Genomic DNA, 144,179 nt, shown 5'->3' with positions numbered 1-144,179 from the left:
CGTAGAAGTTTCTCCAGTAAACCTTCCAAGTTCAGTATCTAGACCCTGAAGAGTCTATATGCATAACTAATTCCCAGCGATGAGGTCCTATGGTCTTAAATTGTCTATAGTCCTAAAGATTCAGTTTCAAGTTGTCAAAATATATCCAAATTTCTATCATAATTTCAATGACTTATCCTAGTTTCAAACAAAATCACGAAAGGTATCGATCAAGGGTATCAATCAACACATCAACAAGGTTAGATGATTTCTAGACACAGGTCCAACCAAGATTCCTTGGTTGGAATATATGAGTAAGATCTAGGAGCCAAATACACATGAATTATGTAATGGCCTTCCCCATACTCAATTTATGTCTCTTCAACCTAATTATTCAAGGGATGCATGATACATTTTGAATAATTTGGCTGATCCTAGCATCTCACCCCATTTCTAGCAAACAAAAATATTTTGTTAAACCTTATAGTTTGTGTGAGATGTCCCCAAGTTGCCCAAATTAATTTTCCAATTTCTCTTGTCATTTTAATGGTCCTTATTGATCATGATGTGGTCAAAATGACTTATTGAGCCAAACACATTCCCAATTCCCTCCTTAAATGACTAAATTCATTTTCCGGAAGGGGTTTGGTGAAAATATCGGCTAAGTTTGACTTTGACTCAACATATGTGAGTGCAATGTCTCCCCTAGCTACGTGATCTCTAATGAAGTGATGACGCACTTCAATGTGTTTGGTCCTAGAATGATGGACTGGATTTTTCGTTAGGTTTATTGTGCTAATGTTGTCACACAACACTTGCACTCCTTTATATGAAAGTCCATAATCTTCTAGAGTGTGAATCATCCACAACAATTGTGATACACTCTCTCCCATGGCAATGTATTCAGCCTCGGTTGTGGAGAGAGCAACACAATGTTGCTTCCGACTTGACCAACTAATCAACGATGAACCTAAAAATTGGCAACCCCCACTAGTGCTTTTCCGATCCAATTTGCATCCAGCATAATCGGAATCGGTATAGCCTATCAAATCAAAAGACTCCGTACGAGGGTACCACAGTCCTACTCTAATTGTGCCCTTGAGATATCTTAGAATTCTCTTAATTGCAGTTAAATGAGATTCCTTGGCACAAACTTGATATCTAGCGCACATGCCCACAGCAAAAAGTATGTCTGGTCGACTAGCTGTGAGATATAGAAGACTACCGATCATGCTTCTATATTGCATTAGATCAACTGGTTTCCCACTCTCATCATTGTCAAGACGAGTGTTTGTCGCCATTGGAGTGGACACTTCCTTAGAGTCACTCATGTTGAATTTTTTGAGCATCTCTTGAGTGTATTTCGTTTGATGGACATAAATTCCATCTCGAGTTTGTTTGATTTCAAGTCCAAGGAAGAAAGTCAATTCTCCTACTAGACTCATCTCAAACTCACTTTCCATGTGAGAAATAAATTCATTCAAATAGCCCTTGTTATTTGAGCCACAAATTATGTCATCGACATACACTTGGGCTACAAAAATGTTTTCACTATCTCTACGCAGAAATAGTGTTGGGTCTATTTGGCCTCTTACAAAACCCTTTTCTAGCAAATATGTTGACAACCTTTTGTACCAAGCTCGCGGTGCTTGTTTAAGCCCATAAAGTGCTTTCTTGAGTTTGTACACGTGGTTTGGAGCTTCGGCATTCACAAACCCCGGTGGTTGTTCAACATAGACTTCTTCTTTAATAAAGTCATTTAAGAAGGCAGATTTAACATCCATTTGATAGAGCTTGAAACCTCTATGTGCAGCAAAAGCTAGCATCAAACGAATGGACTCTAATCGGGCTACGGGAGCATAAGTCTCATCATAATCGAGACCTTCGACTTGACTATAGCCCTTGGCTACAAGTCTTGCCTTGTTTCTTACAACTTCTCCCTTTTGATTTAACTTATTTTTGTAGACCCATTTAGTTCCAATAATGGTGGTCTTCTTAGGTCTAGGAACTAAGTCTCACACTTGGCTCCTTTCAAATTGACCTAACTCATCTTGCATAGCTAAGATCCAATCAGGATCGTGCAATGCCTCATCAACTAATTTTGGTTCAATCTCTGAAATCAATGCGACTTCATTAGACTCATTTCTAAAGAATGACCTAGTCCTAACCCCTTGTTGGATGTCTCCCACAATTTGGTCTTGGGGATGACTAGTGGCTATCCTAGATTGTCTTGGTGTTGATGGTGCCTCATGAATGGTCTCACTAGGCACAGGCAAGGACTCAATATCAGGCAAAGGATCAGATTGAGTTCTTTGTTGCCTTTGCTCATCAACATCAGAGTCAACTTCGACTCGTTCTTCATTTTGATCATTCAAACTTAGATTTCTAAGTTCAAATTGACTTTCTCCTACATCCCTTGATTGATCATTTAAGTTAGGGATTTCTTCAAAAGCTACATCAGAGGACTCTTCAATCAATTTAGTCCTATTGTTGTAGACTCGATAGGCTGTGCTGTTGAGCGAGTACCCGACCAGTATCCCTTCATCAGCCCTTGGCCGAAAATTTTCCAAGATGATCCTTAGTGTTCAAAATAAACACCTTACAACCAAACACCCTAAGATGTTTAATTGTAGGGGGTTTCCCAAACCAAAGTTCATGAGGAGTTTTTCCTAAAAACCTATGTATCAGGACTCGGTTTTGCACATAGCAAGCTGTATTCACAGCTTCAGCCCATAAGTAACTCGGTAGTGAGTACTCATTGAGCATACTTCGTGCAGCCTCTTGTAAGACTCGGTTCTTTCTCTCCACAACCCCATTTTGATGTGGGGTCCTTGGAGTAGAGAACTCATGCCTATATCCCTTTTCTTGACAGAATTCTAAAAACCTATGATTTTGAAATTCACCACCATGATCACTTCTAATGGTTTTAATTGTTGTTGATTTTTCATTTTCAGTTCTTCTACAAAAGGAAATAAAAATATCTATGGTTTGATCCTTAGTTTTCAAAAAGAAGGTCCATGTAAACCTAGTAAAGTCATCAATAATCACTAAACAGTATCTACTTCCATTTAATGAAATAACACTACTGCAATCAAACAAATCCATACGTAATAAGTCTAGGGCAGTAGTTGTACTTACAGTGCTTTTACCTTTATGAGGCGCTTTAGTTTGCTTACCCTTCTGACATGCATCACACAATTTGGTCTTTTGGTACTTGATGCTTGGTAAGCCTCGCACTAAACCTTTGTTGACCAGCTTCCGGATATTCTTCATGTTCACATGAGCCAACCTCCTATGCCAAAGCCACGATTCTTCTTCTTTTGACATGAAACACTTAGCAAGAGCATTAGTAGCACTTTTAAAAGAAACTTGATAGATGTTATCTACCCTTGTGCCTACTAGTACCGTGTCAAGTGTGTCAATGTTTTTGACTAGACATTGACTCGAATGAAATTCAATTGTGTAACCCGTATCATACAATTGACTGACACTTAGGAGATTAAAAGTCATCCCCTTGACTAGAAGGACATTCTTGATTTGGAGGCATTCGGATATATGAATGTCTCCAACTCCTATAACCTTAAGACTACCATTGTTACCAAATGACACATTACCTCTATTTTTGTTTTGAATGGTAGAAAATAGTGACTTATCCCCGGTCATGTGCTTGGAGCATCCACTATCAACAAACCAAGTTGATAGACGCTCCCCCTTTACCAATGCCTACAAGACACGAAAGATAGATGTTTTAGGTACCCAAATCTTGGGACCTAATGCATCTACAATGAAAGACTTAGGCACCCATGCCTTTGTTACCTTCTTCCTAGTCTCATGAACCCTAGAAACATGCGATCTATGAAGTTGGGTTCTTGACACTAAAGAAATAAAGCTAGACTCCTTAGATTGGTATCCTAATCCAGCCTTGTTGTAGACCGCCCTTTGGGCATTTAGAATCATGTCTAGGGTCTTAGAGCTAGTTGAGAATTTCTCAAGCATTTTCTTGAGTTTCTCAACCTCACCCTTCAAGGCTTTGTTCTCATCCTCAAGGAGCTCTAGATGTAGGTCATCAACCTCATCTTCCCTAAGAGCTCTCAAGTTTTCTACTTCTTCTTTTAATGATTTATTTTCTGTTTTTGATTTTTTAAGCAAGGTAGACAAATGAGTAATAGTTCTATAACACTTTTCTAAATGAGGCGAAGTTACCTCTTCATCATCCGAAGATGATGAAGCCGCGGTTGATGTGTCACTTGTGTCACCATCACTTCCGGAATCCGGTTCCTCCCTTGCCATGAGCGCTAGTTGACGTGTGCTTTTCTCCTTCTTCTCTTCCTCCGATGAGCTTGAGGAGGATTCATCCCAAGTAGCTTTGAGAGCTTTCTTCTTCTTGGCCCTTTCCTCCTTCTTGAGTTTTGGACACTCGATCCGATAGTGTCCTTTCTTGCTACACTCATAACAAGTAACGTTAGTCTTATCAATATTTTGATCAACAGATTTACCTTTCCCTTTGTATCTCCGGCTTATTCTCATGATCCTCCTTACAAAGTTGGCCATCTCGCTTGATGATGATCCACCTTCATCATCGGACTCGGAGGAGGATGAGGATGTAGGGATCTCTTTCTCCTTCTTCTTTTCTTTCTTTCTTCTTCCATCCTTGCTCTTTTCTCCTGCAACTAAGGCAATACCTTTCTCTTTTTGACCTTTGTTAGCAAGTTCATGAAGTTCCATTTCACAGAAAAATTCATCTAACTTAACAACTGAAAGGTCCTTGGAAACCTTGTAGGCATCTACCATTGATGACCACAAGGCATTCCTTGGAAAAGCTTTGAGTGCATGCCTTACGAGATCGCGATTCTCTACACGTTCATCCACGGAATGAAGACCATTGAGGATCTCTTTGAACCTTCCATGTAGTTCACTTACCGTTTCGTTCTCCTTCATGGTGAGGTTTTGTAGTTGGTTTAGGAACAAGTCTCTCTTGGCGATCCGAGAGTCTCGGGTTCCTTCTTGGAGCTCGATGAGCTTGTTCCACAACTCTTTTGCGCTCGTAACTGGACCTACCTTGACGAGTTGATCTTTGGCTAGCCCACATTGTAGGGTTACCACTGCCTTGGCATCGGCTTGTCCTTTGTGGGTTTGCTCGGCGGACCACCTTGACGAGTCTAGTTCCTTACCTTCTTCGTCCTTTGGAGGTCTGAACCCTTCCTTGACCGAGAACGACATGGAGATGTTGGTCTTGAGGTAATACTCCATGCGGCTCTTCCAATATTGGAAATCCGCTCCGTCGAAGTAGGGTGGACGATTGGTGCTAAAGCCTTCCTTCATAGCCATCTTCTTGCTCTTTAGGGTGTTAGTCCGGATGAAGAGCGCCAAGCTCTGATACCACTTGTTAGGATCTTAGATGGCTAGAGGGGGGGGGGTGAATAGCCTCTTAAAAACTTAAACACAAATTTCTACAAAGAAACTTATTAGCACAGCGGAATTAGGAAACTAAAACAAGAAGGAAACAAGTACACTAACACACGGATATACGAGGTTCGGGGATAACTTGCCCCTACTTCTCGGCATGTCCGTAAGGTGGACGAGCCCTTGATCTTCGGTAGATCACACCCCGGATGACTCCGGCTAATGAAGCTCTCCTTCTCGGTGGAGAAACCTCTCCACAAAGTCTTGAACAGATTTAAAATGAAGCACACAAGACTTACAGATCACAGTGGCTCAAAGGAAATCGAAGTAAGCTCACAGCCACGAAGATGATGATGACAGAGTCCAAGAGCACAGCAAGCTCTCAACCGAAACACACACACCTTTTTTTTTCTTGCTTCTTGTTTTTTCTTTCTTGTCATTTTTTCTTTCCAGCATACACTGCTTCTTATGTCTCTACATTCGATCAGCCTGCACCGGATCGCTGCCAATCTGCACCGAATCCCTGCTGCAAGCTACGGCTTCGCCAATCGCTTCTCTTCCTCTTCTGATTCTCTGAGCTCACACCAATAGAACCACGGTCTTCACTGGTGCCTCTGAGCTCGAACCAATCACCAGGAGTTAAGCCAATCGCCGCCTGATCACTGTCAGAAACACAGCCAATCGCAACTTGTAGTCGTTGCTGCTTCAAATGTATTTGACGCAGAGAAAGCAGTGGAAAGATCTTTTGTCTCATTCCTTTGATGAGGCTTAATTTGAAACTAAGCACTGGTATGGTACCTGCAACCTGTATCTCCAAAAGACTCACTGCAGAAGGTTAAACAGATATGGGCAAAAAGAAGTGCGGATCAGAAAATATCAGAGAAAGCGCATGCACAATGATCTTAACTGTGGATCGGTCAGCAGATCGATCGCAGATCCTTGGACCGATCAGACAACAGCCTGATCGGTCTGAAGATGGTATGATCGGTCGTGGCGACCGATCAGATTGGATGTGGATCGGTCCATAGACTGATCCACTACCCTTTTGCTTCTCCGCCATTTTCTCCTGATCGGTCTCCAGACTGATCCAGGTTTAGAGCTCCCAGCCCTAAATCCTACCTGGTCCTGAGACCGAGCTACCGAGCTACCGAGCTACCGAGCTCCCGAGCTACCGAGCTACCGAGCTCCCGAGCTCCCGAGCTCCCGAGCTACCGAGCTCCTGAGCTACCGAGCTCCCGAGCTACCGAGCTACCGAGCTCTCTCCGACTTCGTCCGGAGACCGAGCTACCGAGCTACCGAGCTATCGAGCTACCGAGCTCCCGAGCTCCCGAGCTACCAAGCTACCGAGCTACCGAGCTACCGAGCTACCGAGCTACCGAGCTACCGAGCTCCCGAGCTACCGAGCTACCGAGCTACCGAGCTCTCTCCGACTTCGTCCAAGTCTCCATACTTGGACTTTTCCCGTGCCAAGCTCCCTGCTTGGACTTTTCACCAGATGTCTGGTCAACCTTGACCCATCTGGATTTCCCTTGCCTGGCTTCACTCACCAGGACTTCCACTTTCACCTAGCTTCACTCACTACGATTTTCACCTGGCTTCACTCACCAGGATTTTCCCAAATCAGGTCGACTCACCTCGGGTCAACCAGGTCAACCTTGACCAAAGCTTGCACCCGCAATCTCCCAAGTTTGTATTCTGTCAAACATCAGAATACAACTTTTCTATTTTCTTCAAACATCAGAATAGAACTTTTCTATTCTCGTCAAACATCAGAATAGAACTTTTCTATTCTCGTCAAACATCAAAATACAACTCGAGTCAGGTCAACTCGAGTCAAGTCAACCAGGTCAACCTTGACCTAAGGTTGCACCAACAATCCGCTGATGCTATCTCGGCGATGACAACTTCTCCTCGCTTCACGATATCTCGTATCAGGTGGTACTTGCACTCTATATGTTTAATTGCCTTATGAGCTCGTGGTTCCTTCGAGTTTGCAACTGCACCGCTATTATCACAATAAATTGTGATGATTTTGGGCAAACCAGGAATCACATCTAAGTCCATTAGAAAGTTCCTGAGCCATACTGCTTCTACATACTCAGCTTCCATGGTTGAGTCCGAAACGCATTTCGCTAACACTCCTCCATGAAATGGCTCCACCTCCTAAAGTAAACACATTGCGATGTAGACTAACTACTATCCCTATCTGATTGGAATCATCTCTGTAACCCACAGGGAGCAAATCGTCTGCTTGGTAAAATAGCATATAATCTCTAGTCCTTCTCAGGTACTTTAATATATGCTTTACCGCAGTCCAATGTCCTTGTCCAGGGTTACTCTGATATCTGCTAACCATGCCCACGGCAAAACAGATATCAGGTCTCGTACATAGCATTGCATACATAAGGCTTCTTACAGCCGAAGCATAAGGAACTGTTTTCATGTCTTCTATCTCCTTTGATGTCTTCGGAGACATCTCTTTAGATAGAGCTATTCCATGTCTAAAAGGCAAGAAACCTTTCTTGGAATCCTGCATGCTAAAACGAGCAAGGACTGTATCTATATATAAAGCTTGGGATAGACACAATATTCTTTTCTTGCGTTCCCTTATTACTTTGATCCCAAGAATGTGTGCACAATCTCCTAAGTCCTTCATATCAAATTGTTTAGACAACCATACCCTTACGTCTGATAATACCTTGACATTGTTACCAATTAACAAAATATCATCTACATATAGTACAAGAAATACCACCACGTTTCCGTTACACTTCTTATATACACAAGACTCATCCGGACTCTAAATAAATCCATATGACTGGATTACTTCATTAAACCGGATGTTCCAAGATCTTGAAGCTTGCTTCAGTCCATAAATGGACCGATTGAGCTTACACACTAGATGCTCTTTGCCTTTTTCAATGAACCCTTCTGGTTGCTTCATATGGATGTTCTCTTCAAGACTTCCATTAAGGAAAGCTGTCTTGACATTCATTTGCCAAATCTCATAATCCATATGAGCAGCAATGGATAAGAGTATCCGGATAGACTTAAGAATGGCTACCGGTGAAAAGGTTTCCTCATAATCGATTCTCTCTTTCTGAGTGTACCCTTTCGCAACAAGCCTAGCTTTGAAGGTTTCTACCTTCCCGTCTGTCCCTCTTTTCCTTTTGTAGATCCACTTGCACCCAATGGCTTTTACACCATCAGGTGGTTCTACAAGCTCCCAGACCTTATTAGAGTACATAGACTCTATTTCAGAATTCATCGCCTTTTGCCAAGATGCTGCATCTATATCTTGGAGTGCTTCGTCATATGTCTGGGGATCAGGTTCATGTTTACCCGGGATCAAGTCCAAGACTCTCCCAAAACATGAATCTTTCAGTCGCTTACCTCCCACTACGACGAGGCATCGTCTGTAGTTGTGTATCATGTGTGACACGTGTTGCGGTCTCTGGTACTTCATCTTGTATCGTTGGTACTAAAGTAGACCTCTCTTAGTTTTTCTAAAACAACTTTACCACTGGACTTGTGATCCATTATATAGTCTTCTTCTAAAAGCTGGGCATTGGTGCTAACAATGACCTTCCGGTCTTTAGGACTATAAAATAAACCTCCTTCGTCCTTTGGGATATCCCACAAACACGCGAATTTTGCACGAGATTCTAACTTATCAACATCTGGTTTCAAACATGTGCTGGACTACCCCAACCGAATATGTCTTAGACCGGGTTTTCGCCCATTCCACAATTCGGTGGGAGAAACTGATTTAGAAGGTACTAAGTTCGGAATGTACATCGTTTCTAAGGCGTATCCCCAAAACGAATTTGGTAATTCGAATAACTCATCATTGATCTAACCATCTCCATAAGAGTCATATTCCTTGCTCGCCACACCATTACATTGGGGTGTACCAAAGGTGACAGCTTGAGATTGAATCGACCTGATAAGTAATTCCTAAACTCTCCTAAGAGGTATTCGCCACCACGATCAGACCGTAGTGTCTTGATACTTTTACCTAGTCGTTTCTCCACATCAGCCTTGTACTCTTTGAACTTATCAAAGCACTCGGACTTGCGGCACATTAGGTAAATGTATCCATATCTTGAATAATCATCTATGAAAGAGACAAAATATTCAAAACCTCCTCTTGCCTGGACAGACATAGGACCACACAAATCAAAGTGAACCAACTCTAACACTTCTTTGGCTCTATAGCCCTTGGCCTTGATCATTTTACCTTCCAAGCAGGATTCACAAGTTGGAAAATTTTTCAACTCTAATGAACCCAAAAGTCCATCGGCTATAAGCCTCTGAATCCTACTTAAGTTAATATGACCAAGCCTTAGATGCCAAAGATATGCTTGGTTCATTTCCGAAGGTTATTTTCTCTTATTAGAGTTAGAAGATGAGTTATAAATTTCCATGTTTTGCTTTGTGGAAGAAATTGGATTTAAAGTATACAAATTGCCAACTAATGTACCAGAACAGATAATTACTTTATTTCTCTTAATAACTACATCGTTACTGAAAGAAACTGAATATCCATCTAAAAACAGTTTAGAAACTGAAATTAAATTCTTTCTAAAACTGGGTACATAAAGATAATTTCTTAAAACCAAATTTCTATTACTACTAAAAGATAAGTTGACGTCTCCCACTGCAATAGCCGCCACCTTAGTAGTATTGCCCATGTAGACGGTAATCTCTCCTTCAGATAGTCGTCGGGTTTCCTGGAACCCCTGCAAGGAATTGCAGACATGATCAGTGGCTCCCGTACCTACACACCAGGTGCTGGTAGATAACACCGCTAAACATGTTTCAACAACTAGAGCATGAGATATACCTTTGTTGTTCTGATTCCAAGACGCCTTCCAATGCCCTGCCTGCTTGCAGATGAAGCACTTGCCCTTGGCTTCTTCATTCCAGCTTTAGGTCACACTGAGATTTATTCACTTTCTTGAACCAACTTGTTTCTTCTTCTTCTTTCCTTCGGTTTAGAAGTCCATTTTCAGCATAGTGAATATGAGAATTGTGACGAAACAAACCTTCTGCTGAAGTTCTGTCAGTAGTTCCGCCAATGAATATACCCTTTTGTTCATATTGTAATTCAGGCGGAATTGCTCAAAACTTCTAGGTAGTGTTTGCAGGATCATATCGATCTGGGTTTCCCCATCAATTTCTCCTCCAAGGATCTGTATCTCGTTCAGATAAGTCATCATCTTTAGGATATGATCCCTCACAGGAGTACCCTCTTGCATAGTGGCTGTCATTATCTTTCTCATGGCTTCTTGTCTAGAAGCCCTATCCTGATGACCAAAGAGTTCCTTGAGATTGTTCATAATATCATAGGCTGTTGGTAAATCTTGATGCTGATGTTGCAATACATTTGACATTGAAGCCAAAATGTAACACCGCGCCATCTCATCTGCTTTTACCCATTTCCTAAGATATTCAATCTCCTCTTGGGTAGATTCACCAGTAGGTGCTTCAGAGCAAGGCTCAGTCAATATAAATTTATAGCTTTCAGCAGCAAGAACAATGTCCAGGTTCATTTTCCAATCTATGTAATTAGGTCCAGTAAGTCTATTCTGTTGAAGTATGATGGACAGGGGGTTGAAAGTCGTCCTAAAAATCACAAATAACTTTTGGTCAGAACTCTAAATTTAGAATAATATTGATTCCTCAAACAATACTATTTTAAATTAACCAACACCTCAAACCACCGTGAATTTTGTATGCCACGATAGTATGGACGTATACAAATTCAACATTTGTAAAAGGAGGGTTTTAACGCATTAATTTTATTATCTTGACAACCTAACTTTTTGACAAATAAAATTAATAGTTGGTATCCTTTGGTCACACAAATAATAGCAGTGACTCCGATGGGGAGAATACTATTAGTTGTGCCTAAGTGTATACCATTACTTGACACTAAGTCTATTAATAAGATTGTGCCCCTTCCGATGGGGAAGATCACACGCTCTTAATTAACTTCCTATAGTCATCCCAAATAGAAGTTTGTTCTAGTGATCCACAAACAAGCTTATCCGATATGGAGGAAGGCACTCAGAGCCTGTTGGTTGCTACTCGGAAAACCTAGAGGTTCCACTGTACAAAAATTTTGTACAAAGGTCTGAACCTTTTCCTAGCTACCATGTGTTCTTTTAAATTAAATTTTCGATCGCCTGCGGAACTTAACACGTTTGATCCAAAACTTAATCTATTCGTTCTTTTAGGTTTTGACTTTGGTCTCCTGCGGAACTTAACATGTTCGACCCAAATCGCCTTAAGTTATTAATTCCATTAAATATTAATTTCCATAATTGGTTCCCAGTACTGACGTGGCGATGCACATGGCCTTCTTGGATATGGGAACAACCACCACCGACTAGACAAAACCTTTTATAGAAATCTAATATTTAATTTCCTAAAATAACTTTAGGTTAACCGAAAAGAACAATCAAATCACAAGAAAAAAAAATAAAACAAAAGAACACAACTTCAAAAAACATATTCAAAATACTAAAACGTAAGTCTCTTGTATTTGGTATTATTTCCATAAATAACTAGTATGATGCGGAAAAGGAAAAACTACTAGTTATACCTTCTAAAAAGACCTCTTGATCTTCTACCGTATTCCTCTTCTAACCTCGGACGTTGTGTGGGCAACGATCTTCCGAGATGAGAAACCACCAACCACCTTCTTCTCCTCCTAGCTAGGTTCGGCCACAAAAAGCTTTACCAAGGATGAAGAACAAAACACCAACCAAGCTCCAAGAGATGCTAGCTTTCTCTCCTTCTTCTTCTTCTTCTTCTCCAAGTAGTATCCGGCCGCCACAAGAGCTCCAAGCCTTTGAGAGTTTCGGCCACCACAAAGAGGGAGAGAGGAAGAGGATGGCCGGCCACTCCAAGGAATAAAAGAGGGAGAGAATTAATAGAGGTTGTCACTCATGAAGGCACCCTCACCCCTTCTTTTATATTCCTTGGCCTAGGCAAATTAGGAAATTTAATTACAATAAAATTTCCTTAATTCCCTTGACATGATTTAATTGAGAAAAATAAAATAAAATTTTCCCAATTAATCTCTAATGGTCGGCCACATCAAAAAAGATAAATTAGACAAGTTTTAATCAACAATTAAAACTTCCTAATTTGTTTCCAGAAATTTTAAAAATAAAATTTCTCTTTAAAAATCTCTTCATGGTTGATAAAAAGAAATTTCTATAATTTTAATTTTATCAACATGTGGATAATTTTAAAAAGAAAATAAAATATCTCACCAATCTACAAATAAGGAAAGAGATCTAATCTCTTTCTTTAATCTTTTGTAAATCTTTTACAAGAGAGATATTTTAATTTTAATTCTCTTTAATAAATTATTTCTTCCACATAATAAAAATTAAAATTAAAATTCTTTTTTAATTTAATTTGGCCGGCCCCCACTAGCTTAGGTTCAAGCTAGGGCAGGCCACCCCAATTTATACCTAGGCCGGCCCTAGCTTGGCCGGCCCCCATTGGGTGGGTATAGTACTCTATAAATAAGAGACTACGATAGGGACCGAGAGGAGAAATTGATTTTGGTCTCCCGATAAAATTAAGCATCCCGTGTTCGCCCCGAACACACAACTTAATTTTATCAATAATAATTCATTCCACTAGAGAACTATTATTGAACTACCGCACCAATCCCAAATTACATTTTTAGGCTCCTTCTTATTATGAGTGTGTTAGTCTCCTTTTGTTTAAGATATCGAATGTCCACTAATTAAGTGAGTTACTGACAACTCATTTAATTAATATCTAAATCCAAGAGTAGTACCACTCAACCTTATTGTCATGTCGGACTAAGTCCACCTGCAGGGTTTAACATGACAATCCTTATGAGCTCCTCTTGGGGACATTATCAACCTAGTATCTCTAGGACACAGTTTCCTTCTATAATCAACAACACACACTATAAGTGATATCATTTCCCAACTTATCGGGTTTATTGATTCATCGAACTAAATCTCACCCATTGATAAATTAAAGAAATAAATATCAAATATATGTGCTTGTTATTATATTAGGATTAAGAGCACACACTTCCATAATAACTGAGGTATATGTTTCTTTATAAAGTCAGTATAAAAGAAACGACCTCAAATGGTCCTACTCAATACACTCTGAGTGTACTAGTGTAATTATATAGTCAAGATAAACTGATACCTAATTACACTACGACCTTTTAATGGTTTGTTCCTTTCCATTTTGATCGTGAGCTACTGTTTATAATTTATAAGGTACTGATAACATCATCTTCTGTATGTGACACCACATACTATGTTATCTATAATATAAATTAATTGAACAACTACAACTAAATGTAGATCATTTGACCAAATGTGATTCTTTATTCATAATGAATATTTACAAAGCTTAGGCTTTCAGTATACACTCCAACAATCTCCCACTTATACTAATGACTAAGCTGCCATATCTTCTACCATACTTCTGATTCTCATTCCCTCCACATGCCGATCGAAAGCTTTCGCCGGAAGGGCCTTAGAGAAAGGATCTGCCAGGTTATCTGCTGATGCAATCTTGGCGATGACAACTTCTCCTCGCTTCACGATATCTCGTATCAGGTGGTACTTGCGCTCTATATGTTTACTTGCCTTATGAGCTCGTGGTTCCTTCGAGTTTGCGACTGCACCGCTATTATCACAATAAATTGTGATGATTTTGGGCAAACCAGGAATCACATCTAAGTCCATTAGAAAGTTCCTGAGCCATACTGCTTCTTTAGCTGCCTCAGAGGCTGCTACATACTCAGCTTCCATGGTTGAGTCCGAAACGCATTTCTGCTTAACACTCCTCCATGAAATGGCTCCACCTCCTAAAGTAAACACATAGCCTGATGTAGACTTACTACTGTCCTTATCTGATTGGAAATCTGAATCCGTGTAACCCACAGGGAGTAAATCGTCTGCTTGGTAAACTAGCATATAATCTCTAGTCCTTCTCAGGTACTTTAATATATGCTTTACCGCAGTCCAATGTCCTTGTCCAGGGTTACTCTGATATCTACTGACCATGCCCACGGCAAAGCAGATATCAGGTCTCGTACATAGCATTGCATACATAAGGCTTCCTACAGCCGAAGCATAAGGAACTGCTTTCATATCTTCTATCTCCTTTGATGTCTTTGGAGACATCTCTTTAGATAGAGCTATTCCATGCCTAAAAGGTAAGAAACCTTTCTTGGAATCTTGCATGCTAAAACGAGCAAGGATTGTATCTATATATGAAGCTTGGGACAGACACAACATTCTTTTCTTGCGATTCCTTATCACTTTGATCCCAAGAATGTGTGCACACTCTCCTAAGTCCTTCATATCAAATTGTTTGGACAACCATACCCTTACGTCTGATAATACCTTGACATTGTTGCCAATTAGCAAAATATCATCTACGTATAGTACAAGAAATACCACCACGTTTCCGTTACACATCTTATATACACAAGACTCATCTAGACTTTGAATAAATCCATATGACTGGATTACTTCATTAAACCGGATGTTCCAAGATCTTGAAGCTTGCTTCAGTCCATAAATGGACCGATTGAGCTTACACACTAGATGCTCTTTGCCTTTTTCAATGAACCCTTCTGGTTGCTTCATATGGATGTTCTCTTCAAGACTTCCATTAAGGAAAGCTGTCTTGACATCCATTTGCCAAATCTCATAATTCATATGAGCATTAACAGATAAGAATATCCGGATAGACTTAAGCATGGCTACCGGTGAAAAGGTTTCCTCATAATCGATTCCCTCTTTCTGAGTATACCCTTTCGCAACAAGCCTAGCTTTGAAGGTTTCTACCTTCATGTCTCTTTTCCTTTGTAAATCCACTTACATTCAACGGCTTTTACACCATCGGTAGTTCAAGCTCCCGCACCTTATTAGAATACATAGACTCTATTTAGAATTCATCGCCTTTAGCCAAGATCGCATCTATATCTTGGAGTGCTTCATATGTTCGGGATCAGGTTCATGTTTACCCGTGATCAAGTCCAAGACTCTCCCAAAACATGAATCTCTCAGCTTTACAACCCTCCCACTATGACGAGGCATCCGTGGTTGTGTATCATGTGTGACACGTGTTGCGGTCTCTTGTGGTACTTCATCTTATACTATTGGTACTAAAGTAGGCGTGTCCTTAGTTCTTCTAAAACAACTTTACTATCTGGGCTTGTGATCCATTATATAGTCTTCTTCAAAAGCGGTCATTGGTGCTAACAATAACCTTCGGTCTTTAGGACTATAAAATAAACCACCTTTCGTTCCTTTGGGATATTCTACAAACACGCGAACTTCATACGGGTTCTAACTTATCAGCATCTGGTTTCGGCACATGTGTTGGACTACCCCAACCGAATATGTCTTAGACTAGGCGCCCATTCCACAATTCTATAGGAGTAGAAGAAACTGATTTAGAAGGTACTAAGTTGAGAATACTGTTTCAGAGCATATCCCCAAAACGAATTTGTAATTGAATAACTCATCATCGATCTAACCATCTCCATAAGAGTCCTATTTCTTCGTCGCTACACCATTCGCTGGGGTGTTCCAGTGCGAGACAATTGGGATTGAATCCCTCCGATAAGTAATTTCTAAACTCTCCTAAGAGGTATTCGCCATCACGATCGATCGTAGTGTCTTGATACTTTTACCTAATCGTTTTCCACATCACCTTGTATTCTTTGAACTTATCAAAGCACTTGACGGCGCATTAGGTAAATGTATCCATATCTTGAATAATCATCTATAAAAGGGACAAAATATTTAAAACCACCTCTTGCCTGGACAGACATAGGACCACACAAATCAGAATGAACCAATTCCAACACTTCTTTGGCTCTATACCCCTTGGCCTTAAACGGCCTCTTGGTCATTTTACCTTCCAAGCAAGATTCACAAGTTGGAAAATTTTCCAACTCTATCAAACTCAAAAGTCCATCAGCTATAAGCCTCTGAATCCTACTTAAGTTAATATGACCAAGGCTTAGATGCCAAAGATATGCTTGATTCATTTCCGAAGGTTCTTTTCTCTTATTAGAGTTAGAAGATGAGTTATAAATTTCCATGTTTTGCTTTGTGGAAGAAATTGGATTTAAAGTATACAAATTGCCAACCATTGCACCATAACAGATAATCACTTTATTTCTTTTAATAACTACATCGTTACTGAAAGAAATTGAATATCCATCTAAAAACAGTTTAGAAACTGAAATTAAATTCTTTCTAAAACTGGGTACATAAAGACAATTTCTTAAAATCAAATTTCTATTTCTACTAAAAGATAAGTAGACGTCTCCCACTGCATCAGCTACCACCTTAGTAGCATTGCCCATGTAGACGATAATCTCTCCTTCAGATAGTCGTCGGGTTTCCTGGAACCCCTGTAGGGAATTACAGACATGATCAGTGGCTCCCGTATCTACACACCAGGTGCTGGTAGATAACACCGCTAAACATGTTTCAACAACTAGAGCATGAGATATACCTTTGTTTTGGTTCCTACGAGGACAGTCCGCCTTCCAATGTCCTGCTTGCTTGCAGATGAAGCACTTGCCCTTTGGCTTTTTTACTCCAGCTTTAAATCCCGTACTCTGAGATTTATTCACTTTTTTTGCTGAACCAGCTTGTTTCTTCTTCTTCTTTCCTCTCGGTTTAGAAGTAGAACCATTTTCAGCATAGTGAATTTGAGCATTGTGACGAAATAATCCTTCTGCTGCTTGAAGTTCTGTTAGTAGTTCCGCTAATGAATAAATCCTCTTATTCATATTATAGTTCAGGCGGAACTGCTCAAAACTTCTAGGTAGCATTTGAAGGATCATATCAATCTGGGTTTCCCCATCAATTTCTCCTCTAAGGATCTGTATCTCGTTCAGATAAGCCATCATCTTTAGGATATGATCCCTCACAGGAGTACCCTCTTGCATGGTGGCTGTCATTATCTTTCTCATGGCTTCTTGCCTAGAAGCCCTATCCTAATGACCAAAGAGTTCCTTGAGATTGTTCATAATATCATAGGCTGTTGGTAAATCTTGATGTTGCAATACATTTGACATTGAAGCCAAAATGTGACACCATCTCATCCGCCTTTACCCATTTCCTATGATACTCAATCTCCTCTTGGGTAGATTCACCAATGGGTGCATCTCATCAATACAAATTTATAGCTTTCAATAATAAGAATGTCCAGGTTCCTTTTCCAATCTATGTAATTAGGTCCAGTAAGTCTATTATGTTGAAGTATGATGGACAGTGGGTTGAAAGTCATCCTAAGAATCACAAATAACTTTTGGTCAGAACTCTAAATTTAGAATAATATTGATTCCTCAAACAATACTATTTTAAATTAACCAACACCTCAAAACACCGTGAATTTTGTATGCCACGTTAGTGTGGACGTATACAAATTCAACATTTGTAAAAGGAGGGTTTTAACCCATTAATTTTATTATCTTGTCAACCTAACTTTTTGATAAATAAAATTAATAGTTGGTGTCTTTTAGTCACACAAATAATAGCAGTAACTCCGATGGGGAGGATACTATTAGATGTGTCTAAGTGTATACCATTACTTGACACCTAGTCCATTAATAAGATTATGCCCCTTCCGTTGGGGAAGATCACACGCTCTTAATTAACTTCCTATAGTCATCCAAAAATGGAAGTCTGTTCTAGTGATCCACACACAAGCTCATCCGTTATGGAGGAAGGCACTCAGAGCCAATGCGCAAGCTTGTTTACATCACTTAAAAACCAGTAATGGAGACCATAGGATTTATTTAAAAATCCCTCTCCCACTTAGTTATTTATAAACAAGGAATTTTAACTATGCTAGCCTACTAGTCATGTATACTAACATGCACACACAGCACAATATAAAAGCAATAAATAGAAAATCTAATTTTCAACTATTATGACTTTTATCTCTAGTTGTCCTCCGTGTGTTGTCATCCCAAGCTGCTGCCATATTTGGCCACCGCCACCGGGTCTAGCTATCACATCCATCTTGCTCCTAGTTCCGCTGCACCTCTGGTCCTTAGAAGGTTCCACGTGTTGCAAGATTCGATCTGCGACATAAATAGAATTTTACATTTTGATCCTATATTCCATAAAAGAAATGTACATGTATCTAGATCAAAAATAAAATCCTAATAAAACTAAATACAGCTCCTGCTGTAGTTTAATACAATCATGCACACACATATAAATGCCCTTGACATGTCCAAGGGTCCAATCACACATACAATAACTAAAAGCCATAATAGTTGGATCCTGCATCCACAAAGTTTGCACATCCTACTATTAACCTGCCTAAATTATGTATGACATGTGCATAATTAACCTAATACCAAATACACAGAGGCAAAACCCTAGCTCTGATACCAATTGTTGGTTGCTACTCAGAAAACCTAGAGGTTCCACTGTACAAAAATTTTGTACAAAGGTCTGAACCTTTTCCTAGCTACCATGTGTTCTTTTAAATTAAATTTTAGATCGCCTGCGGAACTTAACACGTTTGATCCAAAACTTAATCTATTCGTTCTTTTAGGTTTTGACTTGGGTCTCCTGCGGAACTTAACACGTTCGACCCAAATCGCCTTAAGTTATTAATTCCATTAAATATTAATTTCCATAATTGGTTCCCAGTACTGACGTGGCGAGGCACATGGCCTTCTTGGATATGGGAACAACCACCACCGACTAGACGAAACCTTTTATAGAAATCTAATATTTAATTTCCTAAAATAACTTTAGGTTAACCGAAAAGAACAATCAAATCACAAGAAAAAAAAATAAAACAAAAAAACACAACTTCAAAAAACATATTCGAAATACTAGAACGTAAGCCTCTTGTATTTGGTGTTATTTCCATAAATAACTAGTATAATGCGGAAAAGGAAAAACTACTAGTTATACCTTCTAAAAAGACCTCTTGATATTCTACCGTATTCCTCTTCTAACCTCGGACGTTGTGTGGGCAACGATCTTCCGAGATGACAAACCACCAACCACCTTCTTCTCCTCCTAGCTAGGTTCGGCCACAAAAAGCTTTACCAAGGATGAAGAACAAAACACCAATCAAGCTCCAAGAGATGCTAGCTTTCTCTCATTCTTCTTCTTCTTCTTCTCCAAGTAGTATCCGGCCGCCACAAGAGCTCCAAGCCTTTGAGAGTTTCGGCTACCACAAAGAGGGAGAGAGGAAGAGGATGGCCGGCCACTCCAAGGAATAAAAAAGGGAGAGAATTAATAGAGGTTGTCACTCATGAAGGCACCCTCACCCCTTCTTTTATATTCCTTGGCCTAGGCAAATTAGGAAATTTAATTACAATAAAATTTCCTTAATTCCCTTGACATAATTTAATTGAGAAAAATAAAATAAAATTTCCCCAATTAATCTCTAATGGCCGGCCACATCAAAAAAGATAAATTAGACAAGTTTTAATCAACAATTAAAACTTCCTAATTTGTTTCCAGAAATTTTAAAAATAAAATTTTTCTTTAAAAATCTCTTCATGGTTGATAAAAAGAAATTTCTATAATTTTAATTTTATCAACATGTGGATAATTTTAAAGAGAAAATAAAATATCTCACCAATCTACAAATAAGGAAAGAGATCTAATCTCTTTCTTTAATCTTTTGTAAATCTTTTATAAGAGAGATATTTTAATTTTAATTCTCTTTAATAAATTATTTCTTCCACATAATTAAAATTCTTTTTTAATTTAATTTGGCCGGCCCCCACTAGCTTGGGTTTAAGCTAGGGCCTGCCACCCCAATTTATACCTAGGCCGACCCTAGCTTGGTTCCCAAGCTAGCTTGGCCGGCCCCCATTGGGTGGGTATAGTACTCTATAAATAAGAGGCTACGATAGGGACCGAGAGGAGGAATTGGTTTTGGTCTCCCGATAAAATTAAGCATCCCGTGTTCGCCCCGAACACACAACTTAATTTTATCAATAATAATTCATTCCACTAGAGAACTATTATTGAACTACCGCACCAATCCCAAATTACATTTTTGGGCTCCTTTTTATTATGAGTGTGTTAGTCTCCCTGTGTTTAAGATATCGAATGTCCACTAATTAAGTGAGTTACTGACAACTCATTTAATTAATATCTAAATCCAAGAGTAGTACCACTCAACCTTATTGTCATGTCGGACTAAGTCCACCTGCAGGGTTTAACATGACAATCCTTATGAGCTCCTCTTGGGGACATTATCAACCTAGTATCTCTAGGACATAGTTTCCTTCTATAATCAACAACACACACTATAAGTGATATCATTTCCCAACTTATCGGGTTTATTGATTCATCGAACTAAATCTCACCCATTGATAAATTAAAGAAATAAATATCAAATATATGTGCTTGTTATTATATTAGGATTAAGAGCACACACTTCCATAATAACTGAGGTCTATGTTTCTTTATAAAGTCAGTATAAAAGAAACGACCTCAAATGGTCCTACTCAATACACTCTGAGTGTACTAGTGTAATTATATAGTCAAGATAAACTGATACCTAATTACACTACGACCTTCTAATGGTTTGTTCCTTTCCATTTTGATCGTGAGCTACTGTTTATAATTTATAAGGTACTGATAACATCATCTTCTGTATGTGACACCACATACTATGTTATCTACAATATAAATTAATTGAACAACTACAACTAAATGTAGATCATTTGACCAAATGTGATTCTTTATTCATAATGAATGTTTACAAAGCTTAGGCTTTCAGTATACACTCCAACAGAGCCAACGCGCAAGCTTGTTTGCATCACTTACAAATCAGTAATGGAGACCATGAGTTTTACTTAAAAATCCCTCTCCCACTTAGTTATTTATAAATGAGGAATTTTAACTATGCTAGCCTACTAAATATGTGTACTAACATGCACACACAGCACAATATAAAAGCAATAAATAGAAAATTTAATTTTCAACTATTATGGCTTTTATCTATAATTGTCCTCCGTGTGTTGTCATCCTAAGCTGCTGCCATATTTGGCCACCACCACCGGGTCTAGCTGTCGCATCCATCTTGCTCCTTGTTCCGCTGCGCCTCTGGTCCTCAGAAGGTTCCACGCGTTGCAAGATTCGAACCGCGACAAAAATAGAATTTTACATTTTTGATCCTATATTCCATAAAAGGAATGTACATGTATCTAGATCAAAATTAAAATCCTAATAAAACTAAATACAGCTCATGCTATATTTTATAATACAATCATGCACACACATCTAAATGCCCTTGACATGTCCAAGGGTCCAATCACACACATAAAACTATAAGCCATAATAGTTGAATCCTGCATTCACAAAGTTAGCACATCCTACTATTATCCTGCCTAAATTATGTATGTCATGTGCATAATTAACCTAATACCAAATACACAGAGGCAAAACCCTAGCTCTGATACCACTTGTTGGTTGCTACTCGGAAAACCTAGAGGTTCCACTGTACAAAAATTTTGTACAAAGGTCTGAACCTTTTCCTAGCTACCATGTGTTCTTTTAAATTAAATTTTGGATCGCCTGCAGAACTTAACACGTTTGATCCAAAACTTAATCTATTTGTTCTTTTAGATTTAGACTTGGATCTCCTGCGGAACTTAACACGTTCGATCCAAATCATCTTAAGTTATTAATTCCATTAAATATTAATTTCCATAATTGGTTCCCAGTACTGACGTGGCGAGGCACATGGCCTTCTTGGATATGGGAGCAACCACCACCGACTAGGCAAAACCTTTTATGAAAAACTAATATTTAATTTCCTAAAATAACTTTAGGTTAACCGAAAGGAACAATCAAATCACAAGGAAAAATAAATCAAAAGAACACAACATCAAAAAACATATTCCAAATACTAGAATCGTAAGCCTCTTGTATTTGGTATTATTTCCAAAAATAACTAGTATGATGCGGAAAGAAAAATTACTAGTTATACCTTTTAGAAAGACCTCTTGATCTTCTACCGTATTCCTCTTCTAACCTCGGACGTTGTGTGGGCAACGATCTTCCAAGATGAGAAACCACCAAACACCTTCTTCTCCTCCTAGCTAGGTTCGGCCAAAACAAGAAAGCTTCACCAAGGAAGAAGGAAAAAAACACCAACCAAGCTCCAAGGGATGCAAACTTTCTCTCCTTCTTCTTCTTCTTCTCCAAGTAGTATCCGGCCACCACAAGAGCTCCAAGCCAAGAGAAAGGTTCGGCCACCACAAAGAAGAAGAGGGGAAGATAGGTTGGCCGGCCACACCAAGGAATAAGAGAGGGAGAAAAATAATAGAGATTGTACACAATGAAGGCACCCCCACCCCTTCTTTTATATTCCCTAGCCTTGGTAAATTAGGAAATTTAATTACAATAAAATTTCCTTAATTTCCTTGACATGATTTAATTGTGAAAAATAAAATAAAATTTCCCAATTAAACTCTTAATGGCCGGCCACATCATAGAGAGGCAAATTAGACAAGTTTCAATCAACAAATTAAAACTTCCTAATTTGTTTCCAAAAATTTTAAAAATAAAATTTCTCTTCAAAAATCTCTTCATGGTTGATAAAAAGAAATTTCTATAATTTTAATTTTTCAACATGTGAATAATTTTTAAAGAGAAAATAAAATATCTTTCCAATCTACAAATAAGGAAAGAGATCTAATCTCTTTCTTTAATCTTTTGTAGATCCTTTTAAGAGATATATTTTAATTTTAATTCTCTTTAATAAATTATATCTTCCACATAATAAAAATTAAAATTAAAATTCTTTTTAATTTAATTATGGCCGACCCTCTCTAGCTTGGGTTCAAGCTAGGGCCGGCCACCCTAAACCATGCTTAGGTCGGCCCTAGCTTGATTCCAAGCTAGCTTGGCCGGCCCCCTTTAGGTGGGTATAGAAGGTGGGTATAGGTGGGTATAGTACTCTATAAATAAGAGGCTACGATAGGGACCGAGAGGAGGAATTGGTTTTGGTCTCCCGATAAAATTAAGCATCCCGTGTTCGCCCCGAACACACAACTTAATTTTATCAATAATAATTCATTCCACTAGAGAACTATTATTGAACTACCGCACCAATCCCAAATTACATTTTTGGGCTCCTTCTTATTATGAGTGTGTTAGTCTCCCTGTGTTTAAGATATCGAATGTCCACTAATTAAGTGAGTTACTGACAACTCATTTAATTAATATCTTAGTCCAAGAGTAGTACCACTCAACCTTATCATCACGTCGGACTAAGTCCACCTGCAGGGTTTAACATGACAATCCTTATGAGCTCCTCTTGGGGACATTATCAACCTAGTATCTCTAGGACACAGTTTCCTTCTATAATCAACAACACACACTATAAGTGATATCATTTCCCAACTTATCGGGTTTATTGATTCATCGAACTAAATCTCACCCATTGATAAATTAAAGAACTAAACATCAAATATATGTGCTTGTTATTATATTAGGATTAAGAGCACACACTTCCATAATAACTGAGGTATATGTTTCTTTATAAAGTCAGTATAAAAGAAACGACCTCATAATGGTCCTACTCAATACACTCTGAGTGTACTAGTGTAATTATATAGTCAAGATAAACTAATACCTAATTACACTACGACCTTCTAATGGTTTGTTCCTTTCCATTAAGGTCGTGAGCTACTGTTTATAATTTACAAGGTACTGATAACATTATCTTCTGCATGTGACACCACATACTATGTTATCTACAATATAAATTAATTGAACAACTACAAACAAATGTAGATAATATGACCAAATGTGATTCTTTATTCAAAACAAATGTTTACAAAAACTTAGGCTTTCAGTATACACTCCAACACGGTGTTCGAGGGACAATAAGTCGGGATGGAAGCCTGCTCGAGGAAAAGATCGGAAGATGAGTTCGGGTGAGCCCTATTCCGGATAGCGGAGATCACCCAAGCAAACGGAGCTAGAGCGGAAAAGACTCAAACCGAGACGAGCTGAAACGGAGCAGAAGGCCCGGACCAAAAGTCAAACCTGAGTTGACTTTCATGTCTGAGCGCCTGGAACAACTCGGGGTGACCGAAGTTGGATTTTGACTAGATCGAGTCAAAACTCAATCTGAAAGTTGGGGGATAAAATTTTATCCCCCATAGCGCCTGAAATCCTTCAGGGCACCCCGACCAAGGCTATAAATAAAGCCTTGGTCCAGATCTTTTCATTCATTTCAACCAAACAACTCTGTATTCATTTCTAGCAATAGTTTTGAGCTTTTAGTGTGTAAAAGGTTTCTCCGCCTTTAGAGAATGAGATCGTTAGTGTGTTTTTCATCGCCTTGGATCAACAACCATCTTGGTTGTAACCAAGTCAACTTTTGGTCTTCTCTGATTCTTTTTGTCTTATTTCTTTATTATTATTGCTATTTATTTTGAGTTGAAAGCCTTGAGGAGGGTATCTTTAATTTTACAAGCAATTCACCCCCCTCTTTCCGGCCCCCGCTGTGCCAACAACATCCTCCATTTTACTTCCTCCCATTCCCATTGATGCACCAAGACCTCCTCTGATTCCTAGCATTAATCCTAATCCCCCTAGCTCTAGCTCATTACCTTCTCTCCCCATCCCAGGACCACTGCCTTCTTCTGCTACAGATCCTGCAACTCCGACCCCTCCTCGAGTGCTTTTCAAACTATCTCAGGGTCTTCCTTCTTTGTTGAGGAACAATCCTATTCCTTCTTACGTTGGCATTCTTTAGTTGAAGGATTCTATGGCAGACTCCTGGGTACAAGGCCAGAACTCTTTGAGGGGCAAGAATGTTTTTGATCAGGCTGACACTTACAATTGACAAGCCTCCTCTGTAAGCATTTTAGATTCATCTTTCTAGTTTGTGTGTACAATTTTTAATCATGTTACCATGCTTGTCTAGTTTTTTGCTACATGTTTCTATATGGGTAACTTAGCTGCTGACCTAGAGAGGGAGAACAGGGAGCTGAGGAAATCAATTGAGGAATCTAAGGTCAGCTCCCCTTACTCCGAGTAATGAGGTTATTCAACTTCAAGAGAGGGTAAGTTCTCAAGCTAGCATGATGTCCCTTCTGGAGAAAGATTTGCAACATCATCGCCAGATGTTGGAGGTCAAAGAGGAAGAGAAAAAGGCCTTGAATTTGCAAATACAGAGTTTATCTTCTCAGCTAAGTGTTGAAGTGGCCCAGAAGAATAAAGCTATTTCAGATACTATTCTCAGATCTTCTATTCTAGAACAGTTTCAAACTTCCGTCTCTAGGTCCCCAGATTCAACTCAAGAGTTAGCTTCTCAGAATTTTGAATTACTACAGCTACAAGAGAGATTGAAAGCTCAAGATTCAGAAATAGATTTCTTCACTAAGGAATTAGAGTGTTTCAAAACTGAGAAAGTCAGTCTCCAGGAGAGAGTGGAACGTCTTGAGTCAGAATTACAGACTTACAAGGCGGGCGAAGAGGAAAGATGGGAAATTCATCGTCGAGAGTACCTGACCTCCCCTGGGTTCACAAAGGAGTTTGCCGGACGCATGGTAGGGGCCTTAAACCATTCAGTTAATGGAGTTCTAACACAACTGCGGGAAGGAGGGTTCTTACCTCAAGAACCTCCTCCATGATTTATAGATCGTCGGCGGCTTAACAAGGAGCTTCCTAGAGAACTTGTCAACAGTTTCAAGTAGGCCTTTAATGTGCCAGTAAGACTATTTGTGTTAAATTCTTTCTGAAGTCATATTTATGGAGATTACTTTACTACTCTAATCATGCTTACAAATGAGTTTTCGGAATGAATATATGTTAACCCCACTATGCCAAGGAGAATTTATAAAGTAGTTATGTGCATGTAGCTTGTCTCTAGATAATGAATAATTAACTAAAAATTATGACATACCAGCTTGTCCTCAAGATTGCCCTTATTTCACCTCAGAATTTGGGGCTACTTTAATAGTAAACGTATTCTCAAGTGAATATAAGAAAGGCACCTCCCGATCATTCTCTTCCGAGTGAAGATGGTACTTGAAACTTGATGTATTGACATATTCCAGTTGGGCTGGCGCTCCTGATTTGTTTTTGGATTGAATATATAACCTCAAGCGAATTTACATTGATATCAGAAGACTAAAGTACTACTGTATCTTGGTCGGGCGTGTAATCTCGAGCGAATTTATATTGATACCAGAAAAATAAAATATTGCTGTATCGCTATCGGGCTTATAATCTTGAGAGAATCTGCATTGATATTGGAAAATCAAAATACTGTAATATATCGGTCGGGTGTGTAATCCCGAGCGAATTTACACTGATACTAGAAAACCAGAGTATTGTAATATATCAGTCGGGCATGTAATCTAAAGTGAATCTACATTGGTACTGGAACCAAAGTATTGTAATATATCGGTTGGGCGTGTAATCCTGAGCGAATCTACATTGATACTGGAAAACCAAAGTATTGTAATATATCGGTCGGGCTTATAATCCCGAGCGAATCTGCATTGGTAGTAGAGAAGCAAAATACTGTAATATGTTGGTCGAGCATGTAATCTCAAGCAAATCTACATTGATACTAGAAAACTAAAGTATTGTAATATATCGGTCGGGCTTATAATCCCGAGCGAATCTGCATTGATATTGGAAAACCAAAGTACTGTAATATATCGGTCGGGCGTGTAATCCCGAGCGAATTCACATTGTCTTAATGTTAAGATTTTCTTATGTCTTCCCAGAAGCACTACCGGATGTTTCCTGATCAACCGACATCGAGCAAATAAAGCCTGCTTGATTCATGAAGTTTCTAAGTCTCCGCTTATTCTTAGGGAAATCAACCCAGCTACTCTTCAGGGTTTCTAATTGAATATCATCAAGTAGAGGAAGCACGCTCGGATGGACTGGAGCGGGGAAAACACGCTATGATGTTTTAAAGGTTTAAAGTCTTCGGTTCCCCTCCAGGAAACTAACCCGGTCACTCCTTGAGGTCCCTGATCGACTATTATCGAGTGGAGGAAGCACGCTCGGATAGATGGGAGCGGAGGAAACACGCTCGATGATTTAGAGGTTTAAAGTCTCTGGTTCCCCTCTAGGAAGCCAACTCGGTCACTTCTTGAGGTCCTCGATCGACTGTTATCGAGTGGAGGAAGCACGCTTGGATAGATCTGAGCAGAGCAAACACGCTTGATGATTTAGAGGTTTAAAGTTTCCGATTCCCCTCCAGGAAGCCAGCCCAGTCACTCCTTGAGGTCCCCGATCGACTGTTATCGAGCGGAGGAAGCGCGCTCGGATAGATCTGAGTGGAGGAAACACGCTCGATGATTTAGAGGTTTAAAGTCTCCGGTTCCCCTCCAGGAAGCCAGCCCGGTCACTCCTTGAGGTCCCTGATCGACTGTTATCGAGAGGAGGAAGCACGCTCGGATAGATCTGAGCGGAGGAAACATGCTCAATGATTTATATGTTTAAAGTCTCCGGGTCCCCTCCAGGAAGCCAGCCTGGTCACTTCTTGAGGTCCTTGATCGACTGTTATCAAGCGGAGGAAGCACGCTCGGATAAATCTGAGCGGAGGAAATACGCTGGATGATTTAGAGGTTTAAAGTCTCCGGTTCCCCTCCAGGAAGCCATCTCGGTCACTCCTTGAGGTCCCCGATCGACTTTTATCGAGCGGAGGAAGCACGCTCAGATAGATCTGAGCGGAGGAAACACGCTCGATGATTTAGAGGTTTAAAGTCTCCAGTTCCCCTCCAGGAAGTCAACCCAGTCACTCCTTGAGGTCCTCGATCGACTGTTGTCGAGCGGAGGAAGCACGCTTGGATAGATGGGAGCGGAGGAAACACGCTCTGAAGAAAAAATTGTTGGATTCATTCGAATAAAGGTGTATATTGATTGAAGGGTAGAAACTTGCATTTTTCCATTATATCCAAGAATCAAATGAAATACAAAGACAAATTACAGGCATACTTGTTAGGCTCTATATGGCTGTAAGTGGTTAGCACTCCAAGGTCTTTCAAGATTCCTTCCTTCTAAGTCTTGGAGGTAATAAGAGCCGGAAGCAAGTTTCTGTATAACTTTGTATGGTCCTCCCCATTGAGGTGCTAATTCAGTAACATCGCCCATAGGTTTGACACGTTTCCACACTAAATCTCCCACTTGAAAGAATCGGGAGATAACCCTTTTGTTGTAATTCTATCTCATTCATTGTCGATAAGATACAAGATGAGTTGTTGCCTTATCCCGGGCTTCTTCAATAAGATCGAGTTCCATAAGACGTCGACCATCATTGTCTTCATCATAGAGTCGTCTACGATCAGATTCTATTCTCACCTCAATGGGAATGATTGCCTCTCCACCATATACTAGATGAAAGGGGGTTATTCCCGTAGCCTCTCGAGGGGTGGTGCGATAAGCCCAAAGCACACTGGGTAACTCATCTACCCAGCTACCACCAACATGATCTAGTTTAGTCTTAAGCCCTCGAATAATTTCTCTGTTGGTCACTTCTGCCTGCCCATTGCTCTGTGGATATGCCACAGAGGTGAATGCCTGGGTGATACCATATCATGAGCACCACTCTCTAATTTTTTGCCCCTAAAATTGTCTTCCATTATCAGAGACCAATTTATATGAATACCAAATTTGCAAATGATGTGTTGCCACAAGAATTTGATGACTGCATTTTCAGTAATTCTTGCTAACGGTTCAGCTTCCACCCATTTTGAAAAGTAATCCACAGCTACCAATAGAAACCTTCTTTGAGCAGTGGCTAAGGGGAAGGGGCCTACTATATCCATACCCCATTGATCAAAAGGGCATGAAATAATGGAAGTCTTCAATAGTTGGGTAGGATAATGTGGGATATTTTGATGCTTCTAACAAGATAAACATGTCCTCACGAGTTGAGCTGCATCTTCCTGTAGGGTAGGCCAAAAATACCCAGCTAATAAAATTCTACGCGCTAGGGATCTGCCTCCAATGTGACTACCACATGAACCCTGATGAACTTCTTGTAAGATGTATTGCATGTCTTCTGGTCCAATGCATTTGAGTAAGGTATTGGAAAAGACCCTTTTATAAAGTTGATCCCCTATTAGAGTATACCTAATGGCTTTCCTATTAAAGACTCTTGCTTGTTCGCCATCACATGGCAAGATGCCTTGTTGTAAAAAGGATATGATCGGTGCCCTCCAGTCTCCTTGTATCTCCGCATTAGCTTGTCTTTCAATACAAGATACCAATATTGTTTGCTCTATCGGTCGATCTAAGCTCCAAGGTATCACTGTTGATGCAAGCTTCGCCAGGTTATCGACCACTTAGTTTTCTGCTCGGGGGATCTTTTGTATATTTACCTCTTGGAATGTAACTTTCAATTTATCGAAAGCCTCTGCATATAATTTATGCCGATCACTACTGATCTCGAACTTGCCTGACAATTGTTGTGCTGCCAGTTGAGAATCCGAGTAAATCCATACACGGGCTGCTCCTACATGTCGAGCTGCTTGTAAACCAACTATTAATGCTTCTTATTCTACTTCATTGTTGGTGGCTCAGTAACTTAACCGGACAGAAAGCTGAACCCGATCTTCCCGGGGGGATATGAGAAGAATACCGATACCGCTACCTTGTCTGGTAGAGCATCTACATAAATCTTCCAAATTCCTTCTTCTTCATGGCCTTGCACTTATATTATAAAATCTATCAGAGCTTGTGCTTTAATTACTGAACGAGGTTGATATTATATGTCATATTCACTAAGCTCAGTCGTCCACTTGATCAATCACCTGGATGCTTTTGGATTGAGGAGCACTCAACCGAGAGTACTATTAGTTAGTACTATGATTGCGTGTGATAAGAAGTAGGGGCGCAATCTTCTAAACGTTAAAACCAAAGCATAAGCTAATTTCTCGAGTGTAGTATATCTACACTCGGCTCCTTTCAATAGGTGGCTTGAAAAATACACTGGTTGCTATTCTTTACCCTCATGCCTCACCATCACTGAACCTATGGCGCGCTCGTTTACCGAAAGATATACCCATAATGTTTCCCCTACTACAGGGTTAGTTAGCATAGGTAGGGTTGACAAGTAGTCTTTCAGCTCTCGAACCGCGTTGTCACATTCCTCATCCCACTGGAATTTATTGGCCTTTCGAAGTATCTTGAAGAAATGAAAACTCCGATCGACTGATCGGGAGATGAAGCGGGATAACGCCGTGATTCACCCGGTTAGTCTTTAGGCTTCTCTCATATTGCGCGGGGGCTCCATATCCTGGATTGCTCGAACTTTGCTGGGATTTGCTTCGATTCCTCACTCTGTCACCATATATCCCAGGAACTTGCCACCTTTGGCTCCAAATAGGCATTTGCCAGGGTTGAGTTTGAGTCCATATTACCGCAGGGTTTTGTAGGTTTCTTCTATATCTCTATATAAATCGTCAGCGTGAAGTGATTTAATTAATATATCATCTACATAAACTTCCATATTTCTCCCAATTTGTTTTCGAAAAACCTTATTCATAAGCCTCTGATAAGTTGCTCCTACATTCTTTAGTCCGAAAGGCATAACATTATAACAATAAGTACTCTCGGTCGTAATAAAACTAACCTTTTTCTTATCCTCTTTGGCAAGAGGCACTTGATGATAACCTTGATAGGCATCCAACATACAGATATATTCGCGTCCAACCTTAGAGTCCACCACTTGATCAATGCGAGGCAAGGGATAGTAATCCTTTGGGTAAGCTTTGTTGAGGTCTCGAAAGTCAATACATACCCTCTACTTATTCCCTGGTTTAGGTACTAAAATGACATTAGCTAACCAACTGGGAAATTGCACTTCTCGAATATATCCAACCTCCAGTAACTTATCTACTTCTTCCTTGATGATCTGGTTTTGGTCAGCTCCAAAATCTCTCTTATTTTGTTTGACAGGCCTGTCATTAGGATAAACATGTAATGAATGTTCCATTATTAAAGGAGAAATACCTGTGACCTCCTTAGGAGTCCATGCGAACACATCACTATTCTGGCTCAAACATTGTATTAACTCAGTTTTGAGTGGAAGGTCTAGATCGACTGCCACATAGATTACAGCTTCTGATCGTCCAGCTTGTATTGTACCTCCTCCTTCTCTTCGTACACCAGACCGGGCGATTTCTCCTGAATAGCAGTAATCTCCATCCTTTTAACTTTGCGGGCCACATTAGCCTCCGTGTGAATGACCTCCACATAGCACTTTCGCGTGAGTAATTGATCTCCTTGGACTTCTCCTACTTGGTCATCGACGGGGAACTTAACCTTCTAGCAGAAGGTAGAAACGACCACCCGAAACTCGTTCAAGGTCGGCCGACCCAATATAACGTTATACGCAGAAGGTGCATCTACCACCATGAAGTAAGACCATCCTGGTTCTCATGAGGGACTCTTCCCCTAGAGAGATGACTAGTTTTATCTGGCCAAGCGGTTGAACTTCAGTGCCCGTGAAACCATAGAGGGGAGTCGCTATGGGCTGTAACTCACTTGGGTCTATCTACAACTGATTAAAAGCTTTCTTGACAATAATATTGACCGAACTATCGGTATCAATGAAAGTACGAGAAATGTTGTAGTTAGAGATGACTGCTTTTATTATAAGAGCATCATCATGGGGTACTTCCACCCCTTCCAGATCTCTGGGCCAAAAATTGATTTCTGGTCCTACTGCTTTTTCTATGTTGCACCCGACTGCATGGATCTGCAACCGCCAAGCGTGTGCCTTTCTTGCACGATTAGAGTCACCATCGGTAGTGTTAGTTAGACCCTAGAGCCAATCATTTGATGATTGTTGTATGGGCTCATTGTATCATATTTCTTATGTATATAAAGGCATTTGTTTATGGTTATTATGCTTGCATTGGTGCTAAATAACTAAGTATAATAGCGTCCTTGAGTAGAAGGTTCTTACCTATATCAATTAGTTGGTTGAATCGATAGTGAGATGATATAGGGAACACTACTCTTAATCATTCCTAGTCAAGTATTAACATTCAGGGACAATGTTAATGCGACGAGACTAACATGTAGGTCAACTCGATGACTTGATCTCACAAGTCATGGATATAGAGATATCAAGTTGACACATGGGTATGCATTAGAGAATGTATACTGAATGCCCCGCCATGAGAAAGTATCATGGATCGTTATATGAGTATCATATATTTTCTCATGTGGCTATTAGTATGACTATTAGTTCTTGGACCTAAAGTCACCATGGTTCCCTACATAAGGAGTTACATACTTTGGCTTCGTCAAACGTCACCCGTAACTCGGTGGACTATAAAGACGATTACTGGGTATGTAACAAATTATGCGAACGGATGTGAGTGATGTAGATGAGATATATCCATCCTATATGACGGGAGTGACATCATTATTCTTGATAGAGTGAGATCACTAAGTGCATGGTCATGCCCAAATGAGTCAATATGAGATGTTGAGCTCATTTGATTGAGTGAGTCTACTTGGGATTCAAGATTTAGATTGACTAGAGGATGACACGGTCTATGCCTCACATTGATAAATCTAGATGTCAAGGATAGAAGGACACTTGTCATATATTGTGAGGGTCACAATTAGTAGTCACAAGGTTATGTTGGATCTTAACATTCTTGTAACTTGGGTAGTAATGATGTGTTGCTAGATACCGCTCATTACTTATGCTTCTAAATGGGTTTATGAGCATTGCCAACGTTACAAGAACCTATAGGGTCACACACAAAGGGCAATTAGATGGAGATTAGGTTCATTTGATGTACCTAGAGGATTAGGGTCATATGATGAACCAAATTGGATTAAGAGTAATCCAAAGTAAACTAATTGAGTTGGACTCAATTTGGTTCATGTGTTAAATGAGTCTAATTTGAACTTAAACTCATTGAGCCAATTTAATTCAATGAATAGAGATTCATTAAATTAAAATTGACTTAAACCAATGGTTAGATTTGATCAACCATGGGAGAGAAGTGGTCAAGTTTGACTTGACTTGAGAGGAAGATGAAAGGTCAAGTTTGACTTGACCATTTCCACCTCATTTGTGAGTTGGCATTAAGTGGGCCAATGATGATGTTCCACATCATCAAGGTTGGCTTATGTGTGTGCCACATCATGAGGGAGATCAAGAGTTGTGACTCTTGATATCCCATGGATTTATATAACCTCATTTTAATGTGGCCGGCCACTTTATGTCATTGTGGGAGTTTCATTTTGTGTGTGTAACCTCCTTCTTCTTCCTCTCTACCTTTCTTCTCTCCCTCTCCTCCACCATTGCTGATCCTCTAAGGTTGCTAGCACATCTTTAGAGGTTCTCTCCATAAATTTGTTTGTATGGATACACATAGAGGGTTGTACACTTGACAACCTTGAGATCCGACGAACCTTGGACGAGCGGGATTTGCGAAGGGCATCGCATCAAGGGTAATATCTTTTTCTTTGTAGATCTAGTGTAGATCTAGGTTAGAGAAACTCGTACACGTAGAAAATTTTGTTTTATAACTTTGCACGGATCCGGTGGCATGGGATTCGAGGTTTCCGCAATGCAAAAAGTAATTTTTGCAGCCCGAAAATCCCAACAAGTAGGCCTGCCCATTATCATATTTATATTGCCTCGGGCAGCATTGCTTCGATTCTCTTCCTGCCGGGCAATCGCTATCTTAGGTTGCACTGGTTCATGTGTCTGGGATGGTCCGCCCGGGGCCTGCAATGTACCCTGTTGTGTCTCGATTGTCTGATATTCCCATTTGGGAGGATTTTTATGCCTCCGATAGGGTTGTCGATTGGGAGATCGCCAATGATAGCGACTTTGGTTCTTTAAGGCAAAGCATTTCTCAGTATAGTGCGTACCCGACATGTGATAGGTACACCACCTTTGAGGGGCTTCTTGTGGCATTTCTACGTGCTGAACTGCTTGTGGTCTCAGCTCAGGCTGGCAAGGTGGAGGGGGAACTCCACGAGGCCCCCTTGGCTGATGAATAGGGGCTATAGTTCCCTCCGGGCCTGTGGTCGAGGTCGGTGTTGTACCTTCCTTCTTGCGGGCTGCTTGAGCTTCTTCAACATTAATGAATTCGATGGCTCGCTCGATCAACAAGTCAAAGTTGGTTGGGAGATTACGCACTAAATCTTTGAAAAAATCATTATCATTGAGGCCTTGAGAGAAAGCACTCACCAATATCTCTGTAGTAGCATTAGGAACATTGATAGATACCTGATTAAACCTCTTGATATATGTTCTGATGCTTTCCTTAGCCCCTGTTTGATGGAGAAAAGACTCCAAGTGGTCTTGTGATATCTTCGATTGCTAGAGAAATGATGTAAAAATACTTTACAAAAATCCCAGAAGCGTCGAATAGAACCCTTTGGTAAGCATTTGAACCATCTTTGAGCTGCTCCATCAAAGGTGGTGAGGAACATCCGGTACTTGACCCCATCAAAAAATTGCTGTAGCAGAGAGGAGTTCTCATATTTGGCTAGATGATCCTCTGGGTCTGTAGTCCCAGAATATTCCCCAATATTCAAATTCTGATAACGCTTTGGCAAGGGATCGTCGAAAATTCTCTGAGAGAACGGGGTAACAATTCTTTCAGGAGAGCTATCACTGGTCACTACTTTTCCTTTGTGCTTTTCCCTTACTGGTGCCTCATCAGAGGATTCCTGCAGTATTGGTTTTCGCCCTCCTTGTTCCAGGGGGCTGCCGAAAAATGTCCGAGGTGTCTAGTGGGGGAAATGGGGGCAGGGGTTATATAAGTCATATCGTCTTCTTCTACACCCTTATTCTTGCGGCGATCCGTAGTCGAGATCGCCGGATTTATGGCTATCGGCAAGGTACCTCCAGTGTTGGCTTGCTGCTATTGTTATTGTAATGCCTTCTAGACTCTGAAATTGATAAGTAACTCTAGGTCTTCTAGTGTGAGAGTAATAGTGTTGGGCTTTCTAGCATCTTCCATCGCGTAATCTCAGATTCAGGTAAGAGATTTCCCACAGATGGCGCCAAATTTGATCCTGTCTGAAAGCTTGCGAGATGGAGCACTGAATGACAATGGATGATGACAGATTATGATGTTAATGAATAAGAGAGGATCCGAGAAAACCACAGCGAACCTCGCGAATACCTGAAAACTGGATGATCGATCCAAGAAAACCAAAGCGGATCGTATGAATGATACCTTAACGAAAGAGGCTCTGACGAGATGGCTGCGGGGATCAACGAAAACTCTTTAGTCCGATGAATGAGATGATTTAGTCTCCCTGCACACACTGAGACCAACTGACAAAGCGTTAGTGACCTAACCCTGGCTAGGTCCTCCGATGCTCAAGTTAGTTTTCGGCGAGAAGTAGACGAAGACGAAGAAACTGTATGAAGAATCAGGGTTTTATTGAATGTAATGTGTATGTTTGCGTACCTGGCCAGTGGAGAGGATTCCCCTTTTTATTCCACCTCATCTAACCTCCACAGTCATGAGGTGGACCTTGGTTTGTTAAAGTTTGTTAAGAAGTGATGTAAGCCAAAACTGTAATAGTAATAGTTTAAAGAATCTTTTTCTTACCCCAGATGTACCTTCTTTGTCGTTTAGCATACATGCGGAGAATTCTAGAAGACATTTACCGCCAAATTGATTAAGTGGCCATATGATTGTATATTATTATGATTCACCTGTTATGATTCACCTGTTACATATGCTTGGTCTGTCATATAAGCTTATTTGGCACATATATGGAATATATTCTGTCCATACTAGTTTTAGTTCTATACTCGATCGACTACTTATACCCGACCAAGACTTCATTATAAATATGCCAAAAAACTATGTAAGGTTGAAGACCTTTATGCTCGATTTACTTTTCATATTCGACTTGTCTATTAGAGTTGGGCGATCATAGCCTGCTGACCGAGATTGATCGGTCAGACGCATGAATATGCCTTTACCCTTTAATTCTTCCTCTGTTCGATCGTACACTGTTAAACGCCTCTACGCTCGACCGGTCTATTCGACCGACCCTACCGTATCGACCGAGACTAATCAGTCAGGTGTATATAGCCCTTTCAAGATAGCTTAATGCTAAGTGTTTCTACTTTCGATCGGTCTCTTATACTTGACCGGTCTTGGTTTACCAAACTCATATGCTCAGCCGGTCTTTTGAGCACGTCCGACCCTACATCATTGACTAAAATCATCCAGTTAAGTCTGTAGAGGCAACTTTAACCTATGACCCTTCCTTCCATCAGTCGTAGGTCAAGAGCTACATGAGATCAAATGCATTTGTGTTCGTCCGCCCTATAGAACCCGGTCCACCTTTACCCGCCAGGCTTATTGGCTTGATCGGTATATTACGTTCGTTCGATCTCTGTCTATTATGTACAAAGTCAAGAACTTTTACATTCGGCTGCCTCTCTATGTGGGGTTGGTCATATGTATTCGGGTGAGAACCCATGCTCGGCCGGTCTTTGCTTACTAAACTCATGTATTTGAGCGACCCTGCTATGTCCTGGACCACCCAAGGTTAGACTTTCTTTACATCGGATCGATCCTTTATATCCGGCCGACCAGATCTACTGGGTAGGTTTTTCCCGGCTGATCTTACGCGCTTGGTCGGCTTTATCTGCTCGACCGATTTTACATTATCGGACGGCCTATCATACACGACCTATCCCTGTTTGCCATGCATGGAGTGACCCACCTTTGCCGAGTCTAAACTTTTCTGGACGACCTCTCCTCTTGTCTTTTCTAGCCTCCCTTATCCCTGCTTCTCCCCTTCTCCTCTCAAAAAAAGGGGTCCTCCTATCACAACCCATATCAATATCTATGCTAAAAGTAATCGGCCCAAAGGAAGGTTACTTTTATGCTACATATATGCATAATGTAGTTTATAACTATGGAACAAAATATTATTTTGTTCAGATCATGCACAAAATATGTCAACCCAAAGGAAGACATATTATGTGACCAATTAAGGTTGTTGTAAGCTATGTACCAAAATATAACTCATATAAAGTATCATATTATGTGCACAATGGGTCGGTCCAAAGGAAGATACATTATGTGACCAATTAAAGTTTGAGTTATATTAGAGAGTATCGCTAACAATAATGTGTCAGCCCAAAGAAAGACACATTATATTGTACTTTGTATCTCATAAAGAGCTAATTTATATGCATTTAAAATTTTACTTTATTTACATAATTTTATATTACTTATATGTTCTTGGCTTTAGTTAAATCATGAGATTAAATAAGTTTTTCTTTAATTTCAATGTTATCTGTAACTATCAGTATTAATAACATCCCAACACTAACTGGTTTGGATTTTGATGAATGGAAAGAATATGTGATTGTAGTCTTAGGCTACATGGATTTAGACTATGCATTAAGGAATGATCATCCCACACCTTTAACCAGTGCTAGTACTATAGATCAGAGGGTTGGATTTCAGCTGTGAGAGAAATCAAATTGTATGTGTCTAAGTATCATGAAACTTTCCATACCAACACTAATAAAGGGCACAATAACAAAAGGAAGAGATGCTAAGAGTTTCCTGAACCAATTAGTAGACTAATTCACCTCAAATAAAAAGGTCAAGACTACCACACTTCTTATAAAGTTGGTAATCATGCAGTACATGTTGGATCGAGAAGCGCTAGAAGGGGGGGTGAATAACGCTCGTGGCTATTTCGTTCAATTTAAAACACTTGAGATAATAAACGCAGCGGAAAAGAAAAGAACACAATCAAATGCTAACACAGGTTGTTTACTTGGTTCGGAGCATATGACGACTCCTACTCCAAGGCTCGTGATCATCGATCGCTTCCGGTGGGCAACAACTATAAGCTCGAAAGATTATTACAAACTTATTACAATTTGAACTGTAAAGAAAGCAATACCGACAACAAGAATATCAAATCTGGAGCTCTGGGTCGTCGGGATGTTACTACAACACTTCGGGAACTTATTGTTAGAAGCTTGTCGCAGAAGGATCACTTAGAATGTGTGTTGTTAAGCTGCTGGTCGAGACCCTCTTATATAGGGTGTTCAAGGCGCCTCCATCACGCTTCAAGGCACCTCCAACCTGATGTTTGATCTCGAAATCCACTCTGCGATAAGCCTCTGCTCGCTGCCCATTATCCATCTGAAGGCACCTTCAACGCCACTCTAAGGAGCCTCCAAGCAGCAGTCCAAGGCGCCTCCAAGTCCCATGGAGGCGCCTCCAGCTCCTTGCCGTAAACAGCTTCGACCTTGCACCCAAGGCGCCTCCAAGCTCCATGGAGGCGCCTCAGATACTGTTCATCCGACGTGTGACTTGCTCCTTTGTTCCTGCAAAATGTGTTAGTCTCAAACACATACCCTGCAAAATAAAGTTAGCACATATTAGTCATAGTAAATAAAATATTGACAGTCTTCAGACTGTCCGGGTTTGACTTCGGATTTCCTACCGGAAACCCTAGGTCGACCCGACGCCTACTGTTCCCTCTAAGGGAAACGCGTCCTCACCTACTCCACTCAGGAGAGTTACCTGTTGCCAGTGCGATCCCTCAGATCGACTGGACTTTTGCTCAGCGCTCAATGCTTCCGGACTTTCTGCAGGATGCCCGCTCCCTGACCCGCCCAGTCTTCCACCTGGTTCACGATACCAGGACTTTCCACCTAGGGTTACCACCCCCTAGGACTTTTGCCTGAAGCCCTCGACCCGCCAAGACTTTCCGCATAGGGTTACCACCCCCTATGACCTAGGGTTACCTCCCCCTAGGATTTTCCACTTGCCTAACCGCAGCTAGGTCTTTTGCCTAAGTATACTTAGGACTTTCCTACAAGCTCATTCATTCAAACTGTTAGATCACAAAATAACTTAACTTTGAACCCTTTGCCATTATCAAAACATGGGTTCGATCGTCGGATGCTTCCCGCATCAACAATCTCCCCCTTTTTGATTATGACAACTGAAATTCAAAGTTAAGTAAAAGCAGACATAAGTAAACAGATGCTTAAGTAACAATTTTTAAAGTTTTAGTATAAGCAAACATAAGTAAACAATTTTAGACGCAAACAAAGCTTAAACTAAAACTTTAAAGTGTAAGGCTCTCCCCCTTAATTAGAGCTTTCTTTTGAATTTTTTGCTACTTCCCCTTTGCCATATATCAAAATACAAGGAGAGTAAAAAACCATAGTACTTAAGTATATTTGAAAATATTTTGAAAAAAAATTTAGTTATACCTTGAAAAAGTACTTAACTTAGCTAATCAAAGCATTTAAAAAAAAATATTTAGTTAAATTTTTAACTAAGAAATTATTTTTGTAAAACATTTAGCTAAGTAAATGTTAAGAATTCAGAGAGGATCTTTTTAAGATAGTTTGAAAGGTTATAGTGAAAAACCAAAATTCGAAAAAGTACTTGGGTAACTTTTGAAAGAAAAACCTTTGTGAGAAAAGTTTGTTAGATTTGAAGGACTTTATAGAATTTTTCTCAAAATTGGTTAAATTTTGAAGGCATTTGCAAAAATATATGAAGACGACTATAGAAGTCACTTAGCTAAAAGTTTTAATAAGTCTTTTGAAAAAATGTTATTAGAAAATATAGCTAAAGTTGAAAAGTACTTAGCTTTATTTTGGACTGAAAAGTATTTTAAAAGATATTTTTTGAAAGATATTTAGTTTGAAAGACTTGGTTAAATCTTAGCTGCTAAGAGGGAGGAGCTTAACTCGTAAAAATTCTAACTAAGGTTGTTCATGTAAGTAGTCCTAAGGTCCAAGCACGAGTAATTAAAATCAATCATTTAATCCCTTGGGTCAAGTGTCTAACCATTAGCTACTCACTGCTTACCTAGAAGGTAACAGTTTTCACTTGGCTAGTCAAGTTAAGTTGAAAATCCAGTTAGATTTGACTAATTCAGGATCACTCAACTTGATTACTGTATTTTTGGTATTTAACGCCCAGACTTCTTGCGATGTACAAAAATAAGCATACTGAAGCTAGGTTGTACCCTATGCATCTCACGTCGTTCTAAGTTTTTTCAATCACAAACAAATTATACCTAGTGTGCTTGTGAGATGCTCTGGCTGATACTAGGGGAACATGATATCTAAAGGTAAGTGCCTAGGCTAAGTCCAAATCTTGAAAAATCTAATAAAATTGGGATTTAGAAATTATTTTTCTTAGGAGTTTTATAAAAGAACTAAGCAACTTATAATAGAAACTAGTAAGCAGAAAGTTAGGTTGTGTAACTAAACCCTGAACGGCAAAAGTTTAACTAGGTAATAATAGAATATCAGATTTTGTGTCTGTGTCTCAAGTCCAAAGTACAACACATGAAAAGGTAGTATCAATAAGTAGGATCATTAGCTGGAGGGTCGTCAGCTGGAGGTGGTGCAATAGGCTGCTCGGGAGCAGGCTGTCCCTGACGAAGAGAGGCAAAGCCGGAAGCTATGTCTGTGCGAAGCATGCAGAACTCATCCAGCATAAGTCGTCGTGTCTGAGCAGAGTAAGCCTCGAGACGTGTGAGTCGGTCCTCGACAGATAAGGAGGTGGATCATCGAGTCGAGGTCGAGGGCCCTACCGAACTGGAGGGCTGTCCATGAAAATCCTCAGTTGTGAACTCTAACACGTCCTCTCCTTTGGCTGGAGCAAAGAAGGCAAAGAACTTGGCGTTTGCCTCGGGCCCTCTCGGAGCAACTAGCTCATCCTTGGCTGGGTCGGCTGGCGAAGGCCTGCCCACCCATGCTATGACCCCCTGAGCAGTGACATCTATATGCGCTAGCCTAAGAGAACCTAACCCAAACTCATCATAACGAGTAAGGGGAAGGACCGTCCCCCGTGTCACATCTATGCCCTCAATCGTCGAAAATATGGATGTCAGTATATGGCAGTAGGGCATATGAACTACTCTGGATGTGACAAGACTAGCTACATGAACTATGTTTGAGAACATATATAATGCAATGTCTATCTCTAAATGATGACATAATGCGTACAAGAAGAAGGAATGGGACGATCGCATCTTTGGGACGTCCCGAGATGTGATGGGTAGTATGCATACAGTGAGGACTCTATACATGACATAGTCCTGCATTCTGAGAGACATCGACCTGAAGTCAGAGACTCCAAGTGGTCTCTCCCCACCAAAAAAGTACTCATAGAGTGTATCTAGAGTAATATGGGAGTAGGGGTCGCCAAAGGGCAGATCCCTACTAGGGTAACACAGGAAAGAAGATGCTGACTGTCTAAGCTCTAAGCTAGTGCGTAATAAGGCAGGTGTAAACTGGATGCCCTTTCCACCAACCCGTGTGGAATAAACCAAATCATCAACCTTCTCAAGGTTGTTAAAAAACTGGGCACATAGATCTCGGTTTACTGCATGACTGCAGTAAACTAGTCTGTCCAACTGATAATGGGCAATCATCTCTATAACAGATGGGCAATAACTCGTGAAATAGGGTCTATTTAGGTATCTACACTTAATGACAGAGTATGAATGATGAGAAAAACTAATCCTATGCTGCTCATTAGGGGATCTAACGTCGGTGGACGGGGCCGTACCCGAGGTGGACGCAACATTGCGTCGTTTCCTAATTTCAACCATATACATAAAGATTTGCAAAACAATCACTAAAACTTTGTAAAAGATGATTTCAGATAGTTTAGAGTATACCTAGGAGGCATTGTAGGGTATTTGAAAGAGTTGAAGGGTAGAGATTTGAGGTTAAGGCGCCTTGGATCGAAGGTTTCGGCGAGAAGACAAACTGCAGCGAACTCTCTGTTCGCTGCCTATTTCTGTCTTGAAGGTGCCTCCAAGCACGTTGAAGGTGCCTCTAATGAAGAGTTTAGGGCGCCTCAGACTTGGTCCGAGGCACCTCAAATGATTTCGGCGGGAGTTTTTCCGCCTATCCTAGAGGGCGCCTCTGCCGTCATAGAGGCGCCTTCATTAGGCGCCATTTCAGATTTTTTTTTTTTTTGGTTTTTTTTGTTTGTTAAAAGAATTTTTAAAATAAGTTTTAAAAAGATTTTAAATAAGTTTTTAAAAATATTTTTAAATAAGATTTTTAAATAAGTTTTTAAAACATTTTAAAATAGGTTTTTAAAAGATTTTTAAATAAGTTTTTAAAACATTTTTAAATAAGTTTTTAAAATATTTTTAAATAAGTTTAAAAGATTTTTAAATAAGTTTTTAAAACATTTTTAAATAAGTTTAAAAGATTAGTTTTTAAAAGATTTTTAAATAAGTTTTTTTTAACGACTTTAATTTTAATTTTAATTTTAATTTTAATTTTGTCCTTAGTCATCTCCACAATGGCATGATATTGTCCACTTTGAGCCTATACCCTCATGGCTTTGCTCTTGGGCTCTCCCCAAAAGGCCTCATGCCAATGGAGATATCTTTCTCTTATAAACTCATGATCTTTCCCATATGTTTTCAATGTAGGACTATGTTTGCAACCTTGCAACCCCAACAATCCCCCCTCAAACAAAGGACCATAGACTTCCCACGTCCGATCCTCGACCCACCAGGTCTTCCTGCCCCTCGGTCCACCCGACCTACTAGGACTTCCTTGCCTAGTCGCAACTAGGACTTCCTGCCTGGTGTCTGGTCCTCTTGATCCGAACATAGGAGCCCCCACTTTCTTTGTTCGAGGTCAATATTGTACTCACATGGCTCAATTAGACCATAGCTCTTATGCACAGTTGGCGGTTAAACCTTCTGGCAGTCCGAGCTCTGATACCAATTGCTGGATTGAGAAGCGCTAGGAGGGTGAATAGCACTCGTGGCTATTTCGTTCGATTTAAAACACTTGAGATAATAAACGCAGCGGAAAATAAAAGAACACAATCAAACGCTAACATAGGTTGTTTACTTGGTTCGGAGCCTGTGGCGACTCCTACTCTAAGGCCCGCGATCGTTGATCGCTTCCGGTGGGCAACAACTATAAGCTCGAAAGATTATTACAAACTTATTACAATTTGAACGGTAAAGAAAGCAATACCGACAACAAGAATATCAAATCTAGAGCTCCGGGTCATCGGGATGTTGCTACAACACTTCAGGAACTTCTTGTTAGCAGCTTGTCGCGGAAGGATCACTTAGAATGTGTGTTGTTAAGCTGCTGGTCGAGACCCTCTTATATAGGGTGTTCAAGGCACCTCAATCACGCTTCAAAGTGCCTCCAACCTAAAGTTTGATCCCAAAATCCACTCTGCGATAAGCCTCTTCTCGCTGCCCATTATCCATCTGAAGGCGCCTTCAACGCCACTCTAAGGCGCCTCCAAGTAGCAGTCCAAGGAGCCTCCAAGTCCCATGGAGGCGCCTCCAACTCCTTGCCGCAGACAGCTTCCGCCTTGCACCCGAGGCGCCTCCAAGTTCTATGGAGGCGCCTCGGATACTGTTCATCCGATGTGTGACTTGCTCCTTTGTTCCTGCAAAATGTGTTAGTCCCAAACACATACCCTGCAAAACAAAGTTAGCACATAATAGTCATAGTAAATAAAATATTGACAGTCTCCAGACTGTCCGGGTCTGACTTCGGATTTCCTACTGAAAACCCTAGGTCGACCCGATGCCTACTATTCCCTCTGCGGGGAATGCACCCTCACCTACTACACTCAGGAGAGTTACTTGTTGCCAGTGCGATCCTTCAGATCGACTGGACTTTTACTCAGCGCTCGATGCTTCCGGACTTTTTGTTGAACGCCCGCTCCCCGACCTGTCCAGTCTTCCACCTGGTTCGCGACACCAGGACTTTCCACCTAGGGTTATCATCCCCTAGGACTTTTGCCTGAAGCCCTCGACCCGTCAAGACTTTCCGCATAGGGTTACCACCCCTTATGACCTAGGGTTATCTCCCCCTAGGGTTTTCCACTTGCCTAACCGCAGCTAGGACTTTTGCCTAAGTATACTTAGGACTTTCCTGCAAGCTCATTCATTCAAACTGTTAGATCACAAAATAACTTAACTTTAAACCCTTTGCCATTATCAAAACACAGGTTCGATCGTCGGATGCTTCCCGTACCAACAATACAATGGTAAAGGAAACATAAGGGAGTACATTATGGAGATGCCCAATATAGTGACAAGTCTGAAAGTACTAAAATTTGATATGTCTGAGGGTATGTTAGTGCATTTTTGTCTTGATGTCTCTGCCTGTACGGTTCACTTCTTTTAAGATATCGTATAATACTCAAAAGGGAAAATGGACATTGAATGAGCTCATTGCTTAATGCGTGCAAGAGGAAGGGAGACTAAAGATTGAGGCATATGAAAATGCTCACTTAGCATCTGGTTCTCAAAGTGCGAGCAAGAAACAAAAGAGGATCAATAACAAAGGAAAAGGAAAACAAACTGCAGATTCTGGGAGTTTTCTCAACTTTGTTAGTTCGGAAGTCAATCTAGCTATTATACCCACTGACACTTGGTGGATAGATACCGATGCTACTACTCACATAAGTGTCACTATGCAAGGTTGTCTCAGGAGCCGACTTCCGCTTGATAGTGAAAGATACATCTATACAGGAAATGGAAAGAAGGCTAAAGTTAAGTCGATTGGTGTTTTTAGGCTTTGTTTAGGAACCAATATTTTTCTGGATTTAGAAAATACATTTATTGTATCATCTTTTTGATGAAATTTAATTTCAATTTATTGTTTGGACAAATCAGGTTATTCTTGTTCATTTAGAAATAGAATTTTTAATATTTTCTTTAATTCAGTGTTGGTTGGCAATGGTTCCTTGGTTGATAAGCTTATAAATTGAACACATTTACTCCTATGGTTATAACATAATAATGCATAGTATAGGTACAAAACATAAATTGACCTACAAGAATTCTTCCATGTTGTGGCATAGGCGTTTAGGACATATATTCAAATAACGCATAGAAAGGTTAATGTTGTTGGGTGCTACTTGGAATACCGTTCTGCTTCCCTTATAAAAATATATATATATACAAGCATAGAACTTTTGCCAGCAACTCATGTGCTCTTCAGAAGTTAAACTTGAATTGGAAACAAAACTTAACATTGCTACTCCAAGTTCGTTCTTCAAAGTTAAACTTGGATTGGAAATGAAACTTAACATTTTTACTCCAAGTTCAACCCTTGTGTTCTTCAAAAGTTAAACCATATTACAGAAGTTGATTAAATATTTATTTCAAGGATTGACTTCCAGGTCGTTGGCGAGGCACTAGGCCTTCTTGGTTATGGGATCATCCACCACTTCCTAGACAAAGTCTTTCAAAGAAATTGAATATTTAAACTTCTCACAGTAACCTTAGGTTAACTACAGAGACCTTAATCAAAGCACAAGATCAAAACACAAAATCTAAGCACAAAAATGAAAACATGAAATCGCTAGCCTCTTGTGTTGGTATTTCAGGATCCATACAAAGAAAACAAAACTAGTTGTGTTGCGGAATAAATAACTAGTTGTACCTTTCTTCGTAGACAAAGACCTCTTGATCTTCTACCGTATTCCTCTCCTCTTCTTGGACGTCGTGTGGGCGACGATCTACCAAGACAAAAACACCCAAACCCTTTTTATTTTCAAGTCGCCTACCACCAAAGGATGCATAGAAAGGAATGCCTCCTTCTTCTTCTTCTCCTCCAAACCGCCGGCCACTGAGGTGCTTCGTCTCTTCTTTTTCTTTTCCTCCAAGCTCCAGCCACCGAGAGAAGATGGGGTGCCAACCCTAGAGGGAAGAAAAGGGAAGAAGAAAAGAAGTGGGGCGCCGACCCTAGAGGAAAGAAAAGAAAGAATGGGGCACCGACCTTAAGGGAAAGGAGAGGATTTTGGTCGTGGAGAAAAACTTATCAATTCTTAATTGATTAATTTTTGTGGCACAATCTCCTCTCCTTTTATAACCCTTTGCCCCAGATAAAAAAGGAGAAAAAGTAATAGATTTTGTTTAGAAAAAATCTCTAGAAAAGAATTAACTTAATTCTTTTTAGAAAAATTTCTTAAGAAAGAATTAATATAATTCTTTTTAGAAAATTTCTAAAAAAGAATCAACATAATTCTTTTTAGAAAAATCTCTAGGAAAGAATTAACATAATTCTTTTTAGAAAATTTTCTTAGAAAATAATTAATGTAATTCTTTTTAAAAAATTTCTAAGAAAGAATCAACGTAATTTTTTTTAAGAAAAATCTCTAATTGCGTTGAAAAAAAATCTCCTCCCCTTTTTTTTCTTTTCTTTTCTTTTCTTTTCTTTTGGTTTGGTCGGCCCGTTGCTTGGGCACCAAGCAAGGCTTGGCCGACCCCTTTCTTGGGTAGGAAGCAAGGCTTGGCTGACCCCTTGCTTGGGCACCAAGCAAGGATTTGGCCAACCCCTTTCTTGGGTAGGAAGTAAAACCAAAATGGATGAATGCGAGGCTTTATAGAGGCTACAACAGGGACCGAGAGGAGGAATTGGTTTTGACCTCCTGATGAACTTGAGCTTCCTGTGTTTGACCCGAACGCCCAACTCAAGTTCATCAATAATAACTCATACCACTAAAGAGTTATTATTGAACTATCGCATCAATCCCATATTATATTATGAGCTCCTTCTTATCATGAGTGCGTTTATCTCCCTGTATTTAAGATATCGTATGTCAGTTAATTAAATGAGTTTTTGACAACTCACTTAATTAACATCTAGCTCTAAGAGTAGTACCACTCAACCTTATTATCATGTCGGACTAAGTCCACCTGCAGGGTTTACATGATAATCCTTATGATCTCCTCAAGGGGACATCATCAACCTAGATTACTAGGACACAGTTTCCTTTTATAATCAACAACACACCATATAAATAATATTATTTCCCAACTTATCGAGCCTATTGATTTAACTGAATAAATCTCACCCTTTGATAAATTAAAGAAATAAATACTAAGTATATGTGTTTGTTATTATATCGGGATTAAGAGTACGCACATCTATAATAATAGAGGTTTTGTTCTTTTATGCAGTCAGTATAAAAAGAAACAACCTCAAATCGTCCTACTCAATACACACATAGTGTACTAGTGTAATTTTATAGTCAAGATAAACTAATACCAAATTACACTACAACTATTTCAATGGTTTGTCCCTATCCATCTTGGTCGTGAGCTACTATTTATAATTTATAAGGAACTGATAACATGATCTTCTGTGTGGCACCACACACCATGTTATCTACAATATAAATTAAATGGACAACTGCATTAACATACAAATATAAAATGTAACACTTGACCAAAGTTATTCTCATTTCAAAATATAAATCTTCATATAAAAAGCTAGGCTTTTAGTATACATCCTAACAAATGTCATATGGAATTCTTGATTCCCTTGACATGTCAAACTTTGATGTCTGTATAGAGTGTATTAAGGGGAAGACCATTAACAAAAGGAATAAGGGGGCTAGCCGTTGTAGTGATATTTTGGAGCTAATACATACAGATATTTATAGACCATTCCCTAAGGCATCTTGGAATGAACACATATATTTTATTAGCTTCATAGATGATTATTCTAGATTTGACTATTTGTACCTTATTAATAAGAAATCATAATCTTTAGACATGTTTAAATTTTTCAAAGCCAAAGTTGAACTTCAACTAAGTAAAAAAATTAAAGTTATCCGATCTGACCATGGAGGTGAATATTACGGTCGATATGATGGATCAAGTGAACAACGTCAGCACCTTTTGTGAAGTACCTTGCTGAGTGTGGAATTGTGTCTTAGTATACCATGCCTAATACACCCAGTCAGAATGGTGTAGTTGAGCGTCGCAATCAAACCCTAAAAGATATGGTAAAATGTATGATGGCTTTCACTTCTCTACCAGAGTCCTTGTGGGATGAAGCATTCAAGACTGCAGTTTACCTACTCAATAGAGTACCTAGTAAGGCAGTAACAAAAATCCCGTTCGAGATGTGGATGGGTAAGAAGCCTAGCATTAGACACTTACATGTTTGAGATATTTTAGTTAAAGCTAGGCCTTACAGGCCTAATGAAAGGAAACTGAACTAAAAAACAGTTAGCTGTAATTTTATAGGTTATTCTGAAAAGTCAAGAGGGTATAAATTTTATGATCCCTCTAATAGATCCTTCTTCAAAATGAGAAATGCTAAGTTCATTGAGGACGATGGGAGTGATAAGGTAAGGGAGATATCTTTTGAGGAATGCATTTGCAATCCTCCTATGGTCACTACTAATGCGATCAGTAGCGGCGTGATTACCATACCACACATTATGAGCATTACACATCCAATGAGCACAGTAAACCAAGATATTTTCATGATATCTCCAATGTAATTGGAGGAGTCTGCCACTGAATTAAAGTATTGCCTCATATTGATGAATAAGTACCTCAACCACCTCAAACACAAGTGCCTTTAAGGCGATCCACAAGGAAATGGAGAACCACGAATTCTCGTGATTATGTTTATCTCCAAGAGCATGACTTTGACATTGGGTTAGAAGGTGATCCTACATCTTTGCAAAAAGTCAAATAGTGCTCTAACCCTGAAATGTGGATTAATGTCATACACGAAGAGTTGAAGTCTATGGCAGACAATGACATTTGGGAACATGTCGAATTGCCTGAAGGAAAGAAGCCCATTGGTTGTAAATGGATATTTAAAACCAAACGGGATTCAAGGGGCAATGTCGAAAAGTATAAGGCTCATCTTGTTGTCAAGGGATTCACTCAAAAAGAAGACATTGATTATAAGGAGACTTTCTCACCTATATCGACGAAAGACTCCCATAGGATAATCATGGCACTTGTAGCTCATTATGATTTAGAGCTACATCAAATGGACGTAAAGAATGCATTCCTCATTGGAGACATAGAGGTGTCTATATATATGGTGCAACCAGAGAACTTTGAGTCTAAAGACTCAAAGCACCTAGTATGCAGATTAAAGAAGTATATTTATGATTTAAAGCAGGCATCATTGGTATCAAAAATTTGATCAAGTGGTTATCTCATTTAGATTTAAAGAGAACCCCATTGATTAATGCATATATGTCAAGTTCAGTGGGAGCAAGTTTGTGTTGGTGCAATATCCCCTGGGTCAAGGTTGACCAGGTTGACTAGGCTTGAGTTAGCTCAAGCTTGAGTCTTGATGTTTGGGTTTCGATGTTTGACAATACATGGAGATTGCTGGTGCAATTCTCTTTTGGTCAAGCTTGACCAGTTAGAAGTGAAGAAGAGTCAAGTAAGTCAAAGGGTTGACCAGATACTTGACTAGGAAAGTCATGATGAGTGAAGTCAGGCAGTATGAAAATTCTAGTGAATGAAGTTAGGTCAAAATCCTGGTGAGTGAAGCGAGGCAAATGGGAAGACCTAGTGAGTGAAGCTAGGCAGAAGGGAAATCCTAGTGAGTGAAGCTAGGTGAAAGTCCTGGTGAGTGAAGCCAGGCAAATGTGAAACCCTAGTGAGTGAAGCTAGGTGAAAGTCCTGGCACGCGAAAATCCAGGTGGGTCAAGGTTGATTGGACACATGGTATCGATAAGTCCAAGTGGGTCAAGGTTAACCATGTTAGTTAGAGCCCTAGAGCCAATCATTTGATGATTGTTGTATAGACTCGTTGTATCATATTCTTATGTATATAAAGGCATTTGTTTATGGTTATTATGCTTACTTGTATTAGTGTCAAATAACTAAGTATAATAGCGTCCTTGGGTAGAAGGTTCTTACCTATATCAATCGATTGGTTGAATTGATAGTGAGATGATATAGGGAACACTACTCTTAATCATTCCTAGTCAAGTATTAACATTCAGGGACAATGTTAATGCGACAAGACTAGCATGTAGGTCAACTCGATGACTTGATCTCACAAGTCATGGATATGGAGATATCAAGTTGACACATGGGTATGCATTGGAGAATGTATAATGAATGACTCGCCATGAGAACGTATCATGGATCGTTATATGAGTGTCATATACTTTCTCATATGGCTATTAGTATGACTATTAGTTCTTGAACCTGAAGTCACCATGGTTCCCTATATAAGGAGTTACATACTTTGGCTTCGTCAAACGTCACCTGTAACTGGGTGGACTATAAAGGCGATTACTGGGTATGTAATAAATTATGCAGAGGGATGTGAGTGATGTAGATGAGATCTATTCCTCCTATATGACGGGAGTGACATCGATATTCTTGATAGAGTGAGACCACGAAGTGCATATCCATGCCCAAATGAGTCAATATGAGATATTGAGCTCATTTGATTGAGTGAGTCTACTTGGAGTTCAAGATTTAGATTGATTAGAGGATGACACGGTCTATGCCTCATATTGATCAATCTAGATGTCAAGGATAGAAGGACACTTGTCATATATTGTGAGGGGTCACAATTAGTAGTCACAAGGTGATGTTGGATCTCAACATTCTTGTAACTTGGGTAGTAATGATGTGTTGCTAGATACCGCTCATTACTTATGCTTCTAAATGGGTTTAGGAGCATTGCCAATGTTACAAGAACCTATAGGGTCACACACAAAGGGCAATTAGATGGAGATTAGGTTCATTTAATGTACCTAGAGGATTAGGTTCATATGATGAACCAAATTGGATTAAGAGTAATCCAAAGTAAACTAATTGAGTTGGACTCAATTTGGTTCATGTGTTAAATGAGTCTAATTTGGACTTAGACTCATTGAACCAATTTAATTCAATAAATAGATATTCATTAAATTAAAATTGACTTGAACCAATGGTTAGATTTGATCAACCATGGGAGAGAAGTGGTCAAGTTTGACTTGACTTGAGAGGAAGATGAAGGGTCAAGTTTGACTTGACCATTTGCCACCTCATTGGTGAGTTGGCATTATGTGGACTAATGATAATGCTCCACATCATCATGGTTGCTTAAGTGGGATGCCACCTCATGGGAGTTACCAAGAGTTGTGACTCTTGGTATCCCATGGAGTTAAAACTCCTCCATGAAGTGGTCGGCCACATTCATTCTTGTGTGGGGGTTTTCATTTTGTGGGGTAACTCTCATCTTCTTCCTCCTCTCATCTTCTTCTCCCTCTCTTCCTCCTTGCCATGACCATCAAAGGTGCTAGCACACCTTTTTGTTTGGTTCCTCCATCTCTTGCTTGTGTGGATACACATAGAGGAGTATCTACTTTGATACTCTCGAGATCCAGCGAACCTTGGACGAGCGGGATTAAGCGAAGGGCTTCGCATCAAGGGTAAATTCTTATCTTGTAGATCTAAAGTAGATCTAGGCTTAGAAAACTCGTACGTGAAAGTTTTTACGAAATTTATTTCTTCGCACGGATCCGGTGGCGGGGTTTCAGGGTTTCCGCAACGCAAAAAGCGATTTTTGCGGCCCAAAAAACCCAACAGACCGGACACTTGGTACGAGGAGAAAAGAGTCCAAGTGGGTCAAAGGGATTGACCGGACACTTGGTGAAGAAGTCCTAGTAGATTGAGGGTGATCGGATGCTAGGCATGATGTTCCAACAAGTCATGGTTGACCGGATGTTGATTTTAAGGACTTTGGACTTGATTTAGCAAGTCATTAATGGGCTAAATCGATCAACTGATCGATTGACTCATGCCCAATCGATTGACTCATGCCCAATTGATTGGCTGATCGATTGGGTGAGATGTCGTGACAAAAGGACTTCCCAATCGATCGGTTAATTGATTGGGAAGGTGACACCGTCGCACAAAAGTCCTCCCAATCGACCAGTCGATCGATTGGGAGCCTCCAATCGATTGGGTGATCGATTGGGAGGCTGGAAATCATGTGAGAGCCTTGAATCGATCGGAAAATCGATTCAGGCTCTTTCCAGAGAGACAGAGGCATTTTAAATCGATCGACCGATTGATTAAAAGCCTCCCAAATTGATTGAGAGCAATTCAATCGATTGGGATCCGACCGTTGCGAACGTTATAGCCGTTGGCGAGCAATTTCCTCCGTAGCTCTTTGATTCCTCTTCACGCAATCACAGCGATTTCTCCACAGAGACTCACGCTAGTTCTTGAAGCATTCTTAGAGCAAGGGTTGCTGTCCTTCTATGATCAAGAGGCATACAACACAAGAAGAGAAGCTAGGGTTAGACTTTATACTGTAAATCTTGTAAGACCTTATTTGTATTTACTTCCCTTTCTTTCTTCTTGCACTGAGAGTATTGTAAGGCTTCTCCGCCTTCGGTAGTTACCGTAAAAGAGTTTTTCATAGTGGAGAGTGCTCGATCGTGTGTGTGGATCCTTGGATTAGTCACATATTCTTGAGGTGAATACCAAGTAAATCCTTTGTTTTAGCATTGTATTTTTGTTTCTTGCTCTTTCCGCTGCATATCATCACCAAGAAGCAAGTAACGCCGAGTGCGACGAGCTATTCCCCCCTCCCCCCCCCCCCCCACTCTATCACATTTCGACCCTAACAAGTGGTATCAAAGCGAGGCCACTCTTTACCGAAATCATCCCCGGAAAGGGCAACAAGGCTAGAGGGTAAAGAAGTTGAAGCAAATTTCATCAAGCCAAAGACTTTATCAAGAGCTCAACTTCAAATGGAATTCGGAGATGGATTCAGATTCGACACAAGGGTGACTCCACCATTCACTTCAACAAGCTTCGATCTTTGGAAATCAAGGATCGAAAATTTCTTGATGGTGGAGATAGAGCAATGATTTACTCTAATGGAGGGCTTCGAAGCTCCAAGAAATTCAAAAGGCAAGATCCTCAAGAAGAGCAAATGGAGCCAAGAGCAAATTCAAAGGAGCGAGACAAATGATAAAGTGACCAAGCTATTGGTCAATCTATTGCCAAGAAATATTTTGGCTAAAATTGGAGAATTCAAGGATGTCAAGGAGCTTTGGAGCAAATTGGCAAAGGTTCATGATATCCCCTCCACTGTACCAAACCAAGAAGAATCACATGAGGGTGATTCATTGAATCAAGACCAAAAGGAAGAAGGAGAGGACTTGAAAGTTGAGAGATGCTCAACTTCTGAAGAAGAGGAACAAGAAGCTTCATCCTCTACAAAGGGCAAAGAAAAAGATAAGGAGGGAGCATACTCCTTATTTCATATAAATGAGGATGATGACGATGACGATGAAGCCTCCACCTCTAGGATTGAGGGGGAGTGTAGATCATTGACATCGAAGCAAGAAGAGGCCTCTACCTCCAGGTCAAGTGAAGAAAAAGGTGCAACCTCCAAAAGTCTTGAAGAATCAAATGGAGGATCAAGTGTCATCCCTACATGTGAAGGTATAAATGCTTCAATTAAAAGTAAAAAAAATCATATTATATGTTTTGAGTATAGGGAACATGGGCACTACAAAAGTAAGTGCCCTAAATTGGCCAAGAAGAAAGGCCAAGTGGCACCAATGGGCAAGGACAAGCCCAAGGAGACCACCTCCACAATAAAGAAGAGCAAGGAGCACATTGTGTGCTTCTCGTGTCATCAAAAAAGACATTATCAGAGTCAATATCCTAAGGGGAGGAAAGCGGTCAAAGTCAAAGGAGGAAGCACAAGTCAAGAGGGAGCTTCCAAGGTAAACCCCAAGGTATTATTTATTGAACCTATTCCTTTGACAAATGGTAAAAAACATGTTAGCTCAAGTTTTTATCATTTTAATATCATTTACCATAAAAATAGAAGGCATGATAGAATTAATGGAAATCATGTGGCTCTTCATGCTAAGACTACGATACCTATGGTTAGGAAGGTAGATAAAAATTTAGGCAATAACTCTAAGGATTTTAGGTATAAGCCTAAAAATAAAAATGCTCAAGAACAAAAAGAAAAATCCAAAACTAGGGATTTATGGAAAGGAAATCAAGTCTTAAGGGTCAAGGCTTGATAAAATAGAAAAGACCCTAAAAAGGATGAAAAATATTCTAAAAGGCCAAAATGAGCATAACTTAGGTTTAGGAGCACAAAGGTCATCCAATGGCCATAGAGGTTTGGGATACAAATCCAAGGCTAAGAAGGATGTAATATCTTATCATAAGGTTACATATAGCTATAGAACCAATCCTAGGTCTAGGGGTCAAGTCAAGGATACAAGGAAAGTTATCCCTAGGAGTATTTTTGTAACAACAAAAGTGACTAAGATTTCGAAGAAGTCTAATAAAGTCACTAAGAAAGTCACAAGGGAAGCTATCCCTAGAGTTGACCTAGAGGAAGTAACCAAGGCTTTTCAAAAGCCAAAAAGGGTCATTAGGAAGGTATCTAGGGAAGTTATCCCTAGTGAGTACCTAGAATATCCAAGGAGCACCAATAGGTGTTGGGTTCATAGGAGCATATTCTCTACACCCTAGAGGGTTAGAGAGTGTCAACTCTAATTGGAAGGATAGTTAATCGAACCTTGATGAAGTTGACACTCGTAGAGCTTTTTCAAGGTTATTGTTAACCTTTGAAAATGAAATGGATTCATTTGTTTACTCTTTGGAAGAGTAAAATGTGTTAAAATTTGAAGAATTAGACTTAATTTAAATTGACACATTTAGAAAAGGATAAGAAATGTCAAGTTGAGGTTTTGATATTTTCTTAGAAAGTTAAGGGCAAGTTAGGCCTTAATTTAAAATAATTACTCTTTGAAAGAGTAAAGTGTGTCAAATCTTGAGGAATTATGTGTAATTTTAATTGGCACAACAAATTAAGAGTAAAAGAAATGCAAAGTTGGGCTTAGGCATTTTCTTAAGAAAATATGGGCAATCTAGGATTATTCTTAGATTTAGTTAAGGATTTAAGGACACTTAAATAGATAATCTAGGTATATTATTTAAGTTAAATTATCATGCTTTGCTTGCCCGTCATATGTCATGACATTATTTTGACATTCATGCTTATTATGAAAAACAAACAAAAATATCATGTCATGTAATACATACATTATGTAGTTATTGTTAGAGTGTATACTAAAAGCCTAGCTTTTGTAAACATTTATTTGTTGAAATAAAAGAATCACATTGGTCAATTTCTATATTTATTTGATAAATGTAATTGTTCAATTAATTTATATAGTAGATAACATGGAGTGTGGTGTCACACTCAAAATATCATGTTGTCGACTCTCTATAAATTATAAACAGTTGCTCGCGACTAAAATGGAAAGGAACAAATCATCAGTATAGTCGTAGTGTAATTAAGTATTAGTTTATCTTGACTAATAAATTACACTGTTACACTTTAAGTGTATTGAGTAGGATCATTTAGGTAAGTTCTTTTTGTACTGACTTAGTAAAAGAACTAAACCTTAGTTATTATAGAAGTGTGTACTCTTAATCCTAATATAATAACAAGCACATATATTTAATATTTATTTCTTTGACTTATCAAAGGGTGAGGTTTAGCTCGATAAATCAATATGCACGATAAGTTGGGAAATGATATTACTTATAGTGTGTGTTGCTGATTATAGAAGGAATCTGTGTCCTAACTATCTAGGTTGAGAATGTCCCCAAAAGGAGCTCATAAGGATTTCCATGTTAAACCCTACAGGTGGACCTAGTCCGACATGACAATAAAGTTGAGTGGTACTACTCTTGGAGCTAGATATTAATTAAGTGAGTTGTCAGTAACTTACTTAATTAGTGGACATTCGTAATCTTAAACACAGGGAGACTAACACACTCATGATAAGAAGGAGCCCATAATGTAATTTGGGATTGGTGCGGTAGTGCGGTAATAACTCTCTAGTGGAATGAGTTATTATCGATGAACTTGAGTTGTGTGTTCGGGGCGAACACGGGATACTCAAGCTCATCGGAAGGCCAAAACCAATTTCTCCTCTAGGTCCCTGTCGTAGCCTCATTATAGCCTCAAGTTCATCCAAATGTAAGGCTCTTCTTGGTGTCCAAGAAGGGGGCCGGACCATTGCTTGGTGACCAAGCAATGGCCGGCCACATCCTCTTATAGGGGTCGACCCTATAGCTTGGTGACCAAGCTTGTAGGGGTCGACCAAGATTAATTCAAATAGGAGGGGTGTTTTGAATTTTTAAAATCTTCTTTTTGTAGAAAACTATACGTTTTAAAAGAGAGATTTTAATTTTTAAAACTTTCCTTATTTGAATTAGGCCACATGTTTTAATAGAGAGTTTTAAAAGTTTTAAAACTTTCCTTTTTTAACCATCCTCATGGTTTAGAAAAAAAGGGAGATAAGTTTTAAAATTAAAATTTTCTATCATCATGTTAAAAAATAAAATTTTATAAGAGAGTTTTTAAATTTAAAACATGGTTTTAATTTTTAGAAACTTTCCTTTTTTAACTCCTACTTTAGGAAAGAGAGCTTGTAAAATTTTATAAGAGTTTTTCTCTTGTAAAATTTTTTAAAAATTATTATTCCTTTCCTAAAACATGGTGGCCAACCACCTTGCTTGGTGCCCAAGCAAGGGGCCGACCAAGTTTAATCCTAAATCAAATAGGATTGATCTCAACCATTGATTGATGATTGATTCAATCAAGAGGAAAGAAAAGGAAAAAGAAAAAGGAAAAAGAAAAACTCTTGGATGATTTTATTTTTTGTAAAAGGTTTTTCCTTATTTGCCTTGGGCAAGTAATATAAAAGAAGGGGTGAGGGGGCTTCATGAGACACAACTCTTATTCTTTTACTTGGGTGATCTCTTGGTGGTCGACCCTCTCTTTTCTCCCTTTCCCTTTGCTCTCTTCTCCTTGGTGGTGGTGGTGGCTGAATTCTAGAGGAAGAGGAAGGACTCTTTTGGGTGGTGTTCATCTTGGAGGATCGTCGCCCACACGACGTCCAAGGCAAGGCGAGAAATACGACAGAAGATCTCGAGGTCATTAGTTTACAAAGAGAAGGTATAACTAGTATTTTTCTTCCGCATCATGCTAGTTATTTTCCTTTGTATGAATTCTAAATACAAGAGGCAATTAGTTCTAGTTTAATCGAATTTATTTTTCGTTTTTGTGTTTTCTTCTTTTTCGAATTTGTGATTCGATTGTTCTTTTCGGTTAACCTAGAGTTATTTAAGAAAATAAATATTAGCTTTCCTTAAAAGGCTTTGCCTAGGCAGTGGTGGTTGCTCCCATATCCAAGAAGGCCATGTGCCTCGCCATGCAGTCCTGGAAGCCAATTTTGGAAATTAATATTTATGGAATTAATAATCTAGGTAGATTTGAATCAATAGTGTTAAGTTCTGCTTGTGATTCAAATCCAAACCATTAAGAACAGATAAGTTAAATTTGGAATCAATGATGTTAAGTTCCGTCTGCGATTCCTAATTTAACTTCTAAAGAACACAATAGGTTATTTAAGGAAAGGTTCTACACTTGTACAAAAATTTTTGTACAGTGGAACTGGTACGCTTTCCTAGGTTTAACCAACAATTGGTATCAGAGCTAGGGTTTGCCTCTGTGTATTTTTAGAATTCAAATAGGTTATGCACATGTCATACATAATTTAGGCAGGATAGTAGTAGGATGTGCTAACTCTTTGGTTGCAGGTTCCAACTATTATGGCTTATTGATATTGTGTGTGATTGGACCCTTGGACATGTCAAGGGCATTATTTGTGTGCATGATTGTATGTATAAAATACAGCAGGAGCTGTATTAATTTTAGAATTTTATTTTTTGTTCGATCTAGAATACATGTACATTCCCTCGTGGAATATAGGATCGATATATGTAAAATTCTATTTTTGTCGCGGATCGGATTCTTGCAAGGCGTGGTACTTTTGGAGCACCAAAGGCGCAGCGGAATAAGAAGCAAGAAGGATGCGACAACTCGACCCGATGGCGGTGGCTAAAGATGGTAGCAGCTAGGGTTGGAGCATACTGAAGACAGTGATGAAAAATGCCATAATAGTTGGAAAATTAATTTCCAAATTTATTGCTTTTATTTACTGTGATGTTTATATGCATGTGATGTATGCTAGGATAGGTTAAAAATCCTCATTTTAAATAACTAAGTGGGAGAGGGATTTTAATAAATCTCATGGTCTCCATTACTGGTTTGTAAGTGATGCAACAAGCCTGCGTGTTGGCTCTGAGTGCCTCCCTCCACAACGGATGGGTTTGTTGCGGATCACTAGATCAAACTTTCTTTTATGGATGGTTATAGGAAATTATTTAGGAGCGTGTGATCTTCTCCAACTGAAGGGGCACAATCCTATTTAATTGACTTAGTATCAAGTAATGATATACACTTAGACGCATTCAATAGTATCCTCCCTAATGGAGTCACTGCTATTGTCTTGTGTGACCAAAGTGAAACCAACTATTAATTTTATTTGTCATAAAGTTAGGATGACAAGATAATAAAATTAATGGGTCACACCCTCCTCTTACAAATGATGAATTTGTATACGTCCACACTAACGTGGCATGCAATATTTACAGTGATTTGAGGTGTTGGTTAATTTAAAATAGTATTGTTTGAGGAATCGATATTATTCTAAATTTAGAGTCTTGACCAAAGTTTATTTTTGTGATTCTTAGGATGACTTTCAACCCACTAGCCATTATACTGAAAGAGAACAAACTTACTAGTCCCAACTATATTGATTGGAAAAGAAACGTGGACATTGTTCTTACTACTGAAAGCTATAAGTTTGTACTGACTGAGGCTTGCCCTGATGCACCTGACGGTGACTCTACCCCAGAGGAGATTGAGTATCATAAGAAATGGGTAAAAGCTGATGAAATGACGCGGTGTTATATTTTGGCATCTATGTCAAATGTATTGCAACATTAGCATCAAGATTTACCAACAGCTTATGATATAATGAACAATCTCAAAGAACTCTTTGGGCACCAGAGTCGAACTGCTAGGCAAGAGGCGATGAGGAAGCTAATGACAGCCACCATGACTGAGGGGACACCCGTAAGGGATCATATCCTCAAAATGATGGCTTATCTGAATGAAATACAAGTCCTTGGAAGAGAAATCGATGGGGAAACCCTGGTCGATATAATTCTCCAAACACTGCCTAGAAGTTTTGAGCAGTTCAGCCTGAACTATAACATGAACAAAAGAGAGTATACGTTGGCGTAACTTCTGACAGAACTACAGACAGCAGAAGGAATATTTCGTCACAGTTCTTAGATTCACTATGCTGAAAATAGTTCTACTTCTAAGTCAAAACGCAAGAAGAAGAAGAAACAGGTCTTTTCAGCAAAGAAGGTGAATAAACCTCAGAGTATAGGACAGAAAGCTGGAATGAAGAAGCCAAAGGGCAAGTGCTTCATCTGCAAGCAGTCTGGACATTGGAAAGCGGACTGTCCTCGTAGGAACCAGAACAATAAAGGTATATCTCATACTCTAGTTGTTGAAACATGTTTAGCGGTGTTATCTACCAATACCTGGTGTGTAGATACGGGAGCCACTAATCATGTCTGCAATTCTTTGCAGGGGTTTCAGGAAACCCGGCGACTATTTGATTGAGAGATAACTATCTACATGGGCAATGCTACTAAGGTGACGGCTGTTGCAGTGGGAGACGTCTACTTATCTTTTGATAGGAATAGAATTTTGGTTTTAAGAAATTGTCTTTATGTACCCAGTTTTAGAAAGAATTTAATTTCAGTTTCTAAACTATATTTGGATGGATATTCAGTTTCTTTTAGTAACAATGTGGTTATAAAGAGAAATAAGGTGATTATCTGTTCTGGTGCATTGGTTGGTAATTTATACACTTTAAATCTAATTTCTCCCACAAAGCAAAATATGGAAATTAATAACACATCTTCTAGCTCTAAAAAGAGAAAAGAACCTTCGGAAATGAACCAAACATATCTTTGGCATCTAAGGCTTGGACATATTAATTTAAGTAGGATTCAAAGGCTTGTAGCCGATGGACTATTGGGTTCATTAGAGTTGGAAAACTTTCCAACATGTGAATCTTGCTTAGAAGGTAAAATGACCAAGAGACCTTTTAAGGCCAAGGGGTATAGAGCCAAAGATGCGTTAGAACTGGTTCATTTTGATTTGTGTGGTCCTATGTCTATCCAGGTAAGAGGAGGTTATGGATACTTCATCTCCTTTATAGACGATTATTCAAGATACGGATACATTTACCTGATGCACCGCAAGTCTGAATGCTTTGACAAGTTCAAAGAATATAGGGCTGATGTGGAGAAACGTCTTGGTAAAAGTATCAAGACACTATGGTCTGACCGTGGTGGCGAATACATCTTTGGAGAGTTTAGGGATTACTTATTAGAGGTCGGGATTCAATCCCAATTGTCTGCACCTGGTACACCCCAGCAGAATGGTGTGGCAGAATGAAGGAATAGGACTCTTATGGAAATGGTTAGATCAATGATGAGTTATTCAGAATTACCGAATTCGTTTTGGGGATATGCTTTAGAAACAGCAATGTACATTCTGAATATGGTACATTCTAAAACAGTTCCTTCTACTCCCATGGAATTATGGAATTGGCGCAAGCCTAGTCTGAATCATATCCGGATATGGGGTAGTCCAGCACATGTGCTGAAGGGAGATACTGACAAGTTGGAATCACGTACAGAAGTTTGTCTGTTTGTGGGATATCCTAAGGGAACGAAAGGTGGTTTGTTTTATAATCCTAAAAATCAGAAGATCATTGTTAGCACCAATGCTCATTTTTTAGAAGAAGATTATGTAACAAACCATAAGCCCATGAGTAAAATAGTTCTAGAAGAAATTAGAGAGGACACATCAACTTCAGTACCAACAGTACAAGATGAAGTACCACAAGAGACTGCAACACGTGTCACACATGATACACAACCACAGACGGTGCCTCGTCGTAGTGGGAGGGTTGTAAGGCAACCTGAGAGATTCATGTTTTTGGGAGAGTCTTCGGACTTGATCCCGGGTAAACATGAATCTGATCCCCGGACATATGATGAAGCACTCCAGGATATAGATGCAGTATCTTGGCAAAAGGCAATGAATTCTGAAATAGAGTCTATGTACTCTAATAAGGTCTGGGAGCTTGTAGAACCACCTGATGGTGTAAAAGCCGTTGGATGCAAGTGGATCTACAAAAGGAAAAGAGGGACAGATGGGAAGGTAGAAACCTTCAAAGCAAGACTTGTTGCGAAAGGGTATACTCAGAAAGAGGGAATCGACTATGAGGAGACTTTTTTGCCGGTAGCCATGCTTAAGTCTATCCGGATACTCTTATCCATTGCTGCTCATATGGATTATGAGATTTGGCAAATGGATGTCAAGACAGCTTTCCTTAACGGAAGTCTTGAAGAAAACATCCATATGAAGCAACCAGAAGGGTTCATTGAAAAAGGCAAAGAGCATCTAGTGTGCAAGCTTAATCGGTCAATTTACGGATTGAAGCAAGCTTCAAGATCTTGGAACATCCGGTTTAATGAAGTAATCCAGTCATTTGGATTTATTCAGTGTCCGGATGAGTCTTGTGTATACAAGAAGTGTAACGAAAACGTGGTGGTATTTCTTGTACTATACGTAGATGATATTTTGTTAATTGGCAACAATGTCAAGGTATTATCAGACGTAAGGGTATGGTTGTCCAAACAATTTGATATGAAGGACTTAGGAGAATGTGCACACATTCTTGGGATCAAAGTTATAAGGGATCGCAAGAAAAGAATGTTGTGCCTATCTCACGCTTTATATATAGACACAATCCTTGCTCGTTTTAGCATGCAAAACTCCAAGAAAGGTTTCTTACCTTTTAGACATGGAGTAGCCTTATCTAAAGAGATGTCCCCAAAGACATCAAAGGAGATTGAGGACATGAAGGCAATTCCTTATGCATCGGCTGTAGGAAGCCTTATGTATGCAAAGCTGTGTACGAGACCTGATATCTATTTTACCGTAGGCATGCTGGACAAGGGCATTGGACTGCGGAAAAGCATATATTAAAGTACCTGAGAAGGACTAGAGATTATATGCTAGTTTACCAAGCAGATGATTTGGTCCCTGTGGGTTACACGGATTCAGACTTCCAATCATATAGGGACAATAGTAAGTCAACATCAGGCTATGTGTTTACTCTAGGAGGTGGAGCCATTGCATGGAGGAGTGTTAAGCAGAAATGCGTCTCGGACTCAACCATGGAAGCTGAGTATGTTGCAGCCTCTGAGGCAGCAAAAGAAGCCATATGACTCAGGAACTTTCTAATGGACTTAGATGTGATTCCTGGTTTGCCCAAGATCATTACAATTTATTGTGATAATAGCGGTGCAGTTGCAAACTCGAAGGAACCACGAGCTCATAAAGCAAGTAAACATATAGAACGCAAGTACCACCTGATACGAGACATCGTCAAGCGAGGAGAAGTTGTCGTCGCAAAGATTGCATCAGAAGATAACCTAGTAGATCCTTTCACAAAGGCCCTTCCGGCGAAAGCTTTTGATTGGCATGTGGAGGGGATGAGAATCAGATGTAAGGCAACAGATATGGCAGCTTAGTCTTTTAGTATAAGTGGGGGAGATTGTTAGAGTGTATACTAAAAGCTTAGCTTTTGTAAATATTTATTTGTTGAAATAAAAGAATCACATTGGTCAATTTCTACATTTATTTGATAAATGTAATTGTTCAATTAATTTATATAGTAGATAACATGGAGTGTGATGTCACACTCAGAAGATCATGTTGTCGGCTCTCTATAAATTATAAACAGTTGCTCACGACTAAGATGGAAAGGAATAAATCATCAGTATAGTCGTAGTGTAATTAAGTATTAGTTTACCTTGACTAATAAATTACACTGTTACACTTTAAGTGTATTGAGTAGGATCATTTAGGTAAGTTCTTTTTGTACTGACTTAGTAAAAGAACTAAACCTTAGTTATTATGGAAGTGTGTACTCTTAATCCTAATATAATAACAAGCACATATATTTAATATTTATTTCTTTGACTTATCAAAGGGTGAGGTTTAGCTCGATAAATCAATATGCACGATAAGTTGGGAAATGATATTACTTATAGTTTGTGTTGTTGATTATAGAAGGAATCTGTGTCCTAGCTATCTAGGTTGAGAATGTCCCCAAGAGGAGCTCATAAGGATTTCCATGTTAAACCCTGCAGGTGGACCTAGTCCGACATGACAATAAAGTTGAGTGGTACTACTCTTGGAGCTAGATATTAATTAAGTGAGTTGTCAGTAACTTACTTAATTAGTGGACATTCGTAATCTTAAACACAGGGAGACTAACACACTCATGATAAGAAGGAGCCCATAATGTAATTTGGGATTGGTGCGATAGTGCGGTAATAACTCTCTAGTGGAATGAGTTATTATCCATGAACTTGAGTTGTGTGTTTGGGGCGAACACGGGATACTCAAGCTCATCGGAAGGCCAAAACCAATTTCTCCTCTAGGTCCCTGTCGTAGCCTCATTATAGCCTCAAGTCCATCCAAATGTAAGGCTTTTCTTGGTGTCCAAGAAGGGGGCCAGACCATTGCTTGGTGACCAAGCAATGGCCGGCCACATCCTCTTATAGGGGCAGGCCCTAAAGCTTGGTGACCAAGCTTGTAGGGGCCGGCCAAGATTAATTCAAATAGGAGGGGTGTTTTGAATTTTTAAAATCTTCTCTTTGTAGAAAACTATAAGTTTTAAAAGAGAGATTTTAATTTTTAAAAATTTCCTTATTTGAATTAGGCCACATGTTTTAATAGAGAGTTTTAAAAGTTTTAAAACTTTCCTTTTTTAACCATCCTCATGGTTTAGAAAAAAAGGGAGATAAGTTTTAAAATTAAAATTTTCTATCATCATGTTAAAAAAAGGAAATTTTATAAGAGAGTTTTTAAATTTAAAACATGGTTTTAATTTTTAGAAATTTCCCTTTTTTAACTCCTACTTTAGGAAAGAGAGCTTGTAAAATTTTATAAGAGTTTTTCTCTTGTAAAATTTTTTAAAAATTATTATTCCTTTCCTAAAACATGGTGGCCGACCACCTTGCTTGGTGCCCAAGCAAGGGGCCGACCAAGTTTAATCCTAAACCAAATAGGATTGATCTCAACCATTGATTGATGATTGATTCAATCAAGAAGAAAGATAAGGAAAAATAAAAAGGAAAAAGGAAAAACTCTTGGATGATTTTATTTTTTGTAAAAGGTTTTTCCTTATTTGCCTTGGGCAAGTAATATAAAAGAAGGAGTGAGGGGGCTTAATGAGACACAACTCTTATTCTTTTGCTTGGGTGATCTCTTGGTGGTCGGCCCTCTCTTTTCTCCCTTTCCCTTTGCTCTCTTCTCCTTGGTGGTGGTGGCGGCCGAATTCTAGAGGAAGAGGAACGCCCACACGACGTCCAAAACGAGGCGAGGAATACGACAGAAGATCTCGAGGTCATTAGTTTACAAAGAGAAGGTATAACTAGTATTTTTCTTCCGCATCATGCTAATTATTTTCCTTTGTATGAATTCTAAATACAAGAGGCAATTAGATCTAGTTTAATCGAATTTATTTTTCGATTTTGTGTTTTCTTCTTTTTCAAATTTGTGATTCGATTGTTCTTTTCGGTTAACCTAGAGTTATTTAAGGAAATAAATATTAGCTTTCCTTAAAAGGCTTTGCCTAAGCGGTGGTGGTTGCTCCCATATCCAAGAAGGTCATGTGCCTCGCTATGCAGTCCTGGAAGCCAATTTTGGAAATTTATATTTATGGAATTAATAATCTAGGTAGATTTGAATCAATAGTGTTAAATTCCGCTTGCGATTCAAATCTAAACCATTAAGAACAGATAAATTAAATTTGGAATCAATGATGTTAAGTTCCGTCTGCAATTCCTAATTTAACTTCTAAAGAACACAATAGGTTATTTAAGGAAAGGTTCGACACTTGTACAAAAATTTTTGTACAGTGGAACCGATACGTTTTCCTAGGTTTAACCAACAGTTATAGTAAATTTTCTTTTGAAAATTATTCATTTTGATGTATGTCATAACTCATCATGCATTATTTTTAATTCCTTGCAATTAAGGACAAATGACATTTACTAACAAGTAACATCCTAGGTGGATGTTCATAATCCAAAATTCCTAGATAGATATGCATGATCCCTAGTTTAGGGTAAAACCAAACTTTACATCTCACAAAGAACTATAAGGTGACTTGTATGTGTTTTAGTATACATTAGATACAAGTGAGATGTTAGGATGATGAACAAAACTCAGGATATTGATTTGGTGCATCTAGTTGAGTTTGTGTTTCATCAAAACACATAGTTATATGTATTCCAATCATTAGAAAAGCTAATGTACAAGTCATGTGCATTGAGCCCAAAGAGCATGGTTGGATATTGGTTTTGAAAATAATTTTAAAATGCTTTTGGAAAACCTTGGTGAAGACTATCTTTTGATAGTAATCATCATTGAAAAGTTAAACACAAACTAGAAGAAAACACTTAAATTTTTACAAGATTTCAAGTTTGTGTCAATCTTTGAAAATAGAAAGTATTTTCTTAGAAAACTATTTTTCCTTGATAGTGTATACCCTAAGTAATGTCTACATGAATTTTCATGATTTTTAGAATTTTGTAAAATTTTTAGGGAGCTTCTGAACCTTGCTAAAATCAAATTTCAGAAATATCATGCCTTCAATCGATCACCTGATCGATTGGAGTGCCTCAATCGATCGGGTGATTGATTGAGAAGGTTATTTTTGTGAGCAGAAGCTCACTGGATCGATTCTCCGATATATTCAAACATCCTGAATCGATTCATTGATCGATTGAACATGTTTCAATCGATTGGGAATGCTGATTTTGGCTGGGAAAGCTTAATTTCAGCATTTTAAACCAATTTTAGTCTAGGTAACCATTCCTAACCCCTCAAAACACATTTGTATACATTTAGGGGAAGTTTTCATGATGAAAACAAGATTGTATTGGTTAAGGGAGACTACGTAGAGGTTTAGGTTGAGGTTTGGTTTCAATTTAGAATATTTGAACCTCAAAACTTCTATATTTGGGTTTTCTAAATATTTGGGGATTCCAAGTCATTGTTGGTGCAATGACAGAAGTTACAAGCATGTCTTTAGGGGGAGTTACTCTTTAAGGACATGTAACTTATTTTCCGAAACCATTGAAGGTGGTTAAACCTTCGTTTAGAAAAACAATGCTCAAGGTTGAGTGTTGAAAAACAATGGAGAGTGGATATATTCATTGTGGGGTTATGGATGCTCTAGGATGAGCATCATAACGTGAAGTAATGCTCCAAGGTGAGCATTTCATATAGTGAAGGGTATGTGACCTTCATTGTTGGATTGCTTAATGGTCAAGGGTGAGCATTGAAGCTAATGAAGGATATGCGACCTTCATTGTCATGTTGTAACCAACGAGTGAAGTTGTGACCAACGGTGAGTAACTCTTCAGGGGGAGAATTCTTTTTACTGTGTGCCAAAAAGGGGAGAATGTAGGGTTTAAGTTAGGTCTTCATTATCTAAAGAGGACGTTTGCCCTCTAAGATAGGGGGAGAATGAAGGAAACCCTCATTCATACTTTGGCAGGAAAGGAAGTTGAGGCTATGGGATTAGCCTAACTTAAATGTATTGTCAAACATCAAAAAGGGGGAGATTATTGGTGCAATATCCCCTGAGTCAAGGTTGAACAGGTTGACTAGGCTTGAGTTGGCTCAAGCTTAAGTCTTGATGTTTGAGTTTCAATATTTGACAATACATGGAGATTGCTGATGCATTTCCCCTTTGGTCAAGGTTGACTAATTAGAAGTGAAAAAGAGTCAAGTAGGTTAAAGGGTTGATTGGATACTTGACTAGGAAAGTCCTGGTGAGTGAAGCCAGACAATATGAAAATCCCAGTGAGTGAAGCTAGGTGAAAGTCCTGGTGAGTGAAGCCAGGAAGATGAGAAGACCTAGTGAGTGAAGCTAGGCAGAAGGGAAATCCTAGTGAGTGAAACTAGGTGAAAGTCCTGGTGAGTGAAGCCAGACAAATGGGAAACCCTAGTGAGTGAAGCTAGGTGAAAGTCCTGGTGAGTGAAGCCAGGCACGTGAAAATCTAGATGAGTCAAGGTTGACCGGACACTTGGCACGAGGAGAAAAGAGTCCAAGTGAGTCAAATGGATTGATCGGACACTTGGTGAGGAAGTCCTAGAAGATTGAGGATGATCGGATGCTAGGCATGATGTTCCAACAGGTCATGGTTGATCGGATGTTGGTTCTAAGGACTTTGGACTTGATTTGGCAAGTCATTAATGGGCCAAATCGATCAACCGATCGATTGACTCATGACCAATCGATCAGTTGATCGATTGGGTGAAATGTCGCAACAAAAGGACCTCTCAATCGATCGGTTGATCGATTGGGAAGGTAACGTCGTTGCACAGAAGTCCTCTCAATCGATCAACCGATCGATTGGGAGTCTCCAATCGATCGGGTTATCGATTGGGAGGCTGGAAATCACGCGAGAGCTTTGAATCGATCGGGCAATCGATTCAGGCTCTTTTCAAAGAGCACAGAGGCACTTTGAATCGATCGATCGACCGATTCAAAGCCTCCCAAATTGATTGAGCGCAGTTTAATCGATTGAGATCCGACCGTTGCGCAGGTTATAGCCGTTGGTGAGCGATTTCCTCCGTAGCTCTTCGATTCCTCTTCACGCAATCACAACGATTTCTCCACAGAGACTCACGCCAGTTCTTGAAGCATTCTTGGAGCAAGGGTTACTGTTCTTCCAAGACCAAGAGGCATAAAACACAAGAAGAGAAGCTAGGGTTAGGGTTTATGCTGTAAATCTTGTAAGACCTTACTTGTATTTGCTTCACTTTCTTTCTTCTTGTACTGAGAGTATTATAAGGCTTCTCCGCCTTCGGTAGTTACCGTAAAGGAGTGTTTTCATAGTGGAGAGTGCTCGTGTGTGTGGATCCTTGGATTAGTCACCTCTTCTTGAGGTGGATACCAAGTAAATCCTTTATGTTAGTGTTGTATTTTTGTTTCTTGTTCTTTCCGCTGTATATCATCACCAAGAAGCAAGGAACGACGAGCGCGACGAGCTATTCACCCCCCCCCCCCCTTCTAGCACATTTTGACCCTAACAATTTGTTATACTTGTTTTGTATATGGATGATATATTACTTGCGAGCAATAATAATGGTATGCTGCATCAAACCAAGTCATTTCTATCTAGTAATTTTGAAATGAAAGATCTTGGTGAAGCATCTTTTATTTTAGGCATACAGATCTATCGTGATCGTTCAAGAGCCATTCTTGGACTTTCACAACAGGCCTATATTGAAAATGTGCTTATAAGGTATGGTATGTAGAACTGTACACCTGGTGATACATCTGTGTCAAGAGGTGATAAGTTTAGCTTGTAGTAATGTCCACGGCTTGAACTTGAAATAAGGGAGATGAAACAATTTCCATATGCATTAGTAGTAGGAAGTCTTATGTATGCACAAGTTTGTACTCATACAAATATAACATTTCTAGTGAGGGTGTTAGGCAGATATGTAAGTAACCTAGAATCATCGCACTATAAAGCGGTAAAGCGAGTGATGTGGTATTTGCAAAGAACTAAAAGACATATGCTCACGTATCAGAGATCAGATCATTTGGAGGTGATTGCATATTCAAACTATATTTTGCTGGATGCTTGGATAGCAGAAGATCTATTTCGGGCTCTATTTTCATGTTTGTTGGAGAGGCTATATCTTGGAAGAGCGTCAAGTAGACGCTAGTAGCCACTTCTACTATGGAGACAGAGTTAGTAGCATGCTACGAAACATCTAATCACGGGATTTGACTATGGAACTTCATCACAGCATTACAGATTGTTAATGGCATTGACAGGCCACTAAGGATCTACTATGATAATAAGGCTGCAAAACTTTATGCTAAGGACAACCATAGTTCGTCGAAGTCCAAGCACATAGACATTAAGTTTCTAGCGGTTAAGAAAGAGTTCAGAGTAATCAGATTATGGTAGAGTACATCAGCATAGATTCCATGTTGGTCGATCCACTCACCAAAGGCTTGGTGCCTAAGGTGTTTCATGCGCATGTTGTGGATATGAGAGTCCTTATTATGAAAGAAGAACTCATCTAATGGGAGTCTGTATTTATTTTATTGCTCTATATTTGATAATAAAGATAAATATTTTGTTTTGATTATTGTACGTACTTAAAGTTCAAAACATTAATGGAAATTTATATGTTTGTTTGACACTCTGACTGTGATATCATCATTTACTGCTGCTATTTAACATTTGGTGTTTGTAAATATGATATAGATTCCTTTTAGAATTATAAAGTTGATCATGATTTGTTATTACAGTTTAGCAAAAAGTATTTCGTAAATATGATCTGACCTTTTTTGAGGTCATCTTAGGACCAGTTGAAAATTGACATGTACTGATCACATTTCATGTAATTTTTACTCTACACATCTACATCTTGATCTATTTCATTAATGACATTGGTATTGTGATTACTGTCGAGACTTGTTACGATCATATACAGTAGTTATGATCTCTTTAGTCATATACCAATGAAGTTAATGGACCAGATTGTTTACAGAGATATTCTATACCTATAAAGTTTGATATCAACTAAAGTTTTACTTGTATTTCATATACAATTCACAAATAACTCAAGTGGGAGATTGTTGATTATTATCTCTAATTAGTGGGCTTAATTGTAAGTTGTGCATATGAGTACAAACCAAACTCATTAAAGTGATCTAATTGGTTTATTGGGTTTCAATTGTTGGATGTAGACCTTGTATGTGTAGAACCTATAGTTCCGCATCTATTATTATCTATGGGTTGATAATAGATGCCCACTATATATAGAGTTAGTCCCTAAGAGTTTAGGGTGAAATTTTTGACAGAGCTTTTGGTTCCCCATTGACCTAAAGTTTTTCGGCGTCATCACCCCTAAGCCCCTTGGAAGACCTTCTTTTTCTTTCCGCTGCATTTTCTTTCACAGGGATTATTTCTGGATGACGCTAATGATAAGGATGACTCTTTAATTAGGTTTCTTGTCATATTTGTTTATGCACATATTTTTCTTATGTCATGTTTTTTATGAAACAAAGATCCATACTCACATGTTTTTATTTTTCCTATTCAAATTCTTATTTTGATTGCTTAGAATACATGTGACTAAGGTTTTACAAGAACTATCATGTCCATTTTTCTGTATTGTAATTTTTAGTTGAGATATTTTAACCTGTCAGTATTTCATTAAGTCGAGTTTATTTGGTTTGTAATCAGACATCAGAGATTATATTATGTCAAAGTTGATGTGCGTCTGTGTAGCTACTAATATATTGGCGGATGACCTCCTTCCAAATGAAACACTCAGAGAAACAATTAATCGGATATTGGAATCAACAACCAGTACCACAGAAAATGCTGGAAGCCTGGTCCAGGTCCAAGGTATGTAGTATAAAATATTTTTCTGATGGCTAATCATGATATATTTGTCCTTTTAGATTCAATGTTGTTCTAATCTATAGTCACCTAAGTGCTTTGTTCTTCTTCTTCTTCATCATCATCATCATCATCATCAACAAGTTGTTTGGTTGTTTATACTTGAGTTGAATTGCAGAATTACCTTTTCATTTGTTTCCTGCTGTATTTTCTAACACATGATTTTTACAGCAAAGAAGAAAAAGAAGAAAAAAAGCTCAAGTTCCTGCCACAGGTTCGTTCACTTGAATTAGATTCAATTACATATTGCTTTTACTTCAAGTGTGACAACTTGAAATGTACTGCAGTTCAGGTTGCAAAACAACCTAAATATTTTCTTAACTCCATGCTTTCACTCAACTGCAGTTACTGATATGCGACCGAGGGGCTACTAAGATCCGTTGGACAAATAATCTATCGGAGATTTTTAGAAATTTATCTGAATTTAAATATTCAAATTAAATTCAATTTATAGTTGAAATGATCTGAGCGGATAATTTTAGACTGTCAGAGGCTAATTTCTGATACGTGCTGAATAACGGACTTAGTCGTCGAACGGGACCTGAGCGGATAATCTTAGGTTGTCAGAGGCTAATTTCTAATACATGCCGAATAGTAGACCTAGTCGCCGAACGGGTTGATCAGCTACAAGTCTGTGTTGCAGAGCGGCAGGTCTGTCAAGTGGTCAGTCGGGTTTTGAGCTACGGATCCAGGATTGCGATTGACGCAGTTTCCTTAAAACAGATTCGTCTCACCTCCGGCTATGCTTCGAGGCTTACTAGGATCATTTCTCAGGATACAACGACTAACCGTGATTCCCACCAAGCACTGGTGGGCATGGTGAACTGAGTGACACCCAATTACTATCACGGGCACTCTGCCGAACAGGAGTTGCATGGAGGAGGGAAACGAAGGTGGAGAGTTGCTGTGTGATGCTGGTTAAAATGACCTGAGCTCTGCCAAGTGGTCGGTCGGGTTTTGAGCTGCGGATCGAGGACTGCGATTGACGCCCCTGCCGAATAGGAATTGCACAACTGAGGAGGAGGGAAACAAAGGTGGAGAGTTGTTGTGTGATATTGGTTGTTCTACTTGGACAAATTTTGTCCCGATCGCACAAGTCAATATGGTTCAGTACAATCCGAACCCTAAATTTGTACCCCCTGCACATTCACGCGTGAGAGAGAGTCTCTCCCTATGTATTTGTTCACATCCTCGATACATGTAAATCAATATAAATTAACCAACATATTTTAAAACTTCTAATATGGGACTAAAGTCTTATTCATAATGAAACTTCTATCTTCTTTCACCTGTGCTCTATTTACACATATTCAACAAGACCTTGGGACTGAAATTTTGGGATACCTTTAGTAGATTTAGGCTATAACCCTTATTGGGGCCGTGGGATGCCATTAGGAGTGGATGCCTCCTATGTGACACCTTTTGGTGCAATGCTATTTATGGGTTATCCACCTGGCCCCTTTGATGTTCCGCTCGGTGGAGGAATGTTTCCACAAGATCCATTTGTAGCGCAAGCTTATATGATGCCAGCGGTTCCAAGTTGTGCTATTGAAAGTTGATGATTGATTTAATGGTTGCTAGTATTCTTCTTTTTTAGATCTAGAATGCTTGGAATGCTACAACTAGATATGAAGGGTGCATCTATTTAAAATTCTATTTCATTTTCTGCATGGTTTATTATTTAATTCTTATCCTTTTGTGTGTTCCATTAATTGGTTTAATAAGGTGGTGGAATTGGTATACTAGTTTAACTATATAGTGTTTGCTAGCCTATTGTTGATGCTTGGTTGATGCGTTCTGTAGGGATCTATCTGAGTTAGGCATGGGCATGGGTCAGAGGCCTCCAGGCATGACCAGAGAAGAGATTGAGGCCCGGGAAACTGATATAAGGCACAAGCGAGGGATGGACCGACTTTCTTCCTTGTGATGATTAGAAAGTTATTAGTTCACGGAATTGGTTAAATTCATTGTATTATTCCCCTATTCTTTTAATTGCCTCAATCACAGTTTCTAATATCTGCCTGCTATCCATCCTAATTTAAATCATAAAGTAAATCTCCTTGGGATGGTTTAGTACCTAGCACATAAAGTGTTATCATCATAAGATCTGGGATTCGAATCTCGACAAAATCGAGATAAATGTCTCTCTTATATGTTAGTCATTATTCCAAAGGCTAGTAGCCGTTTGTGATTTACCTCCTCCATATTGATCCTAGGACAAATTGATGAAGGTATTGAGGACAAACGTATTCACTTTTTTATCACTAATCTAACTCACAAAGTATCCTAAACTATTCTCCAATGGTTTGGATTGGGTTAGGAACTTGGGATAGACCCATTTGTCATTTAAATTATATGACAGTGCATTTAGTTAATAGGAAAAATATTCTACTCTAAATGGATTTTGATATTCCTATATCTGTTGGAAAAAAGACACAATTCTCATGGATTTTTTTATCCTGAATAGCATTGCTTACTTTATTTCAGTCGTAATAATTCCTTATCTGTTGTATTCTTCAAATAATTCATCGGCTCATTTGGAAAAGCCGGAGGGATCAGACTGCTTGGTGAGGTCATTCTAGTTATGTGGGCCAAATGAGTCAGTCTTTATCTGCTAACGGATGACTAATGACTAATGATTAATGACTAATGAGTAGGGTGGTCAGGTTGGTCAAGTTAGGCAAGTCAAGTGTGTCGATGATTTAACAGACTGGTTGAGGCAGTTCGAACAAAACAAAAAGGTCATTCAAGTGCACTTTTGATTCTACTGTTCTTGTCTTGATGTTTTTTTTTTTAAATTAGCCCAACTGAATCAAGTCATGTTTCTAAAAATTAGTGGGGAATCTTTTGACTAAGAATAACAATCTTTGGTTGACACGTTAGGATTATTAAGTGCACTTTTGGATGCAAGTAAGCGTTACTTATATTTTTTCTAATCTCTCAATTCAATCTTTTAATTTGTGCAATTTTTTGTTAAATATTTTTTCATTATATATTGAAATGTATTGATAGAATATAGTTTGATGACATCCTAACGATAAGTTATATATTCATTATTTTAATTACTTCAAGCTATATTTCTGGACACACATAAACTCTAAAGCACTTTAGAAATTTATAACATTTGGAATAGATTCGATCAAATCTTCTTAAGTTCATCAATATGTTTTGACTGAAATTTATTAATCAACCTATGAGATTTGGATTTATGACAAATTAACATGTAATAAAAAACTCGAGTGTAAAGAAAAAAATATGGTGTATAAGCATTGTCTTAAATCTCATAAAAGAATTTATGGTTGTGTCAATTGGCACACACTCTATGCTAGTTATAGAAGATCAGGTATTAATTTCTAAGAACAATATCATATTAATGCTAATCTTCAGAAACCAACACCACCATCTGAGAAGAATAGAATACGGGAAAATTTACATATAGTCCCTAATCATAAACTCAACTTTACATGCAGTCCCTTCGGCACATTAAATTAGAATTCAGTATATTTTCTATCAAATTAAGCATGACTCTTTTTTCACTTCAATTAGATGAAAAATATGCTAGATTTTCTTTAAATGATACTCAATTGGATAAAAAAATATACTAGATTTTCTTTAAATGGTGCTGAATTTAGAAAGAATTATATTAAGTAGGAAAAAAGTCATCTTCAATTTGAAAGAAAATATACTGGATTCTAGTTTAAAGTATCGAATTTAAGAGGAATTATACTTATTTTTAGACTTTTTATACCTAAAAAATGTGAGGGACAATTTTGATAGAAATATATTGAATTTTAGTTTAAAGTTGAATTTAAGAGGAATTATACTCATTTTTGGACTTTTTGTATCTAAAAAATCTGAAAGACAATTAGGTAAGGATATTTGCATGAGAGAGTTGAAGCAAATGAAACTTTGCATGTAGAGAGTAGAAACAAAGTTTTTTAGACATAGGGACTACATGCAAAGTTAAAGTTGTGATTGAGGATTTTTCTCTAATTTACTGATAGAATATTATGGTGTAGATTTTCGAATTAACACCAACAAGTGGTATTAATTTTTTAAAATAAAATTTTATTTTATTTTTAATTTTTATTAATTTATTTTATTATTTTGTAATTATATATTAAAATATTTTTTTTCACTTTTTATAAACCTAATTTCTTATTAAAATTTTAAAATTAAAATTAAAATGAATAAATTTAGAGGATTAGCTAAGTTTAATGATTAATTTAAAAAAAATAATTTTAATCATCAATTTAACATAATTAAGTTTTATTTTTTTTTAGCTTGATCCGTGGTAAAAAAATAAGCAATTTGCTCATCCAGGGTCCCTGCCAATCCGTTCTTAAGTTAACACAGAGAAGATAAATCACGAATGACTATTAACTATTAGTGCAGTGATTAAGATATGTCGAAAGGCATGCTTGGATGCACTGAGTTTCGACCCCATTATCTAATGTGGTAACATCTCATGCCTCAACCATCGCATCGTCCCAAGAAAACTTATTTTTATCTTGATATGTGGTAAAAAGACGATTCGCTCACTTCATCATCTCTGTTAATTCATCACTATGTCAACATGGAGGAGGTAATCATAGGTGCCCTCAATAAGAAACACATCCTTATCTACTCCTTTCAGAAGAGTTTATTTGTTGTCAAATTCACCTATACTTCCTCTTGGTGTCCGCGACCCCAGAGTTTTTGCCCAATGTCCTCGATTTACCAAGACTTCTGTTTAGTCTATCCGACCATGACTTCTTTGCCCAATCCACTTAACCAAAACTTCTTTGCCTAGCCTCAAATAGAATTTTCATGCACATTTAGTTAAGCTTGTTAGATCATAAGAATCCTTAACTTTGAACATTTGCCAATATCAAAATACAGATTTAATTATCTAGTACTAACAATATTTCTCTTTTTGATTTATATTAATATAGTTCAAAATTAAATAAAACATAACATTTTTTGAGATAAATTTTAAAAAACTTTATAGTAAGTAATTGAGTTTTTTTTTCAAACATGCTCTCCTCAATTTAACTCTCTCCTCCTAAAGATTTTTGAAAGTATATTTTTGAATAATACATTTTGAAAATATTTTAACTCATTTTAAAGGGTTTATATTCTTTTATCTATAAAAAAATATCAACTTTATCATATTTCTCCCCATTTGACATATATATAAAAAAAATTAAGAAAAATATAATTTTGAAACAGACCATAGTTTGAAATTTTTTTGCAAAAAATCCACTCAAGTTATGTTTTGAAAAATTAAGCATTTTGCAAAACTAATTGTTTTAAAGTTTGATTAAAGTAAACATTTTAAGAAAGAAAGAAAATAATTTTGAAAGTGTTGAAGTACAATTTTTCAAGCATTTTGAACAATAATACCAAATAAAAAAAATACTTACGTAAGAAGAAAACAAACAACAAAATTAAGTAATTTAAAATTAATTTTCTTATAATCCAAACATATTTTAAAAAAAAATATTTTTAGAAAATAATATGTGAAAATAACTCATCCATTTTCCTTAAAGAAATGTTTAATCTTTAACTACTAGTTAACTATCAAAAGTAATAGTTATCACTTGGTTAGTCAAGTTAAGTTAAAATATTTAACTAGTTATTTATTTTGAAGAATTACTTAACTTGATCAATTTGACTTAGGATTTTTAGCCTAGACTTTTGATAATGCACTGATATAAACATCTAAAATCCAAGTTTTGGCTTAACCATCTCATGTCATTCTAAGGTTGCGTTTGGTAGGGTGTCATCTGTCTTATAATGTAATCAGGATTACATTACTTGGTTGATTATTTTATTTGGTTTAATTTTAAACTTGTAATGTAATGTAATATGAATTACAAAACATAGCGAAGCTTTTTAATCTAGATTACAAAGCAAATACTATGTAATCCGATTACATTACGAGGTCACCATTTAACCAAAATTTGAATGTCAAATATACCCTTAGCCTGTCGCTGGCCGCCGCCGCCGCTGCCCACTGCCACTGTCGCCCACCGTCGTCGGTCGTCAACGCCGGGCATCGCACCAGCTGTCGGGCTCAGGCCACCGAGAGTCGTCGTCGGCCACCGGGCGCTGCGCCGGTCGTCGAGAACCGCCGTTGGCCGCTGGGCGCCGATGCTTGCCTCTGCCGGTAGAGGTCGCAGCGACGACCGAGGGGCGGCGGCCGGCGGTTGCTGGTGGCTGCCACAAGCTCCGGCAGAGGAGCGGCGACCACCGGTAGAGGTAGCAGGATATTTTTATCATTTTATAATAATATAAATTACATTTCTTATAAAAAATAATGGACACCAAACAAAAGAATGTACTGACCCTTATAATCAAAGCTTACATACATTACATTACCAAACGTAGTAATGTAATCAAGATTACATTACATTATATTATAAATTTAATTACATTACAAGCTCGATTATATTACACCCAACCAAATATAACCTAAGTATTCTTCATATATAAGTAAGAAAATCCTAATGTACTTGTGAGATTTTGGACCTAAATTTATTGATCCATGCTTTCTATGGAAAAAACTTATGCTAATTCCAATATATTTTGAAAAATGAATAAAAATTACTTTTTTCTTTTGAAAAATATGCAAGTTTTGAACGACATAAACAAAATCCTATTTTATTGAAATTAGAAAGGTATAAGTTAATAATTAGGAGCATAAGTCAAAATCTAACTCAAGCAAAATTTAACTATAAAAAAACAAGTCAAATAAGTTAACATTTGAATTAGATTCAGATTTAACCGTCAGTCAGTTAAATATACATTTTAAAAATTAGCTTTCAAACTATGGTGAAATACAAGGACCTTCTTGGGTATCAAAGTAACGACCACTTCTATACAAATCCTTTTTAAGAAATTGTATATTTAACATTCCTATTGAAAAATCTTGGTCTAACTAGTGTAGGTTGTGGCGAGATAGGTTCGTTTAGTTCCATTTAGCTAAGTAGACCAAATAGGGTATCCCTTAGCCTACTTGACTCCTAGACCAAGCTTCATAACGTACTATTATCTCGCCCTCTCCTAGTACTAGGTTGTGCAAGTCTCAATCAAACATAAATCCTTATCTAATCATTCAAATTTAAGTATTAATTTAAACAAAACATGCAAGGTAAAATAATAAATCAATCAAATATGCATATCAAGAAAAGATATTTTTTCTATTAGCCCCCTGGATCATAACCTTGATAAGGTTTATCTAGGTAATCAATTTGACTCTTGGGTATCCACTAGTGGTTTGGCCCAACTTGATTAATCAAGCTTGTTTTAGGGACCCATGTTTGAACTTAATTTCTATTTCAATTTAAAATTGACAAGATTTAAATAGAGTGTTGGTCTTGTATCATAGTTGGGATCAATTGAATGCAACCCTTTATTTTCCAAATATCCTATCAAGATACTTGAAACCTATAGTGAACTTGTCACACCCCAAGTGTATACTTGTCCGTCAAATCGGACGGTATCCCCTAATGACAATATAAGAAATAATCGATATCAAACCAATTCAAGTCAACACAAATACCAATGCAATCACTAAATATATAAGAGTCGATGTGTATATGTATACATAAACATGTGAACATACCAACTAAATAAGGTAAAACCAACAATCAAACATTCGATATAGAAAGAAAATTGTAAATACAAGCAGCGGAAAATAACCTAAATAACTCGAATAGAAATCCGAACTCAAGTGGAACTGACAGCTAGGACCTCTGAGTGACACAACACATTCTCTATATGCTAACTTGAAAGTTAAAGAAAAAGCAAGGGATAGTGAGTACAACAACAGTGAGCATAAAAAGATAGTGCATGATACTATATATAAGGAGATCAAAGGATGCAGTCTCAAGCAATAATACTTATTACAAAAGTAAGGGCAATAGTATAATCTTCTGCTGACAAAACATGATAATAATCTAACTATATACTAACTTGCTCAATCGGGTATAACCAATAAATCGAAAATGCATACACTACATCCAAATCTGCATGAAAAAAAATACATGGCTGAGATATAATAATCATATAACAAGCACTGACTGCAGAATAAATGCTCTACTATGGATGATCCCATGGGTAATTAAGGTAAGCAAATAGTCTCTATCTGCAGGTGAACTGACTACCACATATAATCTCATGGGCAAACAGGGTATATACATAGCTATCTAGCTACAAGCTGCATACGAACTCACTACCATGAATGTCTCATGGGCAGTCATGGTAGACGTGATATACTAACGATCATTGACTACTCTTTCAACCATGAATGTGAGACAATAGTTAACAAGATATACTAATGATCGCTAACGACTCTCTTAACCATGAATGAGAGACAATGGTCATTATCAACTCTTTCAACTACGAATGTGAGACAATGGTCAACAGGGTATAACAACGTAATTATAAGCAAGAGGGTCTAACCTCACTAGCGTTTAGACATGAGCCTCAATAACAAACAAATGTCTAATAGGGTACTCAATATCCTACACTACGGTATGATCTTACTAGCGGATAGGCATGTTCCTAAATAGCAAACAAAGGTCTAGTAGGATATTCGATAACACTACAATATCACAACATAAAGGCACAAGGATAAATGGCATGAATATCAATGAGACTGCATGAATATCAAATAGATCAAACTAAATACAAACAATTAAGAATCAACCCAAGATATAACTAGAGTGGAGTTAGGGTAAGCAAGTAAATGCTACCTAATCAATATATGACAATAAATAATCATGTACTAAGATCAAAGAAACTATAGAGGTCAAAGTAAGAACTATCCATCTTAAATTGTAAAACATCTTAGCCATCTTTAAGTCAAAAAGTTTGCCTCGAGCTCAAATCCTACCCATACAGGATATGAAGCAAATCTAAGCATCTATAATATATGTAAAAAATCAATCTATCCAAACATTCAGTACTTTCATTGAATATTAATTAATTTGTTAGATAATTCTTCATTGATATCAATTATCAATTTGATTAATAATTTCATTACTATTCAGTTAATTAATTTAATTCACAAATAACTAATCCATTTATTGATCATTTGATTCCTCATTTTAACCCAATTATTCTATAAATTGACTATTAATTAATCATCCAATTAACTAATAGATTTGTTAATAACTCATATCATTAACATTAGATCATAATTATCTCCAAGTTAATTAAATTAATCTCCTAATTAATTGATTATTCCATTAACAATAATTAATTAATTATTATCTAACTAATCAAAACCAATTAAATAGTATTAACTATTATCATTTGATTAATCTATGAATTAATTTGATTAATCAATTAATGCATTTCTTGTTAAGTTGGTAATTCCATTAACCATTTAATTAACTCATTAATCAATTAGGTTATATATACTAACAATCAAGTTCAGTACCCTTAATCTAATCAAATTATTCAACATTAATCACCTTCTCTGGTGGCGTGGCGACTCATTGGCGATGGCGGAGATAGGCGGCAGTGGTCACTGTCGAGTTACGATGACATAAAAGTCAGTAGCGGTGGTGAAATAAAGAGGAGAGAGCCCATTAGAAAATCGTGCGGTGCGCGAGTGAGCAGGGACGACTACCCATCTGTTGCTCAGTATGGCTTCTTGTGGTCGGTGGTGAGCTCTTGGGGCGATAAGCATAAGTGGAGATTCAGCGTCCCAAGTGTGGCAAACACAATGGGCTGATCTCGCGTCTGCTTGGACAACAAAGGTTGACGATAGTGTCGGAGGGAAGAAAGGGCCTGAAACCAGTGGTGGTGTGGCTTCCAAGACATCGCGTGGCAGCTGAGAGGAGACATGGCCTTCAACATGAGTTAGCTCGATGAAACCAGAGTTTCACCGGTGCGAGAGAGCGGAGTTGGGGAGTCTATGGCCAAAGGTCAGGGTGGAGGGTAGGGGTGGAGGTTGTGGTTGCTCGGCGAAAAGCTATAGAGGCGCGAGGCAACGACAAGCAATGCAGGTGAGGGAGGCGGCTTCATGTTCACGAATAGGAGAAAACTTAGGATTAAAATTTAGAGTTAAAGGATTAAAACCTAAGTTTATATTTCAGTAAGCTCCCATTTTAAAATGGGATATTCAAAATAGGGTTTAGAAAAGCCTAACACATTTATCCCCATGAAATATCTAAACATTCATTTTAAAATTCTAAAAAATTAAGAAAAAATTTAGAAAAATTCTAATAAACTTTATATATTCCTATAAATTTACTTCCTTATTAATTATCAATTATTGTGTTATTATTTTCTAAATAAATTTAATTATCTCAAATATTAATCATTTTAATCCTTATATATCATTTTGATATATTATAGAACTGTTCCAATAACTTTCCAAGTTCTTTGACTTGATATTTCAAAGTGAAATTTTCTTCCTCTGAGTTTTAGACTTGAGTTGAAATTCCACTTTGGACTGGTTCAATCAAGTGACTTGGGTTAATTTCCTTCTTAAGGACTTTTACCTCTTTTAAAGATATTTAACTCAGACGTTGGACTTAGCTAACTTACGTCTTGAGTATGAAATTAAATTATACAACTTACATTGGTATTTGTTCCTTCAAAAATAAATACAGATCCATGACTTCTCTTGAACTCGGTATTCGATTTAGTTTTGGACTCGGTGTTGATTACTTGCTCATGTGCTGGTAGTGCAAGGACACTTGTAGGGGATTGTTCTTCTTTGTTTGAGTCTTTTGACGAAGATTCATCCTACATTGCTTGTAACGCTTTCTTTCTTCTTTGCTTCTTAACTTCTTTTAGATTTAGACACTCTAACTTGAAGCGTCCTTTCTTATTGTAGTCATAGCATATTACTTCTGATTTCCCCTTTGTACTTGGGTTTAAACTTGACTGCTTGACATTTGTTTGGATCACCTTCTTGATCTCGCATTTGGTGAATTATTGTTTTGTATAATTTTTGAACTAGATTAAATAGTTCGGCGGTGATCTCATTGTCATCTTCAGACTTCAATTCATCTTCGGACTCAAAATGACTTGATTTTTCCTCAAGCAAAGTAATTCCTTTCTCAGATGGAGTAGCGTTAGACTATTCGGGTAATTCAAATTCTGAAAAAAGTTCGTCTGATTTAATATTTAAAAGTTCACTTGAAACTTTATAAGCATATACTATAAATACCCACAAAGTGTTTCTCAGAAATACTTTCAAAGCATACATGATTATATCGTGATTTTGGATTGGTTGTCCAATTGTGTGTAGGGCGTTGTGCAAGTCTTGGATCTGGGTATGGAGCTAATTCGTTGTACAATTGTGTGGATTAGTTCTCCTTTTATATTTTTTACATTATATAATTTATTTAAATCATGTTTTGATACCTTGGTGTCGAAAATGCCTTCGTGCAATTCGATTAGTTTGTTCCATAATTCTTTGACACTGTTGAAGAATCTGACTTGGTTCAACTCCTCTTTGGTTAGGCCGCATTATAGGGTTTAAGTTGCCTTAGCATCGGCTTCAATCTTCTTCTTCATTAGTGCTCTCCATTTGTCATAGGTGTCGGGTACTCCATCCCAGTGAGGAGTGTGAATCCAATATTGATCACGATCCACATGAGTTTTAAGATAGTACTCCATCCAACTTTTCCAGTAGCTAAAGACCTCACAAGAGAAGAGAGGTGGATAGGAGGTATTGTAGCCCTTTTGATGAGTCATTTGAAATAACTCTCACAAAAAAATGATAATATAATGCACTAAGATTATGTCTTGGATTAGTCATGTGTGAGAATAGTAATGCGAAAAAAATAAACTCGAGTGATGTTGCACCAACTTCGAGAAATGAAAACCACAAGCGATAAAAAAGATTTTATCAGAAGGGGTGATTGCACTGATTCTGATTAAAAAAATGTAAAATAACAAAAAAATATGCTAAAAAAGGTTGTTGTACTAATTCAAAGTGAACCCGCTCTAATACCAATTATAGAATCGGAGAAAGTGTTAGACGAAGGTAAATATCGTGTGTCATTTTTACTTTTTCATATAACTCGACAGTACGTAGTGGAATAGAAAAGAGAAACAAGTACAATGCTAACAACTTTCTTTTTCCTTGGTTCACGACCTGCGTTGCTAGTCCAAGGTACATGATCGTTGATCACTTTTGCTGAGTAATTCACTATTAATTCATTTAGTACAAAAATCAAGTACAAATAACAAGTATAAAAATTTAAAGATACTGAAAACAAGTGTGATGTGTAGACTTTATCATAGTTGTCAGAGTCGTACTTCGCTGTTGTAACAAACTTTTGGAGCAGTGTAAGAGTCGTTTAATAAAGAAGATGTGTGTTTTGAGTTGCTGGTCAAAGTCTCCTTTTATAAGGCATTCTAGGTGCCTGGATCCCTTCCGGGTGCTTGGGGTCGACCTGATCTGATCCATCTTCATCGACATTTATCCACCTCCGGGCGCCTGGATCCCTTCTGGGCGCATGAATTACTGACGTGGTTATATATCGATGAACCTCTATCTGAGTCACCTCTATCTATTCTCAAGCACCTGGATCCCTTCCAGGCACCTAGAGTCTGACGTGTGTCAACCAAACAGGGTGTGCTAACTCAGCTGCTCATGTGATTGGATTCGGGCTATTCTGGGCGCCTGCATCCTTTCTAGTCCCTCGAACCTCTGGACACCTGGAATACCCAAACTCTGACCATCTTCCCTACATCATAGATTTAGCATAACATGCATAATAAAAGATATAAATAACTGAATTTACTTTGATGATCTCAGGACCGTTCGATCCTAATTTTTAGATTTCGCTAAAACCCTAGGTCAGATCGATACCTATTGTTCACTCAACGAGGAACATGTTCTTATCTACTACTCTCAAGAGAGTTTACCTATTGCTAAATATCTGGTCCTCTTGATCTGTTTGGACTTTTGCTCAGCATTCGATCTTAACTTCGAGACTTCTCATATACGTATGATCCTCAACTCGCTTAAACTTCTGCCCTGCGTCCGTGACACCAGGGTTTCTTCCCAATGTCCTCAATCTGCCAAGACTTCTACCCAATCCACCTGACCAGGACTTCTTTACCCAATCCACTTGACCAGGACTTCTTTTCCTAGCCTCAACTACGACTATCTTATACACTTAGTTAAGCTTGTTATATCATAAAACTCTTACCTTTTAACCTTTGTCAATACAAAAACACATATTTGATTAACTAGTACTTCCAACACCAACACTTACCAACTCCAATCTTCCGGTGTATGATAGTGTATGCTTTGGCCAAGACGCCACCTTCTTTGATACTACTTCAAGTAAAGCGCCATAATTTACAATATGTAGCTTCTCCATGGCTAGACGAATACCAAGATACCGAAATAGAAACTCCCCTTGTTGAAAACAGGTGATGTGTAGAATTCTTTGTCGAGTTTGTTCATCCACGCTGGCCATATAGATGTTGGACTTCAATGGGTTGGCCTGCAATCCTACCTTTTTGCCAAAATCTTCCAATATATCCTCCAATATCATGACGAAAGAGGATATTTGCTCTCACAAACATCAGTAGGTCATCCACGTACGCCAAGTGAGTGAGTTATACCTCCTCACACATAGGATGAAAATGAAACAAGGTCAATCGCGATGCCTCCTTCAACGACCTTGAGAAGACTTCCAAGACTAGGCCAAATAATAGTGGGGATAAGGGATCCTCTTGCCTTAATCCTCCTCTTCCACAAAAGAACCCATGTATACTTCCATTGATGCTTACTGAGTATGTGACCATGGAGATGTATTCTTGAATCCATCCTCGAAATTGTTGAGGAAAGCCATAACTAACAAGCGCTGACATAAGAAAGCTCTAATCCACAATGTCGAATGCCTTCTTTAAATCCACTTTGATCATGCATCTTGGAGATATCCTTTTGCGAGCATACTTTCTCAAAAGTTCCTACACAAGTTCATGCTCTCTACAATGTATCGATCCTGAACAAATGTTACTTATGCTAGATTTAATAAACTTCTTATAAACTTTGCTAGTCGAGCCGTCAATACCTTTGAAATGATTTTATTGAATATCGTACAATATGAAATTGGCCGAAAATTAATTAACTTGCGGTGATCGACCAAATTTGGGTACCAAGGCAATTAAAGTGTGGTTCCATTGCTTGAGAAGTTTGTCATAAAAACTCTTTGACCGTAGTAGTATTTTTATTTATAATTTTGGCTCTTAGACTTGATATTTTTACTTTGTTGTATGATAAATTTAGTGTTTATATCATGATTTATGAGTAAGAATTTATTTTGAACTTAATTGTAAATTTTTTACAATTATAGAATTAAATTTTATATTTTTAATATAGTTTTGTAGGAAATCCAAAGAGCCATAGATTAGGATCGAATCGAATTGAATTTGGCGAAGGTCAAATGGAGAAGATCAAACTAAATTAATATGAACTGTTGATCTAGATCTAGAGAGATCTTGTTCCTTCACTCAAATCTAATCATCGAACCCTCCATCCAAATCTGGAGCTACATGGATCATTTGATCAAATTAGTCTCAATTTAATTTTAAATGATCTAAACCACTTATCTCATTATTAGATGACCAAATCTTCATCCATATGTTGGAACCCCAAGGTTATTTTTGGTGTGATCGACCAAGTTAGGTTAGGTCCTATTTTGGTTTGATCCCTGTATCTAAATGCGCAAGAGCTTAGGAGCACAGGAAGTCGAGCGGAAGACGCGGCTAGTGAGAAGGATAGCGCGGGAGAGAGCCGGCGGGCTCGGTGCGTTTGAGGGATGAGGTGTCACAGAAGAGTACACTGGTGGATGAGAAGAACGTATGCGACGTTCGAGGGATGAGAAGCTGGAGAGGAAGCCTGCTCGAGGAGAATGTCGGAAATTAGGTTCGGGTGAGCCCTATTCCGGTGGCCGGAATCACCCAAGCGAGTGGAGTCGGAGCGGAAGACCCGGACCGAGGCGAGTAGAACCAGAGCAGAGGGCCTGGACCGAAAAAAAGTCAACCATGTTGACTTTGGTGGTCCGGGCGCCGGGAATCCTTCCGAGCGCCCGAAACTCAACTTTTATCAAGATCGATGTATACGTTGGTCGACGCATCGGGGATAGAATTCTATCCCACTCTAGGCACCCAAAACCCTTCCAGGCGCCCAGAACAGAGCTATAAATATATCCCTGATTTTAGTAGTTCAGATAACAACTTGTAATTCCTTTCTTTCTGTTCTACTATTAATTGTGAGCTGTTAATATTGTAAGAGGCTACTCCACCCGAAGGATATCTTCATAAAGTGTGCTTCATTTTTCTTATATTAGCAATCTTCTGATTGCAAACCAAGTATTCTCCTTGTGTCTTTGTCTGTTTAATTAGTCTCTTAACTTTTATTACAAGTGTTCTTAATTAAGTCATAAGTCGAGAAAGGGTTGAGTTTGTTTGTGCAAGACGATTCACCCCTCCCCTCTTGCCGACCTCCAAGGGACCAACAAGTGGTATCAGAGCGAGGACGCTTCAGAAGGATTAACCGTCGACCAAAGCAAAGAAACCAATGGTCGGACTAAGTATCGTTCCACCAAAATTTGAGGGAGAATTCGCACACTGGAAACATTGAATGAAGGTATTTCTAAAAACTGACTTTGAGATTCATTTAATAATCAAGTATGGTTTTGTAGTTCCTATGAATCAAAATGGAGAGGAGAAGGAGGAGAGTCTTTGGATGAAGAAAGAACAAAATGATTCCGTAGCAAATAACAGAGCGGAATATCACTTGCTAAGTGTACTACCGCCTCAAGAAGTCAATCGCATCAGGAGTTACTCATCGACCAAAGAACTCTGGAAAAAATTCCTGAAACTCCATGAAGGCACATCCGAATCTAAGCTCACAAGATAGGACATACTTCAAAACAAACTAACGAATATCTATCTAGAAGGAGGTGAGAAGGTAGTTGATGTACACGCGAAGGTAAAAAAACTAATCACTAGACTCAAAAACCTCGGTGAAACGGTAACCAACCAGGACTCGATACGCTACTCACTCAATGCCTTTCCTAAGACTCCAGAATGGACCTCGATAATCAACGCCTATTACATCTCAAAGGACCTAGAGGTAAGTACCCTAGAGGAATCTTTTTCTACTTTAGAATTTCATGAAACCAGATGTGCAGGTACAACAAAAAAGTCAAGCCAGACTCTGGCGCTAAATGCAACCAAGAAGGATGAACACATATCAGACTTAGAAGAAGATCAAGAAGCTTACATGGTAAGAAAATTCTTTAGATCTAACAAATTTAAAGAAATACAAAACAGGAAAAATCCAAGAAATAGAATAAGAGTTCGATACTACCAATGTTAAAAGGAAGGACACTTAAAAGAGGGTTGCCTAGAACTCAAGGAAAAAGACAAGATGCTCAAGCAAAACAAGTACAAGACTCTAAAGGCTACTTGGGATGACAGCTCATCATCTGAGCCAGAAATAAAAAAAAAATATGCCAGACTAACACTGATGACAAGCCATGAAGAGCAAAGCACCTCAGAAGCCAGCATTGATGAAGGGGGAGTGACTTTAGATGAATGTAGTGAAGCAGGGGGAGAATCAGACTTCAAGTCTAATATGGTAAGTGAGGTATGCCTCTTACCTCCCGATCAACTCTATTTTGGTATTAAATCTATGGCAAAATCAATGTGCAAGTTAAAAAGTAAAAATGATAAATTAAAAAATAAAAACTTAGAAATAAAAATAATTTCGGCAAAATCATGTCTAATAGAATATTTTGAAAAAGTAAGACTTGAAAATGCTAAATTAAAGGAATAAATAGAAAATTTAAAAAATTCTGCATGTTCAAATGTTTCTGCTTTAAATGTTAGAAACTATAGAGGATTAAACTAGTACTATAGATTCCACAAAGGTCAATCAAAAAAGTAATAAAATCTTATATCCCTAGAAAATACATGATTAACCCTGTAGGAAGGAACCTATATTGGGTTCCAAAAACTTGTATAAATTAAAAGTGAAATTAGACTTAGGGCTTTCAAATAAAAGATTAAATATTTGAATTCATTAAAAGGCTTTGTCTAGAAGTGATTGATGATCTAATAACCAAGAAGGTCAAGTATCTCACCACAGCCTGGAAGTCAATTTCTGAATTAAATATTTAATTGATAAACTGATAAGCATGAAATATTTAAATGCATTCAATTTTTGTCAATGGTTTAACATTTATTAAAATATATTTACTTGAAGCAAATTTCACTTAGAATTTTTTTAATTGCAAGTTTTATTTAAAACTTATTTTGTTTACCCTTAGATTTTATTGAGTACCCCAGTTTTTTTATGTGATCAAAGAGGGAGAAGGGAAGGGAAGATTAAGAGGTAGTTCAAATTTAGTAGTTCAAATTTAAATTATGAAAATTATGAATTTTTTTGCATAATTGCAACTTTACTTAATTGGTATCGTAATTTTATTATCTTTACTTTATGATTGTTTTACCCTAACTTAACTTGGGTTGCTCACATCAAAAAAGGGAGAAATTGTTGGAACCCCAAGGTTGTTTTTGGTTGGATCAACCAAGTTAGGTTAGGTCATGCTTTGGTTTGATCCCTGTGTCTAAGTGTGCAGGAGCTTAGAAGCACAGGAAGTCGAGCGGAAGATGCGGCTAGCGAGAAGGACAGCACGGGAGAGAGCTGACGGGTTCGGTGCGTCCGAGGGACGAGGGTCGAGGAAGAGTACACCAGTGGATGAGAATAACGTACACGACGTTCGAGGGACGAGAAGCTAGAGTGGAAGCCTGCTCGAAGAGAAGGTCGGACATTGGGTTCGGGTGAGCCCTATTCCGGTGGCCGAAATTACCCAAACGAGCAGAGCCAGAGTGGAAGACCCGGACCGAGGCGAGCAGAATCGGAACAGAGGGCCTGGACTGAAAAAAGTCAACCATGTTGACTTTGGTGGTCCGGGCGCTCGGAACTCAACTTTTATCAAGATCGACGTGTACGTTGAGTGACGTGTCGGAGATAGAATTCTATCCCACTCCAGGCGCCCGGAACAGAGCTATAAATATAGCCCTAATTTTAGTAGTTCAGATAACAACTTGTAATTCCTTTCTTTCTATTCTACTATTAATTGTGAGTTGTTAACGTTGTAAGAGGCTACTCCAACCAAAGGAGATCTTCATAAAGTGCACTTTATTTTCCTTGGATTAGCAATCTTCTGATTACAAACCAAGTAATTCTCCTTATGTCTTTGTCTGTTTAATTAGTCTCTTAACTTTTATTACAAGTGTTCTTAATTAAGTTATAAGTCGAGAAATGATTGAATTTGTTTGTGCAGGACAATTCACCCCTCCTTTCTTGTCAGCCTCTAAGGGATTAACACCATCTCCCTCACAAGTACGGATGGCTCAGATCGAAGGAGGAAAACCCTTCCCCTTTATTCTTTCATGTGGCGGTAAGTGCCAGGTGACTCGGGTTTTCTTTTCCCTTTATTGTTCACATTTTCATTGTAGCCCAAAATTACTGATTTCCCGATCAACTCTAAACAATGATGGACAATAGAGGTTCTGACGGGTGACGGCGACGACATCCCCCGATCAAGCTCAACTCGTCGGAAAGGTTTTCTGACATTTTCCCTTCTTCTATAGCTTCCTTGCTGCTCTTGTCGGAGTGGTTTGAAAAGGCTAGGGTTTAAGGCAGTGACACCGGCGGCGAGCTCTGGTCATCTCCAGCTCATCGGAGTGGTTCTCCAGTATTGTTTTCCACCTTCCGACGCCTTTCCGAGGTTCTCTGCCTCCTGTGGTTGCAAGGGCAGAGGGTTCTTCTGAGTGGCGCACTCCATCCTCTACTCCGATGACATAATTCTAGTCCATTCACAGTCCATCATCGAGTTCCCAAGAGCCCTCTGCTTAAGTGGTTACAATGGCAGGGATGTTCTAAGTGGGTGCTCACAGCTCATCGAACTTCCATTGTGAGTTTCCACAATCTCGATTCCATTCAAACTGGCCAAGAAATTTCACCATGGTTCGTGTAGGCAGATGTCCAGATTGACAGAGATTGACAGCCATCTGCATCTTCAGTCAACTTCCGTTGAAGTGGTCTAGCTTCGATGGAAGATTCATCCATTGTCATTGTTAACGCAAGTTGTCCACCGACATCTTTATTGCTGCCCACCTACTCTGATGGTTCCAGATCCGGGTTCTTCATGTGACGAGGGAGGGTAGTCGATTGGAGTTGATCGTGGACACGGGAGTTTGGTTAATTTAGTTCATTTTTGCATTTGATTTTATAGTTGTGTTATGATGAATGTTAGATTGTTTAGTCTTGTACTTTGTTAGATTTTGTTAACTTTGTTTTTGTTTTATTTATGCATGATTGCTAAACTTGGATCATAAGGTGATAATGTGTATAGGTTTATTAATTATGCATAGTTAGGTTTTGTTTAATCGTTGTTAAATTTGTTTAGCACAATTGCATTTGTTAGAATGCTGCTCTTCCCTTATGTATGTTTGTGGTACTTATTATGTTTTCATGTTATATCTATTGATAGATATTCTTGTGTTGTAGCATGACAATGTAGTACAGGAAAATCTTCAATGGTTAGGTAAAATAGTTGGTTAATTTCTTTATGCATGTTTATTCTGTAGAAGGAATGCTTGTAGCGTAGAGTGACACTACGCTATGAGTTCATCTTTATTGGTTTGTTAGGATTTCATTTATTGTATTCCCAAAACAAATCCTTGGTTCGATTTGGTCTAAAATCAAATTTCCTACCATTAGTTCCATAATAGAGATGGCTGGTCCTCTACTATACTACCTTAGTGTAGGTTGAGGGGTTCGATTGGTTAGAAATTATTAATTTGATTTGCACAAGTGATAGTTGAGATGTAGCATCAAATTTTAGCACTGTTACGGTGAAACTTAGTGGTGTTCGTTTATTTTTTAGACTGTATATAAGTTTTATCTTTATCTTGTTCTTGCTTTTCTACTTTATTATTTTATTTTTCTTTCGATGTAACTGTTAGCATCTCCCTTTTGCTCTTGAACTTTGCAGGTTGAAGGAAAGGGATAAGGGGAGTAATATTCACAGCTACACCGTGAATAAATGACTATTTTGGCTAAGTTTCATCATTTAGACCATCATTTCAATTTTTCAATTGTTTCCATTTCATTTTTTTAATTGTATTCTGTCTTATTTCTCTTCCTTTGGCAAGCATAAAAATTTAAAAATATTGTTAGGGATTAATTATTTTATCTCTTTTATGCATGCATTTTATCTTGTATATTTTTCTATGTCTTTTGATTATATTTGCATGAGTATTTCAGGTAAGACTAGAAAATCTCTTATGTGTCATTATAGTTCCAGTATTACAGTGTACAATTAGGATCTCAAATTTGATAAATAACATGGAGAACAACACTGAAAAGACTCTTTGAGAGTTTTGGGCACTGGACTTGCCAGATGAGTCCTTCCGCATTCGATACTCTAATTTGGACGTAGACTTCGAGTTATGGCAATTCGTACATTTATTATCGAAGTTTCATGGACTTTCTGGTGAAGATCCCAATAGACACTACAAGAAAAAAGCCTTACAACAATGGTTTTTCACCGTTGTCGTAGCCCCTTTCGGACTGTTGTTAAAGGCTGTGTTGTTAAAGGGGGTACTCAAAGACAACGATTTTTAACCGTTGTCTTTGAAGACAAAGACAACAGTTTTTACAACGGTGAAAAACTGTTGTCTTTTCCTTCAAAGACAATAGTTTTTCACCGTTGTCTTTGAGCGTTTACTTTAATAACAGGGTCTTCAACAACAGTTTTAAACTATTTACGACAACAGTGAAAAACAGTTGTCTTTTTTTGATAAAAAATAAAAAAATATTAAAATTTATTATACAATTTTCTAGTATTATAAATCATTCAAAATACTAAATTTGTAAATAAAATTTAACATATAATTTTCTAACATTCGAAAATAATATTTACAACATTCCGAAGAAATTTCAAAAGCAGCCAACAAAATGACAACGACACTATTAAAACAAAGGTAGAACAACACAACATCCTAATCCTAGAAGAGTAACACAACATCCTAATCTTGATATCCAGTTTTGAAGAGTTGGATCATTTGAACTACTTTTACCATGTACAACACTAGAAGAGTAACAAAACACTGCTTCTTAATTCTCCTAATCCTTCATCTTCTTCATCCTTGCCATGTTTGCATCGTACTTGGATCGAAGTGGACCAAGTAGATAAAGAAAGAAGATAAACTAAATGCCTTCATCTTCTTCATCCTTGCTTCTTAATTCTCCTAATCCTTCATCTTCTTCATCCTTGCTTCTTAATTCTTCTAATCCTTCAAACTCCACCTGTAAGAAGAAGATAAAGAAATGTCACTTGATCTAAACTAAATGCCTATGAATAATAAAAATGTATTTTCCTGTTTAATAAAGGATGTGATAGCTTGTTTCAACTAATGCATTTGTTTCACCATATCCTATATCAATGAACAAGCTAATGCATTTGTTTCAACTATTTCCTGAGCAACTAAATTGTATTGCTGAATGCATTGTGCCTGTTAGTACACTCAAGTAAAATTGTGACTTAATAAATTGAAATTATGTTAAATTATATATCTGAAATAGTCATGATAAAGGAAAATTGTAAATAATATTGTGACAGAGGCTATCTGGAACAATCTTGTAAGAATAAAAGGTTATCTTTAGGATCATTACTAATCGAAACAACTTGAGAGCAAAGCATTGAAAATGGACCTTTGATTTCACTGTTGCATTGGTATGGAATAACACCATATGTACACTTAATAAGTGAAATTTGTAGCATTGAACTGTACCGTCAAAAATCCTCCAATGGACAAACTACAAGTATGTTAAACTATCTCTCTGAATAATTACACTGGGAGCAAAGCATGGCTAAATACATCATCAATTAGGAACAAACTACTAAGAATAAAGAAAGGAAGAATGTAGATGAACTGAAACAACTACTGGCTAAATACCTAAGTGGATCTTCAAAAGTATAGTTATATTGCAAAATTGTTTAAGCGTGGCTCTTGAGTATGCAATATCAAACAGTATAAAGGAATCCAAAAGAAGAATGCATGTGCACAAATGTTAGGAAGGTGAATCCAATGGTCAATTGCATTTTATGGACCTGAAGAATTTTAACTTTTTTACGCAGATCATCAACTAATCTTGTGGTTGGTCTTTCTTGAAGTTCTCTTCTTATCTCCAAAAGAGCACTATCCTGCAAGAAAACAGAGATATAGAGATTAGGAACTGTAAGCATTGCTATTTTATCAAATCTAATTGTGTTAATAAAGGATGTGATAGCTTTAAACATGTCCAAGATCATATTGTTGTGCCGAGAAATTGTGATAAAATTTTAATTGAACTATAATTGTTGGTCATCTCAAATGCCAAAATGTTGCAACTTATACTTCATATCAGTTATCGTATAAAAAATTAGGTATAAACAAAGAACTGAAACCTTTTCATTGATTAGTGCATTCAACTTCTTTATCTCATTCAAATGCTGCTCCCTCCCCTTTAATAATGTGGATTCCATGTTATGAAGCTACATATTCAACTCAGAGATTATTTTCTCCTTTGCATTCAAGGAGCTCTCCAACATAATGTTCATCTCCACATCACTACAACAGATGCATTAAAAAAAAGAATTGAATAATAACTAGGGAAAAATGACAACATCTAATAAAAATTTGCTTTAAACAAAACAATTAATTTCATCAATTATGAAATGGGTGCAACAGTTGCAAACGTCAAGGAATTTAATTTACGCGAATTGGAAAAAAATGAATTGAGCAAAATGTTTTTAACATACCAATAAAAAGTTGTATAGATCAAGATCTATGCATAAAAGGTATTACAAAATACAGGAATGAAATATAAAAAAACTAAAGATCAAAGATCAGTCTAGCCCTAGGTAGGCTTAACATCTAGGCATGCAAATTACTATGTAGCTTGAACATTAATATAATGAAACATTGAAAATGCTTCAATGATCACTTGAACTCAACCAAATAGCCTAGGACTTATCAATCAAATAGTTACAACTTTCAATTGTTGTCTTTGTACCGATTGGTGAAGAAATATTTGTCTATTTTGTAAGAAATAGAGTATAAAATATTTTCTTGTCTTCATTGGTTTCATCTGTTGATTGCATCTGGGAACGGAAAGTCCCTGCACAAAAAGTAATAGTAAAATATTATAAAGTAACTTGGCAGAAAAATAAAAAATAAATAAGTGATACAGAGAATATAGGAATAATAATACAGAGAATATAAGAAATACAAATAAACTGAAAATCTCTGTAGACAAGCATAATTGCAACATATTCTGTCGTGTTGTATATATATTTACTAAATGCATTTTCCTTCCACATGGTTGAACTCTAAAAATAATTCAGAAAGTACCCCAATAATAAGACTGACAACAGAAAACACCCCAAACATAAAAATTTAGTTTTATTTGCAATTATGACAGATAATCATGTAACTAGCTTCAGTATTCCCACAAAAAAAAGATATGTAACATAACAATATACTGATACAAAGAAAACTAAAGGGATGACCATTAAAGGAAAGAATACCTTAAATAAAATGAATTCAGAAAGTTCCCATAGGCTCTGGATTAATCCTTTAAGTTTACTTTGATCATGAGCTAAAACATTGCAGTGAATAGATTTAAATCGAAGTAGGTAAAATTCCCATTTTGGCAGCCTGTATACCTCACGAAACCCATCTGCAATTTCACACTAGAGGTTGAAATCGAGCTCTTAAAAATCTTTAAACTTGATATACCGAAAGCTGGAATAGAGCAGGAGGCTATACTCACCAGAAAAATCCAAATTGATGTTGGAAATCATTGAAAAAGGGATGAGTAGATTCAAAACTCTACTAAGCTTGAACACCAACATCTCACGACTGGAAGCCCTAAGAATCGACCTGAAATTAGTCAAAAAATTGAAGATTTTGTGACTAAAAATTTACGCAGAAATAGGTCACAAAAAGGACTCTATTTGGGCAGAAACAAGCATAAAAAATATGTAAGGAACAAAACCCCTCAAATGATTTGAAAATGAGGGAGGCGGGGAGGCGAAGGGTGTCAGTGACAGTGGCGAGTACGCGGAGAAGAAGTTTGTCCAAGAGCAGCAGAGATCTCTTCCTCCATCGCAGGTTCGTTTTCATTAGGGTTTGTGTTTGATCACTGAGTCGCATGTTGAAGAGTGCATGATAGAGAGGCCTTTTAGTTGAGGCGGCAGCAACGCATATGGCAGAAGCGAACCTGAGGCCCATCTAGGATGGAAAGCAGTGGAGCATCTAGGGTTTTCGACGAGAAGATGCAGGAGGAAGAAGTAGAGGACACTTATTGTTAGTGGATTTCATGTCGGAGGTCTTGCCGGTGAGGGCGTCCTTAATGGACTCGTGGACTGCTGCTGCTCCTGCGCGGCTCCGGTGAGCGAGAGATTGTGAGAAAAGAGAAAAGAGGGACGGATTGAGAAGATAAAAGGGTGGAATGCAGCGGCAAAAAACTTTCGGGGAGAGGGAAAGAAAAAAAGCAGGGCAAAAATTGGCGAAGGGGAAAAAACGGCGAAGGAAAAAAAACACCAGTATTCAACATCACTTAAGAGACAACGGCTTTTAAAAACTGTTGTCGTAATCCCAAAAAAAAGCACACATAGACAACAGTTTTCAAAAACTATTGTTGTAGCATTTAAGAACTGTTGTCGTAGTCTTAAAAAAACATAAATAGACAACGATTTTTAAAAACCGTTGTCGTAGGCCAAAAAAATTGCTAAAAGACAACGGTTTTGGTTAAAACCGTTGTTAAAAGGCAAAAAGACAACGGTTTGGTATAAAACTGTTGTCGTTTGAGTGTTGTTGAATGACGTTTTTCTTGTAGTGAGACATCTACAAGAATTTCTTATGGTGTGCTCTACATTAAAACTATATGGCCTATCAGAAGATGATGTTAGCCTTCAAGCATTTCCATCTCATTGGCGGATTTAGCAAAAGATTAGTTGTAGTATCTTCCATCCAACTCTATCATCAGCTGGTTCAAGATTAAGAAATTATTTCTAGCAAGGTTTTTTCCTGCTTCTAGGATTGTAGCTATTCGGAGGAGTATTTACGGAGTTTAACAATTCACAGGAGAACTGTTACAAGAATATTGGGAGAGATTTAAAGGACTTGCTACTAATTGCCCTCAATATCATATTAGTGATCAGCTACTGATTATGTACTTTTATGAGGGATTGCTTCCCATGGATAGGAGCATGGTTGATGCATCTAGTGGAGGGACTCTAATTAACAAGACATTTGCCCAGGCTAGAGAACTTATTGAGATTATGGTTGTAAATTATCAGAAGTTTGGGACTAGACCAATGATTGTCAAAGATGTTCATTCCTTTTCTAATGTATTCCCGTCCAGGATCTAGTATCATCAACCGGATCCTCAGTATTATCAGCTTCATCAGTAGGATAGATAAAATTTATTGTCAGGATTCAGGTTTGGGAACACACAACAAGGGACTTTTGAGTGGCCCTAGTAATACTAGTCTTATTTTCAGTACCATCATCCTAAGCAAGATCTTAGGGAGCAATTACAACAATTCTGGCAACATTAAGAAACAAGTTCCAAGAAAGAACGCATTCATTGACACAGTTACAGTTGCTATTAGATCAACATATTGCATTAATTTCTGAGGAAATAGATTGTAGAGTTTGTGATATTCCTTACTTTGTTTCAGCTACTCTATATGACTCTTCTAGTTTTTTATATTATGATGTTGTAGTTGATTCTAATAATGTTGTCATTGATGATTTTATTTTTCCAAATATTCTTGATGTTGTAGGTGTTATTAATATTAATGGAGATGTAGGGACTAGCGTTGTGGAGACAAAGCCCCAAGAATTGCTTCCTTTGAATATACTACCACTCGAGATAGTTGAGTCTACAGTTGCACTTAGTGATGATGGAATTGTAGGGACTATCCAAGAATCACTTCCTTTGATTGCACAACAGTCAGAGCTAGATCCTTTACCGATCCAAGAAAATGTTGCATTCACTGTTCTAGATCCTTCAGGTACTTTTCAGTATGGTAAAGACAATATTTCTTCTGGTTTTTTAGGAAATTCCATAGAGATAATAAAGTCTGATTTTAGTGGATGAGACATATCTCTTAATTTATGCTTTGTTAATATTGATATTGTTTCTAGTCCATCACATACAGCATCTGTAGGAATTGCATCCCTTTTTTAGTGCTCAGGATTTCTACAGGCCTTTCATTTGCAATTAATCATATAAGGATGCATTCTACCAATTGAAGAAGGTCCTAACTTTCTATGCAATAATCAAGTTTCTCGTGTGGACACTCTAATTGAATTATCTTGGACCACTAGAGAAAATTTTTGAGGAGGCGATGGTGAAGGGAGAGGTCCTTACTTCACATATAATCATTCCACTACTAGGTTGGTTCATGGAGCTGAATCAACTCTGACTCACTTCACTTTTTCTTTCTGTTTGTATATATTTCTTTGTTTTGTTGCTTTTTCTTATCGTTCATTTTTATTTTATCTTGTTAGTTTTTGTAATAAATTTCCTATGCATTCTTTTTATCATTTTAGAAATTGTGAAAGTGAGTTAAATTTGATTGTTGAGTTTGGAGATTTATTGTCATGATTGGATTCTTGGATTGTATGTGATTATAATTTGGTGATAGATTCTATGTTGGTAGATTGAGATGATAATTTTGATATACCTAGTGAGGATTTTCAAGTCTATTATTTCAATTTTATGTGTGATACACTTGGGGTTAATAATATTCTAGAACTTGTTTTAATTCTTTCAAGACCACATTATCATAGGTTTACATGATTTTTATGAAAGTCATCTCACTTGCTTTTATTCATTCTTTTTATTATTGTTGGAATCCCAAGGTTGTTTTGGTGTGATCAACAAGTTAAATTAGGTCCCGCGTGTTTTTACCTTGTGTCTAAGTGTGCAGGAGCTTAGGAGCACAGGTAGTCGAGCGAAAGACGCAGTTAGCTAGAAGGACGGTACGCGGTGCGTCCGAGGGACGAGGCTCTGCAGAAGAGTACACTGACAGATGAGAAGGAAGCGTGCAGTGGTTCCGAGGGACGAGAAGTCGGAGCGGAAAACTACTCGGGGAGCAAGAGACGCAGCTAGCGAGAAGGTCGGCATGGGGTGCGACCGAGGGACGAAGACTGCGGATGAGTACGCTGGCGAACGAGAAGGAAGCACACGACGATTTCGAGGGACGAGAAGTTGGAGCGGAAGCCTGCTCGAGAAGAACGGAAGTTGGGTTCGGGTGAGCCCTATTCCGGATGGCTGAAATCACCCAAGCAAGCGGAGCCGGAGCGGAAGACTCGGACCGAAGTAGAGGGTCCGGACCGTCCGGGCGCCCGGAGTTGGACTTTATCCAAATCACGGTCAAACCATGATTCGTGAATAGGGGATAAAATTTTATCCCCCCCAGGGCACTTGGAACCCTTTGGGGCACACCGAACAAGGCTATAAATACAGCCTTGGTCCAGAAGCTTAACAATCAACTCAAGCAATTCATTTCCAACACTTGTACGCTTCATTTCTAGATTAGCTTCTTTGTTTTTGCGCTTCACTGCTGTAAGAGGCTTATCCGCCTGAAGGAGTATTTAGTGCTACACTTTCCTTGGATTAACAACCTCCCCAGTTATAACCAAGTAAAAATCTTCTTGCCTCTTCTTACTGTTCTGTTTAGTTAATTTACTTTATGCAAGTGTTATTCTGTTGAAAGTTTAAGAAGGGTTGTTTTTATTTTTTCAGGCTATTCAACCCCCCTTCTAGCCAACCCCAGCGGTCCAACAAGTGGTATCAGAGCCAAGGCGCTTTAGGAGGACCAACCGCCGAATGAAGCAACGAAATAATGGTTGGACCGAGTATCTACCCGCCGAAGTTCGAAGGGAAATTCGCTAGCTGGAAAAAGCGAATGCAGGTATTTTTTTAAAACTGATTTTGATTTAATGTTAATTATGGACTTCAATTTTACAACACCGGAAGGTAAGGAGAAATACCACTGGACGAAAAAGGAGCAGGCCGACTACGTGGCAAACGACAAAGCAGAGTACCATCTACTAACCATTCTTCCACCACAAGAATGTTGGGTTTTTCGGGCCGCGAAAACCGCTTTTCGCGTCGCGGAAACCCCGAATCACCCAAAGCCGTAGATCCGTGCAAGGAAAAACCGAACGAAAATTACGAGTACGAGTTTCAAAAACCTTTAGATCTACTCCTAGATCTATGTGTTAAGAAGTATACCTTGAAGCGTGCCCTTTCGCGTTCCCACTCGTCCAAGGAGTTGTCGGATCTCAAGACCGTCAAGCGTCGGTCCTCTAGAAGTATCCACACGGACACATAGGTGGAGAAAACCTTACACAAAGGTGTGCTAGCACCTTGGTAAGATTCGGCCAAGCAAGGAGGAGAGGGAGAGGGAGAGCTTGAGGAAGAAGAAGGAGTAATCACTTGAATGAGCAAATTGAATTTCTCATTCAATCAAAAGTGGTCGGCCACTCTCTATTGTAACTCCCCTCATTAATGCATTAAGTTGTCATCAAGGAGAGAATGTAACCTCCATGAGGTGGCACTCACTAGTAACTCCCATGAGGTGGCACACCATGATGATGTGGAACATCATCATTGGTCCACCTAATGCCAACTCACCAATGAGGTGGCAAAAGGTCAAGTCAAAATTAACCTTTGGTCTTCCTTCTTAAGTCAAGTCAAACTTGACCCAATCTCTTCCATGGTTGATCTAATCTAACCATTTGATTCAAGCCAACTTAATATAATGAATCTAATTCATTTAATTAAATTGATTCAATGAGTCAAAATCTAAATTAGACTCATTGAACACATGAATCAACTTGAGTCAAACTCAAATTAGCCCAATTAGGATTACTCTTAATCCAATTTGATTCATCAAATGAATCTAATCCTCTTGGTTCATCATATGAACATAATCTCCATCTAATTGTTCTAAGTGTGTGACCCTATAGGTTCTTGTAACGTTGGCAATGCCCTAAACCCATTTAGGAGCATAAGTATTGAGCGGTATCTAGCAACACATCATTACTACCCAAGTTACAAGAAATGTCGAGATCCAACATCACCTTGTGACTACTAATTGTGACTCCTCACAATATATGACAAGTGTCCTTCTATCCTAGACATCTAGATTGATCAATATGAGGCATAGACCGTGTCATCCTCTAATCAATCTAAATCCTGAACTCCAAGTAGACTCACTCGATCAAATGAGCTCAACATCTAATGTTGACTCATTTGGGCATGGTCATGCACTTAGTGGTCTCACTCTATCAAGAATACCGATGTCACTCCCGTCATATGGGAGGGATAGATCCCATCTACATCACTCACATCCCTCTACATAATTCGTTATATACCCAGTAATCGCCTTTATAGTCCACCCAGTTACGGGTGACATTTGACGAAACCAAAGTACATAACTCCTTATATAGGGATCCATGGTGACTTCAGGTCTAAGGACTAATAGTCATACTGATAGCCACATGAGAAAGTATATGACACTCATATAACGATCCATGATACTTTCTCATGGCGGGTCATTCAGTATACATTCTCCAATGTATACCCATGTGTCAGCTTGATATCTCTATATCCATGACTTGTGAGATCAAGTCATCGAGCTGACCTACATGCTAGTCTTATTGCATTAACATTGTCCCTGAATGTTAATACTCGACTAGGAATGATTTAGAGTAGTGTTCCCTATATCATCTCACTATCGATTCAACTAATCGATTGATATAGGTATGAACCTTCTACTCAAGGACGCTATTATACTTAGTCTATTTGGCACTAATACAAATAAGTATAATAACCAAACAAATGCCTTTATTAATATACAAGAATATGATACAATGAGTCCATACAATCATCAAATGATTGGTTCTAGGGCTCTAACTAACAATCTCCCACTAGCACTAGTGCCAATCAGTATAGGCTCTAAGGCCTAATGACCTAGTGTGACCATCATGCTTTCTCTGTGCCAAAGCCTTGGTCAAGGGATCTGCGATGTTAGCCTCTGTAGGTACTCTACAAATCTTCACATCTCCTCTATCGATAATCTCTCGAATGAGATGGAAGTGCCATAGTATGTGCTTGGTCTGCTGGTGTGAGCGAGGTTCCTTCGCCTGTGCTATAGCTCCATTGTTGTCACAATAGAGCTCAACTGGGTCAGCGATGCTAGGAACCACCCCAAGTTAAGTGATGAACTTGCGGATCCAAACTGCCTCCTTTGCTGCCTCTGATGCAGCAATGTACTCGGCTTCTGTTCTGTATCCTGCTTCGAACTCTTCCAGCTCACAGCACCACCATTAATGCAGAATACGAACCCTGACTGCGATCGATAATCATCCTGGTCTGTCTGGAAGCTAGCGTCACTGTAACCCTTTACAGCTAGCTCATCATTGCCTCCATATATCAAGAAATATTCTTTAGTCCTTCTTAAGTACTTAAGAATATTCTTGACCGCTATCCAGTGACTTTCACCTGGATCTGACTGGTATCTGCTCGTCATGCTCAAAGCATACGAGACATCAGGTCGAGTACATAGCATGGCGTACATGATCGATCCTATGGCTGAGGCATAAGGGATCTGATCCATGCGGTCTCTCTCCTCTCTAGAAGAGGGACCTTGAGTCTTCGAAAGACTCACGCTATGTGACATCGGCAGAAATCCCTTCTTGGAGTTCTGCATGGCAAACCGTAGGAGTACCTTGTCAATGTATGTACTCTGACTTAGGCCAAGCAATCTCTTAGATCTATCTCTATAGATCTGTATCCCTAGAATGCGGGATGCCTCACCTAAGTCCTTCATTGAGAAGCAACTCCCTAGCCAAGTCTTGACAGACTGAAGCATAGGGATGTCCTTCCCAATGAGTAGTATGTCATCCACATACAATATGAGGAAGACAACTATATCCCCTACAACCTTCTTGTAGACACAAGGTTCATCTTCGTTCTTGATGAAACTAAACTGTTTGATTGCATCATCGAATCGAAGATTCCAGCTCCGAGAAGCTTGCTTTAGTCCATAAATGGACCTATGCAGCTTGCATACTCTACTAGTATGCTGTGGATCTACAAAACCCTCAGGTTGTGTCATGTACACATCCTCGAGTAGGTTTCCATTCAGAAACGTGGTTTTGACAGCCATCTGCTATATCTCATAGTCATGGTAGGCTGCAATAGCAAGCATGATCCGAATGGACTTAAACATCGCTACTGGAGAAAAGGTTTCATCATAGTCAATACCATGAATCTGCTTGAAACCTTTAGCTACCAAGCGACCCTTATAAATAAGTCCACCCATGTTAGTCTTTCTCTTAAAGACCCACTTACACCCAATGGGTTTTACCCCTTCAGGTGGATCAACCAAAGTCCATACTTGGTTGGTGTACATGGATTCCATTTCGGATCTCATGGCTTCTAGCCATTTCTCGGAATCTGGTCTCATCACATCTTCCTGATAGGTGGTAGGCTCATCCTTTATGAGCACAATGTCATCATGGTCAGACAAGAGAAATGAGTATCTCTCAGGCTGACGACGTACCCTATCAGACCTGCGAAGAGGTATATCTACTTGAACTGGTTGTTGTTCCTCAACTCCTTGTGGAACAACATCATCCACAACACTTTGTGGTTCCAGTTCAATTTCCATCGAGGCATCAGTGCTATTGTTCGCATCTTGAACTTCTTCAAGATCGAACGCGCTCCCACTAGTCTTTCTAGAAACAAAGTCCCTTTCTAGAAAGATCCTAGTCTTTGCCACAACTACTTTGTGCTGACTGGGAATGTAGAAGTAATATCCCTTAGTTTCCTTGGGATATCCAATAAAATAGCACTTGTTAGATTTGGGTCCTAACTTGTCTGAGACTTGACGTCGAACGTAAGCCTCACAACCCCATATCCTCATGAAAGACACCTGGGCGTCTCTCCCAGTCCATATCCTATATGGTGTCTTTATCACGGCCTTGGATGGAACTCGGTTGAGAATGAAAACTGCCGTGTCTAGAGCATATCCCCATAGATATGTCGGAAGATCTGTGTGACTCATCATAGATCGTACCATATCTAATAAGGTACGATTCCTCCGTTCAGATACACCATTCCACTGTGGTGTTCCAGGAGGAGTGAGTTGGGATAGAATCTCACACTCAGTTAGATAGTCACGGAACTCATGGCTAAGGTATTCTCCACCTCAATCGGATCGAAGTATCTTAATACTCTTGCCAAGCTGGTTCTGTACTTCATTCTTGAATTCTTTGAACTTTTCAAAGGATTCAGACTTATGTGTCATCAAGTACACATAACCATATCTACTGAAGTCATCAGTAAATGTGATGAAGTACCTATAACCGCCTCTAGCAGCGACATTGAAAGGGCCACATACATCACTATGTATGAGTCCTAACAAATCAGTTCTCACTGTGCCCACTAAAGGGAGTCTTGGTCATCTTGCCTCGTAGGCATGACTCGCATATCTCATATGATTCAAAATCAAATGAGTCCAGCAAACCATCCTTATGGAGCTGGGATAAGCGCTTGTCATTTATATGACCTAAGCGACAGTGCCAGAGATAGGTTTGGTTCAGGTCATTTGACTTGAACCTCTTGGTATTTATGTTATAGATAGGGCTCTCAAGGTCTAGAATATAGAGTCTGTTCATCAGAGGTGCACTACAATAGAACATATCGTTTAAATAGATAGAACAATATTTGTTCTTTATTGTAAACGAAAATCCTTTCTTGTCCAAACAAGAAACTGAAATTATGTTCTTAGCCAAGGCAGGCACATAACAACAATCATCTAATTCTAGTACTAGCCCAGAGGGCAGAAATAGATAGTAAGTTCCTACAGTAATAGCAGCAACCCGTGCTCCATTGCCTACTTGTAGGTCTACCTCACCCTTCGTCAATGCCCTGCTATTTCTCAGCGCTTGTACATTGGTACAAATGTGCGAAGCACATCCGGTATCTAATACCCACAATGAAGAAATAGAGAGGTTGACTTCTATAACATGTATACCTGAAGTAGAAATCTTATTTCTCTTCTTCTTAAGATCTTCCAAGTATTCTTTGGAGTTCCTCTTCCAGTGCCTTGCTTGTCCTTGATATAGGTTATAAAGATGTTCAACCATATCATAAGCATTCATCAACTCATGTTTCTTCTGAAGCTCAGAGTTCATGGTCACGAGCATAAGACAGGACACATCTAATGCGTCATCTTGATGCTTCTTGTAAGCATCTCGGTCTGCTCGTGTGGCAGTGGTAGGAGGAGCCTCCGGAATGGGCTGCTCCAGAACGTACAGTTTACGTTCTTGGGTGAGAACTATTCTCAGGTTCCTGTACCAGTCCAGGAAATTTGCTCCGTTGAGCTTGTCCTTCTCAAGGACAGATCGCAGAGAGAAGATGTTCGTATTCGACGTCATGGAAATTCTACAACAGAAAAATTTGCAGAAATAAATATCATATTCTTTTAAAATCATTTAATTAGGCCTTTAATTAAATAATACTCCCACTGAATTCTATAATTCTTGTGGGACAAGATCCACATCATACTAACCCTTGAGTTAGCTTTGGATAATACGCCCAAGGCTTAGTATGATCGGTAGGTAACGATTACCAATTATATCTCTATGCAACTCTTGTTTATAGGATCAAGATCCATATTAAAACTCGAGTTAGCTTTGGCTAATACGCCCGAGAGTTAATATAAATGTGATTTTGTCCTACCTTTCCAACTTTTGGAAGAATGCCTATAGTTGACTCGATCCAACCGAGTAACTAGGAATACTCAATCTAATTGAGTTTGTATTCACCCATGCGTTGATAGGCGGGACCAAGATTGTCCCTCCGTACCCTACCAAGATAATATGTATTGCTCTGCTTTGGCAGATTCAACAGTACATGTGATCGAGGTAGTGATAGGTATCACGGCACGGTTAGGCATTTAGAGTTGGTTCGATTGAGATCTAATCTAATCGAAAAAGGATGCATCTTGTGCACGACTTAGATCTAATCTAATCGCAAGGGTGCATCATGTGCACGACTTAGATCTAATCTAATCGTAAGGCACTAATTAATTAACTACTTATTAAATATGCATCACATACACAAGCAATTAAATAATCTATTTGTGATTTAGTCATGGCCCTACTACGATCTTCTCAAGCCAATGAGAAGATCGACTGGTCAACCTAGGGTCAACAGCTTCTCCAAGCTCCTCCCTTTGACCACCTTGTGTTGCTCGTGCCCGCCTCGGAACTCCGTCTCGTGTGGACCCTCCACCGCTCTAATTTGTACATTACAATTTGAAACTCGAGTTACATTCGAGTCTAAATCTAATTTACAACCAGAATATATGAGAAAGGCACGACGCGCAGGTCGCGGAAAAAAATAAAAACATACAACACGCGCAAACACATAACGGCACGCAGGCCGTATTATGAATTACAACACAATCCAATCATATTGGGTTTTTAGGCCATGACTATCACAAAATTAATATATAGTTCAAAATTATATATTTTTATAATTTTCTGTAATTTTAAAATTAATTTTTACAATTTTTATGAGTAAAATTTTCTGGCGGTCCCGTTTAGCGGTTTCGGGCGCAATCGCGGAACGGATCCCCTTGCGGGGCCAAGGGCAGCGCCCCTACCCGCGATCTAACCATCGCGAGGGTTTCTTTGCGATCCAACAGCGCCTAAACTCGCTGTCCCAGAACAATTTGGGAAGAAACCTTTGAGAAGAATTTTCCCGGCGGTCCCGATTAGCGATTTCGGGCGCAATCGCGAAGCAAATCCCCTTGCGGGGTTAGGGGGAGTGCTCCTACCTACGATCTAACCATCGTGAGTTGCTCCTAAGCGATCCTACAGGCACCCAAGCCCGCTGTCCCAAACGGATTTGGGGCAAAACGAAGCCGTTTAAGGAAAAACTTCCCGGTAGCCGAAGCCTACAAGTGTCTAAACACTTGTGCTTCGATTACTCGAGAAAAATACTCATAAAACCCCAAAAAACATAATTTTACAGAAAATTACAGAAACTTTAGTTTTCATAAAACCAAAAAACAAACTCGTATTCGTCTTGCACGTGGCTCTGATACCACTGTTGGGTTTTTCGGGCCGCGAAAACCGCTTTTCGCGTCGCAGAAACCCCGAATCACCCAAAGCCGTAGATCCGTACAAGGAAAAACCAAACGAAAATTACGAGTACGAGTTTTAAAAACCTTTAGATCTACTCCTAGATCTATGTGTTAAGAAGTATACCTTGAAGCGTGCCCTTTCGCGTTCCCGCTCGTCCAAGGAGTTGCCGGATCTCAAGACCGTCAAGCATTGGTCCTCTAGAAGTATCCACACGGACACATAGGTGGAGAAAACCTTACACAAAGGTGTGCTAGCACCTTGGTAAGATTCGGCCAAGCAAGGAGGAGAGGGAGAGGGAGAGCTTGAGGAAGAAGAAGGAGTAATCACTTGAATGAGCAAATTGAATTTCTCATTCAATCAAAAGTGGTCGGCCACTCTCTATTGTAACTCCCCTCATTAATGCATTAAGTTGTCATCAAGGAGAGAATGTAACCTCCATGAGGTGGCACTCACTAGTAACTCCCATGAGGTGGCACACCATGATGATGTGGAACATCATCATTGGTCCACCTAATGCCAACTCACCAATGAGGTGGCAAAGGTCAAGTCAAAATTAACCTTTGGTCTTCCTTCTTAAGTCAAGTCAAACTTGACCCAATCTCTTCCATGGTTGATCTAATCTAATCATTTGATTCAAGCCAACTTAATATAATGAATCTAATTCATTTAATTAAATTGATTCAATGAGTCAAAATCTAAATTAGACTCATTGAACACATGAATCAACTTGAGTCGAACTCAAGTTAGCCCAATTAGGATTACTCTTAATCCAATTTGATTCATCAAATGAATCTAATGCTCTTGGTTCATCATATGAACCTAATCTCCATCTAATTGTCCTAAGTGTGTGACCCTATAGGTTCTTGTAACGTTGGCAATGCCCTAAACCCATTTAGGAGCATAAGTAATGAGCGGTATCTAGCAACACATCATTACTACCCAAGTTACAAGAAATGTCGAGATCCAACATCACCTTGTGACTACTAATTGTGACTCCTCACAATATATGACAAGTGTCCTTCTATCCTAGACATCTAGATTGATCAATATGAGGCATAGACCGTGTCATCCTCTAATCAATCTAAATCTTGAACTCCAAGTAGACTCACTCGATCAAATGAGCTCAACATCTAATGTTGACTCATTTGGGCATGGCCATGCACTTAGTGGTCTCACTCTATCAAGAATACCGATGTCGCTCCCGTCATATGGGAGGGATAGATCCCATCTACATCACTCACATCCCTCTACATAATTCGTTATATACCCAGTAATCGCCTTTATAGTCCACCCAGTTACGGGTGACGTTTGACGAAACCAAAGTACATAACTCCTTATGTAGGGATCCATGGTGACTTCAGGTCTAAGGACTAATAGTCATACTAATAGCCACATGAGAAAGTATATGACACTCATATAACGATCCATGATACTTTCTCATGGCGGGTCATTCAGTATACATTCTCCAATGTATACCCATGTGTCAGCTTGATATCTCTATATCCATGACTTGTGAGATCAAGTCATCGAGCTGACCTACATGCTAGTCTTATTGCATTAACATTGTCCCTGAATGTTAATACTCGACTAGGAATGATTTAGAGTAGTGTTCCCTATATCATCTCACTATCGATTCAACTAATCGATTGATATAGGTATGAACCTTCTACTCAAGGACGCTATTATACTTAGTCTATTTGGCACTAATACAAATAAGTATAATAACCAAACAAATGCCTTTATTAATATACAAGAATATGATACAATGAGTCCATACAATCATCAAATGATTGGCTCTAGGGCTCTAACTAACAAAGAAGTCAACCGGATTGGCAACTACGACTCCGCGAAGGAACTTTAGGAGAAGTTCCTTGAGCTGCACGAAGGAACGTCCGAAGCTAAACTCGCGAAACAAGATTTACTCCGCAACCAGCTCACCATCCTGCGACTTGGGGAAGACGAGACAGTTGTGCATCTGCACTCAAGAATTAAGGAAATCATCACCGGACTCTCGAATCTAGGAGAAAAGGTAAGTAACCGAGATTCGCTATGGTACGCCCTAAATTCATTTCCTAGAAATACAAAATGGGCATCACTAGTAGATATCTTTTACATTTCAAAAGATTTAGAAAAAATTACATTGGAAGAATTATTCTCGACATTTGAAGTGCACAAATCAAAATGTGCAGGTATGAAGGAGCCCAAGAACAACGTCGCCCTCAAAGCATCGAGAGACAAACCTGAGTCAAGGTCTTCTCTCAACGACGAGGAAATGGTAATGATAGTAGGATGATTCAAGAATCTTTGTAAGTCTAGAAAAACTAACCATCCGTAGGGTAGAAAGAAAAAGACCATCTACTGCTACCACTCCGACGAAGAAGGGCACGTCAAGGACAACTATCCCAAGCTAAAAAACAAGGACAAAGATAAAGGTAAGAAGTCTGTTCAAAAACGCAAGGCATTAAAAGCAACGTGGGACGATACATCATCCGAATTGGAAGTCGAAGCCTTCTCCGGACTTGTACTAATGGCAAGTCATCAAGACGACGACTGCGAGTCAAGCTCTTCTGAAATGAGCATGGAGAGCATCGATGAAGGGGGAGCCACGTTGGAAGATAGCAGTAGTTCAGGGGGAGAAACGGACAACGAGATCGACAAGGTAAGCCAGGTATGATCTCTTCCTCCCAACAAACTATTTAAGTTTATTAAATTGTTAACTAAGGATTGTTGTAAATTAGAAAAAGAAATTAAGAATTTAAAAACAATATTAGCTAAATCTTGCTCAATAGAAGAATTCGACAAAATTAAATTAGAAAATTAAAAATTAAAAGTAGAAAATGATAATTTAAAAGTCCAAGTAAATAACTTGAAAAACAATGCATGCTCATCTTATACCAATGTTAGAAAATTTAACAAAGTAAATTGGTATTTTAGGTATCATAAGGGACAAATTAGGAGCATTTCAAAAAGATATGTCCCTAAGAAATTCTTAGTTAATCCAATTGGCTAGAACTTATATTGGGTTTCTAAGTCTTGCTTAATCTAAATTTTAATCTGATCTAACGCTCTCAGCGAGAAAATTAATCAGTGAGTTTCTTTATGAGGCTTTGTCTAAGGAAGTGGTTGTTGCTCCAATAACCAAGAAAACCTAGTGCCTCGCCACGACCTGGAAGCAAAATATTGAAATAGAATGTTTAATTAACTTTCTGATAAAGCATTAAGGTTGAAATTTAATAATGCTTTAAAAAATCTTGTTAACATTTTTTTTTAAGTTTGTCAAATAATTTTTTAATTCCTAAAAATTAAATTATTTTTGCTTACGTTAAAATTTCTTCTGAAATTAGAAATTTCTGCTTAATTTTTTTACTTAGACAAATTTTCTTACTTAAAGTTTACTTATATATATATATTTTTTTTTTGCAAAATTTTTCAAAGTTTTCAAATATTTACCCTTAGAGTTTTTCCTAGAACCCCAATTTTTTATGTGATCAAAGGGGGAGAAGGAAAAGTATAAGTCTATGGGGAGGTAGACCAATTTTTTTCTATTATGTTACACTTTATTGCAAAATTAGTTAGTTTATTTTTATGTCTATTTACCCTAGCTTAACTTGGGTTGCTCACATCAAAAAGGGGAAGATTGGTATAAGGAAAAGTATAAGTCTAGGGGGAGGTAGACCAATTTTTTTCTATTTTGTTACACTTTATTGAAAAATTAGTTATTTTATTTTTATGTCTATTTACCCTAGCTTAACTTGGGTTGCTCACATCAAAAAGAGGGAGATTGGTATAAGGAAAAGTATAAGTCTAGGGGGAGGTAGACCAATTTTTTTCTATTTTATTGCACTTTATTGCAAAATTAGTTAGTTTATTTTTATGTCTATTTACCCTAACTTAACTTGGGTTGCTCACATCAAAAAGGGAGAGATTATTGGAATCACAACGTAGTTTTGGTGTGATCGACAAGTTAAGTTAGGTCCTGCTTGTTTTTAACCTTGTGTCTAAGTATGTAGGGGCTTAGGAGCACAGGTAGTCGAGCGGAAGACGCAGCTAGCGAGAAGGACAACACGCGGTGCGTCCGAGGGATGAGGCACTGCGGAAGAGTACACTGGCGGACGAGAAGGAAGCGTACGGTGGTTCTCAGGGACGAGAAGCCAAAGCAGAAGACTGCTCGGGGAGCAAGAGACGCAGCTAGCGAGAAGGTCGGCACGAGGTGCGATCGAGGGACGAAGACTGCGGATGAGTACGCTGGCGGATGAGAAGGAAGCACACGACGATTCTGAGGGATGAGAAGCCGGAGTGGAAGTCTGCTCGAGAAGATCGGAAGTTGGGTTTGGGTGAGCCCTATTTCGGATGGCTAAAATCACCCAAGCAAGCAGAGCCGGAGCGGAAGACCCGGACCAGAGCAGAGGGCCCGGACCAGAAAGTCAACTTGGTTTACTTAGTGGTCTGGGCGCCCGGAGTTGGACTTTATCCGGATCACGGTCAAACCATGATCCGTGCGTAGGGGATAAAATTTTATCCCCCCAGGGCACCTAGAACCCTTCAGGGCGCCCCGACTAAGGTTATAAATACAGCCTTGATCCAAAAGCTTAACAATCAACTCAAGCAATTCATTTCCAACACTTGTATGCTTCATTTCTAGATTAGCTTCTTTGTTTTTGCGCTTCACTACTGTAAGAGGCTTCTCCGCCTGAAGGAGTATTTAGTGCTACACTTTCCTTAGATTAACAACTTCCCCGGTTGTAACCAAATAAAAATCCTCTTGCCTCTTCTTACTGTTCTATTTAGTTAATTTACTTTATGCAAGTGTTATTCTGTTGAAAGTTCAAGAAGGGTTGTTTTTATTTTTTCAGGCTATTCAACCCCCCTTCTAGCCGGCCCTAGCGGTCCAACAATTATCACATGTTATACATTTCTTGAATAAATTCATATCATTCGTCGTATCATTTGTATCTCTCTTCCATTTATTTAACTTTATTACTCTCATAGGATGTGGATATCTTGGATATTACATTATGAGTGTTTTGTCTGGGACAAACAACATTTTAAATGTGGGGGAGAGGAATAGCTTAGTAGAATTTAGGAGAAGCATAAATAAACTATGCTTGATTACTATAGGTAAATCATGCTATTTATCTTTTTATTTGAGTTATTGATGATGATAAATAGGAAAATGCACAGCATGTTGAAAAAAAATGAGCAAAAAATAGAGAGAAAAAAAAGAAATGAAAAAACAAAATAGAATACAAAAATGGAAAAAGAAAAAATAATTAAAAAATTAAAACAAAATGATTTTGACATGTCGTGCATTTTATATTCATGTATGGTGGAATTTTTATGAGTGACAATATTTATTGTAGCAACATTTAGATTTTATTATATATCATGAGTGAATTTTTATTATGAAAAGTTATACTAGAGGTTGTTCACATTTTATCGAGTTGTGAAAGGTTAGCTTAGAAGTTTGTATGTACTACTTTTGGGGCATTATTTTTTATACTCATCTTTGTAGCATTCCATTATGTTCATGTCTTCCACCATTACTTTGTTTCATCTTTCTCATTTCTTTTCTTACACTATCATTTGCTTTGATTCATGTTTCCATTATTGTGCATTCTTATGTATGTAATAGTGGTGAAGAGTAGAAAAAAAGTAAGAATATGGTAGTGAATGAACCATGAGTTACTTGAGTGAGCTCCACTATTACATAATTATGAGAGGAGAGCCACCATTACTTATCTTGTGAGATTTATTTTGTTATCATTCTAAGTTTATCTATTATGGATTGAAATTATCATGTTAGTTAATCAGTGTATGAATTTAATCCATGAATGATTGTGTCATTTAAATTTGACAATCCTAGGTAACTTTCTTTCACTATTTTTTGAACATGATTAAGAATTGCTAGGGGAATCTGTAAGTACCCCATGATAGTTTTGATGTGGTCAACCAAGTTAAATTAGGTCATGTGTAGTTGATCCTTATGTCTAAGTGTCACGCCCCGAGGGTATACTTGTTCGCCAAATCGGACGATACCCCCTAGTGACAATATAGGAAATGTGATATCGAACCAATTTAAGCCAACATAAAAATACCAATGTAATATAACAACACCAAGTCACAAAATGATAATGTGTGTATGTATGCATGTACATGTGAACATACTCAAAATCCGATATAATAAGAAATTGTAACTATAAACAAAGGAACAATACTATAAAGCAACTCAACGGAAACCCAACTCGAGCGAGACTGACAGCCAGGACCTCTAAACGACACAACACCTCCTCTATCTGCTAACCTGAAAGTCAAGGGAAAAACAAAGGGTAGTGAGTACAACCACTCTATGGGTAGAAGAAAATAGTGCATGAATAATATACTAATAGGAGATCAAAGGATGTAGCCTCAAGTAAAATACTTACTAACCAACGTAGGTGTCCCAAAATAATCACCAGCTAACCAAAAGTATAATCAATAATATAGCACTTCACTAACCTGCTCAACCAAGAATAACCAACAAATTGGGAGTATATACCGTACATCCAAACCTACACGCACAAATATATGTCTGACATATAGCAAACACATAACCAATACTGACTGCAGGAGAAATGCTCTACCACGGATGGTCCAATGAACAGTCAGAGTAAATGACTAGTCACTGTCTGCAGGAGAACGCTCTACCACGGATAGTCCTGTGGGCAGACAGGGCATATACCAATGGTCACTAACGACTCTCTCAACCACACATGGGAGACAAGATATACTAACGATCACTGACGACTCTCTCAACCATGAATGGGAGAAAATGGTCATAGGATAAACTAAAGGTCACTCACGACTCTCTCAACCATGAATAGGAGACAATGGTCGACAGGATAAACTAACGGTAGCTGACAATTCTCTCAACCACGAATGACAGACAATGGTCAACAATGTATAGCAACCAAGGATCTAGTAGGATCCTCGAAATCCTACATTATGATATAATTCTACTAATGTATAGGCACGAGCCTATATAACATGTAAGGGTCCATCAGGATACTCGGTCCCTATATTACGATATAATCCTATTAATCTATAGGCAGAAAATATACTATCACTGTTAGTTAGAGCCCTAGAGTCAATCATGTGGTGATTGTTGTATGGACTCATTATATCATATTCTTGTATATAAATAAAGGTATTTCTTTATGGTTATTATACTTACTTGTATTGGTGTCAAATAACTAAGTATAATAGCGTCCTTAAGTAGAAGGTTCTTATCTATATCAATCGATTGGTTGAATCGATAGTGAGATGATATAGAGAACACTACTCTTAATCATTCCTAGTCAAGTATTAACATTCATGGACAATGTTAATGCGATGAGATTAGCATGTAGGTCAACTCGATGACTTAATCTCACAAGTTATGGATATAGAGATATCAAGTTGACACATGGGTATGCATTGGAGAATGTACACTGAATGACCCGCCACGAGAAAGTATTATGAATCGTTATATGAGTGTCATATACTTTCTCATGTGGCTATTAGTATGACTATTAGTTCTTGGACCTGAAGTCACCATGGTTCTCTACATAAGGAGTTACATACTTTGGCTTCGTCAAACGTCACCCATAACTGGGTGGACTATAAAGGCGATTACTGGATATGTAACAAATTATGCGGAGGGATGTGAGTGATGTAGATGGGATCTATCCCTCCTATATGACGGGAGTGACATCATCATTCTTGATAGAGTGAGACCACTAAGTGCATGGTCATGCCCAAATGAGTCAATATGAGATATTGAGCTCATTGTTTAAAGTGAGTCTACTTGGAGTTCAAGATATAAATTGATTAGAGGATGACACAGTCTATGTCTCAATTTAATCAATCTAGATGTCAAGGATAGAAGGACATTATCATATATTGTGAAGGGTCACAATTAGTAGTCACAAGGTGATGTTGGATCTCAACATTCTTGTAACTTGAGTAGTAATGGTGTGTTGTTAGATACCGCTCATTACTTATGCTTCTAAATGGGTTTAGGAGCATTGCCAATGTTACAAGAACTTATAGGGCCACACACAAAGGGCAATTAGATGGAGAATAGGTTCATATGATGAACCAAGAGGATTAGCTTCATGTGATGAACCAAATTGGATTAAGAGTAATCCAAATTAGAACTAATTGAGTTGGACTTAATTTGATTCATATGTCCAATGAGTCTAATTAGATTATGATTCATTGAGTCAATTTAATTCAATGAATATAGATTCATTAGATTAAATTGATATGAATCAAATGGTTGGATTTGATCAACCATGGGAGATAAAAGGTCAAGTTTGACTTGACTTAAGAGGGAAGACCAAATGCCATGTCATTGTGACTTGGCATAGGGCTAGGCAATGATGGTGTTACACATCATCAAGGCCACATCATTTGGTCAAGATTGACTTGACCAAATGCCACCTCATGAGGGAGATCAAGAGCCATGACTCTTGATATTCCATGGAGATATTAAACCCCTCATGAAGTGGTCGGCCACATTTATTGCATGAGTGAAGAGCATTGTGTGCTGATTGAAGCCATCTTCTTCCTCCTCTCTTCCTCTCTTCTCTCCCTCTCTTCCTCCATTGTCGTGACCTTCTAAGGGTGCTAGCACACTCTTAGTTGTTTTTTCTCCACCTATTGTTCGTGTGGATACACATAGAGGAGTGTACATTTGACACTCTCGAGATCCGACAACCCTTCTGGACGAGCGGGATTTGTGAAGAGCTTCGCTTCAAAAGTATAAACTCTTTTCTTGTAGATCTAGTGTAGATCTAGGATTAGGAAACATGTATATGATAATTTTATATATCTTCACATGGATCCGTGCAAGACTTCGGGATTTCCGCAACGCAAAAAGCGGTTTTTTCTGCCTGAAAGTCCCAACAGTGGTATCAGAGCCACGTGCGAAGCATGTACTTGTTTCATTTGTATTTTTATGAAAAATATCAGATCTGTAAATTTCTGTAACTTTACTATTTTTATGTATTTTATGAGTATTTTTCTCATAGAGGCGAAGCAACAAGTGCTAGGACACTTGTAGGCTTCGACTACCGAGAAAAACTTTCCGAAACGACAAGGTCTCGCCCTAATTATTTTGGGACAGCGGCTTAAGGTGCTGTAAGATCGTAGTAGGACACTCGTGAGACTTATTTCGCGAGAAGGGGCGCTGCCCCTAACCCCGCAAGGGGCATTGTCCCGCGATCGCGCCCGAAAATCGCTAAACGGGACCGCCGGGAAATTTTAATTCATAAAATTGTAAAAACAGTAGTAAAATTATAGAAATTTATGTAAAATACATAATTTAGAATTATGTATGATTTTGTGATAGTCACGTCCCAAGAACCCAATTTGATTGGACAAATGTGTTGTAATTCATAATATGGCATGTGTGCCATTTTTGGATTGTGCGTGTTGTATTTGATATGCGACTTGCGTGTCATGCCTCCTCTATTTTAATATTCTTGTTGTAAAATAGTTTTAGACTCGAATGTAACTCGAGTTTCATCTTTTTGTAATGTACAAAATGAAGCGGTGGAAGGTCCACTCGAGAAGGAACGACAAGGAGGGTGAGAGCAACACATGGTGGTCAAAGGGAGGAGCTTAGAGAAGCTGTTGACCCTAGGTTGACCGTCTGATCTTCTCATTGGCTTGAGAAGATCGTAGTAGGGCCATGACCTAATCAAAATTTAATTAATTGCTTGTGTATGTGATGCATGATAATGTAGAGTAATTAATTAGTGCCTTGATGCGTATAAGATACGAATCCACGATTAGATTAGATCTTAATCAACTCAACTCGATATGCCAACTAAGTTTTGATACCCATCACTACCTCGATCACATGTTGTTGTTGAATCTGCTAAAGCAGAGCAACGCATATTATCTTGGTAGGGTGCGGAGAGACAATCTTGGTCCCGCCTATCAAGGCTTGGGTGAGTATAAACTCAATTAGATTGAGTACAACTAGTTAACTCAATTAGATCGAGTACAACTATAGGCATTTTTCCAATGGTTGGACGATAGGATAAAAATCACATTTATACTAAATCTTGGGCGATTTAGCCAAAGCTAACTCAAGTTTTAATGTAAATGAGATTTTTGATCCTATAAACAAGAGTTGCATAGAGATGTAATTGATAAATTCGTTATCTACCAATCATACTAAGTCTTGGGCAATTTAGCCAAAGCTAACTCAAGGTATAGTATAATGTGGATCTTGTCCCACAAGAATTATAGCTAGTTGGAAGAATCTAGTAAGTGTGGTTTGACCACATCCATGACTTGATTCTACAAAAGTTCTATAATTTAGTGGAAGTATCATTTAATTAAAGGCCTAATTAAATGCTAGTTGGAATATGATATTTATTTTTTGCATTATTTCTGTTGTAGATTGTCATGTCGACAAATACGAACACCTTCTCTTTGCGTTCTATCCTTGACAAGGACAAGCTCAATGGAGCTAATTTCCTAGACTGATACAGGAATCTGAGAATCGTTCTCACACAAGAATGAAAACTGTACATCCTGGAGCAGCCCATTCCCGAGGCACCTCCTGCCACTGCTACGCGAGCTGACCGAGATGCTTATAAGAAGCATCAAGACGACGCATTAGATGTGTCATGTCTCATGCTCGCAACCATGAACTCTGAGCTTCAGAAGCAACACGAGTTAATGGGTGCTTATGATATGGTTGAACATCTTCATCAACTATATTAAGGACAAGCGAGGCACGAGAGATTTGAGATCTCCAAGGCACTGTTTTAGTGCAAGATGCAAGATGGGACTCCCGTAGGACCCTATGTGCTCAAGATGATTGGGTATATAGAAAATCTACAGAGGTTGGGATTCCCACTTAGCCAAGAGCTGGCCACTGACTTAGTCTTGCAATCCTTGCCAGAGAGCTACAGTCAATTCGTCATGAACTACAACATGAATGAAATTGATAAGTCACTACCCGAGCTGCTTAGCTGTTGAGAACTGCTGAGCTTAACCTTAAGAAGGTGAAGCCTAACTCCATTTTAATGGTACAAAAGCATAAGGGCAAGGGTAAGCCTAAAGGCAAAGGAAAGTCCCAAGCCAAGGGCAAAGGTAAGACACTGAAACCCAAAGGAGGGGTTGCCAAGGATGCTACCTGCTTCCACTGCGGTCAGACCGGGCACTGGAAGAGAAACTGCAAAGTTTACCTGGAAGATCTTAAGAAGAAGAGAAGTGAGACTTCTACTTCAGGTATATATGTTATAGAAGTTAATCTCTCTATTTCTTCATCATGGGTATTAGATACCGGATGTGCTTCTCACATTTGTACTAATGTGCAGGCGTTGAGAAATAGCAGGGCATTGACGAAGGGCGAGGTGGACCTACGAGTAGGCAATGGAGCATGGGTTGCTGTTGTTGCTGTAGGGACTTATTTTCTATCTCTACCCTCTGGGCTTGTACTAGAATTAGATGAATGTGTTGGTCCCTTTGGAGGCCGGCAAGAGGGGAGGGGTGAATTACCCTACAAAATAAAACTCGAACCTTTCTCGGATTTCGACTATATAATGAACACTTGTAATAAATAAATAAAAGAGACTAAGTAAAGAAAAGCAGACACCAGAGTTTTACTTGGTTTGCAATCAGGGGATTGCTAATCCAAGGAATGTAAGCGCACTATCTGATTCTCCTCTGGGCGGAGTAGCCTCTTTACAACGTTGACAGCACAAATGAAAAGAACAGAATTGAAAGCACAGAAGGAATTGATTACAAGTTCGTTGTTTTTAAGCTTCTGGACCAAGGCTATATTTATAACCTTGGTCGGGGCACCTGAAAGGGTTCCGGGCGCCCTGGGGGGGATAAAACTTATCCCCCAACGTTCAGATCGAGTAAAACTCGATCTGGTCAATTTTACTGCTCAGGGCGCCCTGGAGAGTTCCGGGCGCCCCGGAGGGCTCCGGGCGCCCCGGACTGCTCCGGGCGCCCTGGAGCCCAAAGTCAACAACGTTGACTATTTTGCCTCCGGTTCAGCTCGTCTCGATCCGGGTCTTGTTCGCTCCGGCTCCGCTAGCTTGGGTGATCTCGGCCATCCGGAATAGGGCTCACCCGAACCCAAGTTCCGGCCTTCTCCTCGAGCAGCCTTCCTTCCCGGTTTCTCGTCCCTCGAACACCGCGCACATTCTTCTCGTCCACCGGTGTACTCTTCCGCGGTCACCTCGTCCCTCGGACGCACCGAGCCCGTCGGCTCTCTCCCCGTGTCGTCCTTCTCGCTAGCCGCGTCTTTCGCTCAACTTCCTGTGTTCCTAAGCTCCTGCACACTTAGACACAAGGGTTAAACACACGCAGGACCTAACTTAGCTTGTTTGATCACATCAAAACACCTTGGGGTTCCAACAATCTCCCCCTTTTTGATGTGAGCAACCCAAGTTAACTTAGGGTAACCATATGCAATAAAAACAATTTATATTCAAATAAGTCCAAATATTTTTCAATTGAAAAATTATAGTACCTCCCCCTAGACTTAACATACTTCTCCCTCTTTGATCACATAAAAATTGGGGTTATAAACAAGTCTAAGGTAAATTCAAAATAAGAACTTTTAAGTGTAAAATGTTTAATAATGTCTAAGTAAAGACACTCTTCAGAATTTTTCGTTCGAAAAAAATATTTTTCAGATAAGAACAGTCGTAAGTGTTTAAAAAGAATTTAAGTTTAAAACTTATCTCAGCATTCCCCAAAAAAAAATTTCTAATTAAAAGAATTCTAAGTGAATATTCATAAGAAACAATTCTAAGTCAATTTTTTTTAAAAAAATGATAAGGCAAAAAAATTTCTAAGTTAAGTTAAAAATTTTAAATATTTTCTAACACAAATTGAATAACTCTTTTAAAGCATTAAGTAATTTGAATTAATGCTTTTTCAGTTAGTCAATTAAACTTTTTATTTCGATACTTGGCTTCCAGGTCATGGCGAGGCACTAGGCCTTCTTGGTTATTGGAGCAACAACTACTTCCTTAGACAAAGCCTCATAAAGAAATTAGTTGTTTAATTTCCTTGCTGAAAATGCTAAGTCTAATTTTAATTTTAAATTAAATAGGTTTTTGGAACCCAATAGAGGTTCCTACCTACAGGATTAACCAAGTATTTCCTAGGTATATAGATTTTTGATATATTTCTAATTTGACTTTGATGAAATCTATAATACCAATTTAAACCTCTATAATTTCTAAAAGTAGAAATATTTGAACCATTAGATTTTTTCAATCTTTCTATTTCTTCTTTTAGTTTTTCATTTTCAATTTTCAATTTTTCAAAATCCTCTATAAGACATGATTTTGCCAAAATTCTCTTAGTTTCTAAAATTTTATTTTCTAATTTGGCATTTTTATTTTCTAATTTATACATGGATTTAGTCATAGCTTTGATACCAAAGTAAAGTTCATCAGGGGGTAAGAGGCATACCTCACTTACCATATCAGACTTGAAGCCTGAATCTCCCCCTGCTTCGCTACTTCCATCTGAGGTCGCTCCCCCTTCATCGATGCTGGGTTCTGATGTACTTTGTCCTTCGTGGCTTGCCATCAGTGCAATCCCCGCATATTCTTGAGCTTCTGATTCAGATGAAGAAGTGTCATCCCAAGTTGCTTTTAGGTTATGTTTCTTGGGTGTCTTCATTTTGACCTTCTTGAGTTCTGGGCAGTCTTCCCTTAGGTGTCCCTCCTTCTGACACTGGTAGCACTGTACCTTTTTGATTCTTTTTATTCTGCATTTTAAATTTATTAGATCTAAAAAACTTTTTAAAGTTTCTTACCATGTACGCTTCTTGATCGTCTTCGGAGTCTGACTCGGGTTCATCTTTGTTGGTTGCGTTCAGCGCCATAGTCTGGGTTGTGTCCTTTGATATCTCTGCATATCTAGTTTCGTGTAATTCAAGGGTAGAAAACAACTCTTCTAAAGTACTTACCTCCAGGTCTTTTGAGATGTAGTAAGCATCGACGATTGATGTCCACTCCGGAGTTCTTGGAAATGCGTTAAGCGCATAGCGTATAGTGTCCCGGTTTGTTACCGTTTCACCAAGGTTTTCGAGACCAGTAACTAGTTCTTTTACCTTTGCATGTAGACCGGCTACTTTCTCACCTTTCTCCAGACGGATATTCATCAGTTTGTTGCGGAGGATGTCCCTTCTAGCGAGTTTTGCTTTGGACGTGCCTTCGTGGAGTTCCAAGAACTTCTCCCAAAGTTCTTTAGCAGATAAGTAGTTTCCGATGCGGTTGACCTCTTGAGGCGGTAACACGCTCAGCAGGTGATGTTCCGCACGGCTGTTTGCTACCGACTCATTCTGCTCCTTCTTTGTCCAATCGCTCTCTTCTTTTTCTTTTCCATCTTTATCTATTGGAGCTACAAAACCATATTTAATAATAAACCGAATTTCAAAATCTGTTTTTAGGAATACCTTTATATGACGCTTCCAGTCTGCGAAGTTCCCCTCGAATTTTGGTGGGACGATACTTGGTCCGGCCATCTTGTTGCTTCGATCGGCGGTTAGTCCTCCTGAAGCGCCTTGGCTCTGATACCACTTGTTGGTCCCTTTGGAGGCCGGCAAGAGGGGAGGGGTGAATTGCCCTACAAAATAAAACTCGAATCTTTCTCGGATTTCAACTATATAATGAACACTTGTAATAAATAAATAAAAGAGACTAAGTAAAGAAAAGCAGACACCAGAGTTTTACTTGGTTTGCAATCAGGGGATTGCTAATCCAAGGAATGTAAGCGCACTATCTGATTCTCCTCTGGCCGGAGTAGCCTCTTTACAACGTTGACAGCACAAATGAAAAGAACAGAATTGAAAGCACAGAAGGAATTGATTACAAGTTCGTTGTTTTTAAGCTTCTGGACCAAGTCTATATTTATAGCCTTGGTCGGGGCGCCTGGAAGGGTTCCGGGCGCCCTGGGGGGGATAAAACTTATCCCCCAATGTTCAGATAGAGTCAAAACTCGATCTGGTCAATTTTATTGCTCAGGGCGCCCTGGAGAGTTCCGGGCGCCCCGGAGGGCTCCGGGCGCCCCGGACTGCTCCGGGCGCCCTGGAGCCCAAAGTCAACAACGTTGACTTTTTCGCCTCCAGTTCAGCTCGTCTCGGTCCGGGTCTTGTTCGCTCCGGCTCCGCTAGCTTGGGTGATCTCGGCTATCCGGAATAGGGCTCACCCGAACCCAAGTTCCGGCCTTCTCCTCGAGCAGCCTTCCTTCCCGATTTCTCGTCCCTCGAACGCCGTGCACGTTCTTCTCGTCCACCGGTGTACTCTTCCGTGGTCACCTCGTCCCTCGGACGCACCGAGCCCGTCGGCTCTCTCCCCGTGTCGTCCTTCTCCCTAGCTACGTCTTCCGCTCGACTTCTTGTGTTCCTAAGCTCCTGCACACTTAGACACAAGGGTTAAACACACGCAGGACCTAACGTAGCTTGTTTGATCACATCAAAATACCTTGGGGTTCCAACAGAATGTTGTTATGTGCCTACTCTTACTAAGAACATAATTTCAGTTTCTTGTTTGGACAAGAAAGGTTTTTCGTTTTTCATAAAGAACAAATGTTGTTCCGTCTATTTAAACGATATGTTCTATTGTAGTGCACCTCTGATGAACGGACTCTATATTCTAGACTTAGAGAATCCCATCTATAACATAAATACCAAAATGTTCAAATCAAATGAAATGAGCCAAACCTATCTCTGTCATTGTCGCTTAGGTCATATAAATGAGAATCGCTTATCCCACCTCCATAAAGATGGTTTGCTGGACTCATTTGATTTTGAATCATATGAGGCATGCGAGTCATGTCTACTGGGCAAGATGACCAAGACTCCCTTCAGTGGACACAACGAGAAAGCGACTGACTTGTTAGGACTTATACATAGTGATGTATGTGGCCCTTTCAATGTCGCTGTCAAAGGTGGTTATATGTACTTCATTACATTTACTGATGACTTCAGTAGATATGGTTATGTGTATTTGATGACACATAAGTCTGAATCCTTTGAAAAGTTCAAAGCATTCAAGAATGAAGTACAAAACCAGCTTGGCAAAAGTATTAAGATACTTTGATCAGATCGAGGTGGTGAATACCTTAGCCATGAGTTTCGTGACTATCTAGCTGAGTGTGGGATTCTATCCCAACTCACTCCTCCTGGAACACCACAGTGGAATGGTGTATCCGAAAGGAGGAATCGTACCCTATTAGATATGGTGCGATCTATGATAAGTCACACAGATCTTCCTATATCTCTTTGGGGCTATGCTCTAGACACAACAACCTTCATACTCAACCGTGTTCCATCCAAAGCTGTGATAAAGACACCATATAAGATATGGACTGGGAGAGATGCTCAAGTGTGTTTTATGAGGATTTAGGGTTGTGAGGATTACGTTCGACGTCAAGTCTAGTACAAACTGGGAGCCAAATCCGATAAGTGCTATTTTATTGGATATCCCAAGGAAACGAAGGGATATTACATCTACATTCCCAGTCAAAACAAAGTAGTTGTGGCTAAGACTGGGTATTTCTAGAAAGGGACTTTGTTTCTAAAAAACTAGTGAGAGTAAGTTCTGTCACTCCCCGGAGTAGTCCCTGTCCGAAGAAATTTTGGCAGCATCTCCCCTGTACGGCGGACAATCTGAAACTTTCTACATCGCCCTCTAGGCCACATATACCTCGGCCAACACGGCCGGAACAATAACAATAATATAAACAATCACCCACGCAGTTAATAATTTAACAAACTGTAACAATGATAATATGACTCAAAAACAACCCTACTCAACTACACCCATAAAGCACAAAACCGATGTCCTACTCCACTACACTCATAAAACTTAAATCCGACGATAAAATCAACTTACCTCTTCTGCCGTCTAGGCAGGCGTGTAGTAAAACAAATCCAATAAAACTCATAGGCAATAAGAATCCATACAAGATCCAATTGTATCAACACAAACAAGTCCAAACATAGTCTAAAACAAGAAAGAATAAAAGTTCAACACGACGTCCTCGTGGACTGCAGGGGACTAGCGACTGGAACTCTCCTGACAGCATCAACCTGAAAATAGTAAATATCCACGGGGTGAGTCAACTCTTCAGCGGGTAACAACTCATATGCATAATAAAGAAAATAACATCTAGCACTAATCATGCGTACAGTCTCCTGATACTAGAAGGATAAATGCAACTGAAATAAGCAGGAGAAAACTGTACTAACCATGACCAAGGTATATGGATATCAAGGTCATCAGACCGGAAGTGTCATAAATCCTGTATGCATGTCAAACATATGCATCCATCCAAATGCAGCAAATAAATGCAGTAAACACAAATACAACCAATAAATGCATCATGCATATGATGCCAATGACATGTCCTGGTCACCCCTACTCTCCAGTCAGTCGTCTCACACACGATGGTAAGACCGAGTGGGTAGGGCTGTGACAACCGTGCACTCTGCCATCACTACTCCTGATGAGTGACCGAGTGGACGGGATGCTGTCGGAGTACACCTATCCTCCTTACCCCAAATCATAAATGGGGGAGCTCAATGCTCTCATCTCCCGGTACACGATGACGGGGAGGGATCCCTGTCCTGCTACAACGCTGCGTCACACTAACCCATGAGTGGACCAACGGAGCCCTTGCAGAGCACCTGCTGCAACACACACCTGCCTGAATATACCACTAACCTATGAGTGGTTGTGTGTGCAGATACATGTAATTGGCGATATGCTCAACAATAATGGAGCCGACAATCGCACAGCATGCAATCATGCGAATGATGCATAACACTAAGCATGTCAATATCCTGAACCAATCCATATATATATATAAAATGTGTACCCTAGAATAAATTATCCTAATCAATGGTCTAGGTACACAGGTCAGATAAAGAATCAAAAACCCTAGGTCCTGAACATAATAGAAGCATGGTTGTATCACTACCCCTATAAGCATGTATAAACAGGTAGGTACTAGCATGAAGTGCATAATAAATAAACAACCAAGCATGTAACAGATCAGGTAGTGACCAACCGAAACAGATAAGAAAACACTATCATTGCTATTTGTTAAAGACATTATTATGCATATCAAAAAGACATAAAGTCAAAGTACCCGCCTCCAATAGAAAGGTCCAAACCGGTAGTCGAGTTACTCGTCTCGAATCAGAGTTCTGTAATACATAATATACAGATTTAGCTAATTACATATAAATTAATTAGCTAAATCAAATCCTCAAACCTACCTAATTCAACACATATAATTTAGCTATTCAACATGTATCAAATAGCTAAATCAACTACTTATCTAACAAGAACCCTAATTCACACATAATTCAATATATGTACCCAAATTAACCGTTCTTGTTAACTCTGTTGACGATTCCAACTTCACAGAACAGTACCTCACCTTCTAAAATCCACCGTACTGCTCGGATCTATCTTCACAGCCTAAGTTAGTTGTTGTCAGAACAAAGGTAGCTGCTGGAAACCTAAGTAACGCCCTGCAATTTCACTATCAGGATCAAAGAGATCAAGAAATCATCACACCAACGATAACCTAATTCTAGATCAATCTGTGCGCCTTACCTTCAATCACAACCAAGGCAGTTTACTGCCGGAAAGGATTAGCACCTGGAAATCAAGTACTCCACAGCCTAACTTTGTGACGGTCGGCTAGAGGGAAGGCTGGGGCACGGCAGAAACGGCGCTGCTCGGGTTGAGAGGCGACAAAGAGGGTGCGGCGGCGGTGGAGAACTAGGGCACAGGGAGGAGCGGCGCTGCTCCGTGCGACGTCAGCTGTGGTGGAGACATGAGAAGAGAAGATTAGGGCACGGTGAGGAGTGGCTGGCGATCGGCGTCGTCGCTCGGCGAGGAGGAAGAGAAGGGGGTCTCGGCGAAGAGGAGGAGGCGGCCGGTATCGGCGCGACGCTAGGGCACACACACACTGATCGGCACCAGAAGAGAAGAGAGGGGCTCGGGTAGGAAGAAGAGAAATAGAAGGGAAGGAGAAAACCACCGCTTGTGGCGGTTAGGGCAAGCCGTCGGGCGCCGGTTAGGAGGAGGAGACGGCATCGAAGGGTTTAGGGCACGACACGGCTCGCGGGAGGGAAAAAGAAAACGGGGAAAAGGAAAAATAAGGAAAACGAAAAAAGAAAATAAAAATAAATAAATAAATTTAACTTTTCCTCATTTAAATGGGGTAGCCAAAACAGGCTTTCCCGGACTCCACTTTTATCCCCGTTAACTCGTCCATACGAGCTCAGAAAAATTCCCAAAAAATTTCTAAAAATTTTGAAAAATTCCCTTATCATTATCTACCCTTTTCCGGTATATTACATTCTCCCCCCTAATAAAAATTTGGTCCCCAAATTTCGTTATCTACCATCAGCAAGTACTAACAACAGATAGAAAGTATAAATGCTGAACGGAAAATAACTCACATACCTCAAGTGAAAAGATGGGGATATCGAGCTCGGATCGTATCCTCGAGCTCCTAAGTAGCCTCCTCATCCGAATGATGCTGCCATCCGACTTTAACCAACCGGATAGTCTTGTTCTGCAACTGACGCTCCTTCCGGTCCAGAATCCGTACCGAAACCTCCTCATAAGTAACGTCAGGCTGAACTGGAACTGAGATATCTGTCAACACATGCGTCGGGTCAGGTACGTATTGTAAGACCGTTAGATTCGATAGAGGGGGGGTGAATATCGATTCGAAAATCTCGAGTTAAGATGCAGCGGAAAAGTAAAGAAGTAAAGAGATGAACACTGTTGATTTTTACTTCGTTCGGAGCCTGTGACGACTCCTACTCGAAGGCCCGTACTCCTTGAGTACTTTCGTTGGGCAATTCACTAGCAATTCGGATAATTACAATTTACGTACAAATATTGCTAATGAAAAGAAAGAAAACAAAGCTAACCGACAAACAATGAATTAAAAAGAGAGCCGGAGTGAGTCGTCGGAGCTTTGTGAACGTTGTTGGAGCGCAGAGCAGCAGAGTGATTGGACTTAGAGTTCTCAGAAGACTTATTTCTTGAAGCTCCTGCCTGGGGCTTCTTTTATATGCTGCTCCGGGCGCCTGGATCCCTTCCGGGCGCCTGGAGTGTGACGTAACACTCCCAACCAGCATGCTCCAAGTGTCAACGTCGTCCTGGGGATAAAATTTGCCTCCGGACGCCCGGACCCTCACTGTTCCCTACCTGCAAAACAGTGTTAGTCCGAGGCAAATAAACCCTGCAGCACAGTTTGTTAGCACATTTTTACAGATACGCTAAGTAATAAAAATTAGCATCAAGAGTATGACTTAGATTCCGTCTTTCCGAGACCGGAATCTAGTCACGATCTCGACTTAGATATCCGAAATGGATCTAAGCCGGATCGACGCCTAATGTCCCCTTCCCGGGAACGCGTCCTCACAGTCACTCCCCTCCAGTGACTTACCTCACTTACCTGCCAGACGTCCGGCCCGTCGACCTGTCTCGACTTCTCGCCAAGCGTCCCGTCAGCCCGTCTGGACTTCTCGCCACTATCCGGTCAGCCCGTCGACCTAGCCGACTTCTCGCCAAGCGTCCGGCCCGTCGACCGCTTGGACTTCTCGCCACCATCCGTCAGCCCGTCAACCTAGCTGGACTTTTCCTGCACACTTGATCAAAGTGTCGGACAACAACACAACTAACTTAACCTATTTGTCATTCATCAAAACCTGGGTTAGACCGTTAGTGCTACCCGCACCAACAATCTCCCCCTTTTTGATGGAATGACAACCTGGTTAAGTTAGTGAAAGCATATGTACGAAACAACATGCATTTGTGTGGTTTTAAAGTTAGTTTGTGTTTTCAAATTGGTTTAGCTAACTTAACCACCTAACCCTTCTCCCCCTTTGACATTCATCAAAAAGTAAGCAGGGGTAAACAAGCATAGTGTAGAGTAATAAAAAGTTTGGTTCAAAAAATTCAAAGATATTGATAAAAGTATAATTTTTAACAGCAAGTTAAAAAATAGTCAAGTTGACTTGGGGGAGTTTAAGCTTTTGAAAATTTGTTTAAAGCATTAGCTTTTAGCTTTTAGGAAGCTAGCTAAGTTTTCATTTTCAAACACAAGTTTTCAAAAACCAGAATTCCAAAACTAAGTTTGAAAAATTTATTTTTCAACACTAAGTTTGTAAACGATTTAATTTAAAACTTAAGTTTTGACAGTGATTTAAGTTTGAAAAAATCTAACTTTCATAATTTTTAACACTTGAGTTTTTGCAAATCAAATTTCAGTTTATAAATATTGATTTTGAACTTTACTTTTAGTTTTCAAAGGAGTTTGGTAGAACTAAAATTGATTTAACAATTTTGAGTTGATTTAAAAAAAAATTTCACAGTTTTAAGCAAGTTGATTTTGAAAATTGATTTTTAAACTTTGATAATCAAAATTAAGGGAAATGATTTTGAGAAGCTTAGTTTGTAAACTTTAAGTTTTGAAAAATCTAATTTCCACAATTTTCAAAACTAAGTTAAATCTAATTTTCAAAATCAATTTTCAATAAAATGTAAAACCCAATTCTTAAAAACAACTTAGTTTTATAAGAGTTAGTTTTCAAAAGTAGGTTTAAGAAATTTTTAGGAGAACATTTTTCAAACAAGATTTAAAATATTTTATATAAAGGAAAATTTTTAATTAATTCCTCCCCCTGAACCTGACATAACTTTAACCAGCTGTCTAACCAATTAGGTACTAACTAACTATCAGAAGATAGTAGCTTTCACCTGGTTAGTCAGATTAAGTTAATTACAACCAGTCAGTGTTTGACTTGACTGATGAACTTTAATCTGATTAATATCTGAATTGTATTTAACGTCCAGACTTATGTTGATGCATTGAAATTAGCATCTTAAGTCCAGACAGTTGGCCTATGCATCTCACTCCTTTCTATGTTTATCAAACACAAGCAAGGTAAGCCTAAGGTGTTGGTGAGATGCTCACGAACTAGACCTATGGGCACATGCTTTCTAAGGATTCAAAACTAGTCTAAGGCCAAAACTGTTTTTGAAAGTCTAAGAATGGAAAGTTTTGAAAAACAAGCAATTTTAGCCTATAAGTTGGTAAAATCATTTTTGAAAGTATTTTAAAATTTCCTAGTCTATTGAGCACATCCCTAATTGTCGTCGTAAGTTGCTAAATTCACTCTCAGGGAGTGGTTTTGTAAAAATGTCAGCTAAATTTGATTTAGACTCAATGTACTTGAGTTCAATATCACCTTTAGTAACATGATCCCTGATGAAGTGATGCCTAACTTCAATATGTTTGGTTCTTGAATGATGTACAGGATTCTTGGTTAAGTTAATCGAACTTATATTATCAATTAATACTTTTACATTTGTGATATTTAAGTTGAAATCTTTTAGAGTATGCATCATCCATAATATTTGTGCAACACACTCGCCTATAGCTATGTATTCTGACTCAGTTGTAGATAGTGCAACACAGTGTTGCTTTCTACTAAACCAGCTGATAAGGGATGGACCAAGTAGTTGGCATCCACCACTTGTGCTTTTGCGGTCTAATTTGCATCCGGCATAATCTGAGTCAGAATATCCTATTAATTCAAAGTTGTTGGTCCTAGGATACCAAATTCCTACATTTGTGGTTCCCTTGAGGTATCTAAAGATTCTTTTGACTTGAGTCAAATGAGATTCTTTAGCACAGGTTTGGTATCGAGCACACATACTAACTGCAAATAAAATGTCAGGTCGGCTTGCAGTTAGGTAAAGTAGACTACCTATTGCGCTCCGATAATGTTTTAAGTCTACTGATTTTCCATTAGGATCATCATCTAGGATTGTGTTTACGGCCATAGGTGTTTTTATTTCTTTAGTATTTTTCATTCCAAATTTTCTAAGTAAGTATATTTTTGTTGATAAATATAATTTCCTTCATTTGTTTGTTTGACTTGTAACCCTAGAAAATAAGTTAACTTTCCTACCAGACTCATTTCGAATTCGTGTTCCATTAGGTTTGTAAATTCGTTTAAAAACTCTGAGTTTGTTGAACCAAAGATGATGTCATCTACATAAATTTGAGCTATAAAAATATCTTCTTTTATTGATTTCACAAATAGTGTTGGGTCAATTTGACCTTGGTTGAACTCTTTAGAGGTTAAGTAAGAGGTTAGTCTTTCATACCATGCCCTAGGTGCCTGTTTAAGTCCATATAATGCCTTTTTTAATTTCAATTTGTTTGCAGAAATTTGTAAAAATTTCAAAGGTTTCATCTTTATTTTTTAAGAATTTGACCCAAGTGAACCTAGAATAGTCATCTATTATAACTAAACAGTATAGACTTCCATTTATTGATTTAACTCCATGGGAGTCAAATAGGTCTAAGTGTAAAAGTTCTAGGACTGAGTTGGTTTGGGATTCATTAATTGGTTTGTGGGTAGATTTTGTTTGTTTGCCTTGTTGACAAGCATTACATATTGTTAAATCTAAGTTAGGTAATTTTGGTAAGCCTCTAACTAGACCATTTAATTTACTTATGTTTCTGAAATGTGTGTGTGACATTCTTCTATGCCATAGCCAGGTTTCTTCTTTTTGTGTTAAATAACACTTGACTGAAGAAGTTGTTAAGTTAATGAAATAGATATTGTCTTTTCTAAAGCCTTTTAGGCTTATAGTTGGATTATCTAGATGTTTGATCAAACATTCTGTGGATAGAAATTTTACCTTATACCTAGTGTCACATAATTGACTTATGCTCAGAAGATTGTATTTAAAATTTTCAACAAGTAGAACATTTGTAATTATGAAATCTATTTTTAATTCAATATTACCTATACCAATTACCTTGAGTTTACCGTTGTTTCCAAAGACAACTGTTCCTAGGCTTTTGTAGGTTAATTGAGTGAACTTGGTGTGATCTCCAGTCATATGTTTGGAGCAACCACTGTCCAAAATCCACTTGGTTTCCTACAACAAGTAGGATTTTTATGTTAGTCTTAGTTTATCAATTTTTAATCAATCATTATTTAAGTAAAAAAATCTTAATTTTAAAATTTTGAAATTAATTTAAGTTTTAAAATTTTGAAGTTAATTTTTGAATTTTGAAAATAATTTGAGTTTAAAATTTTGAAATTAATTTAAGTTTTAAAATTAAAATTTTGAAATTAATTTAAGTTTTAAAATTTTGAAATTAATTTAAGTTTTAAAATTAAAATTTTGAAATTAATTTTTAAGTTTAAAATTGAAATTTTGAAATTAATTTAAGTTTTAAAATTAACATTTTGAAATCAATTTAAGTTTTAAAATTGAAATTTTGAAATTAGTTTAAGTTTTAAAATTAAAATTTTGAAATTAATTTAAGTTTTAAAATTAACATTTTGAAATCAATTTAAGTTTTAAAATTGAAATTTTGAAATTAGTTTAAGTTTTAAAATTAAAATTTTGAAATTAATTTAAGTTTTAAAATTAAAATTTTGAAATTAATTTAAGTTTTAAAATTTTGAAATTAATTTAAGTTTTAAAATTAACATTTTGAAATTAATTTTTAAGTTTTATTCATCTCACCCGATCTATATTATCAATCAAGGAGTCCTATGATTTTGTGAGATGAAATTAGATTTTTAATTATGGAGTTTTAGTTTAACGTGTGTTAGATTCAGATTTAGTTTTGGTTTCCACAAATAGGCATTCTTCGGATAAATTTCTAAGCTTGGTGAGTCACATGGACATCATTAGAAGTAACCAACCTTTCGAAGTTTTCCGAATAGTCCTATCCACGGAACTTAGTACTAAATCTTTGTCTAACTGGTTAGGATTCGTTTAAGGGTAGCTTCGGTCAGTTCCACTTGGCCAAATGCACCAAATCGAAGCCATATCTTTCTAGACATGCGATGCCCAAGCTTCCCTAACGTACTATCATCCAAAAACTTCACCAGTACCATGAGTTAAGTTAAACTTGGTCTCTCTTTAACTAATCCTAATTACCCTGCCGGGTTAGTTTGTTTTGGGTTACCCTGTCGGGTAGGTTAGTTTTGGAGGTGCCAGCTATTCTGGAGCCTCCCCCTGAATTATTGGCCATTAATTTAGATTTTGGGTTTGTGTCGATTATTTTTATAGTTATAATCAACTTGGTGATAATCTAAATTTTGTTGAGTTTTGAATTTTGATTTTAATTTAGATTTATATTTTAGTTTTTGATCTGATTTATTCAAGTTTATATAATGTATTTTATCTTTAGGTATATAGAATTGATTAAGTCCTACTTGCGTGGTTAAGCACGCTTTCGGGACCCAAGCTTGTTTAGTTGCTTTGTGTTGGGTTAATAATGATTTAAAGGTTTTGTTTGAGTTTGACTTATATCCAAGTCCGGTTTTATTATAGCATGTCTTTTGGTTATTTAGAATTAAATCTAAATTTTTAGATCTTGTTGTGAATTTTTCCAACATTTCCTTTAACTTATTAAATTTATTTTTTAATGATAAATTCTCCTCCTCAAGTGTTCGATCTTGAGTTGGATTCGAATTTTTTAATTGTTTCTTGAGGTTTTGATTTTCCTCAAGAAGCGATTTATTTTTATTTTCCAATTTAACTAATTTTTTATTTAAACACGAGATAATTCTAAAGAATTTACGATTTAAGTTTAGGTATACCTCTTCGGAACCTTCGGAAACGAGTGCGGACTCGTGGCTCGATTCGGGTTCGGACCCGTCTTCCGATTCCTCTGATTCGTCTTCCGTTTCAGCTTCGCGAGCCATCAGCGCGAGGTGACTTTGGTGCTTTTCTCCTTCCGATTCGTCTGAGGAGGAATCGTCCCATGTTGCTTTGAGGGCTTTCTTCTTTGTTGACTTTGGTTTGTCAAGTTTCAATTTTGGGCATTCGTTCTTGTAGTGCCCCTTTTTGTTACATCCGAAACATGTGACATTTCTTGAGTTGGCTGTCGAACTGATCTTCTGAAGATCCTGTTTGCTGAAGCTTCTCTTTTTCCTGGTGAACATTTTCCTTACCAGGTTCACCAGGTGTTCTTCGTCTTCAGAGTCTTGATCGGAATCTTCTTCAGATTCGGGCTTGTTCTTCTTTTCTTTAGAGGAACCTGCAAATAAAGCTACACCTTTCTCGACCCCGGCGTTAGTTTGCTCATGAAGTTCTAATTCACAAAAGAGTTCATCCAATTTTAATTTAGATAAATTTTTTGAAATTTTGTAGGCATCTACGATTGATGCCCACAAATTGTTTCGCGGAAAGGCATTTAACGCATACCTGATTAAGTCTCGGTTCTCCATTTGGTGGCCTATCGCGTGGAGACCGTTGAGGATATCTTTGACCCTCGCGTGGAGCTGACTTGCCGTTTCTCCTTCCTGCATTTTTATATTAAAAATTTTATTTAATAGCAAATCTCTTTTTGTTACCTTCACGTCGCTTGTTCCTTCGTACAGCTCGATTAGTTTATCCCAAAGCTCCTTAGCATTTTGATGCGGTCCGACCCGGTTCAGTTCTTCTCGTGTTAGTCCGTAGTGTAGAGTATTGATGGCTTTGTTTTCAATTGATGCCTTTTTCTTTATATCATTTGTCCAGTCTTCAGGGTCTACTATGTTCCCGGAGTTGTCTACTGGAATTTTGTAAGCCCTTGTGACGCTCATCCATTGGTCGTAGTCTGTCTTCATGTAGACCTCCATTCTCCTCTTCCAGTACGAAAAGTCATCCCCGTTGAATAGGGGAGGACGTACTGTGCTGAAGCCTTCTTGTTGAGACATCTTATCCTGCACACACTAAATTAACTGGAAAAAGAAGATCCCTTGGATTAGCAGTGTGGGAGAAATAGAAACTCTAAGTTGGTGTTGTACCAATTTAGATTTTAAATGCAACGAGAGAAAAACTTCCAAAAAGATAATAATATCAGTTTTGAATTGTTAAAAAAAAATGATTTCACCCCCTGTCTGATTGGTGGTTGCACCAAATCAGAGCGGTACCTGCTCTGATACCACTTGTAAGACCGTTAGATTCGGGGGTGAATATCGATTCGAAAATCTCGAGTTAAGACGCAGCGAAAAAGTAAAGTAGACACATTGTTTTTTACTTCGTTCGGAGCCTGTGACGACTCCTACTCGAAGGCCCGTACTCCTTGAGTACTTTCGTTGGGCAATTCACTAGCAATTTGGATAATTACAATTTACGTACAAATATTGCTAATGAAAAGAAAGAAAACAAAGCTAACCGACAAACAATGAATTAAAAAGAGAGCCGGAGTGAGTCGTCGGAGCTTTGTGAACGTTGTTGCAGAGCAGCAGAGTGATTGGACTTAGAGTTCTCGAAGACTTATTTCTTGAAGCTCCGCCGGGCTTCTTTATATGCTCGCGCTGGATCCCTTCGGCGCCTGAGGTGACGAACACTCCCAACCAAGATGCTCCAAGTGTCAACGTCTGGGATAAAATTTGCCTTGGCGCTTGATCCTTCCAGCGCCGGACTTCGGCGCCCGAGCCATTCCGCGCCTGACCTCATGCTCCCTACCCGCAAAAGGTTAGTCCGAGGCAAATAAACCTTGCAGCACATTTTACAGATACGCTAAGTAATAAAAATTAGCATCAAGAGTATGACTTAGATTCCGTCTTTCCGAGACCGGAATCTAGTCACGATCTCGACTTAGATATCCGAAATGGATCTAAGCCGGATCGACGCCTAATGTCCCCTTCCCGGGAACGCGTCCTCGCAGTCACTCCCCTCCAGTGACTTACCTCACTTACCTGCCAGACGTCCGGTCAGCCCGTCGACCCGTCTGGACTTCTCGCCAAGCGTCCGGTCAGCCCGTCGACCCGCTTGGACTTCTCGCCAGCTATCCGGTCAGCCCGTCGACCTAGCTGGACTTCTCGCCAAGCGTCCGGTCAGCCCGTCGACCCGCTTGGACTTCTCGCCAGCTATCCGGTCAGCCCGTCGACCTAGCTGGACTTTTCCTGCACACTTGATCAAAGTGTCAGACAACAACACAACTAACTTAACCTATTTGTCATTCATCAAAACCTGGGTTAGACCGTTAGTGCTACCCGCACCAACACGTATCTCCTCATCATAGATACGTGGAATACATCGTGGACGCCTGCTAGGGACGGTGGTAGTGCCAGCCGGTAAGCTACTGCTCCAATTCTCTCCAGGATATGGAAAGGGCCAATGTACCGCGGAGCTAGCTTACCTCTGAGGCCAAATCTCTTCACCCCTTTCATGGGTGAAACTCTCAGAAAAAAACATGATCACCAATAGAGAACTCCAAAGGTCTGCGTCTCCGATCAGCATAACTCTTCTGGTGGTCCTGCGCCTCTGACATCCTCCATCTGATAATACGGACCAACTCTGCCTCCTGCTGAGCTCTATGAGGTCCCAACAACTGGGCCTCCCCAACCTCATTCCAGAGGGTGGGTGTCCAACAAGGCCTACCATACAATGCCTCAAACGGTGCCATCTAGATAGCCGAATGAAAGCTGTTGTTGTAGGCGAACTCTACCAACAGCAAATGGTCCTCCCAACTGCCTCCAAAATCCAATACACAAGATCTCAACAAGTCCTCTAGAGTCTGAATAGTCCGCTCTGACTGTCCATCTGTCTGTGGATGGAAAGCTGTACTAAATCGAAGCTGCGTGCCCAAGGCCTGCTGCAGACTCTGCCAGAAACGAGACGTGAACCGGGGGTCTCTATCCGAAATGATAGTCAAAGGGACACCATGTAATCTGATGATCTCCCGGCAATACAAATCTGTCAATCGATCCAGGGAATCTGTCCTCCGAATCGCTAAAAAGTGCGCGGATTTGGTTAATCGATCAACGACTACCCAAATCACGTCATGACCTCGTCGTGTCCTCGGCAAACCCACCACAAAGTCCATGGTAATATGTTGCCATTTCTACTCAGGAATAGGAATCCACTGAAGTAATCCGACAGGTCTCTGATGCTCAGCCTTCACCTGCTGACATACAAGACATCTAGCTACAAATTCCGCAATGTTTTTCTTCATATCGTTCCACCAGTAGGAACGTCTCAAATCTCGATACATGTGGGTCCCGCTTGGGTGGATCGCAAATCGAGAGCGATGAGCCTCCTGAAGTAGCTCCTGTAAGACCGGATGAGACTGGGGTACGCATAATCTACCTCGGAAGTATATAATACCCTCCTCGTCTCGTGTGAACTCGGTCTGCTGCCCGGAAGCTATCTGACTGCCAATGAACTGCAAATGTTGATCACCAACCTGGGCCTCTCGGATTCTCGTCCTGATCGACGACTGAGCAACCATGGTAACAAGAATACCCTGCTATGTATGTCCCTGCTCCTCAAGGTCTAACTCGGAGAAACCCTGAACCAAGTCTGTAACTGAAACTCGGTGGCAAGCCAAAGTCCCTTTGGACTTCCTGCTGAGTGCATCTGCAACCACATTAACTTTCCCTGGGTGGTAGCTAATGGTACAATCGTAATCCTTCAGGAACTCCATCCATCTCCTCTGTCGGAGATTAAGCTCCTTCTGAGTAAAAATATATCTGAGACTCTTATGATCAGTGAGAATCTCAAATGTAATACCGTATAAATGATGTCGCCAAAGCTTCAGAGCAAAGATGATGGCAGCTAACTCCAGATCATGAACTGGGTAGTTCTTCTCATGCTCCTTCAACTGTCGAGAAGCATAGGAGACTACACTGTCGTGCTGCATCATAACAGCGCCCAAACCCTGAAAAGACGCGTCGGTGTAGAGTACAGATCCATCCTCTCCAGAAGGTAAAACTAAAACTGGAGCCGACACTAATCTCTGCTTTAGCTCCTGAAAGCTGGTCTCGCAATCCTCGGACCACGTGAACTTCACGCCTTTCCTGGTAAGACGTGTCAGCGGCATAGCAATATGTGAGAAACCCTCGGCGAACCGTCTGTAATATCCTGCTAGTCCCAGAAAACTACGGATTTCCTGTACGGATTTCAGTTGCTCCCAGCTGGTGACAGCCTCGATCTTCTGAGGGTCTACTGAAATACCTCTGCTCGAGACCATGTGTCCCAGAAAACCGACTGAAGATAGCCAAAATGCACACTTGCTGAACTTCGCGTACAGCTGATGTCGACGAAGAGTCTCCAAGACTATGCGAAGATGCTGTGCATGCTCCTCCTCGGAGTGCGAGTAAACCAATATGCCATTAATGAAAACGATAACAAACTGATCCAGATACTCCAAAAAGACACGGTTCATCAAATCCATAAAAACCGCTAGAGCATTGGTAAGCCCAAATGATATTACCAAAAACTCATAATGACCGTATCTCGTACGGAAAGCTGTCTTCTGAATATCTGAGTCTCTAACTCTCAACTGATGATATCCAGATCGCAGATCAATCTTAGAATACACTGATGTACCTCTGAGCTGATCAAACAAATCCTCAATCCGTGGTAAAGGATATTTATTTATGACGGTCACTGCATTCAGCTGTCTGTAGTCAATACATAACTTCAGAGTGTCGTCCTTTTTCTTGACAAATAACACCGGAGAACCCCATGGAGAAACACTAGGGTGAATAAATCCCCTGTCTAAAAGCTCCTGGAGTTGAACCTTCAGCTCGTTTAACTCTTTTGGTGTCATACGATAAGGAGCTTTCGGTGCCGGTGCAGTCCCCGGAATCAGCTCAATAACGAACTCCACTTGCCTTCTGGGAGGCAGACCTAGTAGCTCCTCTGGGAATACATCTGGGTACTCTCGGACCACCGGAACGTCGAAGAGCTGCGAACTACTGCAGTCCTCAGTACTAATCAAAGATAACAGAAAACCCCGACAGCCATGTGACAGCAGCTTCTGAGCCTGAATCGCCGAAATGATTGATATGCCATCGTCTCTGATGCCAGTGAAATCCCACGAGGGTTGGTTCGGAGGCCGGAAAGTGACCACCCTCGTCTGGCAATCAACAGTGACATGATATGCTAACAAACAGTCCATGCCAACTATAACATCGAAATCGACCATTTCCAATACTAAGAGATCCACCGTAAGTATTAGGCTGCCAAAATCTAACGGGCAACCTCTGACCTCTTAGGTGACATCTATGGTGTCACCAGAGGGTAGAGAGACGGTCAGTCGCTGCGATCTGAAAGTGGATAATTGTTGGTTGCTATTCGAAAAACCTATCGGTTCCACTGTACAAAAATTTTGTACAAAGGTATGAACCTTTTTCCTAGCTATCATGTGTTCTTTTAAATTAAACTTGGATCGCCTGCGGAACTTAACACGTTTGATCCTAAGTTTAATTTATTTGTTATTTTAGGTTTAGACTTGGATCTCCTGCGGAACTTAACACGTTCGATCCAAATCACCTAGGTTATTAATTCCATTAAATATTAATTTCCAAAATTAGCTTCCAGGACTGCATAGCAAGGCACATGACCTTCTTGGATATGGGAACAACCACCACCGCCTAGACAAAGCCTTTTAAGGAAAGCTAATATTTAATTTCCTTAAATAGCTTTAAGTCAACCAAAAGGAACAATCAAATCACAAGGAAAAGAAAAACAAAAGAACACAACATCGAAAACTAATTCGAAATACTAGAATCGCATGCCTCTTGTATTTGGTAATTTTACAAAGAAATAAAACTAGTATGATGCGAAAATTAAATACTAGTATACCTTTTCTTTTGCAAACAAAAAATCTCTAGGTCTTCTACCGTATTCCTCTTCTAATCCCAGACGTTGTGTGGGCAACGATCTTCCGAGACGAGAACCACCAAGGCACCTTCTTCTTCCTTCCTTCAAGTTTCGACCAAGCATATCTTCTAAAGGATGAAGAATTTTTTCCACCAACCAAGCTCCAAGGGATGCAAGCTTTCTCTCCTTCTTCCTCAAGCTAGATTCGGCCACCTCCTCAAAGCTCCAAGAGATAAAGGATTTTGTCCACACAAGAGGAAGAGAGAAAAGGAGAAGGATCGGCCACACCAAGGAAGAAAAGAGGGAGAAAATAGAATAGAGTCGTTCACCATGAAACCTTCTCTACCCCCTCTTTTATAATCCTTGGTCTTGGCAAATAAGAAAAATTTAATAAAAACTTCCTTAATTCTTTTGCCATTAAAAAAGAAAATTTATTTAATTAAAAACAATTTTCTTCTCATCAATTATAATGGCCAGCCATATTAAAGCTATAAACAAGGAGAGTTTTAATTAATTAAAACTTCCTAATTTGTCTCTAGAAATTTTAAAAATTTCTCCAATAATTTTCATCCCTTCATGATTGGTTAATAAAAAGGAAATTTTATAAATTAAAATCTTTCTTTTTAACATGTGGATAAAAAGAAAGTTATCTCTAAAAATTAAAATATCATTTAATCTACAAATAAGGAAAGATATCAAATCTTTTCTTAATCTTTTGTAGAAACTTATAAAAGAGAATATTTAAATTTTAAACTCTCTTTTAAATCATGAATATGGTTAAAAATGAAAGTTTTCTTAAAATTTAAAATCCACCTTTTAATCAACAAATAAGGAAAAATTTCAAATTTTAAACTCTCTTTTAAACATGTGGATGATTTATAAATAAGGAAAGTTTTTACCAAAAACTAAAATCATCCTTTTAATCTATAAATAAGGAAAGAGATTAATCTCTTCTCTTAATCTTTTGTAGAAAGCTATAAAAGGAAATTTTTAATTTTTAAACTCTTTTTTAAAACCATGATATCCACATAAGAAATAATTTTAATAAAAATCCTTTTTAATATTCTAGTGGCCGGCCACCTAAGCTTGGGACCCAAGCTTTGGCCGGCCACCAACTTGGCTCATCCACTTGGTCTTGGCCGGCCCTAGCTTGGGTTCCAAGCTAGCTTAGCCGACCCCATTGGATGGGTAAGAAGGTGGGTATGTGGTGGGTATAAATCTCTATATACAAGAGGCTACGATAGGGACCGAGAGGAGGAATTGGTTTTGGTCTCCCGATAAAATTAAGCATCCCGTGTTCGCCCCGAACACACAACTTAATTTCATCAATAATAATTCATTCCACTAAAGAACTATTATTGAACTACCGTACCAATCCCACATTACATTTTGGGCTCCTTCTTATTATGAGTGTGTTAGTCTCCCTGTGTTTAAGATAACAAATGTCCACTAATTAAGTAAATTACTGACAACTCACTTAATTAATATCTAGCATCAAGAGTAGTACCACTCAACTTCATCGTCATGTCGGACTAAGTCCACCTGCAGGGTTTAACATGACAATCCTTATGAGCTCCTCTTGGGGACATTCTCAACCTAAATTACTAGGACACAGTTTCCTTCTATAATCAACAACACACACTATAAGTGATATCATTTCCCAACTTATCAAGCTTATTGATTTATTGAACTAAATCTCACCCATTGATAAATTAAAGAAATAAATATCAAATATATGTGCTTTTTATTATATTAGGATTAAGAGCACACACTTCCATAATAACTGAGGTCTTTGCTCCTTTATAAAGTCAGTATAAAAAGAAACGACCTCTAATGGTCCTACTCAATACACTCTAAGTGTACTAGTGTAATTATATAGTTAAGATAAACTAATACCTAATTACACTACGACCTTCCAATGGTTTGTTCCTTTCCATCTTGGTCGTGAGCTTCTGTTTATAATTTATAAGGTACTGATAACATGATCTTCTGTGTGTGACACCACACACCATGTTATCTACAATATAAATTAATTGAACAACTACATTTATCATAAATGTAGGCATTTGACCAATGTGATTCTTATTTCTAGATAAATGTTTATACCAAAAGCTAGGCTTTTAGTTGTTGGGTTCTTCGGGCCGCGAAAACCGCTTTTTCGCGTCGCGGAAACCCCGAGTAACCCAAAGCCGTAGATCCGTGCAAAGATTCGTAAACAAAAACTTTTTCGAAAAACCTTTTCTTGTACGAGTTTGTAAAACTTTAGATCTACACTAAAGTTAAGATTATACCTTTGATGCGCGCCCCACGCGAGTCCCGCTCGTCCAAATGATGCCGGATCTCAAGACCGTCAAGTGTCGGTCCTCTAGAAGTATCCACACGGACACACTAGATGGAGGTGACCAAAAACCAAGGTGTGCTAGCACCTATGTGGTTCGGCCAAGGGAGGAGGAGAGGGAGAGGGAGAGCTTGAGAGGAAGAACACAAGGAAGAAGAAGGAGCTACACCACTTGAATGGGAAAATGAATTCACACACCCACACAAAGTGGTCGGCCACTCTCAAGAAACCCACAAATTAATTGCATTAATTGCAATTAATATGAAACCATTAAAGAGAATGACTTTGTAACTTCCATGAGGTGGCACTAATGATGATGTGGAACATCATTATTGGTCCACCTAATGCCAACTCACCAATGAGGTGGCAATAAGGTCAAGTCAAAATTGACCTTTGGTCTTCCTTCTCTAGTCAAGTCAAACTTGACCCAATCTCTACCATGGTTGATCTAATCCAACCATTTGATTCGAGCCAACTTAATATAATGAATCTAATTCATTAAATTAAATTGATTTAATAAGTCATAATCTAAATTAGACTCATTAAATACATGAATCAACTTGAGTCGAACTCAAGTTAGCCCAATTAGGATTACTCTTAATCCAATTCGATTCATCAAATGAATCTAATCCTCTTGGTTCATCATATGAACCTAATCTCCATCTAATTGTCCTAAGTGTGTGACCCTATAAGTTCTTGTAACGTTGGCAATGCCCTAAACCCATTTAGGAGCATAAGTAATGAGCGGTATCTAGCAACACACCATTACTACCCAAGTTACAAGAATGTCGAGATCCGACATCACCTTGTGACTACCAATTGTGACTACTCACAAAATAATGACAAGTGTCCTTCTATCCTAGACATCTAGATTGATCAATGTGAGGCATAGACCGTGTCATCCTCTAATCAATCTAAATCTTGAACTCCAAGTAGACTCACTCGATCAAATGAGCTTAACATCTAATGTTGACTCATTTGGGCATGGTCATGCACTTAGTGGTCTCACTCTATCAAGAATACCGATGTCGCTCCCGTCATATGGGAGGGATAGATCCCATCTACATCACTCATATCCCTCTACATAATTCGTTATATACCCAGTAATCGCCTTTATAGTCCACCCAGTTACGGGTGACGTTTGACGAAACCAAAGTACATAACTCCTTATGTAGGGATCCATGGTGACTTCAGGTCTAAGGACTAATAGTCATACTAATAGCCACATGAGAAAGTATATGACACTCATATAACGATCCATGATACTTTCTCATGGCGGGTCATTCAGTATACATTCTCTAATGCATACCCATGTGTCAGCTTGATATCTCTATATCCATGACTTGTGAGATCAAGTCATCGAGCTGACCTACATGCTAGTCTTATTATATTAACATTGTCCCTGAATGCTAATACTCGACTAGGAATGATTTAGAGTAGTGTTCCCTATATCATCTCACTATCGATTCAACTAATCGATTGATATAGGTATGAACCTTCTACTCAAGGACGTTATTATACTTAGTCTATTTGGCACTAATATAAATAAGTATAATAACCAAACAAATGCCTTTTTTAATATACAAGAATATGATATACATGAGTCCATACAATCATCAAATAATTGGCTCTAGGGCTCTAACTAACAATCTCCCACTAGCACTAGTGCCAATCAGTATAGGCTCTAAGGCCTAAAGACCTAGTGTGACCATCATGCTTCCTCTGTGCCAAAGCCTTGGTCAAGGGATCTGCGATGTTAGCCTCTGTAGGTACTCTGCAAATCTTCACATCTCCTCTATCGATAATCTCTCGAATGAGATGGAAGCGCCGTAGTATATGCTTGGTCCGCTGGTGTGAGCGAGGTTCCTTCGCCTGTGCTATAGCTCCATTGTTGTCACAATAGAGCTCAACTGGGTCAGCGATGCTAGGAACCACCCCAAGTTCAGTGATGAACTTGCGGATCCAAACTGCCTCCTTTGCTGTCTCTGATGCAGCAATATACTCGGCTTCTGTTGTAGAATCAGCTACTGTATCCTGCTTCGAACTCTTCCAGCTGACAGCACCACCATTAATGCAAAATACGAACCCTAATTGCGATCTGTAATCATCCTGATCGGTCTGAAAGCTGGCATCACTGTAACCCTATACAGTTAGCTCATCATTGCCTCCATATATCAAGAAATATTCTTTAGTCCTTCGTAAGTACATAAGAATATTCTTGACCGCTATCCAGTGACTTTCACCTGGATCTGACTGGTATCTGCTCGTCATGCTCAACGCATACGAGACATCAGGTCGAGTACACAGCATGGCGTACATGATCGATCCTATGGCTGAGGCATAAGGGATCTGATCCATGCGGTCTCTCTCCTCTCTAGAAGAGGGACCTTGAGTCTTCGAAAGACTCACGCCATGTGACATCGGCAGAAATCTCTTCTTGGAGTTCTGCATGGCAAACCGAAGGAGTACCTTGTCAATATATGTACTCTGACTTAGGCCAAGCAATCTCTTAGATCTATCTCTATAGATCTGTATCCCTAGAATGCGGGATGCCTCACCTAAGTCCTTCATTGAGAAGCAACTCCCTAGCCAGGTCTTGACAGACTGAAGCATAGGGATGTCCTTCCCAATGAGTAGTATGTCATCCACATACAATATGAGGAAGACAACTATGTCCCCTACAACCTTCTTGTAGACACAAGGCTCATCTTCATTCTTGATGAAACCAAACTGTTTGATCGCATCATCGAATCGAAGATTCCAGCTCCGAGAAGCTTGCTTTAGTCCATAAATGGACCTATGCAGCTTGCATACTCTACTAGTATGCTGTGGATCTACAAAATCCTCAGGTTGTGTCATGTATACATCCTCGAGGAGGTTTCCATTCAGAAACGCGGTTTTGACATCCATCTGCCATATCTCATAGTCATGGTAGGCTGCAATAGCAAGCATGATCCGAATGGACTTAAACATCGCCACTGGAGAAAAGGTTTTATCATAGTCAATACCATGAATCTGCTTGAAACCTTTAGCTACCAAGCGACCCTTATAGATAAGTCCATCCATGTCAGTCTTTCTCTTAAAAACCCACTTGCACCCAATGGGTTTTACCCCTTCAGGTGGATCAACCAAAGTCCATACTTGGTTGGTGTACATGGATTCCATTTCGGATCTCATGGCTTCTAGCCATTTCTCGGAATCTGGTCTCATCACAGCTTCCTGATAGGTTATAGGCTCATCCTCTATGAGCATAACGTCATCATGGTCAGACAAGAGAAATGAGTATCTCTCAGGTTGACGACGTACCCTATCAGACCTGCGAAGAGGTATGTCCACTTGAACCGGTTGTTGTTCCTCAACTCCTTGTGGAACAACATCATCCACAACACTTTGTGGTTCCAGTTCAATTTTCATCGAGGCATCAGTGCTATTGTTTGCATCTTGATCTTCTTCAAGATCGAACGCGCTCCCACTAGTCTTTCTAGAAACAAAGTCCCTTTCTAGAAAGACCCCAGTCTTTGCCACAACTACCTTGTGCTGACTGGGAATGTAGAAGTAATATCCCTTTGTTTCCTTAGGATATCCAATGAAAAAGCACTTGTCGGATTTGGGTCCTAATTTGTCTGAGACTTGACGTCTAACGTAAGCCTCACAACCCCAAATCCTCATGAAAGACACCTGGGCATCTCTCCCAGTCCATATCCTATATGGTGTCTTTATCACGGCCTTTGATGGAACTCGGTTGAGTATGAAAGCTGTCGTGTCTAGAGCATATCCCCATAGATATGTCGGAAGATCTGTGTGACTCATCATAGATCGTACCATATCTAATAAGGTACGATTCCTCCTTTCGGATACACCATTCCACTGTGGTGTTCCAGGAGGAGTGAGTTGAGATAAAATCCCACACTCAGCTAAGTAGTCACGAAACTCATGGCTTAAGTATTCACCACCTCGATCTGATCGAAGTACCTTAATACTCTTGCCAAGCTGGTTCTGTACTTCATTCTTAAATTCTTTGAACTTTTCAAAGGATTCAGACTTATGTGTCATCAAGTACACATAACCGTATCTACTGAAATCATCAGTAAATGTGATGAAGTA

This window comes from Zingiber officinale, chromosome 6A (assembly GCF_018446385.1).
Source record: "Zingiber officinale cultivar Zhangliang chromosome 6A, Zo_v1.1, whole genome shotgun sequence".
In the NCBI taxonomy this organism is placed as follows: domain Eukaryota; kingdom Viridiplantae; phylum Streptophyta; class Magnoliopsida; order Zingiberales; family Zingiberaceae; genus Zingiber; species Zingiber officinale.
This window is presented reverse-complemented; position numbering follows the sequence as displayed.